Source organism: Pelophylax lessonae, assembly GCF_965119305.1.
Source record: "Pelophylax lessonae genome assembly, chromosome: 12".
Classification (NCBI taxonomy): domain Eukaryota; kingdom Metazoa; phylum Chordata; class Amphibia; order Anura; family Ranidae; genus Pelophylax; species Pelophylax lessonae.
The window spans coordinates 151,804,169-151,948,347 of NC_138779.1; the positions used below are offsets into that span (position 1 = coordinate 151,804,169).

Sequence of the window (144,179 nt, forward strand, 5' to 3'; positions counted from 1 at the left end):
CCTGCACACCCTGTGCGCATGCCTATGTCACTGCCACATCCACCACCACCTCAACCTCCCTCCTACTCCATATGGGCCTCGTCCTTCAGAGATGAAGAAGAACATTGTTTTATTTTTCTGTTTTTTTTTTTGTTGTTTTAAGTTATTTCCCTATCCACATTTGTTTGCAGAGCACTTGCCATGCTCTTAATTACGTTTTGCTGCCATTTGCAGCACTCTAGCCCTTTCCTTTGGTGTTTTAGAGCCATTTTAGTGCCTTAAAGTTCGGGTCCCCATTGACTTCAATGGGGTTCGGTGTCCGGGAAAAGTTCGGTAAAAGTCCGGGACACGGACCCGGACTTTTTTTTAAAGTTCGGCCGAACCCGTCGAACACGGACATCTAGGTGTCCGCTCAACCCTAATGCTGAGTGTATCTTTTGTGTCTGTTCCCTACTTCAGTAGTTATTATTTTGGAACCACTAATCAATATGAGTATAGCAGTTGTCTATCTATAAAATATCCAGAACAACCCACTTTTTTACTCTCTACTATTCCTTTATATTGGCTTTTCAAAATTTAAAAATGCAGCGATTTAGAAATTGGATGAAATGTTTAGCGCAGGGAAACACTTTTTGAAAGATAAAAACTGCATTTTTTTAAACAACTATATAGATCGGACCAAAATGAGGGACAAATGAGGAGGAAAGAGGGACAGAGGGACTTTGTTCTGAATGAGGGACAGTCCCTTGAAATCAGGGACAGTTGGGAGCTATGTCTGTGTTATATCACAGCCACTGGTGTGCTCTGTGAAGGAAGCAGTGCCAGTGTGTTGTAAATTACACATTACTCGGTTTACTTTTTTTAAACTTTGATGAAATGTCAAGTGACATTACAAAGGACTACAAATTAAAAAAGTTAGAGTATTAAAAAACAATTTGACTTGCGGGATTGCATCTCTGCTTTAAAGTGGAGTTCCACCCTCATTTTATACTTACCTCCATCTTCTCGCTCCGGGTCACCTGAAAAAGAAATGGATAATCGCATTTTTTTTTTTTTTTTTTTACTTACCTCGTAGCAAAGAAAATATACTTACCTTACTTCCTTCTTCCTCCTTCCTCGGCCGCGGCCCGTCGTCACTTCCTGGCTCTGCAATGATTCCTGGGAGCTGAACGTCATCGCTCCCAGGAATCATTGCGCCTGCACCGGCCCCCGACGTCAGTTCCGGGGCGCGCGCGTCATCCCCTTCTAAACAGCTTCTGGGCATGCCCAGAAGCTGTGGAGGGATGACGCGCGCGACCCGGAAGTGACGTCGGGGCCGGCGCAGGGCATCGTGGGACCGAAGAAGGCGGAAGAGGACCCCAAAGAGGATCTCGCTGGCTTCAAGCTGCCCACATCTGAGATGGCAGCGCTGGACAAGACGTTTTCAAGGTAAGTATTTGTCCTAGCAGGTAAGTGCAACCCGCGACAGATCAAGGGCTAGCTATTGTGGAATGCACTAGCCCTGACTGTCCCGGGGGGTATTTAAAAAAAAAATAAAAAATTCCAGGGTGGAACTCCGCTTTAAGTTCTTATACTGTATGTTCTCGAATGTAGATAATAATAAAAAGGTCCTTGGGTCAACACCCCACATCCATCCATTTTCTCTCTCTGGCTTTTATTAAATGAACATAGAGGGTTCCCTAGGAACCAAAGTCCATGCTGTTTGAAACAATTGGTAAACTAGAGTCATTGCTCCAATTATAAAAAATTAAGCAGTTCTTTAAATTGAGATCATTGTGCTGAAATCTACAATCTTCAAAATGCATGTTTTGGATACACGTTAATGCACCACATTGGAACACATTGGCATGAAGGGGCCTATGTGGTAAATCTTGACAACCATTGCTCTTCATAAGTCTACTTGGCTACATTTACACAGGTGATTAGGGACATGAGGTACATTCTGGTGGCTGGGATCACAGGTGTATGCAAACTGCTGCCGCCAGGAAGCCTGAACAAAGCAATGACAGGCTGACCAGAGTTACGGCTGTTTGCATGTATCCACACAGTTACCTACAGTTAATTAGCCTTTCAGTGCTCAGGATCATGCCTTTATTCAGCCCGTCCGCATACTGCAAAGCTAGCTAGGGAGAGGAGGTGAGCGCTACAAGGGACCAGAGAAGTATGTGGGGGACCAGAGGAGCAGGGGGGACCAGAGGAGCACGGAGGTAAATGGGACCAGAGGAGCACGGGCGACTAGAGGAGCACGGGGGGACCAGAGGAGCATGCCCGGAACAGAGAAGCATGTGCGGGACCAGAGGAGCAAGGGGGGGGGGGAACCAGAGGAGCACAGGGGGTGGGAACAGAGGAGTACAGGGGACAATAAGAGCATATTGGGGACCAGAAGAGCATATGGGGACCAGAGGAGCAGAGGGGGACCAGAGGAGTATTATGGGAGGAGGGGAACAGAGAAGAATGGGGGGACCAGAGGAGCAGGGGGAACAGAAAGCAGGGGGGGGACCAGAGGACCATGGTGGGAAGGGACAGACAGCTGACTCAACAGCTATGGCCTGGGAGTTTCTCACTTTCCTGCCTAATCCCCCTGTCTATTGTATCAGATGCCCTGTGTGCATTAACTCTTTCACACAGGTGGGCGGATCCAACTATGCAGAGCAGAAATGAACACAGTCCACTTTCCTCTGTGGCCGGTCAGATGTAAACAGACTGCCTGTCTGTTTACATACAACTGTCACTCGATCCGCCAGACAGTTGGGGAACAAATCCCTATCTGTCTATTTTTAGCGAATAGAATCGGTTCAGATGTCAACTGGTGTCAAAGGACACATGTCCATTTACATCCGCCACTCCATAGAGGGCAGTGGCGGGTCTGACTAAAAAACTGACAGGCTGACCCAATCGGTCTGCCCGTGTGAAAGGGGCCTTACACTGCCTAATTGCTGAATACTGGAGAAGCCACTATCCATGGGTGTGGCGTCAGGGGTCGCAATGGCAAACCCGGCTATGCTCCCGTGGTGACTCCCTGAAACACTGGACAGGAGGGGTGGCATTTACTAGAACCGATTACCTATATTTTCCTCCAGCAGCAGCTGAATGGGAGCTTCTCCTTCTCTACCACCGGCGTTAAGCTTCTGCAGGAGGAAAATACAGGTGATCCACACCTCCTGGAGCCCAGTGCAGGAGGAAAATACAGGTGATCCGCACCTCCTGGAGCCCAGTGCAGGAGCCAAGTGTCAGAATAAGTTCCGACACTTGGCCCCACTAACCGCCTGACATGGGTGCACCAGTCACACCTGCCCTGCATCTCTTCTGGGGTCCAAAATGCTGCAATTCCATCTTTCTATGGCAGCTGGCATTTCTCCCCCTGACAGCTGCCTGTATAAGCACTCACTGCAGAGCAGACTTAAGCTGCCTCCTCCTGGGCTCTGACATTTTATGTATACAGGAGAAGACAGGAGAAGGAGTCAGGGAGGAGAGACGGTGCTCTGTGTCTGACCCCCCCCCCTAACACAAGTCCTCTCCCCTTCCAAATCACCTACTAGCACATGTCCTCTTACCCCCCCCCCCCACACCCCAAAATCAAAGAGATGGCATAGAGGGGGCCATTGTGGCAACTGGAACCCTGGGCACCCCACAAGAGATGCAAGGCAATTGTCGTTGGTGCCCACTGCCCACACTAGCACACCCCTGGCAAAAACTACTGACACATACACTGCCCTACTGACACCAACCACTGCCCTTTTGACGCTGTCTTTTGCCAAACTGATTCTTTGCCCTGGGTGAAAGAATGTCTATCTTCGCCACTGGTTGTAATACTTTTACATAGCACCAGAAGGGAACGCCTGAAAATCAGTGGTGAAATTACCAGGATTGCAGAAGTCGCACTTGCGACTGGGCTCTGGAGTTCCACCACTGTGGGGGGGGGGGGGGGGCAAGCAGTGTTTCCAGCCTCCCATTATCTCAGTGACAGTTTGAGAAAAAAGACTGATTTTTCCCATCTGTAGGAGAGGAGAATCAGTCTGTACACTTAAAAGCTGGTGGCTGCAGCTGAGCCGAGTGTCTCTGACAACAGTGTTAATTTTGGCATTGAACTGAAGATTTTTTTTTAGTTATAGTCTTTTGACTAAAATGCCATTTTAGTTTTAGTCCCATTTTAGTCATCTGCAATTGATTTAGTTTTAGTCATAGTCTTTGACTAAAATGCCATTTTAGCTTTAGTCACATTCCAGTCATAGTATTTTAGTCGACTATAATCTCCAGTACATTTTAATCGAATAAAATCATTTTAGTCGACTAAAATCAAATGTTTTTTGTTAAATTGTGATGCATTATTTAAGCATTTCTACAGAATTTCCAAACTCATTCTATACTCCTGGAGAAAAGAATTCCAATACCATGTTATTATTTATGGTACTTATAATATACACTGCTCAAAAAAATTAAAGGAACACTTTGAAAACACATCAGCTCTCAATGGATAAAAAATATCATACTGGATATTTATACTGATATGGACTAGGTAATATGTTAGGAATGAAAGAATGGCACACAATGTAATGGAAATTAAAATTATCAACCTACAGAGCACTAAATTCAAAAACACCCCGAAAATCAAAGTGAAAAGGTGATGCAGCAGGCTAGTCCATTCTGCTGGAATTTCATGCATTAACTCAAAATTGTACTCCGTAGTTTGTATGCATGCCTGACAACGTTGGGCCATGCTCCTATTGAGATGACGGATCCTCGGTGTCCTCAGGTATTTCCTCCTAGATCTGGAGCAGGGCATCACTGAGCTCCTGAAAAGACTGAGGTGCAACCTGGCGGCGTCGGATGGGCTGAAACCTAGTGTCCAAGGTGTTCTTTTTTTTAAAGGATATTTTACAGACAACAAGAAAGTACATGGTTTTGTACATGAACCAACTATTTTTTCCAACAACATATGGAGGTAAGGTTTCCAGGAATGTCCGTTGTAAGAAAAGAAACATCCTTAATTATTGTAGAACATGGTAAATACATGCAATAAAAGTCACTATCCAGGTCTCTGAGAAAGTAGGGTGTGTCTCAAAATTGAAAGTCATTCTCAAACAGTCTCACAGTATAGTAATTATAGGCAGAAAGGTATGGTATATATATATATATATATATATATATATATATATATATATATATATATATATATATATATATCTCTATTAGTAAAAATTTCAAGTCCATGCGCATCCAGCAACAGTTTTGTTTTTAAGTAGAAAAAAGGGAAAAGATGCTGATGGAAGAAAATATGGTAGAATGAAGGAGGGGAGGGATAGGGAAGGAAAACGAGAAAACAAAAAAGAGAGGGGGGTAAGGAAGGGAGATCACCATTTGAGGAGCATTTAGGATAGTAGGATCAATGAAGGTATCAATCCCCTTCGTGGGACAAGAGTAGTTCAGGTATTCGTCTGAGACTCGAAAAAGATTCCAGTGCAGCCATCTTGTCTTCTGTTCCTGATTTGTATCCCGGATCCTCCAGTTGCTCAATTTCATTCACCCTGGTGAGCCATTGTGTAACTGTTAGGGCAGGTTGTTGTTTCCACATAGCCGGGATGCAAGCACGCGCTGCGTTCAACAGGTGTTTAAGTGGAGATTTATGATATCTTTTCTTCAACAACGGTGTGAGATTAAGCAGTACTGCCATTGAGTTTTTTGTAAGGAGACCTCTATGAACTTATGAATAAGTTGGAGCACAGGTTGCCAAAAAGTGTCAAGTGCATGGCAATCCCAGAATATATGCAAAAGGGTGCCCGCAGACGAATGGCATCTGCAGCATCTATCACTTTGTTGGGGAAACAACTTGGCCAGGACTGACGGTGTTCTGTAGCATCTGGTCATTATTTTGTAAGTGAACTCCTGATATTTGCTACTCAGGGAAGATTTACGTGCAAAATAAAGTATGCATTCCTTTTGGAGGTCAGTAAAAGTTGACTCTATGAAGTCATATGGACTGCTGTGTAAAAAAAAGTGCAGGGTCTGGAAAGTCTATGCCACCTCTTAATTTATGATGAAGCAGCAGGTTTCTGCTAAGACCGGTATGTCTACCATGCCAGACAAACTGAAAAAACGCAGAATGTATAGAGTGAAAGAAAATTTGAGGTAGCTTAATTGGTAAGGCTTGCAGCAAGTATAACAGTCTGGGCATAGCATTCATTTTCAAGACATTGCAACAACCAAACCAAGACAAGGCCAAAGAATCCCATTTCTTAAGGTCACTGGACAAGGACAAGGAAGTTCAGGGAGAAAATCAAATTCAATGTTGCTGGGATTTTCATTCCACCGTACTGAATGTGTCGTGTTGCCTACTTAAAAATGTGGGCGAAGGTTGTTAATAACCACGGTGGGGAGGGAAGCATTCAGGGCTTCTGATTTCTGAAGGTAATCTTAAAATTAGACAACAAAGCATAATGTTTCACCTCTGATAGCAGAGAAGGTAGAGAGATGAGAGGTTTAGTAATGGGTGAGAGGATGGCCAAAAAGTTAGAGGGGCTTTTAAACTAGGGAATGGGGGGGAGGGTACAGATGTAGAATTATCCAGTGGAAAGCAAGTTTCAGAGGGCAGAAATGGGGGCATTAGCGGTAGGGTGTTCGGAGCTCCTAAACCCAGGGTGGGTACGGGGAAAAATCAAGAGAGCAGCCTAAAAACATCAAATGAGGATAAATGTAACCGATCAAAATTACGAGGTTTGTATACCAATGCCAGAAGCCTGGCCAACAAGATGGGAGAGCTGGAGCTGCTGATGTTTGAGGAGGACTTAGATTTTGTGGGGATAACTGAGACTTGGTTTGACAGCTCTCATGACTGGATGGCGACCATTCAGGGGTATTCCCATTATCGCAGGGATAGAGAGGGTAAAAAAGGGGGAGGGGTATGTCTGTATATTAAGAACAGTATACAGGTAAATATGAGGGAGGATATTAATAATGGAGCTAAGGACGAAGCAGAATCCCTATGGGTAGAGCTTCAAAGGGAAGGCACGGTGGGGAAGGTAATATTGGGCGTATGCTATAGGCCCCCCAACCAGAGGGAGGAGGGTGAGGCGGACCTCATGTTACAGATAGGATTGGCAGCAAGGATGGGAAATGTCATTATAATGGGGGACTTTAATTATCCAGATATAGACTGGGCAGAAGGAACCGCGCACTCAGCCAAGGCTCGGCAGTTCCTAAATGTTTTGCAGGACAATTTCATGGGTCAGATGGTGAATGCACCGACAAGAAACAATGTGGTACTTGACCTACTGATTACCAACAATACAGACCTGCTCACGGATATAGAAATACGGGACAACTTAGGAAACAGTGACCATAGGTCAATTGGTTTCAGTATTAATTACAGTAATAGGAAACACAAGGGTAATATAAGGACACTGAATTTCAAAAGAGCCAATTTCCCTAAACTGCGCACCCTGCTAGAAAATATCAAATGGGATAGAACCCTGGGAACAAAGAACACGGAGGAAAAATGGGAGTGCTTCAAGAGCATACTTAACAAGCGGGGTGGGTCAGTGCATTCCACAGGGAAATAAATTTAAAAGAGCAAAACTAAACCCTGGGTGGCTAAACTCCAACATAAAAATGTATATTACAGCTAAAGAAAAGGCCTTCAAAAAATACAAGACTGAGGGGTCATTGGCAGCATTTAAGCACTACAAAGAGTGTAATAAAGAAATGTAAAGACGAAATCAGGGCGGCTAAAATAGAACACGAGAGACATATAGCGGAGGAGAGTAATAAGAACCCCAAGAAGTTCTTTAAGTATATAAACAGTAGGAAAGCGAGGCCAGAGCACATTGGCCCCATAAAAGATGATAAAGGAAAAATGGCCACTGAGGACAGAGAAAAGGCGGAAGTGTTAAATAATTTCTTTTCTTCAGTCTTCACAAAGGAATCGGGGGGCTACACGAACCTTGCTTGTAAGGCCGAACTAAATAATACACCTCAGGAAGTGCCGCCATGGCTAACAGAGGATAGACTTAGAGCTAAACTAGAGAAACTGAACATAAATAAATCCCCGGGACCGGATGGCTTGCACCCGAGGGTTCTTAATGAGCTCAGCCAGGTGATTGCCAGACCATTATTCTTGATCTTTAAGGATAGTTTACAGACGGGTATGGTGCCTGCTGATTGGAAAAAAGCCAACGTGGTACCAATATTTAAAAAGGGGCCGAGATATATCCCGGGTAACTATAGGCCGGTCAGCCTAACATCAGTAGTCTGCAAGATTTTGGAGGGGATGTTAAGGGACCACATACAAGACTTTAGTAATGAAAACGGTATTATAAGTAGTAATCAGCATGGATTCATGAAAAATCGTTCGTGCCAAACCAATCTATTAACCTTCTACGATGAAGTGAGCTGCCACCTAGATAAAGGAAAGCCTGTGGATGTGGTGTATCTGGACTTTGCAAAGGCCTTTGACACCGTTCCCCACAAACGCTTACTGTACAAACTAAGGAAGGTAGGTATGGACCATAAGGTAAGTACCTGGATAGAGAACTGGCTCCAGGGGAGAGTACAGAGGGTGGTGATTAATGGGGAGTACTCGGATCGGGCGGGTGTGGAAAGTGGGGTCCCCCAGGGTTCTGTCCTGGGACCAATCCTGTTTAATTTATTCATAAATGATCTGGAGGAGGGGATATCGAGTACAATCTCAGTATTTGCAGATGATACTAAATTAGGCATGCCAATATCTTCTATGCAGGATGTGGAAACCTTGCAAGCGGACCTGAACAAAATAACGGGGTGGGCAACTACATGGCAGATGAGATTTAATGTTGAAAAATGTAAAGTAATGCACTTGGGGGCCAGAAACCAGAAAGCAAGCTACTCACTAGGGGGGGAACCTCTGGGTGAGTCTAGGATGGAAAAGGACTTGGGGGTACTGGTAGACAACAGGCTTGGCAGTGGAATGCAATGCCAAGTCGCCGCAAGCAAAGCCAACAGAATACTGGGTTGTATAAAAAAGGGGATTCACTCCAGAAATAAAGAGATTATTCTCCCGCTCTACAAGACTCTGGTCCGGCCACATCTGGAGTATGCTGTCCAGTTCTGGGCACCGGTCCTCAGGAAGGATGTGCTGGAACTGGAGAGAGTCCAGAGAAGGGCAACAAAAATAATTAGGGGAATGGAGGACATCGGCTATGAGGAAAGACTACAAGCACTGAACCTATTCTCTCTGGAGAAGAGACGATTGAGGGGGGATATGATATCAATGTACAAATACTGTACTGGCGACCCGAGCATAAGGAACAAACTATTCAGAGAAAGGAGATACAATAAGACACGTGGCCACTCACTAAAACTTGAGGAAAGGCGGTTTAACCTTAAAGTGCGTAAGGGGTTCTTCACTATAAGAGCGGTAAGGATGTGGAATTCTCTTCCACAAGCAGTTGTATCAGCAGGGAGCATTGATAGTTTCAAAAAACTATTAGATGGACACCTTAAAGATCACAACATACAGGGGTATGCAATGTACGGTTAAAAGCAAACACACACACACATCATAGGTTGAACTGGATGGACTGATGTCTTTTTTCAACCTCACTAACTATGTAACTATGTAACTATGTAACTAAGTAATGTAGAAAAGTAAGTCATCAGCATAAACAGCAACTTTGTGATGGTAATCCTTTCTGGGTACCCTCTAAACAGAAGTATTACCTCTAACATGTTGAAGAAAAGGCTCCAACATCAGGACAAAGAGTAATGGTGATAGTGGGCAGCCCTGTCTGGTACCGTTAGCTATCGGAAATGGTTCCAAGTCAAAGCCGTTAACACAAATAGTAGCAGTAGGAGTAGAATATAATGCAGTTATCCAGGACAACACTGAGGTCAGTAATCTCACTTGTTTTAGTGTCTCATGAAGGAAATTCCAATTTACCCTGTCTAATGCCTTTTAGGCATCTGTAGACAGGAGTAGAAGGGGAGTTTAGGATTTCTGTGCTTTTAGTATTATGTCCGTATAGTATTGTCTCTGGCCACACGTGTTTGAATAAATCCTTGGTCTAATGAGATAATGTGTGGCATCAAGGCAGCCAATCTCATAGCCAGGATTTTAGTAAAAAGTTTAATGTCACAGTTTAGAAGTGATATAGGTCTGTAACTTGCGCATGAAAGAGGGTCCTTATCTGGTTTAGAGATTACTACTATGCTCGCTCTCAACAAGTCTGGTGGAATATTATTGTCTTCGGTGATGGGATTAAAGGGCTTGGTAAAATGGGGAGCCAAGACATCCTGGTAGGTCTTACAATAGGCACTGGAGAAGCCGTTGGGCCAGGTGCCTTGCTGTGTTGAGTAGAGGCCATCGCAGCACTAAATTCTTCCACGGAGGTGGACTGAGATAAAAGTTCCCCTCTCAGTTGTAAGCGTGGGGAGATTTGCTTCTTGGATATAAGTAACCAAGTTAGTAGAGTTTGCTGAACTTGAGGAGGGCGTCAGGTTTTGGCCAATATTATAAAGTGTAGAGTAAAAGTCCCTAAAAGATTTTGCTAATTCTGGGGTGGAGTGGATCTTTGAGCCTGAGGGAGAAATCAAGGCAGATACAAAGGTCGAAGACCTTCTGGACCTTAAGGCATTAGCCAGCAGGCAGCCGCATTTGTCTCCATACTCGTAAAAGGAACGTCTAGCCCTCAATAGGACGTGTTTCGCTGCATAAAGCGAGTGCTCTCTAATAGGTTCCCATACTTTCAGTAACTCTGCTGCAATATCATAGTCTGTACCAATGTTTCTCAACTCTGGCCCTCAGGGCACACTAACAGGCCAGGTTTGCAAGAAAACTGAAATACATCACAGGTGATATCATTTGCTGCTCAGTGATTGTAGTATTCTAGTCTGCATCTCCCCAAGGTTATACTTAAAATCAGGCCTGTTAGTGTGCCCTGAGGACCGGAGTTGGGAAACACTAGTCTGTACCATTTTTATGCTTGCGTTCTAGGACATGAAAATGCGTCAAAAGGTCAGAGAGAGCTTTCGTTCTCCTTTGCTTGATGAAGTGGCCATATTTGATTAGAATCCCTTGTATAACACATTTCTGTGCCGCCCAAACAGAGAGTGAGTCCATAATATTGGCGAAGAATGTTTTTATTGTCTTCAAGACGTCTGCGGCTATGGTAGGGTCTTTCAAGAGAGCTTCATTAAGTCTTCAGGTAGGTGTTTTAGGTTGAGAGTTTTGCATATTTAATTCTATAATGACCAATGCATGATCTGATAAAGCGATATGGCCAATTTCTGCTTTAGATAGCAACGGGATGGCCGAGTGTTTAATCAGGAAGAAGTAGATCCTGGAGTAAGAGCCATGTACAGCAGAATAAAAGGTCAAATCCTTCTCGCGAGGATGCAGTATCCTCCAGATGTCTATCAGTTGGTGAGAATGGAGTAGGTCTTTGAGACGGTTTCTCATACTTCTAGACAAGGAAGAGGAACCACCTGATGAATCGTTTTGGGGGTCCAGGGTCATGTTAAAATCATGGTTACCTCCAGGAAGGAGTCTAGAGTGGAAAGGAACTTTTCCAGAGTTGGAAGTTGATTGCTAATAGGCAAATAGACATTCACCAGGGTGAACGTATGGGCATGTATTTTACCCTTGAGCAAAAGGAACCGTCCCTCTTGGTCCGGATACTAGTCCCTTTGGATTTTGAGGAAGAGAAAGGAATAGAAAGGACTATGGTAGATCGTAGGAAAGTGTTTGTTATATAGTTTTGGGATCTTGTCAATTCTAAAGTGAGTCTCCTGGACAAAGACAACATGTGCCCTATGTCTCCAGAACTCAGACAGACAACTTGCTCGCTTCTCAGGGGAATCTAAACCCTTCACATTCTTGGAAAGAATCTTCAGAGCCATGGCTTTTCTGTCAGCAGCGGACAGACACTACTCTTTTGTGGGGATAAGGGGGGCAGGAGAAAAAAAAGGGGGGGGATAGGTGGAGGGGAAAGAGGGAAGGTCAGGGAAGTGGAGGGGTTTGGAGGGAGAGAGAAGAAGAGAAAAGATGAGAAACTAGAAGGTAAGAGAGGCCATTTTAAAGAGATATAAACTAAAATGGGAATCTCTTCAGAGATTGTCATCTGCCACCAGGGCAGCAAGAACCTAGTTGGGGGTTGTGGTAAGGCATGGTCAGGCTCAGAGCCCTGGTCCTAAGGGTTCCTAAAAGTTAGAACATTTTTCTGAGGTCCAAAGCCCAAGTAGGTCAGCACAAAAAGCTGCTGGGGCCTAACTGGTGACAGAGTAACACCTTATAATGTAGTAAAAGGTTTATATCTACTCATCTCCGGTGTAAAGCACTTAACCAGTATATTGTAGCACTTGGAAAGGGGGTCAACATATCTCACAAGGTAGATTTGTAAACGTGACCCTAGCTGAAATTCAGTTGAGATTAGCGTGACTTCGTTTAGGAACAAACCTGCCGGTGCATCGGAGCCAGCTCCCGCCAGAGGTGAAATCACCCTCCCTAGCGGTTCCACCCCCAGCAACAAAACCATTGCAGCAAGAGAACCACCAGAGTCGGGACAGCACCTTCACGGAGGGGAAGCCCCCCCTTCCCCCAGAGTAAGGCAAGCCAAGTCACATTCCCCAAGGGCCGTCACTCAGACACAGGATAAATAACACAATGCAACATGCAAAAAAACGGACATTGGTCATTAAGAGGTGACCCAGAGAGAAAAAATAAATAAATAAATGCATCTCAGGCTTAATATACATAACACATGCAAGTACAACAATTCAGTAAGTATCAGAACTCAATAGGAGGTTGTCATAACTTACAAGGTAGAGCTGTGAACTCAGCCCATATTGAAGTTGGGGTCGTTATTATGGAATACTAACTTGCGGCCCAGTCTCTGAAGGGAGGCGATCATACTCTGTTTCAGTATGTCACAGTACATGTTGGCATTTATAGTTCCCTCAATGAACTGTAGCTCCCCAGTGCCGGCAGCACTCATGCAGCTCCAGACCATGACACTCCCACCACCATGCTTGACTGTAGCCAAAACACACATCTTTGTACTTCTCACCTGGTTGCCGCCACACACGCTTGACACCATCTGAACCAAATGAGTTTATCTTTCTCTCATCAGACCACAGGACACGTTTCTAGTAATCCATGTCCTTAGTCTGCTTGTCTTCAGAAAACTGTTTGCTTCCTTGTGCATCATCTTTAGAAGACGCTTCCTTCTGGGACGACAGCCATACAGACCAGTTTGATGCAGTGTGCGGCATATGGTCTGAGCACTGACAGGCTGATCGCCCACTCCTTCAACCTCTGCAGCAATGCTTGCAGAACTCATTTGTCTTTTTTCTAAAGACAACCTCTGGATAGGACGCTGAGAATGTGCACTCAACTTCTTTGGTCGACCATGGCGAGGCCTGTTCTGAGTGGAACCTGTCCTGTTAAATCACTGCATGGTCTTGGCCACTTTGCTGCAACTCAGTTTCAGGGTCTTGGTAATCTCCTTATAGCCTAGGCCATCTTTATCTTTTATTCAGATACTCAGAGAGTTTGCCATGAGGGGCCATGTTGAACTTCCAGTGACCAGTATGAGAGAGTGAGAGCAATAACATCAAAATTTAACACACCTGGGACCTTGTAACACTAACGAGTCACATGACACTGGGGAGGGAAAATTGCTAATTGGGCTAAATTTGGACATTTTCACTTAGGGGTGTACTCACTTTTGTTGCCAGCTGTTTAGACATTAATGACTGTGTGTTGAGTTATTTTGAGGGAACAGAAAATGTACACTGTTATACAAGCTGTACACTCACTACTTTACATTGTAGCAAAGTGTTATCACATGAAAAGATATAATAAAATATTTACAAAAATGTGAGGGGTGTACTCACTTTTGTGAGATACTGTGTATATATATATATATATATATATATATATATATATATATACACACACACACACACCACATATTTTATTTTATAATATATATACACACACATATACACACACACCCCAACACGCATACACACAATATATACACACACCTTTTAAAACAACCAATAAGTGAAAATGTGAAGTCAATGTTATTTTCAGGCAAACTAACAGTGAGTCAAAACGTATTGCACTGTTGCTACAGTTTTACCTCCCAAAATGCAATTGCTGGCCATTTCTCCCTTATCGTTTGCCCATTATTTGGCACTGATCTGAAACAAACACATTCATATCAAGTGCTTATACATTTTGCTGGTTGCACACTTGCTCTGGGTCAGTGATTTGCCAAGTAGTGCACCAAGGATAATCAGACAGCCCCAAGTCTACATCCAAAACATAAAAATAAGTCAGTAGTGGGATCTCCCATAATTTTTCCATGGTTACTGTACGCTTGAGTTGTAATATCAGATTACACCAGAGCATGTGCAAATACTAAAACTGACGCTGTCCATTCTAGAGAATATCTGGTTACTGCAGAGAGCTGATGGCACAGTGAAGTCCCAAACAAATTATTTCAACTTTTCATGGAAAATTCCTTAAAAAAAATAAAATAAATAAATATCGTCTTAAAATTCTTTTAACCACTTAAGCCCCGGAGGATTTGGCTGCTAAAGGACCAGGGGTTTTTTTGCGATTTTTTACTGCGTGACTTTAACGGACAATTGCGCGGTCGTGCGACGCTGTACCTAAACGAATTTGACGTCCTTTTTTTCCCACAAACAGAGCTTTCTTTTGGTGGTATTTGATCACCTGTGCGATTTTTTGATCACGCGCTATAAACAAAAAAAGAGCGTAAATTTTGCAAAAATAACAATATTTTTCACATTTTTTTATATGAAATTCCCCAAAAAAAAAAGTAAAAATCAAAATTTTTTAACATTTTTCGGCCAATTTGTTTTATGCTACCTATGTTTGGTAAAAAAAATCGCAAAAAGCGTATTTTGATTGGTTTGCGCAAAAGTTATCGCGTTTACTAACAAAGAGAAAGATTTTTGTCATTTTTGGTGTTTTTTTTTTTAACGCCTAATGGCGGCGATCTGCGATTTTTTTTTCGGTACTGCGACATTGCGGCGGACAGATCGGACCCTTGACTGACATTTTTGACACTTTTGGGGTTACCAGTGACATTACTGCAGTAATCAGTGCTATACATATGCACTGTTACTGCAAAAATGACACTGGCAGGGAAGGGGTTAACTTTATTGGGAAGGGAGGGGTTAAGTGTGTCCTAGGGGCGTGCTTTCTACTGTGTAGGGACATTGCTATTGGTGTAAAAGCAAAGATCAACCGTTCTACATAGTAGAACGGTCAGATCTTTACTTTTACACAGGGAGAACTGACAGGCAGCTTGTTTACACAAGCTGCTCTGTCTTTCTCCCTTCACAGGAGCGATCGTAGTGTGGCCGGCGGACATCGAGTCCGCCGGTCACACGCACTGACTTGCCTGTGAACGAGCCGCGGCGGGCGCGCGCCTCGGCGGGCGCGCGCCCGCTCGCTATAGGCTCGCAAGTCAGTGACAGGCGAGTGACGTACCGATACGTCACTCTGCCTGGCCGGGGCTGACCGCCGCAGTATATAGTCGTGCGGCGGTCGGCAACCGGTTAAAATCGGAAACATCTTAAGCATATTAGAATTCCCATGGTAATAATTGAACCCTACAAAAAAAAAGTTGAAAATGCCAACATCAAAAATTCATAGACTTTTCCCCCTAAAGGCAATAAACAAAGTGCTGAAACCTATGCAGTTCATCTTTTAATTGTTCTGACTTTTTTGAGCTGAAAAAAAGCTGTCTGCTATTGAAACTCTGGATATTCCAGTTTATTGCTTAGAGGAGAATTAGGGCCAGAGCCATTTTGGCCCTGCTTCTCCTGCAGATCACAGTAGTGTGCTTCGCTCTGTACTCCTGTGACCCATATTCAGGCTGTTCTAAATCGAGTGGGGAAGGGACAGAACTGCTGGTTGTTTTGCTCCCCTCCCAGGCCCTGTTAAGATTTCCCCTCACTTCCAATTAGGGTACCATGTGTTTTTAGTGCTGACTGTGTTACAGCAAGGTTTCTCAAAGAGGGCAAGAGAGCAGTAAAAACTGACAGCTTCTAACCATTCCCCACCCTATTCAAAACTAAACAGAAAAACAGCTGGAAATGCAATTACATTTTTTGATTTATCAATAAATGAAATGCATACAAATAAGACAACTACCATTTTTTTGTAAAATAATTTTATATACTAAAGAAAGTTTTGTTCACAATACAAACATAGGTATACATTGAAGTCCACTGTTAATTTTCTCCTGTGTACAATGGTTTTCCCCAAAAATCAGAGCAAACAAAGCATTTCCTGATAATGTGTTGGAGTGATAGAGAGAAGGCAAACATATGGCAAGTGGGGCTACAAGGCACATTCATTATCATCCTTTTTCCATCTATTGAATTCTATCACTATCCTACCAAAAATATCAAGGTTCTAGTCATGTTATCAGCAGGAATCGTTTGGATATAGGACATTAGTCTTCATTCCTCAGACTCGTACTTATCATTGCAATAGCAGCAAGATTGTATATTATTGAGATTGGGTAGTGTGCATTATCAAATGCCAAAAGATCTTTTTACTAAGTAAATATACATGCCTGCTGCGATCTTAAACATTTGTGCAAATGTGACAAATACCTGAATGCCCAAAAAAGGAGGATCTGTCCATGTACACGAAGTTACAGAAACATTAATAAACACATTTGCCTGTTGCTGTGTTACATTTCAGTGCACGTGGAATGAAAGGAACACATAGCAGTGAAAAGTCCTTCAGTCCATGGTCAAAGTTTCCAAATGTTAAAAAATATCGGTGAGCATACTTGACACATATGCAATTATGTCATTCCACGCATGTCAATCCTTGGGAAGTCCACATGTGAATCCTAAGCAGGCAAAAAGTGGACCACTTATGGTTGTTCAATAAGATGGCTTTGTTAGAAATAATTGCATGCATTTAGAAATTTTAGGAGAGGAGAAAAGTAGCAAGTAACCTCAAAATATGCATGCCAAATTAAAATTGCAAATAGACATGCCTAGTTTTTCGCTAGACAAACCTTAAAGCTGAACTCCGGATAAACAAAATATTTTCTAAATGCAAGAGGCATATGTAGTACATCTTGGTGGTTGCATGTATTTCTTTCTGATCTGTACAGTAATGCAGTGTGAAACTTTTGCTTTGTGCAAGTGTTTACCATTATCAAGGCCAATCACTGTTTTTCTCTCTTCTTGTGCAGGGTGACTGGTCTTGTATCTGCCCCCTTCCTGTAGTTTTCTGCAGCAGCCTGTATTGGGTGGAGCTGCTGGATCCCTCTCACAGCTCTGCTCTCTGTACAGGTATGATGTCATTGCAACTTTTGCAAGATAAAATCTAGGTTTGCAAAGGTACACAAACTAAATTCATATCCATTGTGGCTATTGAGAAATAAAGAAAAGAGAATTGTAGATTTTAAATTAAAGTTTTTTGTTCCCAGAGTTCAGTTTTAAGATATTAAATTCACATTAAATTATGTTGCTAATATTTTTTTTTCCTAGCATGCAATATTTCACAGGAGCCTAAACCAAGTACATCCTGTTAAACAAGTTTTGAATGATTAACTGAAGGCTTTTCAATGCAGTTATAGTATAAGCACATATACAGGTCAAATATCGTATGTTATGGCAAAGCATTTGCACTATATAAATGTATTTATTAATGTTAATGTTGCCTTTCTACACAGAAACTTTTTTTGTCTTGCTTTAGATTATCTTTCTGCTAAAGTCTGAGGGAAATGCAAAAGAAGAAACATTAAATGCATTAGCTTGTGTTTTCTTTTATTAAAATCTGCATTTGATAGTTAAAACCTTGGGTTCCAAATAGAAGATTCAACAGAATGTTACACAAGCCAATCTCTTAGGACAAATCTATGTCATTGATAAAAAATAATAATTTAAATACCCTTTTTATGCAGTGCTTATTTCACACTTCTGTCTAGCTTCACACACTTTCATAATCCCTATAAAAGCATACTGTATAATAAGATTGCCTGTAATCTGGCCACTTGACTTTATTTCGATAAATACGGGCTCCTTATGAAAATATGACCTATATAGTAAGAATGAATATGGCACACTGTGATGGGTGCACAAAAATGGAGGTTACAAGCTATGCAATCCTATAAGTTAAGAGTAGGTTGGCTGTATTTGGGGAACAAAAGATTCCACTGGAGAGAAGATCAGAAGATCTTTGGTTTAATATATGGTGTTTAAGAGCCCTGCTCATTTTAAGGCACCCATAAACTACAGATGACAATCAGACATTAGAAAACAGTACAAATTTGAGAACCCTTTTTAGTGTTAAAATGCTGAATGATATGTACTCCAAGGACAAATTGCCACAAAACTACAGCAAGATTGGTCCAGATTAAAATTTAGGTGTCCCAGGCTGTAGTCTGCTGCCGAATTGGCCTTTAGCCTTTGACATGGCAAGTGCCAGACAACAGACCTGGCCTGTTTATGGGTACCTTTGGCACTCTTCTCGAACCACAAAACAAAAAGTGACCTAAAGATGATGATATCTACCTTCTATGCATTCAATTGAGTCTATACATATGACAGTAGTGGCTTACACTTTCACAGAAGCTGTAGGAATCACAGTACTCCTAAATTCTACAAATGTGGATAAATAAATGCCCCGTGTACAGATGCAGAGATGAGTAACACACATTCCATATTGCATCATAATCAATCACATGAAATGCTGATACACCTCCAACTTGACCACCATAAAAAAGACAAATCAGTACACTGCAGTGTAAAGGACCAATCTTTCCCATGCTCAAAAAAGAAAAAAAAAAAATCTGTCCTTTCTTTAGGAAGAAGGGCAAGACATGCAGATTGTGGGCTGCCAGTTAAGTACGATATTTTTATAACAATATCAAATCCAACCAGGAAAAAAAAAAAAAATCTTGGTTTTCAATACAAAACAATATGTATTTTCCACTTAAATTTTAGGTACTGAATTTGTGACAAGAGGGTGAGAGTCACTAAACACAGTCCTGCTTTACAAAAGTCCAGCTGGTCAATATCCAAAGTCTTTAGCATTTGTCTTTGTGACACATCCGTTTGTGCTCATGGTAACTTGTTAGACAATTGTTGGAAACTCCCACTTTAGTTTGAAAATAAAAATTGAACTTCTATTGGTCTTTCACTCGACTCAACAAAACAGTCAAGGACCAGATGTCAATATTCACTTTGGCCATTCACCAAAATTGTACATTTTCTTGGCAAGAAGGAAAACAGCTTAACTAATCATTATTGAGTCACATTATATACCACCTTCTGAATTCCCATAAAAACTTCACAAGTCCATATTGCAGATTAAATGCACCAGCATTATTTAAAACTTTCACACATCGAAGACCAAAAAGGTGCATTAAACCCACACAGTAGAATTTGCTTTCTGCTACTCCCTGATATGTTAAATTGGATCTCTTAGTCTTATGATCTGGCCACACACACCATGAGGTTGAAACGTGAACCAGATTGAAATACTGTGCAAGCTATTAACAAAAAAACAAAAAACAAAAACATTAGTGGGCTATTACGGTGGATATAGCTACAAAGTTTTGACCACGGAAAGTGCAGGAGTTACATTTCAGTGGGGTCCAAGAAGCTAAATAAAAAAAAAAAAAAAGTGAGACAAGGGAGTGTTTATACAGATCTCCTATCCCACTCAATCCTCCACAGCCTTCTCATAAAATGGCGCCGTACCGTGAACTGATGCACTTGGCAGCAACATATGTAAAAAATAAAAATAACATTTAAAATTAAACAAAAACACCTTATGACAGTTGCGGCTTCTACATGGTTTTCCAGGTTTGGAAACTGTTTCACACACAAACATATTTATATTTATATATATATATAGATATTTATATATATTCCTTTTGGCTCAAAACATAAAACACAGAAGGTTCTGTTAGGGTGAGGTCTTTGTGGTTTCATGGCCCTTCCCCCTCATGTCCATGCTTCTTCCATTTAAAGGTTCCATTCCTGTTTCCCCCAAGTCTCTTCACCTTGAAAAAAGGTTTGAGAGGCTCAAACAGAATGTGAGATGCCTCTTAGACTGCCAAAGACAGCCAAGTCCCACATGGCTAAGTCATAGGGAAGGGTTTTCTACAGCTCAGTCTTTCACCAGCCTGTAGATGTGATGCTGAGCTCCATGTTCACTGGTGGACACTTCAAATACATAGGCTATGCAGAGGAGCAATTCTTGAGTGTCCCGATTTGTAACCACCTAGAATAAGAAAAAATTATAAAATTGTTTTATTAGGTTAAAAATGCATAATAAAAGTCTTGAGCAAATATTTTCAATAACAGTTTGTAACAAAAGCCTGGTAGCTCTCAAAAAACAAAAACCCAGTGACACTAGCAGAATTGGTACCTGAAATTGTGATCTGAGGTCTGTGTTCTTACCTACTGGGATAGTCAAAAGTGTGGGAGGGCATTTGGATAGCCAGTGAACATACCCTAACTATTAATTAAAAATCACCACAATGTAAATACTGTGTAAAGACACAGAGTTGTACTACAGAATTAAAGCGGTAGTAAACCCCCTTTGAAGGGAAAAAAAATCCCCTGCAAAGCAATGTCATAATGTGCTAGCATGTATCGCATACTAGTACATTATGAGAGTCTTACATTAGAACAAATCCCTCCAGCGCCATGCTATCACTTCTGAGGGCTGACATCTTCCCCCTGTCTTCCTTTCCCAGGTTCGCACCCTCTGGCTACATTAGTGGCCGAGGGCGCGATGACGTCAAAGGTGCCGCCTTTTACGGCATGGGCTCTGAAGGTCAGGCATACAGTGGTAACGTCACCGCCTGCTTGCAATCTGAATGTCTCCTAAACTGTGCAAGCTTAGGAGATATTCACAGTACCTACAGGTAAGTCTTACTATAGGCTTACCTGTAGTTACAAGTGGTAGAACAGAGTTTACTACCACTTAAACACTAAGCGTGTTTGTGTGTGTAATGTACCAAGACATTATCTGATGATCCTGCTTCATTAAAGTAATGCTAAAGCCTATGGTTCCTGCTTCCATCAGTGTCTCCTGTGAAAGCAGGAAGTGAGGGGACCAATGCTGCAGCCGAGACAGGATTAAGGGGAAGCAGGTAAATAATTATGGACGGGGTGGGGTGTGAGGCTAGGGAGCTAAGGATCTTTGTAATGCAAACCTGCAGATATTTGCTTGCTGACTCTAACATTACAAATGGCTGTCAGTTGCTGAACATGCTTACAGGAGGTGAAAACAAGGATGACACAGCCTGCTACTTTACTGTACAATGAGCAATCAGGTGGTGTAAAGCCTAGTACACACTAGTAGTTTTTTTCCATTCAACCCAGCAGGGCTGCATGAAACAAAAACCTGACAGCTCAGGAGGAGCCACTGTACTAACTATATGATTTTAGTACAGCGATCTCCCTTGCCCCCCCTCCCCTCTCATTTTGGACCAGATTGACCGACTACAGTACACACGGGCCGAATGTCGACTGGTTTCTATTGAGCCGGCCGATGCCGCCCTTCATTCCGCCCGTGTGTGCTAAGCTTAACTTGCACCAAGTTGTGCTCTTACAGTTGAAGTACATTATCCAGCTTTGCTGTCTGGCAGGGGGGCCTGAATCACAAAACTGGTTCTGCTGATTTACAAATCCTTTACCAAGTAACTCAAATTTATTATAACTGTTTATTTAGCTTCTTGCTTGGATTTTAATTAAAACCAATTCAGAAAACTGCATGGAAATATTGCTGCAAAGGCCCATGTATACTGATGGCATGGACACGCCTAAGTATTGTAAACACAAACTTTAATACACAGCCAACATAGAAATACACCATTTATACCCTATGCTGCTATGCATCTGAAACACACTGTGCCATGAAGCATGGAATTGTCCTATTAACGGAGGAAAGTGCAAAAAACATTTTTTACCTGTAGTATAGTAAAGTTTTCTAACACACTGTTCATCATATATTTTTCTGGAAGCTGCTTTAATTTGTGGATGAAATTGATGAGATATTCACACATGGGTGAGCGATGAATGCGATAAAGAAAACGTCCATTTTCAAACCGAGCATACTCTGTCTGTGGGCAAGAAAGAATAGGGATATCAGAATTAACCTGCTTACAAACATTTACCGTTGAATAGGATCGTTATATTTACTTTTTTTTTTTAAGGGGATTCTCTGGAAAATGGGATATTCTATCTGTTAAGGACATGCATGATCCAACCTCATGTCAATTTTGGATTAGGTCTACAGTTATAGGCAGCATCTGCTGGTAGTGGCACAATCTTTAGGCAAACTGTTTACAGAATAAAAATGATTAACTAATGCAGTCCAGATGGTGCCTGCACTAAGCCTATGGGCAAAGAAGAAGAGGTACATACTTTTTAGGAAACCATATTCGGTGCAGGAGAGAGCTCCTCATTCCCTAAAGCAATGGGGTGCTTTACAAGTCAACAGAGATACCCAAACTGCATTGTGGCAAGCTCTCCCCACACGCTGATGAGGGTTATTGATTTAATGGTACATATAGGCACTTTTTGCTTTCTGCTCTGAAGGACTTGCCTTAGGCAGGGACTTTTTACTGGTTATAAAATCACTTTAAAATGATTCCCAAACTAAACCATGAAGTCTTTTTTTTTTCCAAGCATGATATTGCTATTAGAGAGTGGGGTTACCCATCACTGCTAATAGCAAAGGGTGACCATCACACAGAGCAGAAAATCACGCATTTGTCTGAGTGGCAGGCCTACAAAGCTTACATTCAAAAGGGACACCTTCCCCCAATGTTTTTGATGCAGAGCAACATCCTTTGAAACTGGCACCCTATTTCCCAGTTGCAACCATGTCAGAATTTTTTATTTTTTTTGTAAGTTCAGGTAACTATTAATACAGAAGTCAAGGGTTGCTCACCTCTACTTTCTCTACTACTTGCTTTCCAAAGGAGCAGACTTTGGAGGAACAGGTGATGGTCATATTTTCTGGACTTTCATACTGGCTGCTTACACCATAAAATATACCTGGCTCGTCCTGAATGCTGGTATTGAGGTCAGCCTGTTAACAAAATAATGCAGAAATAAACAGAACTGAAAACACAAACTCACAAAATGGTAATTGCATAAAGGTATCTGACCTATTGAAATCTGGGACAGTGCCACACTGATGTTTAGCAGATGCATGGAGGTGTCATTAATCCTAATGGCACCCCAAGCACTGGAAAGCTCAGTGCAGTTTCCCGTGCTGGAAGCCACACAGCACTATGCAGTTTCTCTGCAGCTGCATTTTTGGCAAGGGCACACTGCTATGCCTGCGCAAACACGGTCGCAGGGAAACTGGCATACAGTAGCGTGAACTTAGGCTTAAGAAGGCTAAACAAGCTTTCTACAAAAAGAAGATGAAACAGGAAAACAAATGAAAATGAACTATCCTGCTGCCTGAATACAAGAACACAGTGGGGTTGATTTACTAAAACTGGAAAGTGCAAAATCGGGTGCAGCTTTGCACAGAAACCAATCAGCTTCCAAAAAAAGTTTTTTTTTTGTAAAAAGCTTAATTGAACAACCTGAAGTTAGAAGCAATTGTCTACCATGCACAGCGGCCCCAGATTTCTCCAGCTTTAGAAGAGCAACCTCAAAGTTTATTTATGCAATATGAACACCTAACTGAATAGCCATTCACAGCCCAATCTTTTCTATTTTTCCATGTGTGTATGATTGATAAAGGCATGACCCAATGAACAAAATTGTCTCCACAGAAAGAGTTGCTCTAAAACTGCATTGCGGTTATTTTATCTTTTGCAGCAGAGAAGCAAATAGTGCTTAGCAGTTCTTCCCTAAGGGGATAAATATACATTTATAAAATAAAGAACTTCAGTTTCAACAGTTGGGAACAATTGTAATTATTTAATCAACAAAATAACTTTGACATCTCTTACCCAGAACTTGACCAAAAAGAAGGCATTGGGTGGCCCTTTCTCGTATAGCTCTTTAAGTCCTCCCTTCTTTTCAGGAAACTTGTCGTAAATCTGACGCACATCTACAGACTCCAGTAATGCATCATTATAGGAGGGATTTGACTGGCTGATATGAACATAAAGATGCTTGTTGTACTGTGGAGAAAAATGTACAAAATATAGCTCAAAAATTATTTACCTGTATATAGGCCACTGTCCTGAGTACAGATCTATACTGTATACAGTTTTGCTCAAAAGTTTCCATACCCCAGCAGAAATCATGAAATTTTGGTATTAATATTGAAAATATGGCTGATCATGCCAAAAAAATGATTTTTTTGAGGATAGTGTTCATATGCAGTCATTTATTATTTTTTTGAGGATAGTGTTCATATGAAGTCATTTATTATTGCATAGTGGTTTTGTTCCTTTTTAAGTCATAGCGATAACAAAAATTATCCAAATGGCCCTGATCAAAAGTTTACATACCCTGGAATGTTTGGCCTTTGTACAGACATGCAAGGTGACATACATGGGTTAAAATGGCAATTAAAGGCCATTTTATTTTATTGCCATGGCAATTTTATTTCTCACGTCTGTGGCTATTTAAATTGCAATTTAGTGCCCTTGTATGAATTGTCAATGAGTTTGTTAACTCTCACCTGAATGCACTGAGCAGGCTGGATATTAAGCCATGGAGAGCAGAAAAAAAAAACTGTGAAAAGACTTGCGTAACAAGGTAATGTAACTTTATAAAGATGGCAAAGAATATAAAAAGATACCCAAAGCCTTAAATTTGCCAGTAAGTACTGCTCAATAACTCATTAGGAAAGATTGCAGCCACAACTGCCAGAGGAATTGTTCAGGATACAAAGAAAAACACACAGGTAACCCCAGGAGAAATACAGGCTGCTCTGGAAAAAGACAGTGTGGTCGAGTTGCCAGAAAGAAGCCTTTATTGTACTAATGGCACAAAAAAGCCTGGTGTCAAGGTGTTGCTGGTCATCTTGTAACCGGGCTTTTTTGTTTTTTGGTGGAGTTGCTAAATTTTGTACCGTCATTAAATGTAACCATATTGCTACAGAGGCACCTCTCTTCTCTTTTATACTCCGTTATGATATGACGCTACTTGTATATCAAGACATTGCTTATTTATCAAGTCAAAATTTATAAAAAAAAAATGTTGCTGGTCTTGCAAAACACTCTCAAAGCAAGTTACTCTCAATCTCAATTTACTGTATGTGATAATAAATGGCTTCAAAATATCACAATATAATTACATAGTCTAGTCTAAAAGAAAAAAAAAATATATACAATCTTTTGTACATAATCCTATACCGACAGTTGATCCAGAGGAAGGTAAAAAAAAAAAAAAAAAAAACCCCAGCAAAGCATGATCCAATTCGCTCCATCAGGGGGAAAAAAATCCTTCCTGATACCTCAAGAGGCAATACGATATTCCCTGGACCAACTTTACCAATAAATGTTAGCATCCAGTTTTATTATATACATTTGAAAAGAAAACCAGCTCTGAAGGGAGTCTATGCCACATTCTCACAGCTCTTATTGCGAAGAAACCTTTCTGTTTTTGGAGATTAAATCTCTTTTCCTATAAACATACAAGAGCCTTCCTTGTCCTCTGTGATGACCTTAAAGTGAATGACTCAACATCAAGTTCACTATATGGACCACTTATGTATTCATACATGTTGATCAAATCTCCCCTTATTCTCCTCTTCTCAATAGAGATTAAGTTCAGTTTCTCTAATCTTTCCTCTTAGCCAAGCTCCTCCGTGCCTCTTATCAGTTTGGTTGATCCTCTCTGCACTTTCTCCAGTTCCCCAATATCTTTTTTTGTGAACTGCGCCCAAAACTGAACTGTATATTCCAGATGAGGTCTGATCAGTGATTTGAACAGGGGCAAAATGTTATCTTTTTGTCTGGAGTCCATACCTCTCTTAGTACAAGAAAGGATTGTGCTCGCTTTGGAAACTGCAGCTTGGTGTTGTGTACTTTTAATAAAGTGGTTGTACAGTTAGAAGTTTTTGCAGTAAGATAGAATGTCTTCGGTGTACAGCAGCATCCCTTGGCCCCCCTAATACTCATCTGAGCCTATCCCTATCCAGCGATGTTGCAGGAGGGGCTCAGCTGCATAGGACTCTCCCACCTCATTGGCAGCGCAGCACCATTAGGCTCCTGCTGCCGTCAATCAAAGTCAGTGAACCAATGAGGAAAAAGAGGGGGCAGAGCCGGACCATGGCTCCATGTCTGAAAGGACACACAGAGCTACGGCTCAGCTCAGGTGCCCCATAGCTAGCTGCTTGCTGTGGGGGCACTCAACAGGAGGGAGGGGCTAGATGAGCCAAAGAGGAACCCAAGAAGAGGAGGATCTGGGCTGCTCTGTGCAAAGCCACTTTACAGAGCAGGTAAGTGTTTTTTTTTTTGTTAAAAATAACAAAGGACGTTATTATCACTTTAAGCTCATGATCTAACAAAACACCCAGATCCTTCTCCAGCATTGATACCCCCAGTTGTACTCCCCATATTATGCATGATGCATGCATATTCTTAGCCCTCAAGTGCCTAACTTTACATTTATCAACCTCATTTGCCACATAGCTACCTTCATACATAGGGGTTGTCCATCTAAATATAACAAAATATGGGATAGATGGGTTCAGGCCCCTGAAACTTGTATTTATAAAAAAGGTACCTCTATAAATGTTCAGCTGAATTTTTACCACTGAATTTTTACCACTGCCTTCTGCATGACTGTATTAATGATGTACTCATGTATATTGTTATATGCTTCATAAAGCATATGCTAAATAATTATTTCCTTTTCTATGTTGATCTGTATCTTGTTATATCTAGAATTAGTACTCTTAAGGGATGAAAAACTCCCTAAGACATTTAGCCATATTGTCAACTTGTAGGAAGTATATTGTTTGTATCCCTGTAGATGTACAATTATCAATAAAAGTTACTGTTTAAAGTAAAAAGTAAGGGTCCTAACACTAAATCTTGGGGTACACCACTGATAACCTTACCATTCAGAGTAAGAATCTCTCTGAATACGGCCTTTTAGCCAGTTTTCTATCCATTTACAAACTTATTTTTCCAAGCCGGTGGACTTTACCTTACACATTAGCCGTGTGGGGAACTGTGTCAAACGCTTTTTGCAAAATCCAAGTATACTACGTCCACAGCCACCCCTCTGTCCAAGGTTTTACTTACCTCCTCATAAAAAGAAATCAGGTTTGTTTGACAACTTCTCTCATGAATCCATGCTGTCCGTTGCTTAAAATTGTTTTTTTCCAGCAAGAACTCATCTATGTGGTCTTCTAACAAACTCTCCAGTATCTTCCCAACTATAGAAGTTAAGCTATTAGGTTTCATAGTTACTTGGTAAATACTTTGATCCCTTTTTAGATATACAAATATCCTTAAATAAAAGAGTTCTTTGGCATGATCGGCCATAATTTTAATATGATTGCCAAAATTTTACAATTTCTGCCAGGGTACGCAAACTTGAGCACAATTGCATGTACAGATCAGAATTGTACTTACTGCATCAGGTTCTCCTTGTTGTTCCATAAAGGCCATGAATTCCACTAAACGCAGCTTAGGTGTGCCAATAGATCGGCCTTGCCACGCAGGCCCTGTAGGTATCGGAGACAGACTGGCAGGACTGGCATTATAACCTTAACAGTCAAAGAAAACTTAAGTTAAAAGGAAATGCTAAGTGCATAAAAGTAATGTAGGCATAAGATGAGGCAATACCACATCTACATAGGTTTTAGTTAACCAATGCAATACAATGTTTATCTAATTTAATGTGTAGTATGAACATACATATGAAGGGTAATAACTAATAATTAGATAATTAACACTTGATGCACCACTTTACAAGTATTCTTATTTTTCACAATTTTTCTTGTGTGCTTTATTTGCAATAATAAAATATTATGATGATTTGGAAATAGTATTTTTCCAGAGGATATTAATATTTTGCTTCTGGATGTTCCATTAGCCATAAAATGGGATTTTTGGCTTACCGTAAAATCCATTTCTCTGATGTTCATTGACGGACACAGCTCTTCATCTTCATGACCGTAGGGTTATTCTGCCCCTTACGGGAGTGGGGCACTAGGCAGAGAAAAGCTTGAGCATGCCTATGTGGCAGTCCCTGGGGGTATACTCCCACTTCCTGCTATAGGTATTCAGTTTTGTAACAAGAAGTGTCAGAAGAAAACAACCCAACTCCAAAGAGGGGCAGATGCTGTGTCCGTCAATGAACATCAGAGAAATGGATTTTATGGTAAGTCAAAAACCAGATTTTCTCCTTCGTTCTTTGACGGACACAGCTTTTAATCTTCATGACCGTAGGGATGTCCCAAAGCATTATCAAACATGAGGGGTGGGAACAGCAGAGAAACCAGCTTCCCAAAGGCTAAACATAGCCAACCAGGTAATATGGAACTCAACTGAGAACAACTGGAGCTCACTTGAAAAAAATACCTTCAAAGAGGACAAATCCTCTACACAGCAGCCAGCAAAACTTAACGGCCAAAAGAAGTATCCACAGAACAGATGCCAACACATCCACTTTAAAAATCTTGTGAATGCGTGCACAGTTAACCAAGTGGCCGCTTTGCAAACCTGTACTACTGACGCCTAATGACGGAAGGCCCAGGAGGCACTAAGCGCCCGAGTAGAATGCAACCTGACAGGAAAAAGGACAAACCTGACCCTTAATAGAATAAGTTTGAGGTTAATTGGATCCTGTATAAAATTGGCCTTACTATGTATGTATGAATGTGAGTTAGGGACCTTAGATTGTACGCTCCTTGAGGGCAGAGACTGATGTGAATGTGCAATGTATATGTAAAGCGCTGCGTAAATTGACAGCGCTATATAAGAACCTGAAATAAATAAATAAACCACAGTCTGCCTGATCCATCTGGAAATGGTCGCAGCAAAGCAGCCAGCCCCTTGCAAGGTCCATCCGTTAGGACAAACAGTGAATCTGATTTTCTAAATGACCCTGTAGCTGCTAGGTACACCCTGATTGCCCGAACCACATCCAGGGAATGCAAAGCAACTTCCTTAGGATGTTTAGGCTCAGGACACAGGGAAGGCAACACAATGTTTTCATTCAGATGAAAATCGGAGACGACCTTTGGGAGGAACGAAAGACATAGTTGAAGAACCACCAAGACAGTGCTGCTAGCTCAGACACCCTGCGTGCCGAAGTAATAGCCACCAAAAAGACCACCTTCTGGGACAGCGTAAGCAGGGAAATCTCCCAAATATTTTGGAATAGAGAAATGGAGAACAGTAGGCACCAAGGAGTGTGGAGCCAATGAACTTTGAAAGAAAATCGCCAAGGCCGGGACCTGGCCCTTGATGGTACTCAAGAAGATCAAATGTTGCTCGACTCCTCCCTGGGAGGAAAGCCAAGATCCGAGTCACCGAAAAGGAACAAGGGTGAACCCCAAGAGACTCACACCACACAATGTTCCTGGAAGTAGATTTTCTAGCTTTTAAAAGTGTAGGAATCACCAAATCAGACAACCCTCTATCCTTCAGCAGCTGGCTTTCAATAGCCAGGCGGTCAAAGCCAGTGACTGTAAAGCAGGATGGAAGATCGGTCCCTGAGACAGCGGATCTTCCCTGCGAGGGATTCTCCAAGGAACATCGGCGACCAGCCGTGCCAGATCTGCATACTAAAACCGGTGAGACCAGTCTGGAGCCACTAGAATGACTGTAATCCCTCCTGCCTCGATCCAGCGCAGGAGTCACGGCAGAAGCTTGAGAGCATGAAAGGCGTATATCAGACAATAATGATTCCAGGGAGCCACAAGGGCGTCTATAGCATCGGCTAGATGGTCCCAAGACCGTGCCACAAACCTCTGAACTTTCCTGTTGAGGCGAGAGGACAATAGGTCCACCTCGGGAGTCCCCCACCGGAGATACAACTGACTGAACACCTCCGGATGAAGTGACCATTCTCCCTGGTCCAACGCCTGTCGACTGAGATAATCAGCCTGCCAATTTTCCACCACTGGAATGTGTACAGCAGAGAGGGCTGAAACGAACCATTCTGCCCGCCTTAGAATGCCAGTTACTTCCTGAGCTGCTAGAACACTTCTAATGCCCCCTTAGTGATTGACATAAGCCACAGTCCTAACATTGTCCGATTAAATCCATACCGGACATCCCTGGAGAGGAACTGTCCAATGATCCAGGCAAAGCCTGATTGCTCGGAGTTCCAGTACATTGATCAGTAGTCTAGACTCCTCCAGGGTCTAGACCCTTTGAGCACAATCCGTGCCGAGGACGCCTCCCCACCGGGATAGGCTGGCATCCATGGTGACAACTGTCCAGTACAGGGGAAGAAAGGATTTTCAATGAAGAAGTGCTGTAGAGCGAAGCCACCAAACCAGGGACCCCCATGTTCTCCGGCTCAACATGATCAGTTTGTCCAGAGACTGAGGATCCTTGTTCCACTTCGCCAGAATCTTATTGCAGAAAACTTGTGTGGAACAGTGCAAACAGAACCCCCTCGTAGGTAGCCACCATCAGGCCCACGTGCAAGTCCGAAGAGATGACCGTATGCTGGACAGCAAAAGCTGAATCGCCTAATGCAAATTCTGAAGTTTTGCCAAAGGGAGAAACGCTCTGGCCGAGGCTGAGTCCACAGTCAGTCCCAAATAGTCCAGGCTCATGGACGGGACCAGAGCAGACTTCTGAAGATTTCGAATTCAACCAAACTCCCTCAGCATTTGCAGAGTGATCTCCAAGTTGGCCAAGAGGGCAGTTGAAGCCTCTGCTTGCAAAAGCAGATCATCCAGGTACCCATGGTCCCCCACTGACGCGGTAATGCTCGAACTGGGGCCAACACTTTTGTGAAAACCCGAAGAGCGGAGGTGAGACCAAAGGGTACCGCCACAAATTGATAATGCTCCTCTCCCACGGCAAAGCGGAGGAAGAGTTGATGGGCAATACAATTGGGAATGTGAAGTTAAGCATCGTTGATGTCGATGGTATACGAGAAAGTCCCCCTGATGTAGGGATGCTACCACTGTGCGAATGGACTCCATTCGAAACTTCTGTACCTGCACAAAGCAGTTCAGCACAAAGCAGTTCAGCACCTTGAGGTCCAGAATTGGACGCACCTTGCTCTCCCTCCTGGGAAACTTAAACAGGTTTGAAAAGAAACCTTCAAAGCGTTTCAACATCAGAACCAGGACAATCACTCCTTGAGATAACAATCCTTGCACTGCCCTATAGAGATCCTGTAGGTGATCTGGGGATAAGTGCATGGTTGAAGGAAAGAACATTGCTGGCTGGTATGATCGAAACTCGATCTTGTAGCTGGATTGAATGACTTTGTGGACCCACGTGTCCTGAATTAGGAAGGTCCGGAAAACAGCGAAGATGTCCCCCCACCCCTGATATGGGTGAGGGCACTCCTTCATGTGGAGGAATGTTTGTCCGCAGGACTGGCAGATCCTACTCTAGGTTTGCCCGACCAAGACTTCTTGGAACCCCCACTGGAGGCCCTGAAGGGTTTTGATCCCTTGTCCTGAGATCCTGAAGAACGAAAAGGCCGCTTGTGAGCAGAAAAGGAGGGTCCCCTCTGTAACTGGACTCCTTACCCTTGGAAGCCTGAGGAAGAAGGGTAATCTTTCCCCCTGTGAGGCCTTTGTTGTTGTCATCCAAGGATGCTCCAAACAGACGATCTCCCACGAATAGAAGATCGGACAAGGGCTTCTTAGAAGCCTGGTCCGCAGACCAGCATTTCAGCCAGATAATGCGCCACTGGACCACTGCAGAGACAGACAGTCTAGAAAGCAATGGGGTGGCATTCAAAGAGGCATCGCAGACAAACTGTAGCCCTTGGACAAATTGACCTGCAAGCTCCACAAACTCAGGAGGGAGCAGTTTCTCCTCCTGGTCCCGGCGCAGAACTTTTGCCCATTCAGTCATAGCTTGTGACACCAGGGTGATGGTAAACACCGGCCTAAGTGCCGACCCAGCCACAGTTAACATATCGCGGGTAAAGGCCTCCAACCTCCTATCAGATGGATCAGAAGAAATAGAAGACTCTTCTACCGGTATAACCGTTGCTTTATTCAACCTGGAAACCGGGGAGTCCACTGCAGGAGGTACCGTCCATTTTTTAAGGAGGGACTCCTAATAAGGATATTCCATTGCCAAATGCTTAGAGATTGCAAAGGTAGGTTTTGGGGACCCCCACTGTTTTGAGACAGTATCTTCAAAGAAAGCGGGAAAGGGGAATACCCTTGCCGCTTTGGAGGACTTGTGGGTGCCAAAGGTGACCTGCGCCTCTGATGCTGCATTAGTCGCATCTTCCAAATGTAAAGTTTCTCGCAATAATAAAATCAGTGCATCCACTAGCCCCTTTTCATGTGCGGCTAGAGGAACAGAGGAATCATCCTCACTATCTAAGCACGCAGGGTGCGTGGACGCAGACCCCAAGGGATAACTGGCATCCACAGCAGCTGATTCAGACCTTGGATCTGAAGAGACAGAGGAAGCAGGTGAAGGCGGGGGGACGCTTTTTAGTAGCCCATTTGCCCAGGTCTAAATCCACTTTGGACACCAAGGACCCCAGGACCGCCATCAGGGCAGCCAGTTGTGGGGCCCTGCATCCTCTGAGAGTGGATCAGGTGGTGAAACATGTTTCAGTGACTCCATGATGGATAAGAAAAACTGCACCACAAGTGAAAAAAAACACACTGTAAGGGACACCCCACTGTGCTGGCCGCACAACAAGGCCCAGCATAGCACTACTGCTGTATAGCCCCAGGCACCACCAGACAGCTCACAGGAAGCTTCTGCACAGTGTGCGGTGATCAGAAAAAGACATGTCTGGCTATGAGCATTAGAGGCCGAGGACTTCCCACTGCCGAATCACCGCTCATCTGAGCTCCAAAAACATGGCCCCCACTATTTTCATAGGAAACCTTAGGAAAATGGCCTGCCGAGGCTACACAAACATGGCTGCCAATCAGTAGTTAACCAGGCTGGAAAATGGTGGTACCACATGGATCCCAGGGGTACACCCCAAAACCCATCAGGGGTAGAGGGGGACAGTTACTTACCACACCAGGAACAGGACACTTGCTCCATCGTAATGTGGGTGCTGTCGGCCATGGAAGAAACATTGCGACTCCGGCCGAAGCCAGTTCGTATGCGATATGTTTAACTCGCAGGCCAGCCCCCATCCAGGGGGGCTATGTCTTGGCTGACCTAGTGCAGAGCTGCAGTCTGCACGCACTCACTGGCCGGACTGGGAGGACCCTAAGGATTTATATTATCTAGTTTGTCGCCCAGTCCGGCAGTTGACAGGAACAAAAATAATAAAAGAAGGAAAAAATTCCATTTAAAAGAAAAAATAGCTAGGACCACAGATCCCAGTAACTAGGTCCATACTCCTGACTAGGCAGAAAAAAAAAACTGAATAGCTATATCAGGAAGTGGGAGTATACCCCCAGGGACTGCCACATAGGCGTGCTTAAGCTTTTCTCTGCCTAGTGTCCTACTCCTGTAGGGGGCAGCATAACCCTATGGTCATGAAGATGAAGAGCTGTGTCCGTCAATGAAGGAAAGAGAAATTGGTATTTAATTCATGAGCTGTTATTTTAGATCCATTTGGAATAGGTTGGCTTTCTGCCTTCTGATATAAGCTCCTCATAGAAATGCATTGTTAAACCCAGCCAGCAAAACCTACATTAGAACTGACTTTTGCATGTGGAAGAATGCAAAAAAATATATATTATAAAATTTATGTCGTAAAATCAGCTAATCTATGTCATATTCTATTTTTTCAAAAAAGGATTGATTTATTGGAAAAATATAAATAACCAAAGAGAAAAAAACACAGTTTGGCATGGCAAGGTATCGACAAAGAGAATCAGTAGTACGTGATTACATTTTTTAGTGAATTAAAAACATTTTTTTTTTCAAAGTTATAAATAAAACGTACAATGAGCATTCTGCATGTGTTATGCTTTTGTGAACCTTTTATTTATCTAATCTATCATATTCTATAATATTCTTTTGATCATATTCTATCTATGAATACCACATGCAAACCATTACCCTAAATACAATAAAATGTTTTTATATTTGTAGCCAATAGGAAGAAACAAGGAAAACAAAAAGGTCAAAATGAAAAGACTGAAAACAGAAAGATATTGGGAAGATGTAAAGCTGTCACAACTTAAAGTCAGAAAAAACAAAATCTGTACCTGGTACAGCAGGAGGGGGGGCAGCAGGCTGCAGGGGGTATGGAGGCTGGGAAAACGGCTTAACACTAAAGAAAATAATACAAATAATAAAATAAATATAGGTAAATAAATAAAATGGAAACACATTCACCTTTGAAGCCCTTTTCTGTCCCATGAAGCAGTGTAAGTAAAAGAAAAAAATCACAGAAAGAAAGATAAACAGTATCATACATAAAACTTATTTTACTGGGTGTAAAAAAATAAATAAAAGAAAAAGTGTAGTGATTAGACTCCTCTTTACTGTTGTCATTTATATAATTGTTTGATCACATTTACATCCAGAATTACTAACATGATTAGATTTAAGCCAGTATTTCAGAAGGTATATTAATCCAGTTTACAGGGTACATTAGATAGTATTGTGGGAAGAGGCCCATTCATTAGAATTATACCTTTCAAATAGAAAATGGAGGCGGGTTATCAGGCTTTATCTTTGGTTTGCTAAAACCCAACCTACAAACTGACCTGAGCAAACTTTATCGATTTTCTAAAACGTCAGACTGCTTTGGGACCATAAAAATCTGAGCTGTCTGGAAACATGCACAGCAATGTTCCCATTCATAGAAAGGATTGGCTGATCATACAATATATAGAATTAGCTAGGTTTCTGAGTCACTGGAATTTAGTGTACAGCTTTAACTTTAAAGCCTCATGCACACAGGGTGTTAGAATAACGAGCTGCAGAGCCACTGCTAACGCCAGGAAAAAGCAGCTGTAAAAACGTGCTTTTAGTAGCTTTTTCTATTGGCGTTATTTACACGTTTAGCCATGTTAGCTTTTAGCAGCGTTTTTTTGCCTCTATTCAAAAATCAATGGTTGCCTATGAGCCGTCTTTGATACTGCTTTCAGCCCATTGATTTGAATAGAAGTTGCATCCAAGTTGGAGAAGGATGATCAAACTTGTGGTGCAACTTGCGCTCTGAGGATCTTGAGGGGAAACTCCACGCCAAAATGGGAAAAAAAGAATGGCGTGGGCCCCTCCCCCAAAATCCATACCAGACCCTTATCCGAGCATGCAGTTCAGGAAAGGGAAGGGGAGGGGACGAGTGAGCGGCCCCACTCCCCCCTCGACCATACCAGGCCACACACCCTCAACATGGGGGGGTGGGTGCTTGGAGCAGGGTGGGCTCTGCACCCCGCACCCCAAAGCACCTTGTCCACGTGTTCATGAGGACAAGGGCCTCTTCCCAACAACCCTTGTCCCCTTTCCTGACCCGCAGGGCTGCATGCTCGGATAAGGGTCTGGTATAGATTTTGGGGAAACCTCATGCCGTTTTTTTTGCGTGGGGCTCCCCTCAAAATCCATACCAGACCCGAAGAGCTTGGTTTGGAACCTGAGGGGGACCCCAAAGCCGTTTTTTTCCCATTTTGGCGTGGAGTTCCCCCCCAAGATCCTCAAAGCGTATGTCGCACCACAAGTCGAATCATTCTGATCCGACTTGGATGCAACTTCCATTCAAATCAATGGGCTCCCATAGGAAACCATTGATTTTCACATTAAAAAAAAAAAACGTATAGCGTGGCTTAACCCTGTATAAGCAACGTTAAGCAGCCTTTAGCAGCATCAGACGTTTTTACAGCTCTAACGCTGGTCCTCAGAACACACTGGCCCTGGTTGTTTTTTGCAGCTTGAAAACGCTGATGCCACTTACAGCTGCAAAACGTCTGTGTGTGCATGAGGCCATAAGATAACATGAAGGGACATTTTTAAGCTGCAAAAAAAAAAAAAAAAAACGTCTGACGCTCCTAAAAGCAGTTGCAAAAATGCCCTGTGTGCATGAGGCCTAAAACTGAAATAACTCCTCCAGTCCAAAGACATGCTGGTAAGTTGATTGGCTCCTATCTAAACTTGCCTTGGTAGGTGTATGTATGAATGTGAGTTAGGGAACTAAGCAGATTGTGAGCTCCTTGAGGGCAGAGACTGAAGTGAATGTACAATATATATGTAAAGCGCTGCGTAAACTGAAAGCACTATACAAGAACCTGTAATAAATAAAAACATAGAAAACAAACACTTATTCAATGCATGTTTTAAAAGTCCTAGGGGAAAATATGTTAAAAGAATGCAACGCCAGCAAGAAAATATGTTCTGTACAGAATGTGACATTATTATCAGAGAGATGTGTAAGCAGGCAGTACTTACTCTTGTGTCGGCCGGGGCTGGCCGGCTCCTCCGGGCCAGAACTGAAAAAAGTCTGGAGACTAGAGAAAAGAAAAAAATAAGGGATTATTATATCTACACTTCATTTGCAATCTTTGTTTAAAATATTAAAAGAAAGAACTATAATTAATTTGAGTGAAAATACGCACTTACAAGGTTTACTATAAAAGCCGTGCTTGAAGACCTGGGTTTGCTTTACTAAAGATAAACAGGTTATGTAGCCTTCACTTTGTGGATGTTGTGAAAATTAACTTTGCAAAAAATACTCAAAATCACATGCACTGAATTAAAGCTGAATTTTTGCTTGCACATAATTGAATGATGGAAGTTAGCAAAGCTTCACCTTGTTCACTAAGCTAGAGAGAAAATTCCCTTGCAAAGTGAACAGCCTGTTTGCCTTTAGTAAATCAACCCCTATATATTCCATGAGGTTAGTAACGCATTCGGCCATGTCCCTGCAGATTCCCAGGAGAACAGAATAAAAACCACAGCCACATCCATATAAGGAAACCAGCCTCTAAAGCTGCCCATAAATGGATGTTTTTTTTTTTTTTGATCATCCAGCTGACTGATCAAAAATAAAAAACAATAAAAACACAGCAATCCAATTCCTGCAGTCAGAGTACACTGATCAGCGCTGCAGTCGATTGGCTGCAAACAAAAATATACCAACAGTCCCCAACCAGCTAAATATCAATCCATTTATGGCCAGCTTTAGCTGCACTAAACTATTTTTCTGAATTCCTTACTACTGTAGCATTAGGTGTACTGCAAACTAATGTACTTTTAAGGCCACTGTACACATAGGTGTTAAAATGGTGCTATGAACTTTCTAAAGCTTATTAGACGGTCCCTTGCACCTGGGGACAAAAAAAAAAAAAAAAAAAACAGCAGGTCACATGACTTAACTGACATGACCAACAATCTAAGTGTCTGCTTAATGCTAAATTGAACACAAGCTGCAATGTTTACTATGACAGATGCTGCAGACCTTGTTCTCCTAAAGTATAACTAAAGGCAAAACTTTTTTTTTCCATTTTAAAAAGAGTGGAGAGGGATTAGAATACCTGTTATGTTTTTACTGCCGTCTCTGCCTACACTGGAGAAATTAACCCTCTCAATTTGTTTTGTTTACTGTTATCACTGACCGTAAAAGAAAATCCCAAATTTTAGGTTGTCTCCAGAAATGTAATAGAGGGGGCATCTTCCAATGGTAACGTTAGTTCTGGAGACCTTGGTGACAACCAGGGATGCAGTCAGTTTGGAGGGACTTTCTCCCACTTCCTGTTTGGCTATGGAGCAAGAAGTGAAGAGAAATCTTCCCAATGGGCCACAGATTGGATAAAAAAAAGTAAGAAAAAAAAAAAAAAAAACAGGAGTTATAACCCTCCCTTACTCTATCAACTATGGAAAATCTTTTTTTACCTATAGTTCTACTTTAATGTCTCTCCCATTAGGTAGGGCTAACTACTACATAGGTAGGGCTCACTACTAGGAACAGTGAGCTACAGCCTTCATACTGACTGTGCTATAGCATTTAATGAATGTGCTCTATAAGGGAATACTAAAAGAAAATATTTGGATATGCAGGCGCTTTGAGCATTAAACACTGTAAAGTATATGTAGATATTGAGTTACAGAAAAAACTCCAGCCAAAATGTTATTGTTAAGCTTTGGATTAGTTATCAACCGATATCGGTTTTTCGTTGCCGATACCGATATTTTGGCCAATGCATATCGGTATCAGCCGATATTTTCGTACATTTAAACATTTTTTTTTTTTTATTTGACAGGTACTCTTGTGGAGGGATCTGGGGGTCTAAAAGACCCCAAACCTCTCCTCTGCACTTAAATGCATTCAGAACGCCAAGTTTGGCTGTTTTTGAATGCTGCCAGTACCCGGAAATGATGTCATGACATCACTTCCGGGTTTTTGCATGGAGACCCAATCAGAGCCGAATGCGGCTTTGATCGGGTCTTCTGCGGCCATGCAGGCTTATTGCCCGGGTCTCCCGGTGGGACGGGAGACCCGGGCAAGCTGCGGAAGGAGACAGGAAGGGGAGACGTCCCCACCGCTCCTTGTAATTACACCCGAGCGGCTTATCAGCCGCATCGGTTGTCATTACAAGACAGCCGACCGTCGGCTATGGACGCCGGTGCGGGGGTGATGCCTCTAGCTGCAGGCATCACTCCGTTATAAGCACTTTTCCAATATCGGTAATATCAGGAAAAGTACAGATCAGCCCTCTCTATATGGGCTTTGCCGATAATCAGTCGATCTCTACTTTGGATATAGTGGCAAAGGGTTTAGAATCTCTATCAGTTCTTTATCTCCACTGTGGAAAATCCCCTTCCTTCTAATGCCATCTCTAAAACAGAAGTGTGTAAAATCTCCCCAACACTGAAACAAAGAGCAACAAAAGGACTTTTAAAATATGATGAGGAAAATTTAGAACATTTGGCAGGTTTTCATAATGTGACCCCTTTGGTGTGATTCGCTTTGTTATCTGTGACATCAGATAAAGGTAATAATCATATGTTAGAGGAAATCTTTAATTCGGGGACTCAAAGTTTTGTCTAGAGCTGTGCTTCAAAAGAACAACAAGAAAAAAACAAACCCAAAAAAAAAACATGGTGATCACTTACCCCGGCATTGGGAGGGAATGGGGTCTGTGATATACTGGGTACTCCTAGCTTATTCTGAATGGCTGTTGCAGAAATTAGTTGTGCTGAAGACATTGCTGCCATACTCTGTAGAGCTTTATCTTTTGCTACCTGATCCTGAAACATGAGCATAAAAACACCATATGTATGAACAAACCACCCTACTAAAGGGATAAAACAATATTACAACTTTTCTACGACTGCAAACTAAAGCCATCTCAATACATATACTGCATTTACACTGTTCTGCACACAACAGAGTTTGGTAAGATTTAGTGAAAAAATGCTAATTATGTTTAGCAAAAAAAGGACTTCTCTTACCTATTAAAAAAAATGCCTTTATTTTTTCAACATGAACAAAAAGGGCATTGGTGGGTAAACGTATTCATGTTATGGTTAAAAAAATAATTTGATTATTATTTATAGATTATATAAAACAGAATTAACAGAATAAAGAAAACCATGCTAACATACCAGGATTTTGCTTATTTACACTTTTACATTAAAACAATGTTGATGTTAAAACACATTTTTAAATATTAGCAAACAAAAATTCTGGTTATTTAATTTTCAGTTCACCTTCTTCCTTATTTCATCTTAGGCAACATTTTAGGCGATACTAAGGAGTCTCCAGAAAATATAAGAAGCCACCAGTGAATTTAATCCACAAATGCCCAAACAAAATAGAGATAGCAGTTTTTGGCAAGTTGGATTTTAAGGACTTATGATTTATTGAATCAAATATCTAAAACACTGTACCTGGAGTTCTCTTTTGATAGCCAGACACTGGTCTATAAAATAAAGTAGTCCCTTCTAGGGAAGCCCAAAGGTACAGTATTGGTCTATGTTTTGGCAGTCAACCATAAAGGAGATTTTTTGGGGGGTTACATAAGGGAGCCACATCCAGTTTTGGCTTTTTTACACGTCAAAAGTTTTGGCCAGCGTACAGTTTCCTCAAAATGAACTTGTGCTTTGCCCATGCAAAGCATCAGGCTCACCTAACTTCTACTCTCTGCAGGTGTTCACTCGCAATCCTTTTGCTATCCCATAGCTCTTCTCAGCCAATGGAAATGAAAAAAGGAACCCCTGTCAACAAGGCTGAGAATGCTCTTCCCACCTCTGTGTGACAGCACTGAGTGCCTGAGCAGCCAATCACCAAGCACCAGTGCTATCGTATGAGAGAAGGGGGAGTGAGTTCATTGGCCTACCATGCTCAGAAAAGGGGCATTTGCACCTGACCGCTGAACAGCAGGCAAAAACTTCAAAAGGAATGGGAGGGTAGCTGTTGAGTAAAGCTCATTAGGCTCCATTCACATATTGGCATCCTGAATCCGAATCACGGCAAATCGCGGGACGCCCACGTTATTACCGTCACTTCCAGTGGCAACCCAAAACGCAACGCAAAAGAAGTTCTTGCACTTTTTTGGGGTGACAGGCATCCCGCGATTCTGTTTGCGCAATCTTACTGCGATTGGTCGGACGGCAATCTCGGCAAAATCTCGCCACGATCCAGGACGCCAATTTGTGAATGGAGATTTAAGGCTCCTTTCTCACTTGTGTGACCTAAAAGTCGCACGATTTTACCGTGATTTTGACTGGACTTGAAACAATGCCTGTGTAATCTTTAGGTCTATAGACCTCAAAATGCATCAAAGTCAGACCAAAGTAAGGGACTACTTTGAAGTCTCACAGATATAAACGGTACTCATTGGAGATCATGGGGTACAGGACCAAGTCACAGGACAAGTTGCACAAGTGTGAAAGGGGCTTAAGGGGGCATTACACTTAAAAACCATGTTTAAAAAAAAAAAAAAGCAAAGCTACAACATTTCCAAAATGACATTTTTAATCAATTCATCAAATAGAAGCCATATATACTGCATAATGGTAATGAATTCATTCACTGAGTTTTTTTTTTTTCTTTTTTTGAGGAAGTGGTTTGTTTAGGCAACCAACAGAGTTTATTAAAATGCAATACAAGTATCCCACTTCCCATTTGAGAATGTTCATCCAACCACAAGAATGTCAATCTGATTTTGAGTACTATTAGAACTGCTTTGCTATAGAAAAAGTGGGCTGTAGGAGAGGAAAAGGCCAAACACATGCTGTCTTCTAACAAGCACAATGAAATCACAATGGAATTATGTCTGGTTGCTGCAGACATGGTGCCCCCTTTGTTGGCTGTCATTTTTTTTTTTAAAGAAAAACTCTAAGGAAATTTTAATGGTAATAATAGTAATTCAATCTCAGGAGGTGTATGCCACCCCTTGGATATCTGCCTGTTTTTTATACCTTATTTAAGCAATGAAGGTATAGCTTTTGCTATACTTCTGGCGTTCCAACATAGCAACTGTCCTGTCATTTGCCTGCCATTCCTCTCTCCTTGTCTATTCACAGAATGCTTTACATCAACACATTCTGTGAACCCAATCAAGAAATACAAAGCGATCTGTAAATGGGCATGGTAGAGGGGGATGAACAGGACGGCTGCAGAGTAAGAGTACTGCAAGTCTGCTGTTGGAGATCCAGATATATAGCAAAAGATAAATTATCAGTATTCAAAGAAAGTGTAAAATGGTAAAGAGCAGGCAGCGATCTGGAGGAAGTGTACACCTCCAGAGATTTAATTATTTGTAACCCAGCAGACTTTTTTTTTTAGGTTTTAGGAGTTCTTCTTTAAATTGGCTAACAGACTAGAAACCAATAACATTATTGTAATTTCTTCCCATTAAATACATACATTATCTCGCAAAAATGAGTACACCCCTCACATTTTTGTAAATATTTTATTATATATCTTTTCATGTGACAACACTGATGAAATGACACTTTGCTACAATGTAAAGTAGTGAGTGTACAGCTTGTATAACAGTGTCAATTTGCTGTCCCCTCAAAATAACCCAACAGACAGCCATTAATGTCTAAAATTGAGTACACCCCTAAGTGAAAATGTTCAAATTGGGCCCAAAATGTCAATATTTTGGGTGTCCACCATTATTTTCCAGCACTGCCTTTACCCTCTTGGGCACTGAGTTCACCAGAGCTTCACAGGTTGCCACTGGAGTCCTCTTCCACACCTCCATGACGACATCACGGAGCTGGCGGATGTTTCGAGAACTCCACCTTCCGTTTGAGGATGCCCCACAGATGCTCAATAGGGTTTAGGTCTGGAAACATGCTTGGCCAGTCCATCATCTTTACCCTTAACTTCTTTAGCAAGGCAGTGGTTGCCTGGGAAGTTTGTTTGGGGTCGTTATCATGTTGGAATACTGCCCTGCAGCCCAGTCTCTGAAGGGAGGGGATCAGGCTCTGCTTCTGTATGTCACAGTACATGTTGGCATTCATGGTTCCCTCAATGAACTGTAGCTCCCCAGTGTCGGCAGCATTAATGCAGCCCCAGACCATGACACTCAAACCACCATGCTCATCAGACAACAGGACATGGTTCCAGTAATCCTTATCCTTATTCTGCTTGTCTTCAGCAAACTATTTGCAGGCTTTCTTGTGCATCATCTTTAGAAGAGGCTTCCTTCTGGGAGGACAGCCATGCATACCAATTTGAAGCAGTGTGCGGCGTATGGTCTGAGCACTGACAGGCTGACCCCCCACCCTTTCAACCTCTGCAGCAATGCTGGTAGCACTCATACGTCTATTTTCCAAAGACAACCTCTGGATAGGTTGCTGAGCATGTGCACTCAACTTCTTTAGTCGACCATGGCGAGGCCTGTTCTGAGTGGAACCTGTCCTGCTAAACCACTGTATGGTCTTGGCCACCGTGCTGCAGTTCAGTTTTTGGGGCCTTGGCAGTCTTATTATAGCCTAGGCCATCTTTATATAGAGTAACAGTTCTTTTTCAGATCCTCAGAGTTATTTTCCCATGAGGTGCCATGTTGAACTTCCAGTGACCAGTGATGAGAGAGAGCGAGCGATACCACCAAATTTAACAAACCTGCTACCCATTCACACCTGAGACCTTGTAACACTATAGAGTCACATGACATCGGGGAGGGAAAATGGCTAGTTGAGCCCAATTTGGACATTTTCACTTAGGGGTGTACTCACTTCTGTTGCCAGCGGTTTAGACATTAATGGCTGTGTGTTGAGTTATTTTGAGAGGACAGCAAATGTACACTGTTATACAAGCTGTACACTCACTACTTTACATTGTAAGTGTTATTTATTCAGTGTTGTCACATTAAAAGATATAATAAAATATTTACAAAAACCTGAGGGGAGTACTCACTTTTGTGAGATACTGTATGTGTCAGCTTGTTTTAGAAGGCAGTTTCAAATGCACTGGCAAAGTACGGTAACCCATAGCAACCCAATGACATATTTTACTGATCTCACATTAGTGTATTTATATAGCGTGAACATAAACTGTAAGGCCTCATGCACACTAGACGTTATCAAAATGTCAATAGAAAGCTATAGCTATAGAAGGAGTTTTTGAGCTTTTTTGCAGTAGCGTTTTTCAGCTGTAGCATTTTTTAGCAAAACTTTACTCCCACAAAAGCTTATGGCTCAAAAACGCTGATAAACGCAGAATAGCAGTGTTTTTAAGCATTTATCAGAGTTAGAGTGTTTTTACAGCTGAAAAACTCCTCAAAACACACTAGTTTTGGGTTTTTTTCCAGCCAGAAAACGCTCTTGCCAAAAACTTTTGATAACAGCCTATGTGTGTGTAATACCCTTGTAGAAAACCACAGTTCCCATGATGCCTTTCTCCCAGTCTCAAGAGTATGATGCATGAAACCTGAGATCAACACTAGAGAGTCTGAGAGCAGAAAATAAGTCTGCAGTGTCAGATAATGGTAGTCCACTCCTGGCTACATGTGCATGGACTATAGGATTCCATGCTGGGGAGTTTATTGGCTGCAGAAAAAACATCTGAAGCCAAAAAAACAGCAGCTGTAAAAGCGTCCAGTGTACATGAGGCCTAAAGCATGCTTGCCATCAGTCTCTCTTCTAAAAAAAGATCACATGCTGAAGTCCCTAACACAGTTATACACACATGTATACCCTCCAGGGGCAGTTTGCCTGGGAGACAGCATATTTAAGTAGTATGGCTTTTGGGCTGTAATGTGACCAGCCTCTTCTTTAACCACTTACCGCCCGCCCGCCCGCCGTCATATGACGGCGGGACGGTGCGGCTATTATCCTGGGCGGACGTCATATGACGTCCGCCCATTCAAGCACGGCAGGCGCGCGATCGCGGGCGCGCCGCCGTGCACTGCCGGTGTCGGTGTGTCCCCGGGACACAGCCGGTCACCGGCAGGGGGGAAACAGCCAATAGGCATGGCTGTTTCCCACGTGATCGGCTGTGTTCCAATGACACAGCCGATCACAATGGAGGCGGCCGGGAGATGACCGCGCATGCGCGATCGGGAGCGCGCAGCGCGGTCATGTCGGTGGCACTGTGTTCCGTAGGAACATAGCTGTCACCGGCAGTAGTAAACAGTCACTGACAGTGACTGTTTACTATGTGATCGGCTGTGAATCCATTCACAGCCGATCACAAAATGTAAACAAAGAGCAGTAACTGACTGTTACTAGCTCTTCTCCCCTCATACAGTTTCCAGTATGAGGGGAGAAGAGCTAGAAATAGTGAGTTACTGCTCTGTACACATGTAAAAAGTAAAATCACACTAAAATCACAGTAATAAAGGTCCCCACACAGTCCCCAGCCCCCCCCCCAATGTCACCTGTCACCCAACAGTCACCTCATCAGTGCCCAGAAATTGACACCCATAACGTTCACATGTGAGCGCAGCGATCGCAGGCAAAATCACCGCGATTCTGCCTGCGATCCGGAAATCATTGCAAATTGCGGGACGCCTGTGCGTTGCCCGTGATTTGCAATAGCACCCCAAACGCTGTGCGATGTTGCCGCCATTTCCGCCTGCCGAATCGCAGTAACATCGCGCAAACATCGCATGACGCCCAAAAAAGTACAAGAGTTTCTTTGGGACGTCATGCGTTGTTTGCGTGATGTTACCGCGATTCGGCAGGCGGAAACATCGCACAGCGGGCAACGCACAGGCGTCCCGCCATTTGCAATGATTTCTGGATCGCGGGCAGAATCGCAGTGATTCTGCCCGCGATCGCTACGCTCACATGTGAATGTAGCCTAAAGTTCACCGGTCACCAGAGACTGCCATCAGTACCGCCGTGCACCATCGCCCGTCACCTGTCACCCATCAGTGACCATCGCCCCGTCACCTGTCACCCCATCAATCACCGTCACCTGTCACCCCATCAGTCATCGTCATCTGTCACCCCATCAGTCATCGTAACCTGTCACCCCATCAGTCACCGTCACCTGTCACCCCATCAGTCATCGTCACCTGTCACCCCATCAGTCACCGTCATCTGTCACCCTATCAATCATCGTCACTTGACACCCCATCAGTGATCGTCACTTGTCACCCCATCAATCATCGTCACATGTCACCCGGTCAGTGATTGTCATCTGTCACCTCATCAATCATCGTCACCTGTCACCTCATCAATCATCATCACCTGTCACCCCATCAGTCATCATCACCTGTCACCCCATCCGTCATCGTCACCTGTCACCCCATCAGTCATCGTCACCTGTCACCCCATCAGTCATCGTCACCTGTTTGCCATATACATGCAATCACTTACTGACCGCCTAACGACTATATGCGTCGGCCATTAAAAGCTAAATACTGGGGTTATGGCAGAAGATAGCCCCCATAACCCCGGTATTTTTTGAAACGGCGGGCGGTCGGCTTTCAGATAAGGGTGGTCCCAGTGGCGGATTCGCCGCGGAATTACCCTTACGGTGCAGGGGAAGAGGTGCCCCCCCCCCCTCCTGCCGCGTCCCAGACGTTTTCCCAGCTTACCGGACCCGCCGGCAGCTGGAAAAACTATCCGGTCCCGGATCCTCAGAGACAGGAAGTCGAGTGAGGGCAAGATGGCCCTCACTCAACTCTATGGTCTTGGAGGACCGGAGCTACGTCAAAAGACGTTGCCTAGCAACCGGTTTAAAGGGCCGCTTTTTTTTTTTGCTTTTTTTTTTTTCCTCTTTCAACAATTTTTTTTTTTTTTTTCTTTTTTAGTGTAGTTGTGAGGTGTGAGGTCTTTTTGACCCCAGATCTCACAATAAAGAGGACCTGTCATGCCTATTTCTATTACAAGGGATGTTTACATTCCTTGTAATAGGAATAAAAATGATCAAAACATTTTTTTTTTTTAAACTGTGTAAAAATAAAAAAATAATAAATAAAATAAATAGGAAAAAAAAAAAAAAAAAAAAATTAAAGCGCCCTGTCCCCGTTAGCTCGCGCGCAGAAGCAAACGCATACGCAAGTCCCGCCCACATATGTAAACGGTGTTCAAACCATACATGTGAGGTATCGCCGCGATCGTTAGAGCGAGAGCAATAATTTAAGCCCTAGACCTCTTCTGTAACTCTAAGCTAGTAACCTGCAGAAATTTTTAAAATGTTGCCTATGGGGATTTTTAAGTACCAATGTTTGGCGCCATTCTGTGAGCATGCGCAATTTTGAAGCATGACATGTTGGGTATCTAATTACTCGGCGTAACATTATCGTTCACATTATGGAAAAAAAATTTGCTAAATTTACTGTTTTCTTATTTTTTAGATCAAAAAAGTGATTTTTTTTTCAAAAAAATCGCATTTGGAAGACTGCTGCGCAAATATGGTGTGATAAAAAATATTGCAACGATCTCCATTTTATTCTCTAGGGTCTCTGCTAAAAAAAAATATATAATGTTTGGGGGTTCCAAGTAGTTTTCTAGCAAAAAAATGATTTTAGCTTGTAAACACCAAGTGTCAAAAATAGGCCCAGTCTTAAAGTGGATAAATGGACAACTTTGTGTAAAGCGCTACTTGGATGTTAGGCCTATGTATGTGGCCAGGCTGTGAAAAAGTGTTACACATGTGGTATCGCCATACTCAGGAGGAATAGCAGAATGTATTTTGGGGTGCAATTTTTGCTATGTACATGCTATGTGTTAGAAATATTGCATAAATGGACAGCTTTGTGTAAAAAAAAATGTGTTTTCGTTTTCTTTCCACATTTTCCAAAAACTTGTGGAAAAAAATTACATATTCAAAAGACTCATTATGCCTCAAAAATTATACGTTGGGGTGTTTGCTTTCCAAAATGGGGTCATTTTATAGGGGTTTCCATTGTCCTGGTGCTCCAGGGCCTTCAGAAGTACGATAGGTTGTCAGGAAATTATATGTGAAATTTGTGCTCCTAGAATGCCGGACGGTGCTGGTTGGATGTTAGGCCTCTGTATGTGGCCAGGCTGTGAAAAAGTCTCACACATGTGGTATCGCCATACTCAGGAGGAGTAGTAGAATGTGTTTTGGGGTGTAGTTGCAAGTATACATGTGCTGTGTGAGAGAAATAACCTGTTAATACGGCAATTTGTAAAAAAAAATAAAATAAAAAAAAAAATCTTCATTTTGCAAAGCATTGTGGGAAAAAATTACAACTTCAAAAAACTCACCATGCCCCTTATTAAATACCTTGGAATGTCTACTTTCCAAAAAGGGGTCATTTGGGGGGTATTTGTACTTTCCTGACTTTTTAGTGTCTCAAGAAATGAGATAGGCCTTCAGTACATCAGGTGTGATCAAGTGTGATCAATTTTCAATGATTCGCACCATAGCTTGTGGACTCTATAACTTTCACAAAGACCAAATAATATACACTTACTTGGGTTATTTTTACCAAAGATAAGTAGCAGTATAAATTTTGGCCAAAATTTGTGAAGAAAAATTACTAATTTGCAAAATTTTATGACAGAAACAAAGAAAAATGCGTTTTTTCACAATATTTTCAGTCTTTTTTTATTTATAGCACAAAAAATAAAAAACCCAGTAGTGATTAAATACCATCAAAAGAAAGCTCTATTTGTGTGAAAAAAAGGACACAATTTTTGAATGGGTACAGTGTTGCATGACTGAGTAATTCTCAGTCAAAGTGTGAGAGCGCTGAAAGCTGAAAATCGGTCTGGGCAGGAAGGGGGTGAAAGTGCACTGTAGGTAAGTGGTTAATCATATATGACACTGCAGATTCTTCACACTGCTGGCCTACATTTTAAAAAGAAGGCATAAAATGCAGTCAGAGGGCAGATCATGATCTCCACTCTCTCTTATGAACACGTACCTTAGCATTTGGCAACACTGCAAAAACTTGCTGTTTATGGCAAAAAAAGCCACACACAAGTCTTGCACTGGCTTTCAACATTAAAAAACAACACTGACATCATATAAAATTGCAAAACTTCTGCTCTGCAAACTACAAGATATGCTCCTGCTCAGGCTCCTACAAATTGTCTAGTATGGTAGAACCTGAAAACCTGCTGCCCAATGCTCTTCCATGCAGAAATGGTCTACAGGATTCCGAGATCTATAGGATGTGCCCGATCAGATTTGATGAGGATTGAAGAAAAGGGAATCATGTTTTACTCACTCCTTACCCAACAATCCTAAAAGAAACTCTCCATCTGGAGAAGCTTGGGGTCTGACATTTTCTGGCTGAAATGAAAAAATAAACTACAGCTTGGACTTAAGAAATAAGTAAAGATAACTGGAAAACATCTCACATGTCCACTGCCCAGGGCAGATTGAAGCCTCGTACACACGCAACGAATTTCCGCCGACCGGTGGTTCGTCTTTTGTCCAGAGCGGTGTCTGTTGGTTGGAATGTGCTCTAGACTGCACATGAATTTTGTCGTCCGTCAGAATTATACTTCAGAAGTGATATCATGTGGTGTATTGCTTTCTTTGTGTTCTTTCATCTCTGAGCATGCCTAGTCTTGCTCATAAGATTTTTCCCTGTCGAAATCTGTACTGACTGCACGAAAATCGGACGTGTTTTGACGGTGGACAAAAATTTTATAGCCTGCACACCAGAATTTTTTCGGCCGAAAAGTCAGAGTCGGTTGTCGAGAGCACCATACTAACAAGCCGAAAATCGGCAGATCGGTCGTCGGACGAAAATTCCCGGCCGAATTTCGACTCGTGTGCACGGGCCTTAAGATTTGTGACATGTACTAAAACAACTGCTCAACAGAACTGGAAGAAAGAATTTTAGCTTGATTGAAAGATGTCCCTTGAGTATTTGACAACTTCTTCTTTGCTACTTTTCTCTCTTTATACTAACTTACTTTTACGTCACTCTGTCTGCATTAGCCAAGTCAGAATGCTCCTGGCAGTAACAGTGGGACACATTTCTCAAACTGACACTTTTTTAGTAAGAAACAAGAAATTTAAAAAAATGATGTCTATTACCTAGAGCTCAATGAATACACAGCTATTTTCCCTTGCGGTGTACTGCTAAATCGAGTACATTTAAGTTATGTGGGAAAGATGATGTTCTACCATTAGCTTTTAAATGCACAGTTATGCTTAAGTGTAATTTCACCCAAGGCTGAAAGGTAAGCTAAAGGCGTTATGGCATACTACAGTGACTCCCTTATCTCTAAGCATCCAGCATTACCTGCTGAAGGTGAGGTGTTGTTACATCTTTGTAGTGGCACCCAAAAGGCGGCCAAGCCTGTATTATGCCTACAGGCAAAGGCCTACAGGCATAGCTGACTTTTCTGCAAGATTTCATGATCATCTTCTTTTAGTTTAAACTTAAAGCATAACTGTAACCATTAATTCCAAGTTAAAAAGCTCCTCCACATAATTAAAGTTCTTACAAAGTTCTAAACCCCAAAGTGCAAGTTTTCTCGTTGCACTCCTATGCCGATTTGACTCTGGCCTTGTCTCTAGGAGCCAGAAGCAGATTTGATGCTGGTAGTTCACCTCTACTGGGAATAAAGGCCTTCCCATACCAATCCCAGCCATGCACACTGCTCCAGATGCCCTGAGCAATCGAGTGACTTGATGATCATGGAAGTACTTCCTGCAAGGATTCTGCATACCAGGCACTCTTTTTTTTGCGGGAACACAGAGGTGGATTATTACATAACTCTGACATTGCAAATTCCTTCTCTCTGCATAACTTAGATGCCAGGAATCTGATGCAAGTATATTTGTGAGTAACTGAAAATTAAATATACAGGATGTGGTGCAGGCATTTTAAAGCACATAAAGATCTGAAGCGTTAGTAATGAGATTAGGAGCTGAGGTGTTAGGGCTACGCTGGCCACTGTTTTCAGAGAAGCCCCAATGCACAGATAAGGCAAAATGCTTTGTTCCCAATGTAGTGTGCTGAAGGCAAAGTGCTGCATCTAGTGCTTTTTTTCAAAGCAGTGGGTTGCAACAGAAACCACATCATCGCAACACCGCTAAACTGGATAGAAATGTACTGAAATTTCCTTCACGTCATTTCAATAAAGTTCAACGAAAAAATGCATTTGCATTGTGTCTCATAGCACACACCAGCAATCATGCATTCAGTGCATGGTATAAATATGCCCCAAAGTAAATGTTTTTAAAGGTTTTAAAATGATGTTTTAGAGAGTACAGTTCAACTCTGAGCGCAGCCATTTTTTTTGGGGGGGGGGGGGGGGATTTAACATTTATGTCAGATTTATTTCCGTTTGTGACCCTATTTTGAGAGTGTTTTCATTTAAATCAACCCTGGCCGGGAGGTGAAAAAACTACCAACAGCATTACACTGTGAAAGAAGCAGCTGTAGGGTCCTTTCACATGGGCTTTCCGCCCGATGGACTCAGTTTTGCTCAGCGGGGATTGATCCGCCGATCCCTGCTGAGAAGGCGGATGACAGCTCTGTCTCCACTTACTTTGCAGAGACAGAGCTGTCAGATCCCCGCTCTCCTCTATGGGAGATCAGATGAAAATGGACCGCCTGTCTGTTTTCATCCTATCCTATCCGATCCGATTCTCCAGAGGGATGGAAAATAGGGTTTCCATCGGTCTGGATTTCACGGACAGGATCGGATCGGATAGCAGCGGAGATGTCTCTGCTGACATCCACTACTCCATAGGGGTGCATGGAGCATCCGATCAGGTCCACCTAAAAAACGGACAGGCGCACCTGATCGGAAAGCCCGTCTGAAAGGGGCCTTATAATCTGTTCAGTGTTGGACTCTCTTGAAGAGCTACATTACTAAATCATAGATTGTCCTTTAACATAGGGGTCAGCAGAAAGAACCACAGCAGCCAGCCTGGGACACTTTATTCAACACACCCTTCTGACTGTGTCCTCGGAAAGTAGCAGCACCTAAAACTGAAGTTTCATGACACTACCTGCTGGACAGGTAAGTATAAAGCTGATCTTTCACAGTGTATTACTATTAAAAGTCACCCCCCCCCCCCCCACTCCTACGGGGTCGTCTTAACAGTGGGACAAAGAAAGAAAAAATATACATGCCTAATCACTTGCCTACTGGGCACTTTCACTCTCTTCCTGACCAGGCCATTTTTCTTTTAGCGCTGTCACAATTTGAATGACAAATTTTATGGTCATGCAACACTGTACCCAAACAACAATTTTATCATTTTTTTCACACAAATAGAGCTTTCTTTTGGTGGTATTTAATCACCACTGGGTTTTTTTATGTTTTGCTAAATAAACATAGAAAAACTGGAAAAAAACAAACTTCATAGTTTGTTATAAAATTTTGCAAACAGATAATTTTTCTCCTTCACTGATGTGCGCTGATAACCACTTGCCGACCGCCGCACGACTATCTACGTCGGCGGTCAGCCCCTCACAGGCAAACTGACGTAGGTCTACGTCGCTTGCTTGTGAGGGTCTAGGGCGCAAGCGCGCGCCTCCGGAGACGCGCTCCCGCGTGGTCACGGACCCCCCCGCGCGTGTGACCGGCGGACTAGATGTCAGCCGGCCACCCTGCGATCGGCGGGGGAGAGGGAGAAAGTCAGGCAGCTTGTGTAAACAAGCTGCCTGTCATTCTCCTCGGTGTAAAGACACTGATCACACGGATCTACTATGTAGATCCGTTGATCAGTGTCCTTACAGCTCAAGCCACAGCCAATCACAGTAGAAAGCACGCCCCTAGGGACACACACAGCCCCTCCCTCCCAAAAAAAAGTTAACCCCTTCACTACCAGTGTATTTTTACAGTAACAGTGCATATGTATAGCACTGATTACTGTAGAAATGTCACTGGTAACCCCAAAAGTGTCCGATCTGTCCGCCCCAATGTCGCAAAAAAAAATCGCAGATCGCCGCCATTACGCGTTAAAAAAAAAACAACAAAAATGACAAAAATCTTTCCCTTTGTTAGTAAACGCGATAACTTTTGCGCAAACCAATCAAAATACGCTTTTTGCGATTTTTTTTTTACCAAACATAGGTAGCATAAAACAAATTGGCCGAAAATGTTAAAAAATTTTGATTTTTACATTTTTTTGGGGGGGAATTTCATATAAAAAAATGTGAAAAATATTGCTATTTTTGCAAAATTGACGCTCTTTTTTTGTTTATAGCGCATGATCAAGAAAAATCGCACAGGTGATCAGATACCACCAAAAGAAAGCTCTGTTTGTGGGAAAAAAGGACGCTAAATTCGTTTAGGTACAGCATCGCACGACCGCGCAATTGTCCGTTAAAGTCACGCAGTGCCGAATCGCAAAATACTCCCTGGTCGTTTAGCAGCCAAATCCTCCGGGGCTTAAATGGATAAGGCAACACTGATGGGCACTGATGAAGCGGCACTGCTGGGCATTGATGGCCACTGATAGGCTGCACTGATGAGTCAGCACCGATGGGCACTGATAGGCAACATTGATGAGTGGCACTGATAGGTGACACTGAGGAGGAGGCACTAGTGGGCACTGATTGGCAGCAGTGAAGGGCACTAATTGGCAGAACTTTTGCAGAAACCAATTATCGGCTTTTCTTTTCTCCTCCACACGATGACAGCATAAAAAGGAGCGGTGAAGAGAGCCATTAGCCAGCTTCTGTTGACATCGTGATCATATGTGATTCGATCTTGTGATCTGATCATGTAGTAAAAAGCCGCTGATTGGTTCTTTACCTCAATCTGTGTTCGGCAGTGTCCAGATGACGCTGCAAACGCCCACGCCCGGCAGCAGGCGTGATCACAGGAGGCTGCAATATGACGGCCTCCCAGAACTGAACAACCGTGCTGCAGCTGTCATTTGGCTATAGTACGGTCCGCAAGTGGTTAAAGTGCATCTAGACCCCCTCCCAAAATGTTATATATAGCAGTTTACCAGTCCCTATAAGAACCCTGCATTCATTTTTAAGCTTTTTTCCCTTTATTTTTACCTGGTAATCCTGTGAATAACACACCTCCTGCCCCTGGGTGGCTACACTCACTACTCCACTGTATTAATTGATAAAGGCATGGTTACCACCCAGAAGTGTCTTGAAACTGGGTGGAGAAAGAGAACATTTTCAGGTCAGATCACCGGTGGCGGCAAGAACACTGCATTTCTGGCATCACCAGTAGGTATTTCCTTTACCTGATTAAAATGTTCTTGACCTAAAAAAAGAAAACCGATGCAGCCACCACATCTAAGGACTGGATAGTTGCATTGCACAGTGCATTTTTCTTCTCAAGTTTTTCTTTGAGTCATTGGCTCCCACTACTGTCAATCACAGCCAGTGAGCCAATGAGGAGAGTGAAGGGGGCGAGGCTATGCATGTAAATGGACACACAGTGCAGCGGCTCGGGAGAGAGCCTGCTTGGGTGCCCCCAGACCAAACTGTTTGCTAGGGGGGCAGGAGGGAGGAGCCAACAGCACCAGCACCAGCGGGGGACCCCATAAGAGGAGGATCAGGGCTGCTCTGGGCAAAACCATTGCACAGAGCAGGTAAGTATGTGTTTATTGTTTTAAAAAGAAAATTTCCTTTAATATTACTTTAAAGGAAATCAGTATTAAAAAAAAAAAAACTGACTGAAGTCATAGGAGTAGCATAATAGTGGGGCCTCTAAGACTTACAAAATGGGGTCACCAGTGGCAGCCCCTGTATTTCAGTCCTATATCTCAATCTTGTTCTCCTGCAGATGGTGCCATGTCTGATATTTGACACTAACTGCAGCTCAGGACAACTGAAGTGGTGCTTTGGGGAAGCAAGGCCGAATTCTGACCCTACTCAGACAAAAGAGTTTTTTTTTTAGTTTCTAACCCCCCCCCCCCCCTGTTGTATCAATTCCCTCTGCTTCCTGGTGCCCCATCTCTCCCCTGCAGTGCTGCCAGCTTCCCCCCTTTCCTGTCCTGCCGGCTGCTGCTGGGAATGTTTTAAGATAAAGAGCGGGGGAAGGGGTCGGTAAATATTTAAATTTGCTGTCCCTTCCTTTTTTGAAAGAACACAGTGAGTGATCTCTACCAATCACTCCCGTATTCATTCTTAAAATATGTTTAATATGCTTCAGTTTGTGAATGAACAAGAAGCTGCTCAGCACAGAGCACTTTCCATTCATTCACTGTCCAATGCAGCTAAGGCTGCAGAGAAAGGGACTAGGGAATTTCTGTACTCAGTCCCTTTTCTCTGTCTCAAAAGTGAAACATCAGGGGTCTGTTTGGGCCTTCGGCATTTCCCCAAAGCCCCCCAACAGGTTTACTTAAACAACATGGTAGAAAAAAAAAATTGTGTGAAAAAATATTAAATAAATTAAATTGTAATAAATTATTTAAAAATAATAAAAATATAAAAAAAACGCTGACACAGTCCACTGCCCTATTGACACCGTCCACTGCTCTGCTGACATACACATACGTGTGTTTGTGCTCGAGGGTGCACACCCTAATGCAATAGGCTGCGCATACCAATGGGTGGCTGTGACCATTTACCACAAGCTCTCAGATGGTTAGTTATCCCCTGATATTTAACATGCATGCACTAAAAAGATTAATCTGCAGTAAATATACAGTGAACGAATGTCACTTTCACTGCTTTATAAATATGCCTCTTAGGCATTAGAAAGAGGCTGCACAGCTTGAAGACATGTGACAAGAGATTGCAGACCTTTTCAAAAGTAATATGAATCAAAACTGAATATGAATTTGCATATAACAAAAATGCAGATTAAGATAAATTACATGGACCTTTTGACAACAAGGTGGCATTTTTTCCAAAGTACCATTAGCATTTCACTGATTTTATCTGTAGCCTGCAGCAAAGCAATATGACTACATTTTGTTCTATTTCATGCAAAGCAATATCTCCATACAACCTAAATTCATCAAAAAAAGGTAGAGGACTATATTAAGAGGTTACGGTATTTTGAAACACCAACTTACCATGTTCATAGCCTGGACACAAAGAGATTGTCATCCAGAGCGGAGAACAGGAAAGTTGCAGTCCACATGGAGGGAGGAAGGCAGGGAAGATGGACAGGATGAAATGGAAAAGGGTCGGGTAAAGGGAAGGGAGGGACACAGAGAAACAGTAGGAAAAGAGTGGAAACGTGAATCAAAACAATAATACATATGTTTCAATGAACAGGACGGAAAACAATCTTTAGAAATACATGATCATATAAAGACAGAGACAGTGGGCAGCTTTAGGGTGGTTAGGGGCAGAAGGAAGAGCAGTTCAGAATATTGTTACTGTGAAAAGGATGCAGTAAAGGAAGAATGGGAAAGTACAGAAAATGTGTCACTCTGGACAAAGTAAGGATAAATGTTTGGATATGTCAGTGCAAGAGATGTTAAAATTCACACTGTGGTGTTAATCCATGATGGTGCTGCTGTTCAGAAAAAGTGTTTTCATGGCAACGGCCTTTTAGACTTATTCATAACAAATGCCAGGCAAAGCAGAACAGGAATTGGTCACAGCTCTAAAGGCAGGACAGACCAGTCTAAAACAAACTGCTACCAAAGGACAAAACTTCAAAATTCATCAAGAAGACAGGATTGCGGGAGCCTTTCCATTCTATAGCAGAACAAGGGTTGAACGGTAGACATAGCAGGCCATTCAACTGCTATGGGCCTAGCATGACAACAAATATGTCACTGGCTTCATGAAGATTTTTGTGCAGGTGGTCATAACATTTCCTAACTCCTAGGGCATTTAAATATTGATAACAGTGTAACAACTCTGTTGGATACCTATAGATGCAATTAGAGTGCTGCAGCCCTGTTTAGGAATGCACAGATTTCCCTTAACTTTTAAGGTAGCTAAATAGGGATTCTGTTCTGAGGGCCCGAGATTTACATTTTTTCCTCTCCCTGTATCCCTTAACTATTGTGCATTGACATCAGTACTTGTTTGAGATTATGTTCTTCCGCTGCCAAGGCATACTTCTTTCTAATGGTTTGCCTTTAATGCAAGAAGGTTATGTGCTTCGCTTGCACATAGAATTTCCACCACCTAGAACAGTTTAATCAATTAATGTTTTAATCATCCCAAATCAACCCATACACCCTAGCTGACCCATTATCCTTTATACACCCTAGTTGACCCATTAGCCTTTATGTAACACCTGGTTTTAGGTATTCGTTGGAAAGTTACAAGGCCATATTATCCCTGCAACAACAACCAAGGATCATCCTGTAACACTGGGTACTTACTTAAATAAGGTCCACTTTAATTTATTTTTTCAATGCATGGCTGTTTCCATTTGAAAAACCTTTATAGACTGATCTATGGAGATATGTGGCAAAATGCATCATTTTAGGCCCTAGGTAAAGCTCTTTTGATGTAAATACTTGCCAATTTTTTTACTTGCTCTTATTTAAAATACTATATTAGTACTGTATGTAAAAGTTGTGAACATTTTTACATTGTGAAAATTGGCAACCCCTGGGAAATAACAAGATTGCAATAAAAATGTAAACACGTTTGAACCTATTGGTAAGTGTTTTGTGTTACATGCTTTAAGAGTATAAACAAAACCTAAATAATATAGGAAAACGAAAGACATAAAAGTCAATGAAGTGACATTTCACTGTAACCTCTGGTATTTCTCAGCTTACACTACTAGCAACCATTGGAATGAGGTCTACTAGAACACTCACAAGCCCATAATGCCTTACCATTCTCCCTATTTGCCACTGGTAACAGGTACTAGAGTAAGTATATTCTACCATAAGGTAGTTCTCAAGGAAACCCTGAATCTTGCAAGTGAGCCATCTACACTGACAGTAAATACAACCAGTGATACATATGGCATATTTTAGGAAAAACTACACTATGGCCTAACATCCTCATGTAACACAACACTTCACATTTACGACTATTAGAACTAATGTTTGCTAAACTACAAATATGTAGCAAGCCATACATTTTCAATACGCTACTGTATAAACATTATTATCATAAAATTTAATCTGATCTAAAAATAACATGCATTATTAATCCTACAGAAAAATATAACCAGGTATCAAACAAAACATAAAATATATCGGACATCTATCTACTATAAAACACCCATAAAAGTCTTTTTAAACACGAGCAAAATACGCTGCTTGCTGCTAAAATGTCAACTCCTGAAAGTTGAAATAGATTCAGAAAATGGCCTTTATCAAACCCTGGGTTAATTTTTCTATATTCCCGGGGACCCATACAAATCTGCCACCAGAAGATCCCCATATTTCATAAGGAAAAATGTCACAAATCCATTATATAGATAATTCAATGGATGGTCTGCTTCTGCCACACAAACATTGATCTATTCCTGCATAATGCTGGTATTAATATGTACATTCATCCTGTCTGGAGCATAAGCATAGCCATACATAATGCAGGCAAGTCAGGATGCAGGCACAGAAGCAGAGTCATATACAATGCAGCCTAGGCCATGATGCAGGCATAAGCAGAGGCTAAAGCCAGCAGATTAGGAGCAAGTTTCCTACTTACCTTAAGCTTGGACTGGATCTCTCGAGACTTCCTCCGTGCTAGAACTTGGATGTGACTTGACACCTAAAGAGACAAAAAAATTGCCTTTATTGTGGTTTAACATACACATACACCAACTTCCTTTACTGTGTGTTTGTGTCAACTAACTGTAAACCACATATATAAAATAATAAAGAAAAACAAAATTAAATTTTATCGCTCACTTAGCAGGGTGCCTTTCAGACTGTGCTTTGCAGTTTTTCAGTTAATGTAAATCGCTCTCTGATTAGACATGGTGAAGAGGCAGGGTGGTGATATTGGGATTTCAGCCTGTCCAATCAGAGAATGCCTTGTATTTATTGTTAGAAATGGCGTCAGTGCCAAACAGGCAACCCCCTTTGGTTACCATGCAGCAACTAAACCAAACCAGTTACTGGTCAGCACAGGACCCCGGATGATGGTGAGGATCACTGTAGCAGCGGCTGTTACTTAAGTGATTCTCTGCCTCTACAGGGATCAACCAGGTATAAAATATAAATACTTGGACCAATGTAACTATACAAAAAAAAAAAAAAACACATAAAAAAAAAAACAAATTTAGGGATTCAGCTTTAATCCAGTTAACACGTCGATAACTGCAAAAGCAAAAAAAAAAAAATCTTTATATGAAAACATCAATGTTATCTTTGAAACAAAGGCCCTTAAGATCAGGGCAATGTAAAATCCCTTTTGCCCACAGGGTGGCAATATAAGAAAAGTTTTACAAAGATCATAGAATAAAACATTCATGTATTTACTTCCACTATCAATTACAGATAAACAGTCACCACAGTACCTGATTTGGTTACACCTCACTCTACTAAAATGTCAAAATCGTTAGATGTTAAACTGCCTTTGTTAGGTTCAAACTGAAGGGGCAATAAAAGAACAACTATCAGTGGCTTGAAACATTTAAGGATTGTCTTTTTGCCTTATTACAAGTTTAAAGTTTAGTTTAAAGTTCCTGTGATTGCTTCCACTCTCAAGACAACGGTACTGGGTCTCTGGACTTAATCAAAAGGGGAAAATTAATTCACCTGTCCTTCTGTTCTAATGATCTGTTGCTATGAGCTGAACCTAAATGCAGTATTTAAAAGCAATGTCACATTTATAAAATATGCAGAGATTAACAACATCACTTTAGCCAGGAAGTGGCTACAGCTGAGTCATTTGGGTTACTCAAAGCAATGATCTCAAGTGATGATCTCAAGTGCCCTAAAACAGCTAAGAAGTCTATTACTGGTGACCCAAAAGCTGGCTGATCTACTGTAATGTAGAGGGGAGTTAAACGTATTATATACCTTATCAATATCCGTTCAATAGCTGGTAAATAAAAGTATTAATGAAACTAAGAAGCCACATAAAGTCCAGTCAAATCTTCACCTACAGGCCACTGGTGACTAGTAGCATGTTCATATAAATTTGCCACACATAAAGCAAGATCACAGTGGGAAATATGACTAAAATGGTAATAATATATGTAAAAAGTCACAGCCATTGCAAATTGATCATCAGTGCAAAGCCATTCATTTTAAACTTTTTTCTTTTTTTCTTTTTTTTTTAATGCCTGACTCTGTAGCAGAAAGCAAATCGGAGTAGAAAATCCGGAAAGTATTCACAGCGCTTCACCTTTTCCACATTGTTATGTTACAGCCTTATTTCAAAATAGATTACATTCATTTTACTCAATATTCTACAAACAATACCCAATAATGGCAATGTGAAACAAGTTTGTTTGAAATCTTTGGAAATTTATTAAAAATAAAAAACGAAAAAAAAAAGCACATGTGCATTAGTATTCACAGCCTTTGCCATGACACTCAAAATTGAGCTCAGGTGCACCCTGTTTCCACTGATCATCCTTGAGAGGTTTCTACAATTTGATTGGATTCCACTTGTGGTAAATTCAGTTGATTGGACACAATTTGGAAAGGCACACACCTGTCTATATAAGGTCCCACAGTTAAAAGTGTCCCTATGAGCACAGTGGCCTCCATCATCCGTAAATGGAAGACGTTTTCAACCACCAGGACTCTTCCTAAGGGCTCTTTCACACAGGCGGACCGTTCAGATCTGCCTGTCCGTTTTTTTGGCGGATCTGAACGGTCCCCCATGCATCCCTATGGGGCATCGGATGTCAGCGGAGACATGTCCGCTGACATCCGATCCGTCAAATCTGGACGGATGGAAACCCTATTTTCCATCCGTCCAGCGGATCGGATGGGGTCAGACGAGAACGGACAGACGGTCCGTTCCCATCCGATTCCCCCATAGAGATGCATGGGGAACTGACAGCTGTGTTTCTGCACACAGCGCGGAGACACAGCTGTCATCCTCCTGCCGATCCCCCGCTGAGATAAACAGAGTCCGTCCGACGGACAGACAGTGTGAAAGGGGTCTAAAGCAGGCCGCCCGGCCAAACTTAGCAATCAGGGGAGAAGGGCCTTAGTCAGGAAGATGACCAAGAACCTGATGGTCACTCTGACAGAGCTCCAGCATTTCCCCGTGGAGAGGGGAGAACCTTTCAGAAGAACAACCATCTCTGCAGCACTTCGCCAATTAGGCCTGTATGGTAGAGTGGGCAGATGAAAGGCACTCCTCAGTAAAAGGCACATGACAGCCCGTCTGGAGATTGCCAAAAGGCACCGGAAGGACTCTGTCCATGAGAAATAAAATTCTCTGGTCTTATGAAACAGAGATTAAACTCTTTCACCTGAATGGCAAGCGTCATGTCTGGAGGAAACCAGGAACCGCTCATCGGCTGGCCAATACTATCCCTACAATAAAGCATGGTGTTGGCAGCATCATGCTGTGGGGATGTTTTTCAGCGGCAGGAACTGGGAGACTAGTCAGGATCGAGGGAAAGATGAAGGCAGCAATGTACAGAGAATCCTTGATGAAAACCTGCTCCAGAGTGCTCTGGACTTCAGACCGGGGCGAAGGTTCTACTTCCAACAGGACAACGACCCTTAGCACACAGCCAAGATAACAAAGGAGTTGCTATGGGACAACTTTGTGAATGTCCTTGAGTGGCCTAGCAAGAGCCCAGACTTGAACCTGATTGAACATCTCTGGAGAGATCTGAAAATGCCTGTGCACTGACGTTCCCCATCCAACCTGATGGAGCTTGAGAGGTCCTGCAAAGAAGAATGGGAGAAACTGCCCTAAAATAGGTGGGTCAAGCTTGTAGCATCATACTCAAAAAGACCGCTTCAACACCCAAAGGTGCTTCAACAAAGTATTGAGCAAAGGCTGTGAATACATATGTACATGTGATTTTTTTTTGTTTTTTATTTTTAATACATTTGCAAAGATTTCAAACAAACGTATTTCAATTTGTCATTATAGGGTATGGTTTGTAGTATTTTGAGGAAAATAATGAATTTAATCCATTTTGGAAAAAGGCTGTAACTTAACAAAATGTGGACAAAGTGAAGCACTGTGAATACTTTCCGGATGCACTGTTCTAAAAGGGCCACACACAATTGCTATTATATTTTTTTTATAAATAAACTTTTCCTGAAATTGACATGGATGCTGTGATTGCTGCTTATCATCCTGCAAATGTTAGTTTCCTGCATGTCACATTTACTGCCTTGCTTCATTACTTTGCTTACCTAGAATAGGCAAATACATAAGGATGTCTTAGGCTTCATGCACACTGCAGCTGTCATATGCCCGTTCCACAGGCAATTGACCTTTTTTAAAAAAAAATTCTGCCCCTATATGCCCCTTTATTTTAGCCTACGTGTCCACACGTAGGCATTTAAAAGCATTTAGAGGTAGAAATCTGAATGCGCTAAAATCGCATTCAAGAGAGGAGCTTCTGTGCCGAAAAAAATGCCTGAAGCATCTAAACGCACCTAAACATGTTTAGCACTTGAGCATTTATTCATTTCAATGGACTATTATGGTCAATTAAATAAATGAACACCCAAATGCCTGAAGCGCCTGAATGCAGTTAAATGTGGCTTTAGGCTTATTTTTAACCACTTAAGAAACTGAAGGTTTTACCCCCTTAGAGACCAGGCCATTTTTTGCAATTTGGCACTGCGTGACGAACTTGTAATTGCGCAATCATGCAATGCTGTAACCAAACAAGATTTATGTCCTTTTTTCCCCACAAATAGAGCTTTCTTTTGGTGGTATTTGATCACCACTGGGATTTTTATTTTTTGGGATATAAGCAAAAAAAAGACCAAAAAATTTGAGAAAAAAAATTATATTTTCTACTTTTTCTTATACATAATATCCAATAAACTCTATTTTGTCATACATTTAGGCCAAAATGTATTTTACTACATGTCTTTGGTAACAAAAAATCTCTGTAAGCGAATATTTATTGGCTTGCGCAAAAGTTATAGCATCTCCAACTATGGTGTATATACTTGAATTTACGCAGCTTTTACTTTCTGACTGCCCCCCCAAAATTACCACTTTTTGGGAAAGTAGACATTTGTTCAGAGACATGTTTTTTTTTTTACGCAAAGCTGTCTTTGAAATCCTACATTGCGCACACATGCCATGGGTATATGTGGAATTACATCCCAAAATACATTCTGCTGCTTCTCCTGAGTATGGTGATACACCACCTGTGAGACTTTTTGGCAGTCTAGCCACATACGGGACCCCAAAGCCAATCACCACCTTCAGGCTTTCTAAGGGCATAAATTGCTCATTTCACTTCCTCACTACCTATCCCAGTTTTGGAGGCCCTGAAATACCAGCAACCCCCCCCCCCAAATTACTCATTTTCAGGAAGTAGACACCCCAAACTATTTTCTAAGAGGCATGGTGTGCATTTTGCAGATCTTATTTGTTGCCACAATTTTTTGGAAAATGAAGAAATATTAAAAAATTTGTGTTATAAAGCGAGATCTGCAAAATACTCAACATGCCTCTCAACCAAATGACTCCGAAAAGGAGTCATTTGGGGGGGTTTGTGCTATCTTTATAGATCAGTGCCTCCAAAATTGTGATAGATAGAAGGGGTGAAATAAGACATTTTTCGCTCCTAGAAAGCCTGAAGGCGGTGATTGGTTTTTGGGGTGTTTTACGCAGCTAGATTGCCAAAAAGTCTCACACATGGGCTATCCCCATACAGGATGTATTTTGGGGTGTAAATCCATATATACCCACGGCATGTGTGAGCAATATATCATTTAAATAACAACTTTATGTAAAAAAAAAATAAATAAATAGTAATTTTCCAGAAACTTGTGGCAAAACATAAAATATTCCCTGGATTCAACATGCCTCTCAGAAAATAGCTTGGGGTGTCTACTTTCCAAAAACGGGTCATTTGGGGGGTGTTTGCACTGTCCTGGCATTTTATGCCCAATATTAGAAGCTTATGCCACACATCACCCATCACCCACTCTTCTCTCCATGCCAGGGACCAAGCCTTTTCTGACACTTCTTGTTTTCCTATAAAAATATATTATTTTTTTGACTAGAAAATTACTTTGAACCCCCAAAAAGAGAGCCTACTGAATAAAATGATGGGTGTTGCAATTTGTTTTTTGGAAAAATGTAATGTACAAAAACACAATATATTGCCCAATTGTTTGGTAAAATATAAAAGATGATCTTATGTCGAGTACATAAAATACCAAACATGACATGCTTTAAAATTGCGAACGCCAGCGGCGGCAAACTATGTACATTTTTAAAAGCTTTTAGAGGTTAACACTTTAGATTTACAGAGGAAGTCTGCTGCTAGAATTACTGCCCCCAATCAAACATTTGCAGTGATACCTCACATGCATGATGCAATTGTTGTTTACATACGACGCAAGGCCGATGCTTGCATTCGTCTTTGTGTGCAAACACGGGGGGACAGGGGTGCTCTAATTTTTTTTTTTTTAATCACTTTTATTGTTATCAAAGGGAATTTAAATTTCCCCTATGATAGCAAGTAGTGACAGGTACTTTTTTTTGGAAAAAATTGGGGTCTGTTAGACTCTAGATCTCTCCTCTGCCCTTACAGCATCTGACCACACCAAGATCGGTGCTTTTCCAGTTTAAAAATGGCGCTGTTTATATTTGGCGAGGCTGAAGTGATAAAATGCTCGTAGCTTCCGGTATATTAAGCCATAGAGATAATTGAAGCCATGCTGGTCTCCGATCAGCTCTATGGTCAAGTTGCAGAGCCACCGGCTGCATTCTCGGGTTACCCGGTGGGACAGGAGAGCCCGAAAAAACTGTGAAAGGCGCGGTGGGAGGGGGGAGGGAGGGGAGTCTATTTAGCCGCTAGAATTGCTTTTACAAGAAAGCCGACTGCCGGCAGCAAAAAATGATACCAAGATGATACCTAAACCTGCAGGCATCTTACTGGTATACCCACTCAAATTCCAACGATGTACCAGTACGTTGTTAGTTCTTGTTGGACATATATTGTAAGGTTCTTTTTTTTTTTTTCCATACAGCGTGTGGGCTTAACGAAAGTACAGTACAGTAAAACAGTAGAATGGCGGTATCTGCAAAGCAAACTATGGTTCACAATGAAAAACAGTAATAAAACATTACAGTATAGCAGTACATTATAAAGTACAGTAAAACAGTAAGAAAAGAACATGAACTCAATAAAACAGCAACTATTTTTGATTTTTTAGGTTTTTTTTTTAAACTTTTTTTGTAACTGTAAAAAAAACTTTAAACTTTCCAGGCTAGGGTCTCCCAAAATGCGATAGCCAACTAACATATTTTGAGACCCTAGACTGTGCCATGTTTTCTACACACACACATCTTCTTTGGGGTGCTCTTTAGGTAGAGGTACCAGGAAGAACCACAGGAAAATGCCTCTTATGCAGCCAGCTCACTGCATCTGCATTGTGAATGTGGGCCACACCACCTTCTGGATACAAAAGTGCTGTAATGGTCTCCTCCTAGAATTTTAGGAAGTATCCACTTCTTTCTGACACTTTGTATATAAGCTTTCAGCAGAGCCAATTGGAACAAGGACACAGACACTTTTATGTACCAGCGTCTGGCCTGACGGGAAATTAAGTACGGCGCCATCATCTGGTCATTGAAGTCCACCCCTCCCATGTTAAGGTTGTAGTTGTGGACACAGAGGGGCTTCTCAACAACCCCAGCCCCCATTGTAATTTAGACTGTTGTATCTGTGTAAATAGAAGAAAGAACAAGAACATTTTGTGTGTCCTTCCACTTCACTGCAATCAATTTATTAAACTTCAAGCAGACTCTCGCCCCCCCCCCCCCCCCCGTCTAAGTCAGGCATCTACAAACTGTTAGGGGGACGCTCGTGCCACATGCGCCAATTCCAGAATCTAAAAGGTGACTAAAAAGTGGGACGCTTGTGTAATAGTTGTCCATGTATAAATGGTACCCCTTTCCAAATAAGGGTGACACCAAGTCCCAAACAATCTTGCCGCTGCCCCCTATGTAGTCTGGGCAGTCGGGGGCTCCACACTGCTATCTTTTCCTTTGTAAATCCAGAAACTACATGTATAGTCTTTTGCCCTGTCACAGAGCTTATACATCTTGATCCCATAACTGGCACGCTTGCTGTGGAGAAACTGTTTGAAAACAAGGTGGCCAGAAAACGTTATCAGAGACTCATCAACGGAGATAGCTTGTTGGGGCGAATACAAGGCTGCAAATTTTTGGTTGAAGTGATTTACAAGCTACATTTAGCCCTGGCCATGGCAGCAGAGAGCACGGGCATATAATGAATTGGGTCATTGGACGAATATGACCACAACCCACTCTTTTTAGTAACGCCCATGATGAGGGCATAGGCCCAGAAAGGTTCTAAATTCGGGAAACAGTGGCACTGCAGAAGTGGTGAGCTCCCAATCAGGATTTGCAAGCGCATCAGGAAGGACAATATGGGCTCAACTGGCCTGTCTTTGAATTCTTCGTGGCTGCGGGACACTACTTGTGCTAGCCACCCCACCAGCTTGAACCACACTAATGAGACTCACCATGTCACCAAGTGTTACTGTACAGGTACAGTATCTCTCAAAAGTGAGTACACCCCTGACATTTTTGTAAATATTTTATTATACCTTTTTGTGTGACAACACTTTGCTACAATGTAAAGTAGTGAGTGTACAGCTTGTATAGCAGTGTAAATTTGCAGTCCCCTCAAAATAACTCAACACAGCCAATAATGTCTAAACCGCTGGCAACAAAAGTGAGTACACCCACTTTTGAAAATGTCCAAGTTGGGACCAATTAGCCATTTTCCCTCCCCGGTGTCCTGTGACTCAGTGTTACAAAGTCTCAGGTGTGAATGGGGAGCTGGTGTGTTAAATTTGGTGTTAGTGCCCTCACTCTCTCATACTGGTCACTGGAAGTTCAACATGGCACCTCATGGCAAAGAACTCTCTGGGGATCTGAAAAAAGAATTGTTGCTCTACATACAGATGGCCTAGGCTATAAGAAGATTGCCAAGACCCTGAAATTGAGCTTCACTCCACTCAGAACAGGCCTCGCCATGGTCAACCAAAGAAGTTGAGTTCACGTGCTGAGCGTCATATCCAGAGGTTGTCTTTGGGAAATAGATGTATGAGTGCTGCCAGCATTGCTGCAGAGGTTGAAGGGGTGGGGGGGTCAGCCTGTCAGTGCTCAGACCACACCCCGCAAACTGCATCAAATTGGTCTGCATGGCTGTCATCCCAGAAGGAAGCCTCTTCTAAAGATGAAGCACAAGAAAGCCCGCAAACAGTTTGGAGAAGACAAGCAGACTAAGGACATGGATTACTGGAACCATATCCTGTGGTCTAACGGAACAAGATAAACTTATTTTGTTCAGATGGTGTCAAGCATGTGTGGCGGCAACCAGGTGAGGAGTACAAAGACAAGTGTGTCTTGCCTACAGTCAAGCATGGTGATGGGAGTGTCATGGTCTGGGGCTGCATGAGTGCTGCTGGCAATGGGGAGCTACAGTTCATTGAGGGAACCATGAATGCCAACATGTACTGTGACATACTGAAGCAGAGCATGATCCCCTCCCTTCGAAGACTGGGCCGCAGGGCAGTATTCCAACATGATAATTACCCCAAACACACCTCCAAGATGACCACTGCCTTGCTAAAGAAGCTGAGGGTAAAGGAGATGGACTAGCCAAGCATATATCCAGACCTAAACATTATTGAGTATCTGTGGGGCATCCTCAAATGGAAGGTGGAGTTGCGCAAGGTCTCTAACATCCACCAGCTCCGTGATGCCGTCATGGAGGAGTGGAAGAGGACTCCAGTGGAAACATGTGAAGCTCTGGTGAACTCCATGCCCAAGAGGGTTAAGGCAGTGCTGGAAACCAATTGTAGCCACACAAAATATTGACTTTGGGCCCAATTTGGACATTTTCACTTATGGGTGTACTCACTTTTATTGCCAGCGGTTTAGATATTAATAGCTGTGTGTGCAGTTATTTTGAGGGGATAGCAAATTTACACTGTGAAAAAAGCTGTACACTCACTACTTTACATTGTAGCGAAGTGTATTTTCTTCAGTGTTGTCACATGAAAAGATATAATAAAATATTTACAAAAATGCGAAGGGTGTACTCACTTTAGTGAGATACTGTACGTCGATTCACGCAGCTGCCCCACCTTGCCGCAGTAAATCTGTGGTGGGTGGTCTCCAAGTGGTTAATGGTGCATTCCTCTGCATGAGGCCTAACTTTACAGGTATGCATATTTTGCAGGTGAATGACCTTAGTGGACTCAGTCAGTGTAGTAGCCAGGCAACCAGCATCTTCATTAGAACAGAGGCAGCTCCCTTGTGTAGCTCAGTAAAAGCTTGCTTTAAATTACATTTTAACATTAATCTTAACATAAATAGATTGATTTACAAAGGCAAAAAGGCTGTTCACTTTGCAAAGGAAAGTTGCACTTTGCAAGGAACCTTGTCCCAGAGTTTTAGTGAATATGGTAAAATTTCAGTTTGCAAAGAATACCCAATTTGTCTTTAGTAAATAAACCCCATTGATTCCTTTAGGAGTTGGATGACCTGCTGCATGAAAGATTCATTTTAAAAGAAACAAACATGACTTGCTCCTAAAAACAATAAAAAGGTTAGCGGTCCTGAGGACTAAAAATGAATGCCTCTATGTAATTTGACATCACATAGAGGAAATTAGAGTTTTGCTAGAAAACACAATTAATGTTTCTTTCTCACCTGTTTCCTTGTGCGCGTCTTTCCTGTCCGTAGTTTTATATATCTGGCTATTAACTCATTCCGGCCTGAGAAACAGGAAGAGAGGATTGAAGGAACAGATGAAAGAGTGTGAGAAAGTTTTCAGAGAATAGACACAGGATGCATAGCAGAAAGACAAGACAGATGAAGGCAGAATCAAGAGGAAAGTAAACAAGAAGACACATTAATAAAAATGTGGTAAAAAATAAAGAATAAAAGAACAAAAACAGCAAACGCCTACATTTGCAGATTAAAATAATAACATTTTATGATTTCATTTAGATTTTATGTTTTTCATAAAAGGAACATGGTGGTTGTCTATGTTCGCAGCAAACAACTGCTGGTTCCCAAGGTTCATAAAGTGGAACCTTACTCTCTCAATCAACATTGACTATTTTTAATCCTCATGCTGCTAGCATTAGTAAATAGATAGGAAAGTGTATCATATTTACTTGCTTTAAACTTTTTTTCTTTTTACATGTCTTCAGTTACTTCCTTGTTTCCTAGGCAAATTACCGTATTTATCGGCGTATAACACGCACTTTTTTCACTTTTTCCTCCTAAAAATGGTGTTATACGCCGATATGAAAAAAAAAAAGTCCAGGAAGCATCGCCGAGAGCAGAAGGGACGGGCCGGCCGAGGAGAAGGAAGGATGAGTTGTCATAAGAGCAGAAAGGGGCGGGCCGGGCCGAGGAGAAGGGAGAACGAGTGAGCGCAGTCATCGGAAGTCCCGCCTATGACAGACGTCACACATCTCGGCAGAGGAGGCGGGACTGCGCTCGCTTGTTCTCCCTTCTTCTCGGCCCGGCCCGCCCCCTTCTACTCTTATGACAACTCGTCCTTCCTTCTCCTCGGCCGGCCTGCCCCTTCTGCTCTCGGCGCTGCTTCCCGGCTTTTTTTATAAACAGATTCGGATAGTTCACTGCTGATGAGGCTGCATAATATAGGGACAGACACTGCTGATGAGGCTGCATAATATAGGGACAGACACTGCTGATGAGACTGCATAATATAGGGACAGACACTGCTGATGAGGCTGCATAATATAGGGACAGACACTGCTGATGAGGCTGAATAATATAGGGACAGACACTGCTGATGAGGCTGCATAATATAGGGACAGACACTGCTGATGAGGCTGCATATAGGGACAGACACTGCTGATGAGGCTGCATATAGGGACAGACACTGCTGATGAGGCTGCATAATATAGGGACAGACACTGCTGATGAGACTGCATAATATAGGGACAGACACTGCTGATGAGGCTGCATAATATAGGGACAGACACTGCTGATGAGGCTGCATAATATAGGGACAGACACTGCTGATGAGGCTGCATAATATAGGGACAGACACTGCTGATGAGGCTGCATATAGGGACAGACACTGCTGATGAGGCTGCATATATAGACACTGCTGATGAGGCTGCATATAGGGACACTGCTGATGAGGATGCATTGCTGGACACTGCTGATGAGGCTGCATTCATGGGCACTGGTGAGATGTCATTTGATTTAAAAAAAAAAATGTTCTGAGTTCAAAGCTGTTTATTTTAAATTTAAGCTTTTTTCCTGTAATTTCTCTGCAAATATTGAGGTGCGTGTTATATGCCGATAAATACGGTATGTCATACATCCCAGGAGTCTTCAGGAGGGGAGGAGTGGAGGAGGGGTTTAATCAGCTTAGCACAATCTCCTGCATGCATACTTGAGCTAAGGGCAGGAAGTAAATATGGATGGATGGGAGAGTTTGCTTTGCATATTAAAAATGAATCAAATAGTGTTTTTGGTTTGTGGTGCTCAGATGCACTGAAGATCCACTTTAAATCCAACCTGGCAGACAGATCTCAACCAGGATATTGGTATAAGCAGGGTTAGGCTTCCATATGTCAAAGCCTTCAGCAAGAAGAACGGTGAGCAGCACAATCGTGGCATCACCAAACCTGGTAAAACTGGCAATCAGAGAAAGCACTGACATAAACTGGCCGTGCATTCTGGATTTCGGATGGTTCCTGATGAACTAGACAAAATTCACTCAGTGGGTAGGCCTGTCGACTGATTCTTGCACGACATCCCTTAACCGATAAATCAGAGAAGTTAGGTGCAAAACAGCGACTGCATCTAATCAGATGAGGTACTACTTGGGTATTTTTAGAGCCGGCAGGGCCTATGTAGGAGCAAGAGATTCGTTCATCTGTGCTGTGTATCGTGATTGGAGAAATTTGTTAGTTTTTTAATCTATATGTGATATCACTCTGCATATATACAACTATGAGTTTGTAGGCTGAAGACTGTTTAGGCTAACACAACCAGAAGTACATTGCTATATTTAAGATTAATTTCAAAACAAAGGTAGATTTTTAGGGGTACTGCTTGGGTACAATTAATATAAATGCAAATATTCCCTATAACATAGCAAGATTCAGGTCCAGGTATAAAGAGCAATTCCATGCAACAAGAGTCTTTCCGGAAGCTACTACAGTACAAGGAAAAGTTCACGACGTGTACCCAAAAGTGCATCTATAGCCAATGTTTCCTATGCTGTCTTTGCCCCTCTGAAGATATTTTGTGTCTTGGAAACAAGATGGGACGTGAGAGATTTTCATAACAGGTGTTCCTACTGGAAGATCTCCCTTCGCTTTTTGTGTTCTAAAGACAACTGTTAAATTTTGATAATCAACACAAATACAGGGGAACATGGGAACTTACCCTTCAACATTTTTTTGCCATTTCAAAAATACTCAGTGACACCCAATAATGCCATTATCTGATATCTATAGGCCATCTAGGTGGCTTGACCACTTCCTGTTGACCATTTGGGTTTGGGAGCTTCCAGTTTATATCTATCCTTTACCTATTGCTTCCAGTTGTGTATTGCAGTCAAACAATGGGATTTTTTCATCTTTATTTTAATCTGAATAGATTTAGTTCATTTAGTAGATGGAACCTGCGATGCTTTGAAGCATTAGAAAGCTGAAATTGTTAACTGGAAACTCGATCTTGGAACAAGATGGGTGAGTGATCAATAAATGGCAGCAGAGTGTTTAACTCTAAACAAACCTCTGAATTTTCTTGTCTTATTTGTTAACGCAGGAGCCACTTTCAGCCTTTCAACTATTTTCAATGGTGGGGTCAGTGAGGTGGTGTTTTCAAAACACCTTCCCTCCCAGCCCTTGGGGAGGATAAGGGTCCCTGGGCTCTCCATTATCTTTTGTTAAATGGCAGGGAGGAGACTGCATGCTTATGGCTACAGGCAAGATGGGTGGAGGTTGCTGCACCTGGGGTGCCTTTTTGAAAGTCATGTCATGTGAGCTCTGACAGCAGTTAATTGTAGAAAAACTAAAATAAATGACCCAGAGTGTTCAGTTACAAAGCAGGCAAGAACTGGTCAATTAAAATAAAAATTGTGTATAGAGTTAGAAACAAATATGTGTCAGGTTTCTGCTTGGCAATCACAGTCAAAAATCTCACTTGCAACTTTTTAGTGGATTCTAGGTGTAGAGAGCAAATTCTTCTACATGGAGGGGAAATTCAAGTGGGTAATAATGTAATATTTCCTAATCTATCACTTTGATAGTCATTAGAGAAATAATGGAGGCCGACATTCAGAAATGTCTACTGTCCTAGAGCTCCCTGAGTCACTAACCCTGAACAAGCACGAAGTCCAGTCAGTGAAGCCCTAACTTGATCGGCCTATTCCCTAACTTGATCGGCCTATTTTTTTTTCAGGTCAAGGACTCAAAAGTATTAAAGTCACTGAATATGCATGACAACCAGGTAACTAGTATTTTCAGAAACAAAACATCAGTTATGACAGCTTCGATATTTCTCACGTTTTTTTACAAATTTGACAGGATCTCTTTAAAGATTTAAAAACAGTACTCCTCTGTAATAGAGGACTATACTAGAAGATTATAATTCAGTCACTGAATGCCTCTTCAGCATCTGACAGCGTTGGGTGCCTACATCCTATCGCAAACTGGTTCCGTCTTCAACCCCATACACACAAGCTGAATATCAGGCGGCATTGGCCGGTTCAATAGGCCCGTGTTGCTTCTGTGGAAAGTGCATGACAGAAAAAACTGACGATGTGTTCTGGCGGGGGGGGGGGGGGGTTAGTCCCCCTGTCAAAACACAAAATCTCAGAGGGGGAGATTGCTATACTAACATCACATTGTTAGTACAGCGGCTCATCCCGAGCTCTTCAATTTTTCTTTCGTTGAGTCGAATGGAAAAAAAAAATGAATAGTGTGTACCAGACCTTATGGCCCGTACACACGATCCGAAAATCGGGCGAAAAATAACGCTTGTGAAAAGATCGGACGATAATCTGTTCGTTAGTACACAGCTTATGAGAGGCGATCACGACAGTTCATCCGATATTATCCGGTCGTGCAAGCATAAAAATTTTGATCGTATTATAACACATCGTACGATAATCGTATTATCAGTATGTTGTTCGTCCAAAAAAAATGGTGAGCAGTAGAGAGCGCATGAGCAGTAGACATCATTTCCCCTCACACGCTACAGCATGGTTACGCATACTGGAAGCTTTTGAATCATCGTCCGAGAAAATTCGTATCGTAAGTAACCTCTCCCGTTTGCGAATATAATTGAGAGTTCCTAGCAACCAAAAAAAAACGGACGGAACGTCGTCCGATTTTCAGATCGTGTGTACTGGGCATTAGTCACTGCAGGACTTCACAGCGAAGGAGGTGGTCAAAGGAAGAAACATTGACACATAGCTGGGGGCCACAGGCATCCCGCCCAATATTCATCTGATTAGCTCTCATTCAGGACAGGATGCCCAATGATGACAACCTACAAGTGTTTTCATACATATGATTTAGCACTGTTGAATGCTAGTTACTTGGCTTTTATGTCAATTCACTGCCTTTTATCTATTCTAAGTCATTGACCTGGAATAAACATGTAGATCAAGAATTTCAGAAGTCCCGATCAGCATAATTGGTCCAGGTCAATGATTAAAAAAAAAAAAAACTGAAGAATTGAAGCAAAAGGGAAAGCAAGACAACCTAGCAGCTAACATGTTCTGAAGGAGTGGTCAGCAATGGCATCCTCTTTTTTTTTTTTTTTTTTAAGGTAATGTGTGGTGGTTTTGTAAATATTTGTTTTATTACAATCCAAATTCCAAAGAAGTTGGGGCACTGTGCCAAATCTAAACAAAAACAGAATGATTTGCAAATCTGAGAAATCTTATTCACAATAGAAAACATATCAAATGTTTAAACTGAGAAAATGCATTATTTTATGAAAAAATAGGGTAATTATGTAGTTGTCAGCAAAAAAAGTCTCAGAAAGTTGGGACAGGGCCATATTTACCATGCTGTAGCATCTCCTATTCTTTTAACTGTAAATGTATTTATGCTTTTATCTGTAAATATATGAGAACTTAGGAGACCAGCTGCTTGAGTTTTTGGAGAGGAATGTTGTCCAATTATTGCCTGATATAGGATTCTAACTGCTCAACAGTTCTGGGCCTTCTTTGTCGTATTTTTTGTTTCAAGATGGTCCAAATATTTTCAATTGGTGAAAGGTCTGGACTGCAGGTAGGCCAGTTAAGCACCCGGATTCTTCTGCTAAAAAACAATGCTGTTGTGATAGATGCATTATGTCGCTTAGCATTGTTCTACTGGGATAGGCAAGGCCTTCCCTAAAAATAATATGCTGCCAAAAACCTGAATATATCTTGTCGGCATTAATGGTGCCTTTCCAGATGTACAAGCTGCGCATTCCATGTACACAAATGCATTCCCACACCATCAGACTTTTGAACTTTTCGTTTGGAGAATACAGTGCCCATGGTTGCCAAAAAGAATGTAAAATTTTGACCTGTCTGACCACAGAACAGTTTTGAACTTTGCAACATACCATTTTGAATGAGCTTTGGTCCAGAATCATCTTCAGATATGACTTTTTCTTTGCAAGATAGAGCTTGCATTTTTGGATGGCATGGTGAACTGTGTTCAGACAGAGATTTTTGGAAGTATTCCTGAGCCCATGCAGTGATTTTTATCACAGAATCGTGCCTTTTTTAAGGCAGTGCTATCTAAAGCTAGGTACACATGGGTCGAATGTCGGAAGACATTTGCTGGTTCAGAAAAAAACAAAAAAACGATGACATTCGGCCCGTGTGTATGTTGGACGTGAATGCCAGGAAACCAGCAGCTGACCAACTCCCAATCAGCACTGTTAGTCAATGTCAACACTGAACGGAGTGTTCTGGTTGGGGGGGGGCGTCCCCCTGTCAGAATACAATAGCTCAACGGGGGAGATCGCTATACTAACTTCGCATGGCTAGTATAGCGGCTCCAACCGAAGCTGACAGGTTTTTTTTTCGTTCAACCCGCTGGTTGAATAATTTAGTGAATTATTTTTTGTCTCCTACCTGCAGCACTCCTTGGCTTGAAAGATTACAAATACACAAAAGACAGTAATGCTATTACTTTATGAAAATGGATTTAATGACTTCTGCTGTCTTGAAATAATATAGTGGCGACTCTTTTGTTGCCCATTACTCTGGACTTACAAATTGGTCAAAGCAAAATTGATATTTTCACTTTTAATAGTAGTGTGCAGAACAGAAACTATGGTTAACATTGTAGCAACTAAAATCAAAAACCAGATGGAAGAATATTTTTAGAATAATTATGGATCCTTCCAGACTTATGCCTGGTACACACAATGAGAATATCAGACGAATGATGGTCCGTTTTTCTTTTTGCATGCTAGTCTCATATTGAAATGGAAGAGTTTACTAAAGTGACGAAAATTCTCATATGACAGAATAAAAATTCAGAAGTGATGTAATGTGTTAAACAACAACAACTGTACTGATTAGACAATAGTCGTATGAGAAAGATTTTCGTGCTTGGCCCATCAGATAATATCGGACGGACTTTTGTGATTATCTCTCGAAATCTATGTACTAATGATCAGATTATAGTACTATAGTGTTTCCAGCTCAGCACTCCACCATTAAATTACATTCCTAGTTCTAAATTGTACTATAATAACCCCCCCCCCCCAAAAAAAAAGGGAGTCCCATAATTGCTTTAGCAGGTAAACAGGTGTGGCTAAGATGATCAGATAGAACCTGCAGGTGTGCACCCACAACATATCAGATCTATATGTCCAATCTAAAGCTGGTCATATACCAGTTGGTTTTTCAGACATTTGTACTGAAATTCTGAGTATTCAATCATGCCATCATTGAAGTAACTCATTTTTTTTAAACACTTACGCAGCAAATAGATGAACTGATTCTTTTTTCATCCACAGGGCCGGAAGGAAAGAAAATTGCTAAATTCCCCCATCAACACAGTCATTGGGAGGGGCTGATTGACTGGCTGATTTGATGCAATCCAATTGATGGATCGACTTGGGTACAATCGGCCTGCCCATACAGGAATCAAAAGTCTATATATGGCCAGCTTTAAAATTTCATCCAGACCTGCTACTTGAATGGAATCACACATGTAATAAACAGGTGTTGTTTGTGACTTGCACCTACACATTACAAAATGTACAAATCTTCCTCGAGCATAAACCACATTCGTAGGTAAACTATATATACCGAGTTTTTTTTCCATTTAACCGAAGTTAAACAATTAAAAAAAAAAAAAAAATTTTATGTATTTTATTTTTTTATTTTAAATTTTATTTTTAAGTATCTACACAAGCAATCTAGATGCAGAATCTGTCTTGTTGTGCCATTGTATTCTGCTAACAGCACCCCCAATATGTGTATGCCCAGCTTTAGAATGCTGTTTGAGAAAAAAATTCCATCCTGCTCCTTTGAAATTTCTCATCACTTTTGTCAAAAAAGATTGTCAATTAGAATAGCAAATGTTCCGAAAATGAAAATTTTCAAACAAAATTCTACTGGCATATGGTTAGCGTAACAGTACCAGAATATCAGCTGGCTCTAGGAAATATGAATTTTCAAAAATATTTATATGAACACATTGGTTCTGGAATGTCAGCTGGCTCAAAGTAATATGAATATTCAGTTCAGTTGAACATTTACATTCAAGTGAGGGGGAAAAAGTGGGGTCATCAGTAGCCTCAACTATTTAAGGAACCTCCATTATATATTGTATTACTTTGATGAACACCAAATGCAATGCACCACTGTTACCATATGACGGCACCTCCTGAGCACACAAGGACGTCACCAAATGGTAATTTGCTATTCTATTATTCTCTGAGTCTTTTCTCTACTTATTATGGCAATGCTAGCCTTTAAACTTTCTTAGTATGGGAACTTTTACAATGTACAAAATCGATTTGAAAGGGTCTGTACATTTTAAAACAATTTTCATTTTTAAAACAAACCTTTATAATTTGTATGCTGATCCCTAAGAATACAACAGTATTTCAGATAGGTTAATGCAGTTCTCAAAATAACTAATGTGGCCCCTTGGGGTATCCTATCCACTATTTGAACTCTGTGCCTGCAATATACAATGAAATATACCACCTAGCAGCACTAGGGTCGCCGGTTCGAATCCCAAAAACGACACTACGTGCCTGAAGTTTGCATGTTCTCCCTGCGCCTGCGTGGGTTTCCTTCAGGTACTCTGGTTTCCTCTCACACTCCAAAGATATGCTGGCAGGTAAATTGGCTCTTGTCTATATTGGCCCTAGTATGTGTGTGTAAGTATGAATGTGAGTTAGGGACCTTAGATTGTAAGCTCCCTTAGGGCAGGGACTAATGTTGGGAAAAGGGGGAAATGGGTTTCAAGGCACCCCCTTTTTTCTCATGGGATCACCGCAGCTAGCGGGTTTCTAGGCTCCCCCTGCAGGTGAGGGCGTGGTCCCATGAGGGGGCTTGTACCTGATAGGTAGGGGTCTTTGGAGGCTACTGGAAGCTTCTAGAAGCCCCTGGGGGTCTATAAATATAAGGTGCTGACTAAAACTGGCACCAGACGTCACGGGATACGAAAAGCTGCGGAGCTCACCCAACCCCCCCTCCCCTTGTCGCGGCCTTGTTAATGTGGTGGGTCACCTTTTTGTAAGAAAAGGGGGACAGTGTAAGGATATGGTGATGTGGTTATTCAGCTCGAGCTGTAATAGCTGAGTTTAAAATTGGTATGGAAGTTAAAAGTTATAAGTCATGTCGTTATTAAATATGAAGTTGAAGTTTTAATAAAGTGTATATTTTGAAAACCAATTAATAAAGGCCGTGGCCAAAAAAGTTTTGCCAATAAGAAGTCTAGTTGTGTTGTTATTTGCATGTCTGGAGATTGTTGGAGAATGAAATGCTGCGTGTTATCCCATGTGAATGTGCAATATATATGTGAAGCGCTGTGTAAATTGACAGCGCTATACAAGTACCTGTAATAAAAAATAAATGTCATCTTGTCTTGGTCAGCAGGAAAGCTTTTTGTGCACATGGATAACACAGAAGCATTCCATGCGCCATGCACAATACGGCCTGCCTGATGTCAGCGGCACCAAGCTTTTGGAAAAAGTACAAAAACAGCAGTTTGAGTCATTCAAGCTTTAAGTTGTAAATGGAGACAGTAAAATGGGCAGACATAACTAATTATTGTGTTAACTTGGATGCATAGAAAAGACTGCTGAATTACTTAGAACACTTCAAGATTTGTGTTTGAAACAGGTTGAAGAGTGAGAGCCAATATTGTCACAGCTGCCATGTGAATCCACCGTTTGGTCATCCATTAGTACATCTGCTTCACACCCCCACCCTGTTCAAGAACAGAGCTGCAGGGCAAACACATCCCCCTGAACGAGACAAGTCACAGCACATCAGTGACCAAATATAGCAATAGCGAGGCTGAAAGTTGCACTAAGCCAAATCTACAGTCTGAAGGAAACACTGGAGTTCAGACAAACCATAAACTAAGCCTTCCAAATGCAGCTGCTGCCTTATTAACTCCAAACATGAATCACACTGCCTCTTTAGTAATCCTGGTTTAGTTCAGCAGCATAGTGACATTAGTGCTGAGTGTTAATCTACCCAACTAAAGGGATTTCCTGCACTTACACATAGTAAGCACTGCAAATCAGTTTTCTTACCAATAGACAATTCAGAAAACTTCAGTAAGTGTACAAGTTACTGTTCGACTAGAGGATGCTGTGGTTTTGTCACCTGCTTGATAGAAATTCTATAAGAGGCGGTTCACACTACCGCGACCAGAAAGTCGCCCAATGAAGGAGTGACTTTTTAGCGCGACTTGTGCACTACTTTGAAGAGACTTAAATGATAGGCGACTTTGTCTGTGGGGAATGCCTGGGTAATCTTTTTCTTCTTCCTGGAAAGTCTGATTACAGTCACTTGAAAATAAATAAGGAGCCGACTTAAGAGGCGACTCCCATTGAAGTCTATGTGCACAAGTCAGATAGAGGTCGCCTTGAAGTAGTAAAGGAACCTTTTCTGAAGTCGGAACGACTTCAGTAGTGCATATTAAGACGGCTCTCATTCATTTACATTGGGGCGACTTGAGGTCGCACAAGTCGCGTCCCAAGTCGGAGTAGTGTGAACCGGGTCTAACTGTTACCATCTTTCATCTTGTAAACAAAAATCTTGGACATTACAGCCAAACTGAGTTTTTGTAAGAGTCACTGATAAAAGTCAAGACTAAAACTAGTTTTCTATAGAAAGGTGAAGAATTAGAAATCTTGTTGGATTTTTAGAGAGATTAATCATCACTTCCTTTTCTGCTGACAATGGTTTTGCCAAACAAGAAGTAAAAGGAAATTTGCAGTGCAGAAATAAAAATCTGCCAGGAGTTCCAGCCCTCCCCTACTGTGTTTGCTGTTGGAACATTTCCCCTTACTTTGTCGGCCAGAACATTCTCAGAAGAGCAGAAAGTGAGGAGAGAGCTCTACCAAAGCACTTCCCGCAAACCGATGTACCTGTAGGTCAGCTTGCAGAAGTGGCTGTACCAGGATGATGCCTGCAGCTGCAGGCATCAACCCGGTACCGTTTCTAGAGCCGGCAGTCTGCTTTCTGCTTTCAGGAGATGCGGCTCAGCGGCTGCTCGGCCTTTATCCCAGCAAGCGGGAGAGGACATCCCCCCTCCCGCCGCCTTCCCCGGCTCTGCCCGGGTCTCCCATCCCACTGGGAGACCTGAACAACCAGCCGTCACGTCCGCTGGCTGGTTGAAGTCCCGAACAAAGCCTGATTCGGCTTTGATCGGGTCTCCGATGTAATAATCCGGAAGTGACGTCACTTCCGGTTTACTCGGCTGCTAATGGTGCTGATTTAAAAAAACTTTCAGTATTCAAAAATGCAAATTTGGGCATTTTGAATATTTTGAAATGCAGTGGAGGGGTCTGGGGTGTTTTAGACCCCCAATCCCTCCATAAAAAGTACCTGTCACTGCCTATCACTGTCACAGGGAGTGTTTACATTCCTTGTGACAGCAATAAGTGATCTGATTTTTATTTTTTTTAAAACAGTGCTAAAAATAAAAAATAAATAGGAAAAAAAAAAATTATTTTAAAGCGCCCCCGTCACCTTGAGCTCACACAAGAAAGAAAAAGGCATACATAAATCATGCCCGAAAAAAACGGTGTTGCAACCACACAAGTGAGGTATGGTCATAATCGCTATAACAAGAGCAATAATTCTAGAAAAAGACCTCCTCTGTAAAGGCTCGTAAATATCCTCAGATTTTTCTCTCTCATGCTCAGCGTTCATAAGTAGTTGAAGCTGGTCATATGCTAATAGATTTAGGTAGATAGAACAGATTCCTTTATCCACACTATACATCTTGAAATGAACAAATTTGCAGGGTTAGCTATTGTATTCTGATAACCAGCGGAAGACGCTGTCAGAATACCGGAGCAGTGGCTTCACTCAATTGGGAGCAGGAGAAGGCCTACAGCACCACCCAAAAATAGCTGCCAGTTCATTAGGAGTTGGATCAAAATTTGCTCAGTGTATGGCTAGCTTTAGAATGAGGCCATTTAGAGCCGGTTCACACTCAAGTGATCGGACTTCGAGGGGCGACCTGTGAAGTCACGGTGCACAGCGCGCACCGCGACTTTGGCGCGACTTGCAGGGACTTCACATAATGGAAGTCAATGCAAGTCGCTCCCAGGTCGCCCCAAAGTAGTACAGGACCCTTTTTCTAAGTCGGAGCGACTTGTGTCGCTCCTATTAGAACGGGTCCTGTGCTAATCAATGGCGAGCAACTGAGCGCGACTTGTCAGGCTGACAAGTCGCCTGACAAGTCGCGCTAGTCTGAATGGGGTCTTAGGAGAACAAGGACTACCAACACAGCCTGTGTTTGTATGGCTACAGCACAGACTTCTAACAACGGGTTGTGGATAGCCGACAAATGCTCAGTGGCCCCCACTACAGAAGCAGCAACCTCTTCAGAATGTTGCCATACTGTGTTCCCTGTTTAGCCCTTACTGATCTTTTCCCAGTCAGCTTTGTGAAGGGTTAAACCTTCTGTAGCCAAGTTAATAGAGCATGCAATGTAACAGAGGGTAGAACAGGTTCTGTTTAAACGGCTGCTTTCTTTCTCTGTCAATAGGTTTACTGTGCCTGAAGCAAATGTCAGCAAACAGCTTCCCAGGCCTGATGTGTAATGTCCGTCAAATTTGAGGCAGGTGGAAGGCCGAGGCACCTGTCCAGTGTTTTTACACACAGCCAAAGCGTTTATCCGGTCGGCTCCACTGGGAGAAAGCTAGAAGAACTTTATTTTTTCCCTTTGGATAAGCATATTATCACTTAAAGCCAGGCGGACTGGCAAAGCTGAAAACAGAGAGTATTACAGTTATCCGGGCTTGTTTTCACACGCACATAGCAGGTTTAACTAGGTAACCCGCTCCTCCTTCTAAGTCTTAAAACAATCATCCACATGACTCATACTGCTCTGTCACTGTCTGCACTGCTCTTTTAACCCATCAGTGGCCTAACAAATCTAAGGCTTGAAACATGTTTCTAATGCCTACCTCTGATTCCTTGACGTAGAGCTCAGGACAACAGGCTACAGCATACCTTTACAACCTTCCTCCTGAATGCTTTTATGAAACAGTCCTCACTTCTAATGGAGAGCTCATGGAATGGCTGACAAACGCAAAGTGAAAATATAACCATCAAGTCCAAAGCCTCATACACACAATCAGATTATCGAATGATCTTTCATCCGTTTTTTTGTTGCATGCCAGTCTCATATGGAAAATGAAGAGGTTAACTTCATACGAAAATTCCCGTACGACAGAATTCAACTTCAGAAGTGATGTCACATGTTGAATTGTTTTGTATGTGTTCTTTCATTTCTGAGCATGCGTCTTGCTCTTACGATTTTTTTTTTTTACATAAACTGTACTAATTAATAACGAAAGAGAAGAGACGCCTGAGGGGGGACATGATAGCAATTTATAAATATCTCAATGGGGATCTCAGCTTAGAAAAAAAGCTGTTCAGTTGAAGGGATTGCACGAGGACTCTGGGGCATACAATGCGATTAGAGGAGAAGCGTTTTAACCTCAGGCAACGTGGGGGGTTCTTTACTGTGAGGGCTACAAGATTGTGGAATTCTCTACCACAAGAGGTGGTTTCTGCGGGAAGTAAGGTGGCTTTCAAAAGACTCTTAGACGTACATCTCAAGGATCAGAACATTCAGGGCTATGTGAGATGATTACAGCTACACACACCTACACAGGTTTAACTGGATGGACTATTGTCTTTATTCAACCTCATCTACTATGTAACTGTGAAAATGGGATGTTGTGTTGACGTACGATAAAAGTTTTATAGCCTGCACATCCAGTTTTTGTCGTCCAAAAATTCGTAATTGGCTGTTGAAAGCACTATACTAACAACCCGAAAAATCGGCAGATTGTTTGTCGGATGTAATTTTACTTCCGATTTTCATATCATGTGTACGGGCCTCAAGGCAGCAATCAGGGCTCATGTAGACTAGCACGACCATGGTAAAAAATTAGTTTTCACCAGCACACCTTGGTATAGTGAAAATCGTGTCCTTTATTCACAAAAAATGACAGGCTGAGGTTTTGGGATCTCACAGGATGCCTTTCATTGCAGTCTGCCTTAAAGGAATCTTGTGAGGTCCCAAAATGGTGGCTTGTGATGCTTGTTACTTTATGAATATAAAGGAAAAGATTCTCACTATACCAAGGTGTGCTGGTGAAGATCCTTACTTTACAAAGATTGTGTAGTGGGGCGCCATCCACCAATCCACTACAGCACCCTACACGAACAGCAGGTAAACCTTAAGGTAGTGCGACAGGTTGCACTGGAGTGCACCAACAATGCCTCAAATAGTCAAGCGTGGCCGGATTCTTTCCTCTACTATGGAACAGATCAAAGTCCTATACATTTACCACTGTGAATGGATGGCAGTAAATCATGGTGCTCATGTGATCTCTTTTGTCCCCAAGTTCAGACACATCTTGGCAAATATCTGTTAACTTCTAGAGAGTCTTCGTTATTGTATAGATGGACAGGTTAATTGAGTCTGACTAGATAACAGGCAAGTAGAATTATATATACATGTGAAAAAGTAGAATTATCTTATTATACATGGACAACCTATTGTTTCAGTCAGCAAAACTTGTCCAAAATAATTTAACAGAAAGCGTGGAAGATCAAAAAAACACATTCACTGTGGGGCATAACCAAGCATAGTTTATATATTAATAAACCATAACTACCCCCGTTACATATATAATCACAATGTATACATAGTGATAAGACACTTAAAAGAATACGCAGTACAAAGAATTGTTAATTTTATGCTAATCACTTTTAAATGTATAACTGCATAAACAGAAACTATAATTTCCCTTGAAGTGCACTACAGGGAGCAAATCCTTTTCTACAAGCTAAAAACGGGCAACAGTGAAAAGGTGGCACTGGTGCACCATAGGGCAGGAGGTGTTTACATAACCTGAAGTATAGTTTGAACTACCCTGGCCATGACTGTAGGGATCATGTTCATTAAGATCAAGTATTTCTAAATCCTACATGCCTGAAACCTCTCTCCCCAAGGTTTCTTCTGAGAAGGAGACTTTAAAAGCCTCCTTTGTAGGCACAGATTTCCTACAGGTAGTGTCTCCCTTGCCTTCTGGAAAAAGCCCAGTACCAGATTTACAGTCACATCTTTATAAAACCTTTACAGACATTCTTGCTCCCTTTTTGTCAAGGTTATCAACTTAATTTCAAACGCTTCTCCTATTTTAGCCCAGACACTATGAAGCACACATAGCTCTCCTCCCCAAACTGGTAAAGTTTTAATCAATTGTGGTAGCCTTAGACCAATCTGTATACTAAATATTGACAAATAGATTTTTTTTTTAGACCCGACCTGATCTGGCTTTATAACCGTCAGGAAGGCCAGAGACAATACCACCAGATTGATTCATTTGATTGTACTAGCTCAACGCTGATCTACACCCTAATGACTTCTGTTGTTGCTGGAAAAGGCTTTTGGCTGCGTTCACTGGTCCTTCCTTAAAGGACTTTCACAAACTGATGTAGGCCACACCTTCGTCTCCAAAGTTCTGGCCCTACATGAAAAAACCCTTGTACCAGGTTTCAGGTAAAAGGTCTTCTTTTTGACCCACTCTTTGTCAAAAAGAGCACAAGGAAGGGTTGCCCCTTATCTCCACACACCACTATAGCTTTTCCCCTATGTGGATGACCTTGTATCATACATAACAGCTCTAATTACCATCATCCCTAAAGCAGGGTACACACTAATAGAAAATCTGCTGAAAATTCCCGCTCGATGTGAAATCGTCCCATTTTCGCCTAGTGTGTACACAACTTTCAGCAGCCGATGCCGACATTTTCAAACGAAAAAAAAACGGAGGGACAAACACCAAAATTTTTTTTTCGTCCGTCCCCAGACAACTGATTTTCGTTTAAATGTGTATGCAGTACGTCCGTGAAAAATCGGATACGAAAGACCGCGCATGATCTGAAGTTGCTGACAACCCGGAAGTGTAGGAACAAATGTGCCAAAAAAAAAGAAAAAATCGGACGAGAAATTTCGTCAACATTTATGCACTGTCGACTAAAAACGGTAATGAACGCTGAGAAGACAGAGAAAAATCGGAGGATATTTAGTCCGATTTTCGTCAAGTGTGTACGGCTATTAAAGGCATTATCTAGATTTGAGGCAGGTAACTTCAAGGCAAAACGCAGATACAATCAGATTTCCTAACTATTTCTCTACCCCCTAACCTTACTCAACTTAAAACTCCTTCCCCTTCAAATTGCAATCTAAAGCAATTCCTCTTCTAGATGCCCCATTACCAGCTGGCGGTAAAAACGTCTCCTTTGGGTCCTATGTACACTGCGTATAAACACATGTACATTCATAGAGGTTGTGTTAAAATGACCTGTTGCATTGGGATGATGCACATGGCCAGAGTGAATAACGTATTGCATAACAGATTGATTTCAAAATTCAGTCCGTCAACCACCAGAATACTGCATAGAACTTTCCACTCGGATACCCTATCATTCTTTAGTCATTAGGCAGGTGACACATCAGTTGGCCTTTTACAGAAGACTTTTTGGCCTTATGGCTTTCCCCTCACACAGCACTGTTTCCTGCTACTTATCTTGCAACATTTTCATTCTATTCCTCTGTCAGCACTACTTTATATCTCCTCTCTACTGTACCTATGCATCTAGAAATCACTGTCTCATTTTCAGGATCCTTTTCACCACATTTGGGACCTTTTTAATGTAAACTCAATCTTGTCAACACAATGTCTATAATAAACCACATTGCTTTTTTTGACGAACTTTATCAAAAGTAGAACTATAGGCCAAACTTTTTTCATTTTTCATAGAGCGGGGGGGGGGGGGGGGGGGGTTATAACCTGTCAGATTTTTTTCACCATCTGTGTCCCATTGTGGAGATTTCCCTTCACTTCCTGTCCCATAGCAAACAGGAAGTGAGAGGAAATCCCTGCAAATTAAGGGAATCCATTGGAAGATTTTCACTCTATTACTTTTCTGGGGACAATCCAAACTTTGTGATTTTCTTTTACTTTCACTTTCTCCACTCTATCCCAAAAAAAAAAAAAAAGTTTTGCCTTTAGTTATACGTTAAGGTGGATGACTAAAACATGATTTCTTTGTGAATTTAAAGATACCAACAAAAAGGCGTTTGCTCAAAATCATTGCAAACATTTTTTCTGTGCTCTCAATATGAGACTACCTTTCCAGATGCTATTTTCCAGAACAGATCCTTGAATAACAGAATTTTCCCAGTTGGCTGGATGATTTCAGTAGAGAACCTTTATGCCTGTTGTGCTCATGACCTGTCCTAATTATCAGGTTTACATGCAAACTATCTCAATGATCTGTATACTCCGCATTAAAATTTGAGACCCATTTTTGCCCTTGGGTATTTCTCAACTTGCATTGCTGGTTTTTCTTGTGTCAGTCAGAATGCTAAAAACAACAGAATATTAACAATATGCGACTTACTATTTATGCAGAACAATATTCTATTAAAGCGGAGTTCCGGCCACAGAATCGTTTTTTTTTTTTTATCTATACCTCCCAAACTGTCACCCCCCCCCCCTTTATACATCAACTAATCCTGTTTTTTTACAGTACAATAATCGATTGGCAATTAGAAAATCTAACTTTATAAAAAGTCTCCTGAGCGCCGCCATCTTTGTTCTGGTTCCCCTGAAGCCGCTGTGTTAATGAATGCTCTGCTTCCTGGTTCCAGAAGGAGAGGGGCCGGTGAATGCAGCCGTACTATGTGATCGGCATAGTATAGGGATGCCTATCATCGCATTATTTCCTGTTTGGAAATAACGCGATAAGAGGAGCGGCCGGCCGCCTACGTCACTGCCCATTGCATCCTGGGAGCGACGAGTAAGAGCTCCCAGGACGCATTGCAGGACAGGAAGTGACGACGCGGGCCGCGGAAGGAGGAAGTGGATGTAAAGGTGGGTATATTATCCTCTGTAATAAGGTAAGTTTAAAAAAAAAAAAAAAAACTGGGAATATCCAATTCTAGCTCAGGTAAGGATAAGGAAGCGGATGCCATAAAATCTAAAGGCATGATTTTGTGTCCGGAACTCCGCTTTTAGTACATTGTTGTAGGTTTAAGTTACATTCAATAAGAGCCCATTCACATTAGCGCGACTTGTCAGCCTGACAAGTCGCGCTCGGTCGCGGTCCATTGATTAGCACAGGACCCGTTCTAATAGGAGCGTCACAAGTCGCTCCGACTTAGAAAAAGGGTCCTGTACTACTTTGGGGCGACCTGGAGGCGACTTGCATAGACTTCCATTATGTGAAGTCTCTGCAAGTCGCGCCGAAGTCGCGGTGCACCGCGGTGCACGTGACTTCACAGGTCGCCCCCAAAGTCGTGTTGCGCTAGTCTGAATGGGCTCTTAACCTATCCAGGAGAGAACCAATTATTTTACATGTAACACAATTGGATCTCTTACTGGTAATTCCAGTGGATCCCTTTGTTCATTTAGCAGTGAATATTTCCTGGATATGTACAGTTAAACTTTGTGACAGATGATGTAGGACAAGAACCACCCATGATGCTTATGGTGGCCAGAGACTCTCTGAGCTTTTGCCTAGGGTTAAGGTCATGTAAAGAAGAAGTTTAGATGAAACCTTTTTCACTTCTAGCAAGAAAATTGGACTTCTTGATACTCAAAGTAATAATGTGGCATATACTGATGTTCTACTCCTTTTATTAATTTTTTTTATTAACGATTCCCTGACAATGACCACATAGTTCCCTCACGATTCCATTATGCCATTTATTATTGTGTATGAGTATTGTGCATTTAACAGAAATCTGCTGCCCAAAGCATTGTAACATTAGCTAAAATTCACAGTGAGTGCAGATTCCTTGTGTATACCCTGGTCTTGATGGCATGTTCTCTATCTATACATTTCATATTACAATTTCAGACAGATTTTCATTAAGCAATATGTACCCTTCATTTGGTTACAATACATAACCCCAAGCATCCTATGTATTGCTATGGTGAGTGGAGGGTGGAGAAGAGGAGCAGATTTGGCAGAACCATTTATTCAAAATAGGTTACAATAGTTATTGTGATAGGGTCTCCCTACGCCCAAATCCTGGTTCTTCCAGGGAATGGTTGGCTGGAGGAAGCAAGCATTTACAAATTTCTATGCTTAGATTTAAGCTGACCATACACCTTTAGAAATGTATTTGAACATTTGTACAGAAATTTTGAAAAAATAATTTGTAGGAGCATTTGTTATTGCATCAGTGATTCAACTAATTTAGTTGGAAATCCTTAAACTGTTATCTGGTCCTGCTACTTGGAAGGGATCCAGATGTATTAAACAGTTTTTGTCTGGAACAAGGGCATTAGAATATGTTCAATTTTTCCCAAACAAAAACCACAGTTAGATCTTTGTTCATTCAATGCGGCTTCTTTGACTGTTCTCATCACCACGGTTGAAAATGTTTATTGATTTGACTAGCCATTAGAAAATAGAGCAAACTTTCCGAAAACTAAATGTTTGAATGAAATTGTGCAAGTGTATGGCCAGCTAGTGCCTCAGTGAAGCATGATGATGATTAAAAGAAAGTATATTTATACTATAAATATGAATAGATACTTTTATGTTAACAGAAACCTCTGTTCCAACTGCCTGGCCTGCAGTGTACCCAGAGGTAGAAAGGGGATTTTCAATGCAGTAAAAATAAATAAATCACCAGCCTGAAGTTCCTGTCCCCATCATTTCTCATGAAGTATGCTACCCACCCTACTGATGTTGTAAGATCTAAATACCAGGCAATAATCAACAGTAACAATCATTACTGATAGCAAAATTATATTATAATTATATTTATTACTTCTGTTACTGGCACAAGTGTTTTGGGGATTTTGTTACATAGTTGGGTTGAAAAAAAAGACACAAGTCCATCTGGCTCAACCAATAAAAAAAACAAAAAAGATAAACACAACCATACAATCCCATATACACAATCCTATACACACAGTTGATCCAGAGAAAGGCAAAAAAACCCCAGCAAAGCCTGATCTAATTTGCTACAGAAGGGAAGAAATTCCTTTCTAATCCCCCAGGAGGCAATCGGATATTCCCTGGATCAACTTTACCTATAAAGATTAGTACCTAGTTACAGTGGCGGTCCGTCCATTGGGGGCGCGGGGCGCCCCCCCCCCCCCCCCATTCATGCATCTGGCCCCCTAATCTACGTGCAGGGCGCCGGATGCATGGATTCTAATAGGGTTTTTTTTTTTTCAAGCACCTGATTAGAGCCGGAGGCTCTAATAGGCTTCAAAAAAGGGCAGACTCAGGGTGCAGAGCGCTGAGCCCACCCAATTGTATGACAATAACGAATGAATACTCGCTATTATAACACGGATTCTCCTCCCAACCAATCAGGAAGTGGGTCGTAAGACCCCTTTTCTGATTGGCTAAAAAGAGAAGCGATTTTACTGGCCAGTGGCCAGGAAGAGGGAGGTGACGCACGGCCGGAGGAGGTAAGAATGCTGGCTGTCCGGCCGTCCGTCCTTCCATTCTGCTTAAGGGTGGGGTGTATTTGCCTGCTGTCCATCCCACTGGGGGGGGTGGAGGATTTGCCCCCCCCCCCAAATTATCATGCACCAGCTGCCACTGCCCAGTTATATTATGTACACCTAGAAAAGAATCCAGGCCTTTTTTAAAGCAATCTACTGAGCTGGCCAGAACCACCTCTAGGGAGGGAGTCTATTCCACATTTTCACAGCTCTTACTGTGAAAAAACCTTTCCGTATTTGGAAACAAAATCTCTTTTCCTCTAGACAAAAAGAGTGCCCCTGTGTCCTCTGTGATTACCTTAAAGTGAATAACTCAACACCAAGTTTACTATATGTACTCTTATGTATTTATACATGTTGATCATATCCCCCCTGAATCTCCTCGTCTCAATAGAAAATAAATTCTGTTCCTCTCTTTCCTCATAGCTGAGCTCCTCCATGCCTCTTTACAGAGAATAGCGCACACATGCAAAAGAAATGACTATCAAATATAAAAGGCAAAAAATGGGGATTTGGTCCCACCATATGGCCATATCGTGCTCAAGCCCACCACTACGTCAAAGTACCCCATTGTCAGTGGGTCCTACACTATCCGTAAAAAGAAGGATGAATCCAACCTCTCACCATTGGCGATGCTTACTCCTTACTGGGAGAGATGTGCAACTGCATTATAAGGGACATGTCGCTTGGTTCATAGCTGCACCAGCTTTAGAAATGCATGTTCAGGGTGTGCCCCCCCAGCTCTTTGTTTGTTATGTCCTCCATGCCTCTTATCAGTTTGGCTGCTCTTCTTTGCACTTTCTCCAGTTCCCCAAATTACTTTCTGAGAAATGTTTTTTTAAAGTATAAAAGTTCAGATCTCTTTAATGCATTTGGCAGCTCACGTGAAGCTGAAAAAAATATCCATTTTCAATGAACTGACCCTCCAAAGCCGAACTAAACCTTCCTATCATTTAAAGCTGCGTAAACTGGCACCCTAGCCTCTCTGTGTGATCATCAGGTGCCATGGTGCTGCACATGACCAGTTTTGACACCAGTCATTTGATGGCTTGACAGTTGGGTTGAGAACACAAGCAACTGTTAGCATTCACAGCATGCCTTGAAATGTAAAGGTTTTGGGAAACCGTTTAATTGATGGGTTTAGTTGCACTTTAATTTTTCTTCTTAATTCCAGACAGACTTTTGGCCTAGACTAGAGAATAACTTTGAAACCGACTTTTTATTTTTACAGGTCCCACTGTGAAACTAGATAATCTTTCAACTACTGTAAGACATTTGAGGAATCACAAAAGTCCAACCAAAAAGTGTAAACTGAAAGGAGAAAAAAGGGAGGGGACTGGGGCTTTAGAGGAGTTGAATTCAAGTTTATACTGCTGCTGATTCATCGTTAGTGAAAGAAGTTTATGGAAGAAGTTCATGAGCAGCTTGTCCCAGTTGGGATAGAAAAGACAGTTGTTGGAGGGAGGGAGGGAGGATGGGGAGGGGGTTAGGGAGAGATCTACACAGGAGGGAAAATTCTGAAATTCAAGGAAATAGGCATGCCTCAGTGTTAAAAGGAAACTATGGCAAGGCATGACAGCTGCCTCTGGGGTCAAAGGCCACTGCTTGTGCATTCATGGGCTTAACAGTTAGAAGGCAGCACCTGCCAGCTTTAGGGTGTGTCTAGATGTTTCACTGCTTCTTTGCTGACATGTGACAGCCAGCCAGGATAGGGAAGAAGAATAAAAAAGGAGGATTACAGAGATAATGAAAACAAAACAAAAAATTGCATACAGAGGTGAGGGCGCGACCAACCTATAGTTTATTTAACTGACACGCATAAACGCCATTAGGCAGATGGAGGAGAAAAATCTGCAGCCAGGGAAAGGGAAAATAGAGCAGGTAAGTTAAATCAATAAGAAGTGGAAGGTGGAGAGGAATGCCACTTAACAGTGTTTACAACTTAAATGAATACGGTAATCAACCTCCTTGGTAGTCTAGAACAACGACAGCTTTTCTGCAGGTCTTAACTTAGGCCCCTCACAAACAGGGGTGTCTAACTAGGGAATTTTACTGTGCCCAGGAAGGACATCCTTGCTGCCTGGGTCTTGCCAAAGGTATTTTCAATCATAAGTAAACATTTTTTTTAAAGTTTCAAAAAAAAGTTTCCTTTAGGCATTAAAAGTATTTGAAATAAAAAGCACATCAACAGTATGACATTGAAGGCTAAAAGTGTGAAAAAAAAAAAAAAAATCGATCTGAACATGCCACATCTGATAAGATATGATGGCATAATGTGGGTTGAAGAGTAGTTATATTTATGTTTGGGATTATTCTGGAAATGATGAGGACTGTATAAAATGGACTAGAACATCAGAGAGATATAATTTTGTCCCTGTACAAATCATTAGTAATACCTCATCTAGAATATGCAGTTCAGTTTTGGGCACCAGTTCACAAAAAAGGATAATGGGGAACTGGAGAAAGTGCGGCGAAGGGTAACCGAAGTGATAGGAGACTTGGAGGAGCTCAGCTATGAGGAAAGGCTGGCTGAACCAAATTTATTTTCTCTTGAGAAATGGAGATTAAGAGGAGGGTAAGAACAACGTGTATAAATACATAAGTGGTCCCTATAGTGAACTTCGTGTTGAGTTTTTCACTTTAAGGTCATCACAGGGGACAAGGGGGCGCTCTTTTGGTCTGGAGGAAAAGAGATTTAATCTCCAAAATATGGAAAAGGTTTCTTCACAGTAAGAGTCCATTCAGACTAGCGCGACTTGTCAGGCGACTTGTCAGCCTGACAAGTCGCGGTCGGTCGCTCGCCGTTGAGTAGTACAGGACCCGTTCTAATAGGAGCGACACAAGTCGCTCCGACTTAGAAAAAGGGTCCTGTACTACTTTGGGGCGACCTGGGAGTGACTTGCATATACTTCAATTATGTGAAGTCCCTGCAAGCTGCTCCAAAGCCTTCACAGGTCGCCCCTCGAAGTCAGGTCGCGCCAGTCTGAATGGGCTGTAAGAGCTGTGAAAACGTGGAATAGACTCCATCAAGAGTTGGTTCTGGCCAGCTCTGTAGATTGTTTTAAAAGAGTCCTGGATTCTTTCCTAGATACACATTACATAACTGGATACTAATATTTAAAGGTAAAGGTGATCCAGGGAATAACCAATTGCCTCTTGGGGGATCAGGAAGGATTTTTTTCCCCTGCTGGAGCAAATTGGATTGTATAATTTTTTTCACTTTGAGTATAGGATTGTATAATTTTTTTTTTCACTTCTATTGCTTGAACTAGATGGACTTGTGTCTTTTTTCAACCAGTCTATGTACCAACTCACTTATTTCTCTGCTTGTAAATGAAATCATTTGAGTTACAAAAAAAAATACATTTATTGTTCTTCAATAAAACCGCAAAACTGCTTTCTATAGTTCCGAACTGTACATTTACATCACTCTCTCAATCTCAAGATTCTTATTTCACGTGCATACATGCCAAATCACACAGGAGCTAATTAACCTACCAGCATGCCTTGGAGAGTGGGAGGAGAGTACCCGGAGGAAACCCAAACAAGCACATGGGGAACATGTATTACTTAACTTATACATAACAAAATACAGTACCCATTAGGGACCTTTGGCATTCAGTTTTTCAGGCAGACCTTCTCGGATACTCCATGTAAGTCTATGGGCAGACAGATGTAAATGAACATGAGATTTACATCTGCTGCATCTGCTTACATCCACTTACTTCCAAGTCCATCCAACTCAAGGGAAAAAAAAAAAAAATAGAAAAGAACTGCATTCTTTCAGGTTTCTCTGGACCAAAATGTGACAGATCATAGGTAGCCTGATCTAAAAACGAACGCAAGCACTTTTTTATCCGATAAAAAAGGCCTTATGTGCCGTATATCACTGCAAGACCCAGGGGATATGTGGAATTATAGTCTCAGCCCGCCTCCAGCTAAGCCATGCCCCCAACGTGGTTTACTCCGCCCCCAGAGCTTAATAATGGAGACTAATCATCCTGCTGCCCATAAAGCAAGCATGGGTCTGGACAGGTCAGCTGTCAAAATGCAAAAAAAATAAACTGAACAGGCCCAAATGTCACAGGGGAACTGTTCAAGGATCCCCTTTTAAAGAATCATGCCTGTGTGAAATGACCCTTATACACCCAATCTTGTAACAGTAAGAATTAAATTCACACAACATGCCCCAAAAAAACTAAATTATTAAAAATATTTCTTAAATATTTCTTTATGGCTGGGTTCACACTAATGCGATGCCCCCCCTCCCCCACCAGAACACTCAGATCAGCACGCTCTGGCATTGGCTGAGAGCGCAGATCAGGAGTAGGTCGGTTGCTGACTTTCCAACATGCACGTCAAACAGAAGCCGGCTGGACAGACTGACAAACACAGAAGCTGAATGTCTGACTTTTTTTTTCTTTGAACCGGCAAATGTTTTAAAAAATTCTGCCAGTGTGTACGGGGCTTTAGAGTGAATCTGTCCCATGTCTGTCCTCATTAACATACAATGAAAAAAGCCCAGCCCATCTGTCCTAACAAAGGGTTAAAGGTTTAACTTTCAAGTATAACTAAAGGCAAAACTTTTTTTAGCCCACGTTCACATTGGTCCGTTTTGACGTACGATTTGACATGTCAAATCAGAGCCAATTGCCGACAATGCCACCGTCTGAATCGGTGCAACGCCGACTTTTTCCGCGCCAGACTTATTCCCAAAAGTAGTTTCAGCACTACTTTTGGCGACTTCGGGAGACCATTTTAAAAGACATCTGTGCAGGAGCCCACACATATATCTGTGAAATAACCTCCGAAGTTCAGCTGAATTGGCACAATTTTAAACCGGCCTCAGTGTGAACCTAGGCTTAGGTTTTGGATAGAGAGGAGATAGATTAGAACACCTGTCAGTTTTTATTGCTTTCTGTGTCCTCGTTAGGGAGATTCACCCTCTCCATTTTTGTCCTGTTTACCATTATCATTGAATGTGAAGTAAAAGAAAATCCCAAATTTTGTGTAGTCCCCAGAAACCTAATAGAGGGGAAATGTTCCAATGGGGACAGTAATTCTGATACCCTGGGGGTCCCCGAGAGATTCTCTTAGCAACGATTTTTTCTCACTTCCGGTTTTGGATTTGAGACAGGAAGTGAAGTGAAATCTCACCAATGGGACAAACTTGGCAAATATAGCCAAGCAATATACCCTTCCCTTACTCTATCCAAAAAAAAAAAATAGTTCAATTTAATCCTTTGCCAGCCCCCTCACAAACACAGAAAGCTATATAGAATTTCCTCTTGCTAGAGGGTACAAAATACAGTATAGCATCTAAAAAAGGTAAGCTACAATTTTTATTGTTTTTTAAGTTCTGTTTTGTGAATGGGGACATGTAACAAATCTAAAAAGGTGTTATTCCAATATGGCAGCAAAAGTGGAAATAAACTTTAAAATAGAAGTATAGCCAACACATTTTTTTTTGGCCATACTTCTATTGTGGGCACTGTAATAACCCAGAGTCAACTTATATTGCCCGCTGTCAGCTGACGTGGCAGAGCTGCTCCAGCATCTGGAAGGATCCCGACAATATTGTTGGAAACCACTCAGCTGCCTGATTGACAGCTGGCTTCAGGTTTCAGCGTGCAGATGAGAGCCGAAACCCGTTGCACCTACCTTCTCTCCAGCCTAGTAAGCAGACTGAGATTTCACCGAACAGTGGCCATGTAATCGTTCAGTACTCGGGCATAGAGTTGGCGTGGAACAGCTAGAGGCGAGCATGCAGGTTTGTTTTTTAATAACCCCATACATCTCCTTTAATGTCGGACCCCCCCAGAAATAAACTGTTTTTCTGAAATAACTATAAGGTAGTATAATGTGGTTAGTTTAGATAAACGTCATGCTTACCCTGCAAATGGCATAAAAGTGATTAATCGATTAAGAAAAAGTATCCCGTATCAGCTTGAGGAACAGATCCAACACATACAGTATTTGTTTTCAGCATGCAGCACTGTAAATATGTATTACTGAGAAATGGTGCATGTAGACATTCCTTTACAGGGTCTGGACTATGATGTCCCCACCAGAATAATTTACTACAGGCAATGCAATTAGGTTGCCCGCTACCAACATTAATAATGAGATCTTGAGCCGCCAGCAGTCTGGGAGATTAGTGTATAAAATGAGATGTTACAGCTGGTCACAGCTGTTCATACAGGATAGTTCTCTATAGAAGAAGAAAGCCTCATCTTTGAATTTTCAACATTAATTAAACCAGCGCTCAGAGGCGTAGCTAGGGAAGGGCAGGAGCAGCAGCTGCTCATGAAGTAAGGAAGACATGACGGAGAATATGATATTAAAAATGTCCTTGAGGACTGTGTGCATGTCCTGACAAGTGAACCCAACAATTAAACATCGGACACATGGATGCAGGATTAGGACACTTATGGCGCTTTTCCACTGCATGGAACCGAACGGTTCGGCTCGCTTTGTGCTTTTCCACTGCTGGTACCGCATGGTACGGTGTAGGAATGGTTCGGTACGGTATGGCGGCGCTTTTCCACTACATGGAACCGAACGGTACGGCTCGCTTAAACAGTACCACCTCAGTTGTGGTTCCAACAGGGCCGTACCGGTACCATATCCCACAATCCTTTGCATGCAGCCTTGACTGTTTGTCACTACTAGCCACTGATTGGTCAGAGAATCGTTGTTATCCCACCCACTTACTTTAGTACTACTTTAGTGGAAAAGCAAACCATACCGTACCGAACCGAACCGTTCCGACACCATGCGGTACCATGCAGTGAAAAACCAAACCGGGCCAAGAAGGCCAAGTAGAGCCGAGCCGGTACTTGCAGTGGAAAAGTGCCATTCGTGGGAAAACATGGGGGTATGTAGGGTTACCATTTACAGATGCTGCATTCTGGATTGTTTTTGGCATTGCACAACCACAAGTCAACTCTTCTAGGAGAGTAGGACTGTACTGAACCAGCCTACAAAATGCCAGTGGTGGGCCAAGCATGCCAGGAACATACTCTGAAAACTTCCTTTTGGCAGTAGTGTGGACCAATGCTGGCAATACACTTGGAAATTTTCCTACCAGTTTTGGAACTTTCCATGAACTTTCAAACATGGCAATCTGCCGCCTGAGTTTTTTTAATTTCCCTGTTTCGAGTGATCAAGCAATCAGAATTGAAAAACGCCTTTTAATAGGTAATGCAATTTTTTTTGTTGGCCTAACTCCAGAATTTTGATTGATCGCTTAAAATTCTGAAATAAAACTGGGACTGACAGAGTGCTGTGGTTGATACTGGATGGAAAGCAACAAAATGACTTGGATAAAATTAAAGCACAATTTTAAAGTTTAAAGCTGAATGTCCGGAATCATTTTTTTTTTACATGACACTGGCCCAGCTATTTATATCTAATCCTTCTTATTGCATATCTGGGGGGCTGCTGGAGACACAAAAATTAACTGTAGTAGTCTGTGCTCCAAATAGTCGGCACTGGTCGATTCCAGGTCCTGCTCTAGCAACTTGCCATTTGTTTAGGGGGGTCACTCCCTCAGCCCCTCTGTAGTTTTAAAGATGAATACATAGCGTTCTCTGATTGGACGAGGCGGAGATCGTGACATTATCCACCCTCTTCTATACCTCATCCAAACACAGAAAAAAAAAAAAAAAAAAAAAAGAATGGCCGAGCGAGCAACACAGTGTTCACAGTAAAGATGGCACAGACATAGTGAATTTCTGCATCCCCAAAATCCCTCTGGATGTGCGATAAAAAGGATTAAAAGGGAAACTATTCTTAGAGTTTAATTATAAATTAGCTAGATACATTCCTGGTGTTCAAAGTCCTAGTTAGTTTTCCCTAGAAATACCCCCCCCCCCCCCACCAGGTCAATGCAAGAGTTCCAATCAGCTGGAAGCAGGAGCACTGCTGATTGCAGAACTACAAGTCTGATTCAGCAGGTGGTGTGTTGGACCTCTGCAGAGAGAAACAGAACGAGAGTCTCTCTGCAGCATTCTGGCAAGGGACATGATATTCCAGGCTGTGGCTGTAAGCCCCATACACACTTTTTGTTTTAATGCACATGGAATGTATTTAGTGGATTTAAACTGAAGGTTCAGTTGGCCTTTATAGTGGTAATACTTTTACCACTTCTTAGGGAAGGGGGTGGGGCAAAAAATGGTTAGTACTGCATAGGAGCATAGAATAGAACACAAAGATTTTTCATAAACTTCAGACAGATATTTGATATCCGTGTTGTAAAAGGCATTTCTTGGCTTTTAATAATACCTTAGTGTCCTTGGCACCATCACTGCGCTCTACTGAAAATACTAGTTGCCTGGCTTGCAGATTGACCTTCTAGCTTCAACATATATCGCTAAACTAGGTTTGCAGATACTGACTTTATTGCTACGCATATTTGTTCCTTGTCAGTTACTCAAAGTATTTAAGCCTAAGAGCCGGTTCACACTATTACTAATTGCCAGGCGACTTGGTCAGCCTGGCAAGTCACGCACCGTCGAGTAGTACAGGAGCCGTTCTAATAGGAGCGACACAAGTCGCTCCGACTTAGAAAAAGAGTCCTGTACTACTTCGGGGCAACCTGGAGGCAACTTGCATTGACTTCAATTATATGAAGTCCGTGCAAGTCGTGACGAAGTCGCGGTGCACGCAACTTCACAGGTCGCCCCCGAAGTCAGAGCGACCTAATGTGAACGGGGTCTAAGACCCCATTCAGACTGGGTCAACACGACTTGGTGGGGCGACCTGTGAAGTCGTATAATTGAAGTCAATGCAAGTCGCCTGACAAGTTGCGCTAGTGTGAATGGACCCGAAGGGTCAGCATACAATTTTCAGAAAGAGGTCAGCAATGGCAGTCCCTAATATATATATACACACACACACACACATATATATATATATATACACAAACATAACAAACATATACACACACACTACATATTGTGTGTGTGTATATATATATATATATATATATACATACATACATACATTTGAAAGTTCACTACAGTATCACTGAGATTCAAGCAATATGTACAATAGCCCAAAAGATAGTGGAAGAGGGGCGATGGACATGGTTATCAAAAGTCAAACAAAGTCTTTACTTGATGAGTGGCCTGTAATCGGCAGCTCACGCACCACAAAGATGAGGATCCCCAGGAGTGGACATTCATCTGAGTTGAGAAATACAAGTGTAATAGGTCAAAGAGTATGCCAAATGAACATTTTTTAGGAGTCCAAAGTTGTAGTTTAACTGGCTACAACAAGCAGGGCAAAGGGCAGCAACCAGTGCTGTTCCTTCAGAGCTCCATGCCACAGTCTGTGACTCCAGCATGAATGTGCGGGAGTGACGTCATCGCGGCACAGCCAGACAAGTGGAGGACGCGAACCTGGAAGGAAGACCAGGTGAACATGGAAGCACCTTCAGCAGGGGCAGCGCACCACTGGAAAGCTTTGTTATATGGTATTTCATAATGTGCTAGTATGTGATGCATACTAGAAATTGTCTTAAAGGAGTTTGAAAATAAAAAATGCGGCTTACTACCGCTTTATTTACAAAATAAAAGGCAGTTTTTTTTATATGAAAAAATATTAAGGAAAAAAAAAAAAATCATGGGAACAGGTTGGGCTGACTTCAACCGCCAGTCTCCCTTGATTGGACATCTAGGGCAGGTTAAATAGTAAAAAAAAGACGTGAAAGGCTGTTACAAGCAATTATTAGCTTTGCAGATACTTTCACAGAATAGCTGGTTGTCAGATCCACAAACACCAGCTTTTCCCAGAATGTAAATGGCAATACCCCCAGCCTTCTGTGCCAATGGGACAGTACCCTCCTTGTACATGTGCATACAATATACGAGGTCTTCAAGAGAGGCGCACTGTACATAACCGAGGAGTGCTGTATCCTTTCCGCTCCTCTCTCCCTTCCGTCCCATCAATCTTCCATATGCAATTTCACAGAAAACGGCCCCATCTGGAAGACACATGTGCTTCACTCTGAAGTAATTCAGTGAATCTGAGCAAATGTGGCCAGCTATGCTGGAATTCCTGGCATGCAAGCCAGTTGTGGAAGGGCATTGAAGAATGTGAATCAATTTAGAAATGGAGAATAGAGACCTCACCATGGTCACATGTCCTAATCCTGACTCGTGACAAGAGTAAAGGGAGGGGGTCACCAATAGAGGATTTCCTTCAGGCAGCACTTAAACTGTGCTTGTCACCACACAATAGAGGCCACTATGCTGTGGGCAGAACCTTCAAGAAGGGTAAAAAAAAAAAATCACCAGACACTAGCGACAAGGAGGCACGAGGTACAATTTGGCAAATAAAGGCCATTTCAGAAGAACGTTTTATTATTTTGCAGTTTCTCTAAAAGATTTATTTATATTTGTGCAATTATGTACCCCAGTCAGTAAAAATCACGGGCAAAAGGGTTCTTGTTTGGGTACAGAAGTGTCCATGAAAAGAAATGCTATCTGCTGATAAACAGTGGAAGGCTATATACTACAGAGTGGAAGTGTGAACTATAAAAAATACAATAGGATGTATAATGTGTAGTGGTAAGTATTATAGATGTACACCAGAGTGTATAGCACAGTGCATAGAATGGAGCATATAATGTACAGCACATGGTGCAGAGTGGTGTATACAATGTTTAGCAGGGCGCACAGAATGGAGCATATAATGTACAGTACATTGTACAGAGTGGTGCATACACTGTACAGCACAGTGCACTGAATGGAGTATATAATGTACAGCACATTGTACAGAGTGGTGCATACACTGTACAGCACAGTGCACAGAGTGGTGCATACACTGTACAGCACAGTGCACAGAATGGAGCATATAATGTACAGCACATGGTGCAGAGTGGTGTATACAATGTTTAGAAGGGTGCACAGAATGGAGCATATAATGTACAGCACATGGTGCAGAGTGGTGTATACAATGTTTAGCAGGGTGCACAGAATGGAGCGTATAATGTACAGCACATTGTACAGAGTGGTGCATACACCGTACAGCACAGTGCACTGAATGGAGTATATAATGTACAGCACATTGTACAGAGTGGTGCATACACTGTACAGCACAGTGCACAGAATGGAGCGTATAATGTACAGCACATTGTATAGAGTGGTGCATACACCGTACAGCACATTGCACAGAATGGAGTATATAATATGCAGCTGCAGCACAGAATGGAGCATATAATGTACAGTACATTGTACAGAGTGGTGCATACACTGTACAGCACAGTGCACTGAATGGAGCATATAATGTACAGCACATTGTAGAGTGGTGCATACACTGTACAGCACAGTGCACTGAATGGAGGACATAATATGCAGCTGCAGCATAGTACACAGTGGAGCATATAATGTGCAGCACGGTGCACAGAGTTGAGTATATCATTGACAGCACAGTGTACAGAGTGGAGTAATATGAAACATATAATGTATAGCACCTATCTGTTATGCAGGCGAACAAAAACACACCTATGAGCTGATTTCTGTAATCATTCTAAAAGTAAAATGCTAAAGAGTGCCACTATTCTATCATATTCTAATGTCACTGAGGTAGACTGGCGGCCACTTCTTCTTTGATAATATGGTGCATATCCATATCAGAGCACCGCACTGGATTCAATACACACAATTTTGTTAAAGGTTAACTTTATTTTATAGTCACCACTATGACCTCTCAAACAAACAGGCCATTATTCTCAATGGCTAGGGCAAATGCAGTACTGCAGAAAGAGTACCAGGGAAGATGAGTGCAGCAGAGCGGAGCATCAAGAGAACACAAGTCTTGAAGGGCCTTGACCCCAAAGGTCTCTACATATGGAGGTGGCAACCTAAAAATAAACTTTTGTATTAAATCAAAATCCTAATTCAAAAACCCTGTTTAAAAGTATAACTAAAAGGCACATTTTTTTTTTTTTTAAGTTTTGAAAAGAGTGGAGATGGTTTAGAATGCCTATTAGGTGGTTTTTATTGCCATCTGTCCCCCTATTAGGGAGATTGAACCTCTCTATTGGTCCTGTTTACCATTATTACTGAAAGTGGAAGTGAAAAAAAATCTAAAATGTTGGGTTGTCCCCAGAAAAGTAATATCGGGGGCCGGTGCAAGCATAAGGTGACCTAGGCAGCCACCTTAGGGTGCCGGGATGGGGGGGGGGGTTAAATATTTTGAAAACAGGTGCCTTCTATTGCAGTCATTGGTTGCTAGGACCGCCGGCACACTAAGCAACCAATGACATGCTTTGTAGGTGCACAGAGCAAGAGGAAACCACCCCTATGCAAAGCTGCTTTGCCTACCAACACCGCCACCCCCCGCCCACTTCGACTCCCACATAAACTTCTGGTTCCCGGCACAGCAAGAGGAAACCACTGCTGTGCAGGACTGCTCCGCCTACCAACCCTGCACCCCGCTGACTCTGGCTCCAGCTTTAGCTTCCTGGCTCCCGACACAGCAAGGGGAACCCTCCGCTGTGCAGAGCTGCTCTGCCTACCAACTCTGCCCCCTGCTGACTCCAGCTCCAGCTCCAGCTCCAGCTTTGGCTTCCTAGCTCCTGGCTCAGCAAAGGGAAACCACTGCTGTGCATAATTGCTCCGGCTACCAACTCTACCCCCCCACCTCCGCATGCATAACAATCACTTAACACAATCTGAGCCATAGGCAATCTGCTAGGAACTGAAATTGCACCAATGTTTGACTAGAATCATCATCTTCATGTCTAGTGCAGTTACAAACCCTGCTTTGGTCTTGAGGACATCAGGACCCTAGATGGCTAGAAGGGGAGGTAAAGTAGTTGTAATGTCTGGTTTAGCTACATGCTAGGTGTGGAGGATCCAGTAAGTAAATCTCCCCCCCCCCCTCCCCCTTTCTTTGGTTTCCCCAAACCAAAATAAGCAAAAATACCTTGCAGTGGGGCTGTGCCTACACTGGAGTTGGACTTAAGGCTCAGAACTGGACTCTTCCAAGTTCTGTTGTCCCCTTTTATCAGTTTCACATATAAGGAATTATTTAATAAATCAGTGTAATGTAATAAACTTTCTTTGTATTTTAAGTTGTTTCCCCAGATCCCCGAGGTGGTGATTGGGTAGACGTATCCTTCAAAGAGAGATATTATGGATCGAACGTAAGGAAAATAAATTAGGTGCAATATCTGTGAAAAAATTATTTGATAATGAAAAAAATATATTTTTAAGTGGTGATTGTAAAATTAATTATGAGACAAAAAGTGCCAATGCAAATATATACTGGTAGTAAGTGCTAGTGCTTAGAGCAATCATATATGCTTGTAAGCACCTGAGAATAAAGTGCTGGTGTGTGTGTGTGTGTGTGTGTGTGTGTGTGTGTGTGCGCCAAGTAAGTGCTAGTGCTTCAGTGCAGTAGTGTATACCTATAAACAATAGTATTCATAAGCCCAAAATTTACCAATTATTATACAGTAAACTGATTATATCACAAAAATACCTATTGTGTGCAAAAGTGCAGGTGCAAACAAAAAGGAAAAAAATGCAAGAATTGCTAATAGAATACACAGAAATTAGTTCTCAAAATGAGTAATCATATATATTAGTATATATATTATGGATCGAACGATTAAATGTTATTATTCAACCTGGTATTAATGAAATTATCACATATAAACCATTTTATAGATTACACCTGGAAACTGTAGAATAAGACCGGATGGCTACATTGAGAATCCTCTCGCTTTGCCCTCTAGTCTATCATAGTGGAATGGGTCTTTCCCCCTCTCTTTCGCTTTATCCCTGCCTGTTTATATTTACAACTTTGTTCCCTTGGATTACAACTCATTCTCATTGTGCTCCTATGTATGTCAGCATTTTTTTGGTTACACTGGTCTGCTATTGAAGTCCCACTGCAATCTGTATATGGGCTTTTTGTGTCATCTTACACATGTACCAAGAACCCTAGAATTGTACAATCAAGAAATTTTTTGATACAATATAAAAAATATTTTTGCATGAATTATTCCTGTTCTCTATGTGTAATGTTACACCAATAGCCTTATAGAAGGTCACACAGATGCAGGGAGGAGTAAGGCAATTTTTACAACTTAGGGCTCATTCACACAGACACAGAGAGCTGTACACATGAAAAAGAAGCATATTTTTGCATTAAAGCATGGGTGCCCAACCTTTTGGCTTCTCTGGGCCACATTGTGTGTAGAGAAATTTAGAGAAGTAATAAAATGCCCCCACGCCGCCGCGCCCCCCGCACTGATTTAACACAACTAGAGGATGATCAAATGAAATGGAATCAGTATACAGAGGTTTACTTCTTCTGAACGATAATAAAGGAACACTCCTACCACCATGACCACTTCAAATCACTGAAGTGGTTAGAGTCAGAAACACTGCACATCCTCCCCTCCCCCCTCTGAGTCAGCCTCTGCCTACAGTTAGTTGGAAGCTGCTGTGGCCACGCCCCCGACCTGACTTCCTTCCTGCCCAGCAAAAAAAAAAAAATTGTCAGGGGGCAGTGGGCCGCATTGCCTGAGGTTCCGGGCCGCAGGTTGGACATGTCTGCATTAAAGGGTGTGTATTTCTAAGTGGCAGGTGTTTGTGTACAGTCACCTGTACAAATCAATGACAAGTTGTGGCTGAATTCTAGTAACCTAGATCCGAGTGTTTTCTTTTGGACAGAGCTGATGTGCACATGTACAGTTTGCATCCAGGGCTGCTCATCCAATCTCTTATGACTCCTATGTGCAGAAGTATGCTTGGTTTTTCACAACAAAAAGCTCTGTACCCAAGTGAACAAGTCTGTATTCCTTATCCCCTAGAGCACAGGTGTCAAACACAAGGCCCGCGGGCCAAATGTGGCCCCCCAGGCTATTTCATGTGGCCCTCGCACCTCACCCGGAATCTGCATCACCCCCATTGTCTCTGCCCCCACTTTGTCTCAGTAGTCGGCAACAGAGAGGACAGAACTCCTTTGCAAGTTCCAGCGCCTCTCCGTGCAGCTGCAGAAAGACTCGTTGTTGCCCACCCCCCTTCTCAGTAGTCCGCAGCATAGAGGAGGGCACAACTCCTCCTACAGATCCTGAACCTCTGTGCAGCTGCAACACCACATTGTCTCTGCCTCCCCTGGACTCGGCATTCAGCAGATTCTGGAAGCTGACTCCAACCCTCCTCTGGTCCTCCTCCAGACCCTGTACTTTCTTCTTCCCAAATCCACCTGAATCTTCTTCCTGGCAGCAGCACAAGGTAAGGAGGTGCATTGTGATGTAAGGAAGGGTGGGTGACTCTTGACTTCTGGTGGTGGGGGGCTCTTGACATCTCATGTAAGGGGCTGTAGGGTGCTCTGGACATCTAATCTTACAGATATAACTGGCCCTTTGAGGGCAACCATAATGCTGATGTGGCCCAAGATGAAATTGAGTTTGACACCCCTGCCCTAGAGCAATGGTTTCAAATGGTGACCCTTTTGCTTGCCTTTTTTTTGGCCCTTGGAACTCTATTCTTCCCAATTGTATGAGGCACCACTGACACCATGGATGGGGCACTATTCCTTCCCCTAGTACCAAAGCTGGGGCATTGTTATCTTCCACTGACACCATGGATGGGGCACTGTTCCTTCCCCTAGTACCAAAGCTGGGGCATTGTTATCTTACACAGACAGCAGGATGTTTTCTACTCTCATTGGCCATAGTCTAGCCCCCTAATGCCAGAAGGACCATAAACTGCCCCTTTGTTTAGAAAGTTCGGGAGACCCCTGCCCTAGAGTTAGCAAGCATTTAACCCTTGAAGTGCAGAGTCCCCACTGCAAGGAAAGATTTTTTTCTATAATCCCCAGAGTTATCCTTTAAAGCAGGTCCTTCTAGTTCTGCTTTGTGGTGTATTGCAGCGCATGTGCCCTGGGGTGCCATAGAAAATTAATAGTGCTGCAGTGCACCAACACACTGCATTAAATGGACGTGTTACCACAACCCAACCTAATGGATAGGTATAAATGAGAAGATTTGTACACGAATCAGAACTTTTAACCTGGGCCAAATAATCTGCTGCATTTTTAGCATAGGATAAACTAGCTGCATCATCTAATTATCTAACGAATGCCTCATTGCCATTGAGTATTTATTTATTCCGGGCAATGTGCATTGACAATGGGTGTTCATTCCCAGCCCTGGAATTTTACAGATTAGCGAATTTACACAAAATTGTGTCGGCAAATTCTAGAGCAGAGCAAACATTCTCAACATGTCCTAAGCCCGGCCAGGTGTGGAGAGGGTTAACCGTACACTGCAATCCTTCATTGCAGGCCTGGCTTGTAATAGATTAGGTCTGTATGTGTTACTCCCCCACCAACCCCTCCAAACACACTGGAGCTTGTCCTGCCAGGCAGAGACCAAGATCAGATTTCATCTACCACCACCGCCTCCTCCCCCTCCCTCTTCTCTCCAGCCTGACTCCCCTCCTCCCCCTCCCCCCTCCCGCTGGTGTCTTCTTTCCATGTGACCTTGCACAGGCTTGATTTACTGGAATCACAGACCCCCTAGAAAGGCAGAGAGAGGGAAAGAAAGGGTGGGAGGGGAGAGACTACGAGGGTATTACACAACAAAAGCTAACTCTAGATCTCTCACAGCCAGACACCAATAAACAGCAGTTCCAGCAAAGAATACACCCATGCCAGGTGGAGGAGAGCAGGCAGGCCAAGCAACAGGTCATTCCAATGTACAGTATCTCACAAAAGTGAGTACACCCCTCACATTTTTGTAAATATTTTATTATATCTTTTCATGTGACAACACTGAAGAAATGACACTTTTCTACAATGTAAAGTAGTGAGTGTACAGCTTGTATAACAGTGTAAATTTGCTGTCCCCTCAAAATAACTCAACACACAGCCATTAATGTCTAAACCGCTGGCAATAAAAGGGAGTACACCCCTAAGGGTAAATGTCCAAATTAGCCATTTTCCCTTCCCGGTGTCATGTGACTCCTTAAGTGTTACAAGGTCTCAGGTGTGAATGGGGAGCAGGTGTGATAAATTTGGTGTTATTACTCTCGCTCCATCATACTGGTCACTGGAAGTTCAACATGGCACCTCATGGCAAAGAACTCTCTGAGGATCTGAAAAAAGAATTGTTGCTCTACATAAAGATGGCCTAGGCTATAAGAAGATTGCCAAGACCCTGAAACTGAGCTGCAGCATGGTGGCCAAGACCATACAGTGGTTTAACAGGACAGGTTCCACTCAGAGCAGGCCTCGCCGTGGTCGACCAAAGAAGTTAAGTGCACGTGCTCAGTGTCACATCCAGAGGTTGTCTTTTAGGAAATAGACATATGAGTGCTACCAGTATTGCTGCAAAGGTTGAAGGGGTGGAGGTTCAGCCTGTCAGTGCTCAGACCATACGCTGCACAATACATCAAATTGGTCTGCATGGCTGTTGTCCCAGAAGGAAGCCTCTTCTAAAGAGGATGCACAAGAAAGCCCACAGTTTTTGAGTTGCTGAATACAAGCAGACTAAGGACATGGATTACTGGAACCTTGGTCTGATGAGACCAAAATAAATGTTTTTGGTTCAGAAGGTGTCAAGCGTGTGTGATGACAACCAGGTGAGAAGTACAAAGACAAGTGTGTCTTGGCTACGGTCAAGCATGGTGGTGGGAGTGTCATAGTCTGGGGCTGTAAGAGTGCTGCCGACACTGGGGAGCTACAGTTCATTGAGGAACCATGAATGCCAACATGTACTGTGACATACTGAAGCAGAGAATGATCACCTCCCTTTAGAGACTGGGCCGCAGGGCAGTATTCCAACATAACGACCCCAAACATACCTCCAAAACTACCACTGCCTTGCTAAAGAAGCTGAGGGTAAAGGTGATGGACTGGCCAAGCATGTCTCCAGACCTAAACCCTATTGAGCATTTGTGGGGCATTCTCAAATGGAAGGTGAAGGAGGGCAAGGTCTCTAACATCCACCAGCTCAGTGATGTGGTCATTGGGGAGTGGAAGAGGACTCCAGTGGAAACCTGTGAAGCTCTGGTGAACTCCATGCCCAAGAGGGTTAAGGCAGTGCTGGAAACCAATTTTGGTCACAAAATATTGACACTTTGGGCCCAATTTGGACATTTTAACTTAGGGGTGTACTCATTTTTGTTGCCAGCGGTTTAGACATTAATGACTGTGTGTGTTGAGTTATTTTGAGGGGACAGCAAATTTACACTGTTATACAAGCTGTACACCAGGGATCCTCAAACTACGGCCCTCCAGCTGTTGCGGAACTACATGTCCCATGAGGCATTGTAAAACTCTAACATTCACGGACATGACTAGGCATGATGGGAATTGTAGTTCCTAAACAACTGGAGGGCCATAGTTTGAAGACCCCTGCTGTACACTCACTACTTTACATTGTAGCAAAGTGTAATTTCTTCAGTGTTGTCTCATAAAAAGATATAATAAAATATTTACAAAAATGTGAGGGGTGTACTCACTTTTTGTGAGATACTGTAAACTAGATAAAATAAGGAGTTCAGTAAATAAATCTGAAAAGAAACTACCTGAAGGCAGATATGGACCCACTGCACCTAGGGAGGGTACAAAAAACTGGAAGCTTTTACCAAATTATAGAAAAGTTGGTCCTTTTGTTTACAAGAAAGTAAAATCTAAAAACCAAAACTTTTTTTTTTTCCATACTAAACCAAGAAACAGATTATTGCTTATTGGCTTAGCTAACTAAATGTAGTAGCTGCATATGTTTTTTTTTTGCTTCATCTACCTTTATTTTCACCTGGTCAGTAGCACTCTACCTGTTCTAAGGTGGCTCCGCTATGGATGGGGGAGCAATGGGGCCATCCTTGGTCAATCTGGGGAGAGGGTAGGGTTAGATGAACTATGAGATTTAGATGGACTTCACTAAAGCTGGCAATACATTTACAATTTTCAATTTCCTTTAGATTTACCTTCAACTATATAGTGCAGGGGGCCTGACTGATTGCATACAAATTGAAAGGGTTTAGGTTTGATCTCATATTATATGGTTTTGCTAAATCTAAACGATAATTGTACAAAAAAATTGTGTAATGTATAGCCAGTCTTACAGATTAAAGCTGAACATTTGCTAACAATATTTTAGCAGTTAAAGTGTTACTATAGACTGTTTAATCAGTCTGTATATGCAGAACAGCATACTTGTTATACTCAGAGAAACCTGAGGGGTTAATCCTCCTCATTCTATAAAAAGGCTGTTTGCTCCTGTCTTTTCTGATCCTCCTCTTCTTTTACTGTTCTTCAGTTATATTTTCATCTGTCCATCTATTAAATCCTCCCCCCTTGTTGTTTTAACTTTGGATAGTAAAACATTTTTTTTCTGCCAGTAAATACCTTTATACAGCCCACTTCCTCTCTCGTCTGGTCATTAGCCTAGGCTAATGACATCATGCACAGCTCTCTCAACTCTCGTGTAAGTCTGTCAGCAAGGGGGGGAGAGATGAGTCATAGGAAAGCCAAGGAGAGTTGCAGAGCTGGAGGGGGCTGAATGAGGGTGGAAATAACAGGAAGCTGCAGAGATCCATGAGTATTCTTTAAGAGAGGAGAACTGTGCAAGCCAGCAGTGGTGTGTGTCTGTGTATATATATATATATATATATATATATATATATATATATATATATACACACACACACACACACACATACATGCGTGTGTGTGTGTGTGTGTGTGTGTGTGTGTGTGTGTGTGTGTGTGTGTGTGTGTGTGTGTAAATCCAGGAAGTGGTCAGCAGCTTCAGCTGCCCATAGTTAAAATGGCTGCAGCCAGACTTAGTGGAGGGAGATTTCTGCAGCATATTTGGCAAGTACAGAATAACAGTATATATAAAATAATATGCAAAGTGGTTGGAAGGAAGCTTCAGAATGGCAAAGATGTTTTTATTATAAATTATGTGCAGACTCTCTAATACTTTCCTACTCTATCCACAATGAAAGAAATACATTTTCATTCCGTACTTATTAGAACATTTTAGCAACCATCTTTAACCAGGTAAAGGAAACCTACTGTGATGAAATTATGGACCATGCTAATGTCTATCATAAAAATGATAGTTTACTGGCTGTCATGCTGATGTGTTGGCTTTACTACTTGTTCCCAATGACCTAATGCGGATAAGGAATTTTGACCTTTCTCCACATTTATAGATAAATACACACACATCATGTTTTACGTGATTATACTGTATAGAGGACACATACTCCTGATTTGGGGTCTGAGGCTCTTTTGCAGCCTCTTTTAACACAATTTAGACATTTTTAGTCTCAATGGTTTGAGTTTTACTCTGGATCTCACAGAGCCATTGGCCTTGTAGCTAGAAGATAAAAGTGTTTTTTTTTTTTTTTTAACGGGCGGGAAACTCACCGTACATCTTGCCCTCATCAGATAAGATAATTTTGCGCCTCCCACATGGTGGGTATATCGCCAATGCCTCCTGGAAACTTTGTTCAATGTCTGGACTCCACACTCCTTCTGCGTCATTGTCTAGGCTCTTCTCCATGGAGTCTCCCAGGTCCCCTGTGCTTTCTGCCGGACTGCCGGCTTCACTCCAACCATTGGGGTCCATGTTTGATACAGGAGGGTAAGGAGAGGCTCCTCCAAGCCTCACTCCACAAAGGAGAACTCAGCAACTGCTGTAACAAACAAAAAAAAGAGACAATATTTAACTTGTGACCACATTACCACAATAACACCAATAATACTAAAAGCATTAAAATCAGGAAGACACAAAGGAATTATAGTGCATATATATAGGAATTTCTGAGCTACAAGAAGAACCAAATAATCCTTTAATGCCGGTTCACACGGATCCGACTTGGACCGCGACTTGTCAGCCTGACAAGTCGCGGTCCGTCGTGCTCCCATTGTTCGGTACAGGAACCGTTCAAATAGGAGCGACACAAGTCTCTCCGACTTAGAAAAAGGGTCCTGTACTACTTAGGGGCGACCTGAAGCGACTTGCATAGACATTAATTTTATGAAGTCCGTGCAAGTCGCGCCAAAGTCGCGGTGCACGGGAATTCACAAGTCGCCCCCGAAGTCGTGCCGCTGCAGTGTGAACTGGCACTAAGACTCCAGAAGGTATGGGACAGTTGCCCAAAGTGGCGATTTTGCACCATATTGGGCAATAATCACATGACTGAGGTGAGCAGCAGATCAGCAGATACACCCCCTAGTGACCAGTATTTATCATCAGTTGAACAAGTGTAGATCTTAACCAATGGGGATACAGAAAACATATCTTTGTTGTAGCTCTAGCCTTCCCTACTATTCAAAACATCAAAAACAACTTCTGGCAGTGCAGTTTGTTCCCTTTCTGTTGACGTGTTACCACTTCTCCTAAAAGTAGCCATTTGCTTGGTTGGGCTTATAGACTCTATAGACGGAGGATAAAGTTTTGGTAAAGCTGGTAGCTGCAAAATGTTGCTGTCTGCATGTTCATTTACAGCAAGCTAGCTTGGTCATACACTACTATGGTGATGTTAAAATTTAACAAGGATTTAATATGAAGCGCAGGCTGTTTGACAACTTTGGTTAAAGACTTTATTTAGTTTAACTAGTTCAAATCCAGACCAGAACTGTTTATTGTCAGTAGTTCTTTTGTGCCTAAGTCCATCTATAGAGTGGTTCAAGGTTATAACTGCTGAAACTCATTGACTGAATAACATTTAACATATAGATCTGAGCAAAACCGGTCTGTTTATTAAGAAGCAAAAAAAAAAAGGGGGGGGGGGCTTGCTTATGACAATTAGGTACTCAGAAGAAATTCAATGAGGCATTTAATCTCTAGGAGCAACAGTTCTAGTTTTCATCGCACCAATGACAGTCACACCCTCACAAATGTAACACCTTGACTGTGTACTTTGGATCCAATCACTGTCCAGGAGAGGAGAATCTAGACCGAGCTGAGAAATCTGCAGTAGAGGCACAGACAGTATTGTAAGCTCACACAGAAAAATTAGGATATCTCGATATTTGCCAGAGCAATGGGTATTTTTATGTTAATGCAGCATTTTTAAACAGACAAACCATGGGATATGCGCATTATTACTGACATGTAGTAAATCGTTTTTTCTTTTTGCCCAGACGTACACTTTTAAAACTGGATGATTTCCCCATGAACATCCATCATCTGACATCTATAACCAGCCTAACTCTGAGGCTCAAGCACCTTAAATAAATATAAAGCAATATGGTGGCAAGCACAAAGGTGAGACATTCTAGATACACATGAAGAATTTCATCCTCCCTAAATGGACACTGCAATCCTCTGAACAGATACAGCTCAAAGAAATACAACACAAAGTCAAAACGACATAGAGGAACACTGATCTCAAACATTTTCTTTGTTTAAAATACAAAAAAAAAAAAAAAACACTTTAAAAAGGTAGTGCAATGTACTATGCACCATAATGCACAAACTCATACTTGCAGTGTTTTGTACAAACCCTTCTTAGTGACACCAGAACCCCTAAAAAGCCCCAATACACACAAAGTGCTAAATTATAGAATAGGGGAGGGGATAGCTATTTCTCCCATACCTGAAACCTTGTCCCAAGGGCTTTCACTTTTGCTTTGCTCAAATCCTAAAGTTACGAGTTTACATACTATAATTATTATTATTATTTTTTAACCAAACTTACTATAATTATTAAGTTTTATGGCAATTCTAGGTTTCATGTAAATTTTGATAGAGATAGAGATATATATATATATATACACATATATATATATATACATACACACACACATATACATATACAGTGCCTTGCGAAAGTATTCGGCCCCCTTGAACTTTGACCTTTTGCCACATTTCAGGCTTCAAACAAAGATATAAAACTGTAATTTTTTGTGAAGAATCAACAACAAGTGGGACAAAATCATGAAGTGGAACGGAATTTATTGGATATTTCAAACTTTGTTAACAAATAAAAAACTAAAACATTGGGAGTGTAAAATTATTCAGCCCCTTTGCTTTCAGTGCAGCAAACTCTCTCCAGATGTTCAGTGAGGATCTCTGAATGATCCAATGCTGACCTAAATGACTAATGATGATAAATAGAATCCACCTGTGTGTAATCAAGTCTCCGTATAAATGCACCTGCACTGTGATAGTCTCAGAGGTCCGTTTAAAGCGCAGAGAGCATCATGAGGAACACACCAGGCAGGTCCGAGATACTGTTGTGGAGAAGTTTAAAGCCGGATTTGGATACAAAAGATTTCCCAAGCTTTAAACATCCCAAGGAGCACTGTGCAAGCGATAATATTGAAATGGATGGAGTATCAGACCACTGCAAATCTACAAAGACCTGGCCGTCCCTCTAAACTTTCAGCTCATGCAAGGAGAAGACTGATCAGAGATGCAGCCAAGAGGCCCATGATCACTCTGGATGAACTGCAGAGATCTACAGCTGAGGTGGGAGACTCTGTCCATAGGACAACAATCAGTCGTATACTGCACAAATCTGGCCTTTATGGAAGAGTGGCAAGAAGAAAGCAATTTCTTAAAGATATCCATAAAAAGTGTCGTTTAAAGTTTGCCACAAGTCACCTGGGAGACACACCAAACATGTGGAAGAAGGTGCTCTGGTCAGATGAAGCCAAAATTGAACTTTTTGGCAACAATGCAAAACTTTATGTTTGGCGTAAAAGCAACACCGCTCATCACCCTGAACACACCATCCCCACTGTCAAACATGGTGGTGGCAGCATCATGGTTTGGGCCTGCTTTTCTTCAGCAGGGACAGGGAAGATGGTTAAAATTGATGGGAAGATGGATGGAGCCAAATACAGGACCATTCTGGAAGAAAACCTGATGGAGTCTGCAAAAGACCTGAGACTGGGACGGAGATTTGTCTTCCAACAAGACAATGATCCAAAACATAAAGCAAAATCTACAATGGATATGTTTATTTGTGAACCATTCCAGGTGTTAGAATGGCCAAGTCAAAGTCCAGACCTGAATCCAATCGAGAATCTGTGGAAAGAACTGAAAACTGCTGTTCAAACGCTCTCCATCCAACCTCACTGAGCTCGAGCTGTTTTGCAAGGAGGAATGGGCAAAAATTTCAGTCTCTCGATGTGCAAAACTGATAGAGACATACCCCAAGCGACTTACAGCTGTAATCGCAGCAAAAGGTGGCGCTACAAAGTATTAACTTAAGGGGGCTGAATAATTTTGCACGCCCAATTCTTCCGTTTTTTATTTGTTAAAAAAGTTTGAAATATCCAATACATTTCGTTCCACTTCATGATTGTGTCCCACTTGTTGTTGATTCTTCACAAAAAATTAGTTTTATATCTTTATGTTTGAAGCCTGAAATGTGGCAAAAGGTCGAAAAGTTCAAGGGGGCCGAATACTTTTGCAAGGCACTGTATATATTATATATACACACACACACTCTCATGCATGTCTTGACTTTGCTTTGTGCACTGGTCCAAATCATTTAGTGGTGGGGGAATTATGGTGTGGAGTTGTTTTGTAGGTTTGGCTTGGCCTCTTAGTTTTCCAGTCAAGGGAACTCTTAAGGCATCAGCAAACCAAGACATTTTGGACAATTTAATGCTCCCAACATTGTGGGAACAGTTTGGGGACGGCCCCTTCCTGTTCCAACGTGACTGCGCACCAGTGCAGAAAGCAAGGTCCATAAAAACATGGATGAGCGAGTTTTGAGTGGAGGAACTTGACTGGCCTGCAAAGAGTTCTGACCTCAACCTGATGGAACACCTTTGGGATGAATTAGAACAGAGACTGTGAGCCAGGCCTTCTCGTTCACATCAGCACCTGATCTCACAAATGTGCTTCTGGAAGAATGGTCAAACATTCCCATAGACACACTCCTAAACCTTGTGGACAGCCTTCCCAGAAGATTTGAAGCTGTTATAGCTGCAAAGGGCGGGCCAACTCAATATGGAACCCTACGGACTAAGACTGGGATGCCATTAAAGTTCATGTGGATGTAAAAGGCATGCGTACCAATACTTCTGGTAATAAAGTGTGTGTGTGTATATATATATATATATATATATAATAAAACGTTCCTCTTGATCCGTTAAATATACAATGGTAAAACTACCATTGAAAGCGTTTTGCTATATTTAATAAGATCAAAAAATACCTATCGATCTCTTCAGCAGAGGCAGGGATTACTACTGAGGTCTTCAGAACTCCACCCCTCAATATTATGGAGATGAGATAAGGACAGGGGTTTCTGTAGACCTGACTTGTTTCTGTTGTCCAGATACAGTAGGATGAGTGTTTCACCCAAAGTTCCAAAAGGCCGAACAAGCCGTATTCTATGCTTTTAAATTGTCCCTGTTCAAATTTGAGCATCCAAAACCCCCCTAGCTCAACACCTGAAGCTCCAAAAAGGTGCATTCACTATTTCTAAAGCATACTTATGCATATTTAACTCTCCCATTACATTTTAATAAATATGTGAATATGTATAGCCGAGCACAGCCTATTCTGTATTTATGCTTTAGTAAAAAAGTACATTTCCAAATCAGTTAGCTCTTAAATTCCCAAACAAACCAAAAAAAGTAATCACACCAGTAAATTAATGTAAGACATAATATATTAAATCACATGCAGCTGTTATTGCATGTACGTTCAAGAGCAAAGATTATTTATAAATTCTAGTATGGGAACGCTGGTTGCGGATAGACTTTCTTGAAGTTTGGTATGTCTATAGTACAAAATGCAGTGCGATTTTCACTGGAATTATGTAGAGAAGCCAAATTGGCAGCTGGTTTACTTGCCCGTTAACTCTAATAATTAATATGTTTATACTAGGGCAAATCTATCATCACACAATATTAGCAATGTAAACATAAAGGTCACCCAGAGTCCATACAGATGGACTACCCGTAATACCCTGAAGAATGCCCCAAAACAGAGGGCTATACACTGGAAGATATTGATATAACAATATGAATATTAAAAAAAGATAAAGTATCTTCTTTCATCTACAAAATAAGTAAATCGAGCAGTATTTAACACAAAAGTAAACATTTTATTTTTGCAGCTTACCAATTCTTAGATGTAATGACTGTATTAGTTTTCTATTTATTTCTTCTATTTTCATCTGGTGATCCAGCCAAAAAGTCTGTTGTTTTTCATAACACAAACTCTCAAGCAGAATGTATCAGTTATTACAGTGGTGTATTTCGTTTTTGTGCTGCCCTAGGCCTGACTAAACTTGTGCACCCCCTTATTTTATATATGACCCATCCATTCCTGTAAAGGCCACGCCCTTTACTGTTTACAACCCGCCCTGTCATCTGTGAACCACAGACCACAAGCCTATCAGTGCCTATCAGCGTAGCCTCATCAGTTCCCATACGTTCAGCCTCATCAGTGCCCATCTGTGCCGCCTTATCAGTGCAGCCTCATCACTGACCGCTTTATGGGGTTGCCAGACTGATTTGCCTCCTGGACTCTGCCCTCTGGCCCAATTCACCCCATAAGACTGGCACTATATTAAAATGTGCAGCGCAAGCCGACGGAGACCCTTTTCGTGTGGGACCCGGGAGGAGGCTGGTTTTTTTTCGTGCAGGGTGCAGCTTTTTTGCTGCCCCCCCCTGCAAAGTGCCACCCTAGGCCTGGGCCTTGTTGGCCTAGGCCAAGATACAGCACGGAGTTATTATGGATGAGAGAAACCACTTAACACTGACAAGGGTGATTAAAATAATCAGCTTTTATTTATTCATGCAAAAAGGAAAAAATCTGTTTGCTGTAACTGATTATCAAGCGTGAGCTGGAGCTTGACTTCAATATGTTGGTGGTTCAGAATTTGCTAATAAATTTAATACTTCCCTCCTGTCTGCTATGCCACCTATGCTCATTCCTCCAGAGCTGTGTCTCACTAATACAGGAGGTGTGTTACTGGCCAGATCACCAGGTGAAAACAGAAGAAAGAGCCAAAGAAATCTGATACAGCACTAAATCTAATGATTGTTAAAGAGGAAGTAAACCCTCCTCTGCAAGTTGTACCTATAGGTAAGCCTATGATAAGGCTTACCTATAGGTACTGTAAATATCTCCTAAACTTGTACCGTTTAGGAGATATTTACCTTCGATGCATCCAGTGACGTCACTGGCGCATGCGCTATGAAGGAACGGCCGCTGGTGCCGTTCCTTCAGAGCCCCGTGCCGTGACTGTCGGCTCCCACGCGCGTGCGCGGGAGTGACGTCACCGCGGCTCCGGCCAATCAGATGGCCGGATGCCGCAATCCCGGAAGACGGGCGACTGGACATGTCGCCCGTCATAGAGGAGAGCGGACGGCACGGCGGGGGCTCGTTCTAAGGTAAGTATTTCATAATGAGCTAGTATGCGATACATACTAGCTCATTATGTATTTCTCTTTCAGGTTGTAGGAAAAAAAAAAAAAATTGTACCGAGTTTACAACCTCTTTAAGCTGCATATAATTATATGCATAATATTATTCATTAATGGTTTTGGGTTTAATACTGCTTTAAAAAGCCACTAAAACACACAAAAAACAAAAAGGTATTGTGGTGCCTATAAATTTGGGTTCCAATTGATGGCTAAGACAGTTTTATAAACCACTGGTCTGTAGGCCAGGAAACAAGTACAGATTTACATTAGTCCTCCTTAGTAATTAACACACAAATTCAGAACCTGTGATTTTTCATCTTCTACAATTAAACTCTTGATTGTGCTTGCAGAAACTGTTTAAGCCATATAAATAATAATGCCAAGCTGAGTACCAGTGATAGACCACCTATGTTGCCAATTAATCAGACCTCCAAATGATAGGGTCCTTGCAGATACAAGACAGATTTAGTACTCTAGGGAGGAGAAAGAGCATATAAATAAGAAGTCTATTGTCAAGCAAATGTGGTCTCCTTGAAATCACATTATAAAAATCTTTTAGCTTAAAAAAGCTCCAATTATGAATTTAAAAACAAAAAAGGGTTGGTTTACCTTTAAAAACGCCAAGATATCCACACATATATTTTTGTCAAAAAGGGAGTCCCACTGTAAAACCTAATAAAATTACAGGGGAAAACTTGGCGTAAAGCGTTGTTTAAAATTGACACAAAAGACTTAAATCTTTTACTACTTCAGCTTCCAGTACAACGATTTGGCAGGAAGAGTGTTTATGAAACACATTTTTCAGACGAAGGGAAACATACTATTTCAACTACTTAAGAAAGTGGCAACATGATTAACCAATCCTTGTGGATATTTCTCAAAACCATACATAACAAAGTCGCCCATGGTGTTACTGAATACAAACCATTTTAGTATGGTCATAAAAACAGCATTGCATGTAAATTAAAATGATTGCTTCCAATTACCTTGGGATCTAGAATAGGTATGTTGCCTTTACAGTTTTTGCCAGTGGGCAATGGCACCAAATTACTAGAGACCCCAAACAGAAGTATAGCAGGGAAATCCAGGTGAACAAGATGTGACACAATCATCTAGGTTCCTATGTAGAATGGTAATAAACATGGCATGGTTGTCCTATAATACAGTCAGAAAGCCCAGTGTCAGAGCTGGGGACCACAGTGAAGCAATTGGCAGAAGTGGCAAGGAATGACTGGAGGTATTTGTGAAGTGGTGTCAAATTTAGAGACGATGGCTACAGACACCTGCCAGGTAATGAAGGCCATCACAACAAATTTTGGTGCTTTAGGTTGGCTATTTAAAGGCTGATCTATAAAACTGATGAATGATGAAAGATCCAACTATCATAGCTCAATCGATCATAGATTAAACTTACAGACGTGGTACGGCACAGGAGCCAGTCCATGGAGGACAGGTAACAAATCTTGAAATATAAGCAAATCTAACAACCTCCTGCGTTGCTGTGAATGTTTCGGCAATGAAGGACCTTAGGTATTCCACAACTTGAAGCTGGACAAGACTTTGCAGCCCCCTGAGGACTGGGGAAGCCCAAAAAGAACACTGGGAAAAACAAAAACAGAGAGCACACCAGCCTTTCACATTACCTTAAAAACTATTTTAAGTTTGTGTGCACTCACAAACAGCATGAGACATTACGCTCATTAATATTCAGTGACCCGCACACTCTGGTCCACTGTACCAATCTCAGTGTGGGGAAGACACTTCCAATGACTGACATGTTTCAAGGGTAGGTACCGTCTTCTTCAGAGAGACACAATGGCTACCTTCGAAACACGTCAGCTATTGGAAGGGTCTTCCCTACGCTGGGATTGGCAAAGTGGACCAGAGTGCTGTTTGAGTACACAGAGTGCTGTGGACCAAAGTGCTGTTTGAGTACACATCTGTTTAATTTCTTCAATAAAAAGAGTTTTTAAGTTAATGCGCAAGGCTGGTGCATCCTCTGCTTTTTGTTTTTCCAACAATCCTTGAAAGACCAGAGATCTACCAGCACACTGGAAAGCTGCGTGCCATATCTGGCATTTCCCATGCTCACTAGTGCTCGTTATTTCTCTACACTATAGCTAACAATTCTAAATTTTCACATTTACTTTAGTGCAAGGAGGAAGTTGGAGGTGACAGGGAGAACTGATCAGGACAGGTTTTTCTGACCTTTCTAGTTTCCCTCTTAGGAGCGGTCTACAAATGGGTATCTGTAGCCCCTCTAAACGTGTGATCAGAAAGCCTGGGTAATTATCAGCTCAGGTTTGTAGACTGTTTAATCAAAAAGGTGTCTGGAAAGACATGTGGGTGTATGTGGTTATATAAAAAGTATTGTGTAGTGACTTTATTAAATCTTTTAAAGTTGTTACTGACACTCTGAAGCCTCCTCCCTTATTTTTGTAGTTCATTGCCAAGATGCATTGGGTTTGTTTACCAGGGTCCCCTGGTTACAACACAAGAGTCTTTAGACATTCATTGGATGCTTCTGCTACTGAACTATTATTTAGCCCCCGTTTGCATCTATGCGCTACTTCCAAATGGCACACCTATACCCCTTGCTAATGCACATGCATTGCAATGCACCACAACGCATGGCAACTCACTGGATTTTAGATCAGTACTAATAATTCTGTATCTCTTTGATGGCCAGGTGATTTTCTCACAACATATAAATAGCAAATATGTGTATGATCACCAGTATTGATCAAAGGCAACAAAAAAAACAAGCTTTGTTTTCATTCCAATTTCTTGAGCGTCTGGCAATGTATGATAGTAGGACAACATAGAAGACGAAAGCAGAAGGGAAGAAATACACTTATCTGTGTTGTCCTACCCACACAATGCCACAAAACAGGCAGTCTTCTGACTGCTGGTGGGCCGTTCTTGGAATACAAGGACGAGCTGACCTCAACTACATGGAGTGGGTCTGTCAGGCTGCCAGACTGCAGCAGGTGTGGAATGAGTCTGTGTCATTAGAGCCGCTGGCAGGGATGGGGCACAGACACCCTTCGAACAGAGTATAGATAGAATTTTAAGAGCTGTCAAAAGTGCTACTGATATGAAAAAAGTACATTTACTTAACATATACATGAAAAAATAAATAAAAATGTTTTTTTTTTTACAAAAAATGTAAAACTCTGTACAAAATGAAGTTTTGGCTACAATAAGGAATAAAACCTGGGGGAGTTTTTCCCTCCCTTTCTATCCCTATAATGCCAAAAAGCTAGACACACATAGATCTCTCATTCAGCCCAAAATCACTCGATCCCCCCCAACAACACTAAACAGCATGGATGAACAAATTTGTAGTGTCAGCTGTTGTGTACCAACACCAAGCACCAGATTTATTGTACTAAGTTCCAATGCAGATCCATTCCACCACTCTTCCATGTCTTAGGAGAAATATCTAGCCCACTAAAAACTGCCTAAAAATTATTTAAATAAACTCTATGCAAGCAGCTAAAACATACATTTGAATATCAGAACTATTTTATCTACCAAAAATGTTAAATACTGTTTAGCCAATCTTGTGACCGGGGTATCCCTACCAGACACCATAGCAAGTCGAAGTACAACTTGATCCAGAACACATCCCAATTCTGTTGATTGGACAATGAAAGGACACCAGCACACAGTTATTCTACTTTCTCCTCCTGGTAGCATATTCCCTGTCACCACATTTGTACTGCAAAAAAAGCCTGATTGGCTTCTGGCGCCAGCCTTCCCACTTACAGTCTTAGTCCTACCTTAAATAAAAAATTGGATCCTGTATTTATATTAGTTACATTTGGGAATATACAAAATGATTACTTAAATACACACAAGGCCATTTTGTTTGCCAATATCTGCCTGTAGTTCAGCTTTATCCTCTTTCAGGCACAAAGTAAATTCTTGCAAGCATAAATCGTGGGGACTTTTTGCTGTGCAGCAAAGGGTGGAGTAGCAGGAAGTTTGGAACTTCCTAAAGGAGCTTAAACACATGGGAAAAAAATACAAGAGAGTGTAATTTAAGTGGGGTACACACTAGTAGAAAATCTGCCGAAAATTCCCGTCCGAGGTAAACTCGTCCGATTTTCGCCTAGTGTGTACACAACTTTCAGCAGCCGATGCCGACATTTTCAACGAAAAAAAACGGAGGGACAAACACCAACATTTTTTTCATCCGTCCCCAGATGACCGGTTTTCGTTTAATGTGTATGCAGTACGTCCGTGAAAAATCGGATACGAAAGACCGCGCATGATCTGAAGTTGCTGACGACTCTGAAGTCTAGGAACAAATGTGCCAAAAAAAAAAGAAAAATCGGACAAGAAATTTGGTGAACATTTATGCAATGTCAACTAAAAACGGTAATGAACGCTGAGAAGACAGAGAAAAATCGGAGGAGATTTTCGTCAAGTGTGTACGGCCCATTATAGACAAAAAAAAAATCACAGTAATGTCCCTTTAAGCCTTTCATGTTTCATTCTGGTCCTACATTTATTCAGAAGGTTAAAAATAAATACATAAATAAATAATAATCACAGTAATGTCCCTTTAAGCCTTTCAGGTTTTATTCTGGCCATACATTTATTGAGCAGGTTGGGAAAAAAAAAAAGCAGTCCCCCCCCATCCCACACACGTGATGCGGATGGATGAGAGATTTCTTTCCTGCTGAGCCTCCATATTCTGCCATCAGAATACAGCGATCAGTTTGTCGGCTATAGCCAACGCCACTGATCGATCGAGAAAAACCTGACAGGCTGCCATACATGAATCTAAATTTGTCTGGTCCCTGCTGAGTGGCCAAAATTTCGATCCATGTATGGCTGCTTTTGCAATTTATATAACCCTGGCAAGCTCAAATGATAATAACAGCAACTTTAAACTAATTCAATTATTTTTTACATTCAAAATAAAGAAAACAATTCCTAAATGGTGAAGTCCCTTGGAGGTGACATATTTATGGAAGGGAATACACCAGGGTATACAGCATGAAGAATAATATTACCAAACAAGGTTCTCAGCAGCACAGCCCACTTTAATATTAACAACTCAACCGAAAAGTTTGCATAACGATGAAGTCAAGAGCTGTAAAAGGGAAAGCGGCTTTTGCTGATCTTAAAGTGATACTAAAGTCTCCTTTTTTTTTTAGTTAAAAGTAACAAACGTGTTATACTTACCTGCTCTGTGCAATGGTTTCACACAGAGCAGCCCAGATCCTCCTCTTCTCAGGTCCCTCGTTGGCATTCCTGGTCCCTCCCTCCTGTTGACTGCCCCCACAGCAAGCAGCTTGCTATGTGGGCACCAGAGCTCCCTGTATTCATTTAAACAAAGGCTTGGGGGGGCACACCCTAAACATACATTTTTAAAGCCTGTGCTGCTATAAAGACCAATATACGAATAGAACCACAGAGAATAGTGCACACATACAAAAAGGGTTACTTCCAAATCTTAAACACCTCATCTTAATCAGTAGATATGGGGATTAAGTCACACCATATGGCCATACCCTGGTAAGGCCCACTGCTACATCAAATTCAGACACTGAGACACTACCCGGCCCCACTCCTTTCTCTCCTCATTGGCCTGACTGACTTTGATTGACAGCAGCAGGAGCCAATGACAAGTGGGCATGTCTTAGACCCTGTTCACACTGGGGCAACGCTACTTGCTGGGGCGACCTCACAGGTCGCGGTGCGCAGCTCGCACCGCGACCTCGGAGCGGCCGGCACGGACTTCATATCATTGAAGTCAATGCAGGTCGCTCCAGGTCGCCCCAAAGAAGCTCCAGACCCTTTTTCTAAGTCGGAGCGACTTGTGTCGCTCCTATTAGAACGGGTCCACAGCTACTCTATGGCAGGCGACCTACGGCGACCTGTCAGGCGACCAGGTCGCCCCAGTGTGAACGGGGTCTTAAGGGCCCTCGACATGGGATTGAGGCCGCGGTTTTAAAAATAAATAAATAAAAATAATAATAATTTTTAGGTGCTAATAGATTTAAGGCCTCAAGTTGACCTGGGACTTGAGGCGGGAAACATTTTTTGAATCCCCTTACATGTACTGGGGGGGGCTATAAAAGCCCCTGCTATGACAGGAGTTTTCACAATTGTACTTGTTCAGCTGGGCGAGTTTCCCTCCCTCCCACCATTGATGTAGTTTTGTCACCCTTGGATCAAGGGGGGACTCTGCTTAATGAATTTCAGTTTTGTAACGCTCGAGTTCTATGACTTTGAGGATTTTGATGTTTTACTATTTATATATTTTAATAATCTTATTTATGGTTTTTAATAAAGTTGAATTTTGTGAATTTTAAACCAATAAAAGGTGCCTCGGCCATTTTAAATACCAGTTTGTTTTAGGTCTTTTGTATTTATTAAATATTTAAGTCTGGTTATTTGAGTTTGAATGTGCAACCTATAATCCCATGGTGCCGTGCTGCTGTCTCAGCCAATGAGGAGGGGAGCCAAGACACTCCTGCAACATCGCTGGATCTAGATGGACCTCAAGTAAGTATTTGATGGACTGAGAGGGGCTGCTGCACACAGAAGGCTTTTTATCTTAATGCAAAGAATGCATTAGGATAAAAAACCTTTTGAATTAGCAACCACTTTAATATTTTCAATAAAGAGAAAAAAAAAAAAAGAGTAATTAATTTTCACTCTACTGCTGTTGCTTTTGAATTCTGAATTAGGTTTTGATAAGCTAACAAAAAAAGCCCTTAAAGTATACTTTTCTCATATACCGAGAGACTCTGAATGAGTCTCTGACGAAGAAGAGGTATGCATATAACTGAAGTCAGAAAGTAAAGCTGGGTATACACTAGTAGAAAATAGTTCAAAATGTTTCGTTTCAAGAAAGTTTGTTCAATTTTCTCAGTTAGCTGGGCCAAAATCTTTTTCGACCATAGTGACAAGGAAATTCGAAGGAGCAGGATGGAACACTTTTCTTGAACATCCGTTCATTCAAAAATCGAATTTTAAAAGCGGTTGAATGAATTTTTGTTCTACTAGAGTCTACACAGCTTTAGAGGTCTTTATCTACAGATTTGTTCCAATCAGTAACTATGGAATCCAGAGGATCAGCATGACGACCAGGCAAATAGCAGTTGCAGAACGCGAGGTTGGCAATAACAGCCTTCAATGTTTCTCTTATGAAAAGTTTCCTTTATTCAGTTGCCCCTCTAAAATTAGACCATTGTTCTATAAGGTGAGCAGAAGCCTGCAAACCATAATGTAGATTATGCAATGTATGCATGACTATATATATATACATACATATACATACATACACACACAAATATGTATAAAATAAAAATAAATATATGAACAAGCATAATCGGGCAATCAATGATAATGGTGGTGTCAAACACATACAGTATATTGTACACATGGAGGAGGAAACCCTGACAGCCACTTCTGAAAATTAAAGTTGGCACTTCAACCTTTTGCTATTGATGTTAACAAAAGTGAATGTTCCTTGGCTCCAAAAAAATGTTTGGTGGCTTCTACATGCCTTAACTTCCTCATAAATTTATCTATCCAAATATTTGATATTTTCTTTTCTACTTTATAAAGCAAAGAAGACACGTAAGCAGTGGTTTTTTGCTCTACAAGCGCAGATGACAAGTCAACAGAACAGGAATCTGTAACAATCATGGCTGTAGGATGTAAACAATGTAAGGCCTGGAATTTCCTGACTAACTGAAAGAGAAAGACGTGGTATGAGGTATGCACAATAAATGACTGGAATTCTACGCAGGGCAGGTAACTCCTTGCTTTCCGACTCATGCAATGATTTTCTGGGAAGGCTGTTCTTCTGCAAGTTACAATATGGTCTTATTTACCAAAACAATCCGCGAATGGAAGCCAAGGCCTCTAGGAACGTACACAAACCTCTAGTATTTCTTTCCACACATATCTTAAAGGGCAACCAATGAAAAAAAAAAAAAACTGGAAAGAACTATTTAGTAGGATAAGCAAATATAAAATGCCATTTAAACACCAATGATGTCATTGCTTAGTAAACCTATCCAGTAACACATGTTAGGACACTAAGCACAAGAAGACTACTTCTAGATTAAGGTGACCAGATTTTTAAAATTAAATCTGGGGACATATTTTTTTTTTATTGGCAAATGTAACAGGACTACATAATACACAGAGCGCTGGGCACAGGACTGCATAATACACAGAGCGCTGGGCACAGGACTGCATAATACACAGAGCGCTGGGCACAGGACTACATTATACACAGAGCGCTGGGCACAGGACTACATAATACAAAAAGAGTGCTGGGCACGGGACTGCATAATACACAGAGCTCTGGGCTCAAGACTACATAATACACAGAGCGCTGGCCACAGGACTGCATAATTCACAGCACTGGCCACAGGACTGCATAATTCCAAGAGCACTGGCCACAGTACTGCATAATTCACAGAGCACTGGCCACAGTACTGCATAATACACAGAGTGCTGGGCTCAGAACTACATGATACAAAGAGTGCTGGGCACGGGCCTACATAATACACAGAGCTCTGGGCTCAAGACTACATAATACACAGAGCGCTGGGCACAGGACTGCATAATACACAGAGCGCTGGGCACAGGACTGCATAATACACAGAGCGCTGGGCACAGGACTACATTATACACAGAGCGCTGGGCACAGGACTACATAATACAAAGAGTGCTGGGCACGGGACTGCATAATACACAGAGCTCTGGGTACCGGACTGCATAACAGAGTGCTGGGCACAGGACTACATAATATACAGGAGGGTGTTAGGCATAGAGTCCAGGGTTCAGAGGTTTGCTATGCACAGATGACACTTCTGTCCCCACATACATAGGTCACCTCTGCGCCCTTTTCTCACAGATTATCTCTGCAGACACCTTTTAGCCCTCCCCCCACAACAGCTAAACTCTCCATCTCTCCATGCAGCTGCTTCAGCTCTGACCCCTGCTCCCCCACTGTACTCACCTGTGTACAAACAACCCCCCCCCCCATCTGCTCACCTCCTGGTCTCAGCCCTCCACACAGTAAATTTTTGGCACTGTCTCTCCTCCAATGAACAGCAGCAGGAGCGTCAGTGATATTGTCCAGCAGGGGGCGTCAGCATTTGAGCCACCAGACTGTTGCTCAGCCAGCATGGAATGCCCTGTCTACGTTAATCTGGCCCTGAATCCGGGGACAGACTTGGCCTGGGGACAATGTCCTCAGTCCGGGGACATCTGGTCACCCTACTCTAAATACACAGCCCAGCCATCCATTACTGGTTAAAACAGGTAGCTGGGGACTTGCATGTACTTTCAGCTAATGTACTTATATATAGGCACCTTTAAGTCAAATACAAACAAAGAAGAACATGGATTTGTCCAACCTGTGGTTTCCAAAGCTGTTCTGTTTTGTGTGTCTATATCCAATGCTCTGGGAGCGACACTGTTATGCCAGCAGTATTTCTATTGTGCGGCATCAGACTCGTTCATACAAACGTACTAAAAACAGCTGCCCGATTGTACTCTTGGGGGGAACATACCTTTTTTCCACAAGTCACACAAGAGTAACGGCCATCAACAGTAATAGGTTTTGTAAATCTCCCCCACCTCAACCCACACTATGGGCAGCCTGTCAAGCAGCACTGACACGCTAGACCTCCTGCTCTCCAATCTTAGCTGCAGAACAGGTGCACTTGCTCTAGGCAGCTGTTCCACACAGGATCTGGAGATGCAGCATGGAGATTACAGCAGGCTGCTGCATCAAGGGCAAAGAGAAGAATGGGGAGGACACAAAAATGTGCGCCTGAATAAAACTTTAAGACAGACTTTGTTTTACCCTATGCCACAAATACTGTTCCAAATCCTTAATAAAAAGGGAAAGTTACAATATTTTAACCACTTGAAGACCAGGCACCTTTTGTTTACAAGTAGGGACCCCCCTGTTCAGTTCGCAGCAGAACTCCCGACCAGGGGAAATATTCTAACCCGAACGGCAAATCCCATCGAAGTCTATGGGAACTGAACAGTAAAAATCAAAAGTGCCCATTTTGAAGGCTTATATGCAATTAATTGGCCACAAAAGCGGAATGGGGGTATAGGTACTGTCCTGGGAGACCTGTATCAATGTAAAAAAAGAACAAAAAACAATTGTTTTTTTCCAGGAGCAGTGATTTAATTATGCTTAAAGTGTAACAATAAAAATGAAAAATTCCTTTAAATCTAGACAGTTCGAATATTGGACCCTTCAGCAGGGACCGGCCAGGATTCGAACCATGTACAGGTAGGCTGATTGTACCAAAGTTGGATTTTACATGTGATTATTGCTAGCAACTATTATAGTAACTAGCAGTAATAACGGTTTTCCCGGCACTACAGGGATGGCTATCCCCTACATTCTCCCAATGTAGCTTCAATAATGAAGACTAAAGTTTGATTGGCTGCTACTAAACAACTAGAACTGTCCTCTGCACCAAACACAAAATCATTGGCAGCCCAGAGTATTTTCTAGTACTCCAAAACAAAGCTGTGAAGAGCTATGCATTTATACAACTTTCCAAAAAGCAATATTCGGCTTTCTAAAAAATTCAACTTAAAAAAAAAAAAAAAAAAGATTACAAAAACAGAAGAAGCCCGAAGTCTGATTTGTTCTCTCCTCTGATCCTTTGGTTTCTTATCCTTTCCTGCCAGAACTTTGCTTTGCTATTCTCCCTTTGAAAATGTATGGTCTCTTCTATCCTTGTTGCACAGAACGATCAAATATTCTAAACAATAAAGTTTCCATGCCAAATTTATACAACATTAAGACTGTCTTGACATTTCTCCCTCCAGATCATCGTGAGAAAGAATACCACCAAAACATGTGTGACATTTATGGTCATAAACAGAGCCCTTGCTTATTTATTCCCTCTACCAAGACATGGTTCCTTTAGACTAGATGGTTCCAGCTCTGATGAGGAGCACTGGAAACAGATAATAGTAAAGGCATCCACTACAATACCTTAAAATTATCACAGTATTATGCAGATGGTGAACCTACACTTAAAGCGGTAGTATACTCCGCTATATGACTTTATGTACAATTAATATCTCCTAACCCTGCATGGTTTAGGAGATATTCAACCTGCATGCTGCCGCTGATGTCTGCGGTGCTTGCGCTCCGATGGTCCGGTGGACCTTCAGAGCTCCTTGTCGGATCTTGCCGGAAAGTGAAACTCCCGCGCGGATGCACGGGAGTGACGTCATCGCGGCTCCAGCCACTCACAGTGCTGGAGCCGCCAAACCAGGAAGAGATGCCGAGGGAGCATGTCAGCTCCCTCAGCATTGTCCAGACGACCGTGCCGGGGCGTCGTTCTAAGGTAAGTATTTCATAACTCATATGCCCTTCTCCTGCAGGGTTTTTTTTTTTTTTTCCGAGTATACAACCGCTTTAAAACAGCATTCCTCAACTGAGGGTACTTTGAAATAAACTTTCCAGTCTCAGGGAACTTCTGCTAAGAATATATTTTTTGCTCACTGTATATTAGTGTGATGGTCATTGGGAAGTATGTTCCTTACGTTAGTGGTCACAGAAAAGAATGTAAGCTCTAACGAGCAGGGCCCTCTGATTCCTCCTGTTTTGAATTGTACTGTAACTGTATTGTCTTCCCCCACACTGTAAAGCGCTGCGCAAACTGTTGGCGCTATATAAATCCTGTATAATAATTTACAGATAGCTAGAACGATCAATGATGTCAATAGGAACTTATTTGTAAGGCAAAAGTTGCTCATTGCTTAAGGAACCCCTAGCGACCTCTGGAGGAACGCTAAGGTTCTATGGGATCCCAGGTTCAGAAAAAGTGTAATCAAAGTGACTCAAATTTGAGAAAAAAAAAAAAAAAAAAAAAAACTTTTATTCCTGAATGCTGGGCCATTCTTGCAAGAGTAAATTTTTAGAGCTGGTTCATACTACCGTCTGTGGTAAGATACAACTGCTGCTGGTGTGCGACAGGATGACAGCAGTGCCAATGTGCTGATCGCAGTGCATAAATGCTGTATATTTTTTTTTTCTTAAACAAACTTTATTAAAATGTAGCACAATGACATTTCATTTTTTTTGACCACATGAGGAACACACAATGTCTGTGTAACGTTCAGGTCACTACTTGCATCTAGAAGACCTCCACACCAGCACCCTCCTGTAGATTTTTTTTTAATATTGCTTTTTTACAATAACTATATTCAAAGTTCTCGAGTTCTGCGATGTGTGAGCGTTAAATGTTCCTTTCTCAAGCATATCATTTCACACACTTTGTCTTTTTATATTGTACATTTAACAATAATTTCATGTACAACTGAGAAGAAGTAGATTATGTCACCCGACTTAGTAAATTTAAGTGACTGGTCCAATTTCAAGCCAGGCTGGATGCTGGGGAAATATATATAGAACGACAGAGGTCAGGTGATTTCTGTGGGTCATGTGACTTGGTTTAGTTATAGTGCTTAGTCTATTTACAGGACAGGCTGGATCCTGATAAAATATTCATAGCGTGATATAGCAGACACATGACTTCTTTGGACCTTGGCTACCATACATCTGTTATGCTGCCAAAATGAAGGCCATAGTGACTGGTGAATGAACAACCCTTGGATGAAATGGATGTTTGAGAAATGCCACACAACGACCGCTTTTATTTTTTTTCTTTTAAGCGCTAAACTATTTTGTACTGGATGGTGCTGGTCTGGAAACCGGTTTTCAAATACCATCATCAGAAGTTTCAGCGGTATCTGTAGAAGAGGATTCAGATCTCCAGAGTAGTGTAAGCAGCATCTTGGTGCCTGGAGAAATAAACGGAATCTGGGTAGCAGAGTGTCAAGCCTCGTACACACGCAACGATTATCGGCCTGACCGATCGGCCGTCTTTTGTCCAGCGTTGTTGTGTTGGTTGAAATGTGCTCTAGACTGCACACAAATTTTATTGGCCAACAAAAACCAACTTCAGAAGTGATGTCATGTTCTGGTTTACTTTCCGTGTGTTTTTTCTTCTCTGAGCATGCCCAGTCTTGCTCATCAGATTTTTGTCTGCCGAAATCTGTACTGACTGACGAAAAAAATCGGCCGTTCTGTTGACGGCCAACAAAAATTTTATAGCATGCACACCAGATTTTGTTCGGCCGAAAAGTCGGAGTCGGTTATCGGAAGCATCATACTAACAAGCCGAAAAACGGCCGATCGGACGTTGGTCGAAAATTCACGGCCAACTATCGATGCGTGTGTACAAGGCATAAGGTTTGGGGAGCCTTGTGGATAATGTTTACTGGTACTAGTACAGTAACCTATTCCCCCAAGAAAGACAGCAGTATGGGCAAATAGGTGAGCAACTTATGTGGGCAGGTATCAGATTAATAGAAGATGAGAACAACAATTAAAGAAGGCGTCAACATTAGGCTGTAGAAAGGTTAGAAACTTCTGGCATTTGTAGAACACCAATTTCAAAAAGTAGTTTGCTGATCTGAAGTTTCTTTACCATTAACATTACATTTTCAAGCACATGGTTCATGTAATTCACTGTGCAAAGTACTGTGTACTTCTAGCCTACCTCTTTCTCCTCCTGTGCCTTAAGCTGGCAATAGACAGATCCATAGACAGATTTAAATTCAGCCGGGTCAGCAGGAAGCGGTCGAACTTCGATCCATCTATGGGCTGGCTGGGTGTACTGAAGCAGATCTATCACTTGACATGTCTACAACTAGCCTGTCTGTTTTTTTTCCATATAAATACTGCCGCTAGCTATAGCAGCAGCAGTGATCACTGTATTCTGATGGTGGGAAAACCTCCCGATATCAGAATACAATAGAACAATGGGATGGATTTCCCCTTCAACACTGGCTGTGTTGATGGGGGACTCAAGCAATTTTCTTTTCTTCAACCTGTGGATGAAAGAAAATTGCATAATGTATGGTCTTCCTTAGTGCCCATCATTCAAGGGGACCAATATTGAGGTTTGGGAGGTAGAGGGTCACAGCATGACTTTCTCTACAAAACTTAAAATTTGCATAACAGAGTGAACTGGGTTTCACAGTTACCAGCACTCAACAGTAACCATAATGTACAGGCATTGTATTACTTTATGCTAATTACAGGTTTGCTTTCAAGTAGGGCAGACAAATGCAATACATTCTTCGGAATGTTTGGGTAGGGAAATCAGTCATTTGCGTTATTATTTCTGGTAACTTTAATCTGAGGAAACTTGTTAATAAATATACAGATTCTACAACTGAACTGGAACAAGAAAAGAAATTGTATAAAGTACAAGGGATATGCGTAATATTTTCTAGAAATCTTGGAATACTTTATGTCTTACTTCCAGATCCAAGCAGAAAATCAGGGGCACTCAACCTTTTTGAAGACACTTAAATTATTTTGTAACCAGTTGTGGGCCACAATAAAAATGAAATGGTTCAGAATTTAGATTTTTTATTTTGAATAGCATAATGAAGATTTTAAACAGTCAGGATCATAATTTTCCAAGGGACCGATCCCCATTGAAAGTTTACCCAGTTCTGGTTTTATTAACCAAATCACCATTAATCCCACTCAGGTGTGACCGGCCAAAAAAGCTCTGAACCAGTGTTGCGGATTTCACTATACCAGGGTCTTTGTACCCATCTCCTGAATTGTCAAAAGCAAGGACTGTAGGCAAACTATATAAAAAAAAAAAAAAAAAAAAGACCAGAGAAGCGCATGCCCTAGCAGTACAATAAACCTCTTTATTAGGTAAAGATAAAATGACACATAATGCACGCGTATACTCCAGGAATGACATTGAGCTCAAACTATGAAAATCCACCTTCAAAAGCCCTGTATGGATGCCATGAGATGTAATCCACTCAAAGAAAGACTCCTGTCTCCGTGACTGTGTGTGTTAGGAAAGAAAATGAAGATTGGCGAGCCAACCGCAATAATGGCTTGTGTATGACAGCACCCGGAATTATGGAGGACGGCACTCATTCAGCAAACTAAGATGCACCTGAAGGTTTGCGGGTTGCCATAGGTTTGAGGTCGTGGGCCACCTCAGACAGCTCCATGGGTTGAGCATGCCTGATCTATACCATTAAGCCTAGTACACACTGTCGAACGGCATGGGCCGGTTAAATGAAAAACCGTCTGACATTTGGCGGGTGTGTACTGGAGTCTGTCTGACAGAAGCTAATGTTCCATCAGAATCAGCAACCCCTCAAATTAGGAAATGGAAGTGATGTTTTATCACCTGAATACTTACTGCGCATGCGTAGCAGGTTTGCTAATGTAACAGCACACCTTCAGTCAGAAGGTGGTAGTGGACACTTTACTACCCCCAGCTACGTCTTGAATTATACAGTCATTTTACCAATAAACTGAGGGGATAAAAATAAATATAGTATATTGACATATGTGATGCGATTTTGAATGTTACATTTTGAAAGAAGCTGGACGCCAGCAGTAGGAAGGTGGTGAAGGCCATCTTGGTACACCCAGTACTGGTCAGCGGTAAACATGTAGGTATTTAAAATTTAGCATAAAAACAGCTTGACAGATCTCAATATACTATATTGATTAATATACGCTCACTTTATTCGTTAGGTGACTGTGAAATTCAAGACGTAACTGGGTGCAGTAAGATGTCCGCAGGCACCGCTTCTGGTGGTGGGGGGGGGATGTCAGAACACAATAGCACAGCAGGGAAGATTGCTGTACTAACATCGGATAGTTGGTACAGGAGCTCCTCCTGAGCTGTCTTTTTTTTTTTTTTTTTCATTCAGACCTGCTGGGTTGAAAAAAAAAAAAAAACTACTAGTGTGTATTAGACTTGAGTGAATGGAGAAATCTGTTGGATCTCTTTTGTTAAGCCTCCGGCTGAAAGAAAGAAATCTAGATGTGTGTGGCTAGCTTTAGAGGGAAAACCTAGAGAAGGATGAACCCTAAAAGACGTCTGACAGTTAACCTATTCTAGTACAAAACAGACATGGGCAAGTAAAGCAATAAAAGTTTTTCATGTTAAGTTATTGTACAAAGCAATACTGTTCTGCAGTGTAATCCTGGAGGTGTAAAATACAATGTTTAACTAGTCCGACACGCATATCTTCTGGTGAGCACAGCTACTTGTACACAAAGAGGAACAGACTGTGAGCGAACCAGGAAGGGGAGTGGGCTGCAGAAAGATCTAGAAGCCAAAAGGCCGTGTTTGCACGGATTTTTTTTTTCTTTTACAGGAGAGTTTGGAGAGGCAGGAAGTGCTTACTGATCGAAATCTCAGCCTCTCTCAAGGAGTAGCCAAGAAGAATAAAGCAAAGAACATGGCTCAGCTCTATCGAAAACAAGCTAGTTGTATAAAGTAATGATATTTTACAGAGAAATAGAGCAGCCATTTCCCAATCATTTTAACACTGAGCAACACTTGAAATAACTTTCAGGTCTCAGAGAACCCCTGACAATAATTACAACAACCCAGGATACATTAGCATGATGGTTGGTAAGAAGAGCGCTTCTTATATTTGTGGTCAGTGGGATGACTTCTCCCCTTACAGATAGCTAAAAAGAAAATTGGTGGCAGTGGAACCCCTAGCAATCTCTGGAGGAACCTTCAGGTTCTACAGAACCCTGGTTGAGGATGGCTACATTAGGTTGTCAACTGATCACAATAAGCAACTGTCAATCACATTGGCTAAGTGATTAGTACCTCTTGCTGGCAGCACTAGGATCGTCGGTTTGGCTGCCATTCACGGCAGAACCTGCCTGGAGTTTTCATGTTCTCCCTGTGCCTGGATTTCCACTTGGTATTTCGGTTTCCTTCCACACTCCAAAGACATGCTGCTATGTTAATTGGCTCTTGTCTAAATTGGCCCTAGTATGTGTATGTATGAATGTGAGTAACGGGGGCCTTAGATTGTAAGCTCCTTGAGGGCAGAGACTGATGTGAATGTACAAAATATATGTAAAGCACTGCGTAAAGTGTCAGCCCTATATATATATATATATATATATATATATATATATATATATACACACATACATACATATACACACACACCTGTAATAAATAAATACATCTTTCAATGTACATGGAAATATTAAGCTGGTCCTACACTACCCAACTACCCACTTCTCTTCTAGGGGCCTCCACCAGCCCTCCTCTTTGGCAGGTGCCCCCTTGGAAAGCGGTTTTCCATGGAGGCACTCGTACATGCTCGCTCCCAAGTCTCGCTGCTGCATCCATTGACAACAGACAGCGGGACTCGGCTCCGCCCCCCCCTCCTGTGTCACAGAATTTGAACAGCAGCTCCCGCTGCTATTAAGCTTCCCAATGAGGAGGGAGAAAGCTGATGTGGTACACATCGCTGGATCAGATCGGGCTCAGGTAAGAAAAAGGGGGGCTGAGGGTGAGGTGCAGCACAGATTGTATTTCACCCTAATGCATAGAATGCATTAAGGTAAATAAGCCTTAGGGCTTTAGAATCACCTAAATCCCAAGAGTGATAAAACAACTTCAATACAGAAAAATGAGTGCTGCCATATAGGGAACTTTATTTCATTTTTTACAGAGCGGTCACTGCTTTCCTTAAAATTTCTTATTAGGCCAAAACATTACCCATTCAGACCAGTGCCATCTTAAGAGCATTACACAATCACCCATGAGAAAAAAAATGAATTTTTTGATAAGGCTATGTTTATTGGTACAGCAGTGCAAGGCTAATGACAGCTTCCAAGTTCGGCCGCTGAGTCCAGTGAACACACACACACAGATGGGAGTCAGACTCGACTGTCCTGTGTTTGCCTGTTCCAGTGGACAGGCATTCCCGCAGTCATGGGCCCCCCCCCTCCACGGCCCGATTGGTCTGACAGCAGCACAGGGTCGACAGGCACTTACCATCTGCTAAGTTCGGTGGCGGGATGCACACAGGAATCGGGACTAAAGCTTGGCTGGGGCTGGGTCGCTGGGCAGGTGGGGCCCCCTGGGCAAGTAGTGCCCCCGGGCAACTGCCCAGCATGCCCATTCGGGGAGATGTCCCTGATTCAGACATAACAGTGCACATAGAGCACTGTCCTGTCCAGAGTTGCACTACAATAGCAATTTTAACCTGTAAATAGCAATATAAAGTTAGAAAATGATGGCCTTTTTCTTCTAAATATACTAATTGCAAAGCTATCATACTAACCAAGTGTTTGTAAGACTTTCTAAGTATGTAGAGCAAAAAGTTCAAAACCCCTTATAAATAGCTTACACATTCACTGTTAATGTACTTTACAATCTCTCTTTCGTGTAATGACGACACAGAGGTCTGTGAAGTTCTGGACAAGTTTTTCCCTTCTCTGGGAAATTCAATTCGTCAGAAAACAGGGAATATCTGTGCTGTGGAAGGAACACACTGAAATAAGAGAGAGGATGGAGTGTTGCCTGGAAACCCACTGTGTCACTTCCTTAATGATTCATTCATGTTTGTAGAACAATGAGAGGATGTGAAACGATGTGTTTAGTGCACATGACTTTGGAGCCAGGAGGCTTCAGAGACAATCCTGGCTCAAATAAATCCTGCTAATTCAAAGTAAAAAACAGGTTATATGTTGAACCTTTCAAATCAATCATACACAGAACATCCATGCCTAACCAAGAAAAGGTGTTGAGTTGACACAATATATTCCAATACCATGTCTCCTTTGTTTCTGTACACCTATGCCAAAATGCTGGTCAAATATCAGAAGATACTGAGCCCTAAGTCTGCCATACACACGGTTCTAATTTCAGCCGATACATGATAAAATATACAAAATTACAGCGTGGCTAGCCCTTTAGGAACCAGTTCGGCAAACATTAACTTAAAGACTGAAGCATCTGGGTGAAAAATTGAAGCTCGTACAGTGACTGCACCTTATCAGGTGTACCCATTGGTTGGGTATTTAGACATGGCTGCAGGTGCCAGCTGTCAGAATACAAAAGCCTGCAAGGAAGATTCCACTTGTTCAGCCTGAGAAATCTATACGTGTATGGCTAGTCTTAGGTTTATGAATTTATCACAATTTACAAAATGTATTGATAAAACACCATTATAAAGGTCTTCCACAGATATGGGAGGAGTTACGAAAACTGGAGCAAAAAGGCAGCAGCCAGGTGCGATCACCCAAACGAGAACCTAACCAAATTTTATGTGGAAACTACTTATGCGAGTTTTCATAAGGCTCCGCTCACATCTAGGCATTTTTGGGCGATTTTCTGCTTTAAGCCTCGGCTCTAAAAATGCCTAACAAGACAAATCCGATTAATTTCAATGGCACCTGTTCACATCTGGGCATTCAATCGCTTAAGCAAAACGCCCGTCCCTCAAAAAGTACATGAGCTTCTTTTTTGGCAGATTACAGGTGTTTTACTGCTTTTTATTGGTCACTTGTCAACTCAAAACACCTGTACAAAAATACTGCACAAATTCCAGAAAAACGCCTCTACAAATAGCAACGCCGTGATTTTAACGGAGCCTAAATCTTCACCATTCCTTTTCTACCTTACATTTACTTGTTTGTATCCCTTCTAGTGGGGCTTACATGTGGAGTACTAAGCAGTTATCTGAGGATCTGGTGATTTTTCTAATGTATAATTTGTGTTGCCTACTAAGGCATAAAACTATTAAAGCTACTACACACAAAGATCTGTCACATGCTCTGAATAATATGATTATTATTAATATCATACTGGATTTATAAAGCGTCAACAGCTTTACAAATTGGAAGGGGACCGACCGTACAGTTACAATTCAATAGATTAGAAGGCCCTGCACATTAGAGCTTACAATCTAAAAAGGAATGGTCAGAAAGATTAAAAAAGTAATACCTGCTAGGGATGAACTGATGGAAAAAGCAAAAGTACATTATGTTAGTTAGAGGCAGGATAGGCCTCTCTGAAGAGATGGGTTTTCAGAGATCGCCTAAAGGCAGAGTAGGAGATAGTCAGGAAGATTAGGGTAAGGAGTTCCAGAGTATGGGAGAGGCTCTGGAGAAGTCGTTGATGTGAGCATGGGAGGACAATGTAGCCAGAGCACAGGGAGAGGAGTGAGGAAAACGGTTTGTTGGTATTTTGATATAAGGTTGGTGATGTAGCTGGTGTCAGAGTTGAGAATGTCTTTGTAGGCTGCTGCTAATGGAGAGATTGGCAGAGAAGGGTAATGGATAGTGTTGAGCGAACACGGACTGTATTATTCGTGTTCGTACCGAATAATTGGATTTTTTTTACCCGAACACGGACACTTTACTGTATGTTCGGGTAAAAATCCGTGTTCGGTCGTTTTATTTCCGGGTTTTGCATGCTTTGGCGCTCTTTTCATGGCGGGCTTTCAACAGCCAATCAACAATCGTTTAACTGGTGTGCCTTAAGCCATCCCAGCCATGCCTGCAAATGTCTTAGTAGCTGTGATTGGCCGTCTGAAGCATGTGACCAAGTCTTTATAAGTTCGAGGCAGCCGCCGCAGCAGCGTCATTCTGCTGCTTAGCTAAGGGACAGAGCACACATCAATGTGCTGGCTGCTGATTAGGGAAAGATAGGCAGGAAAAAACCATTTGTGTCCGGATAGAATTGAGGGACAGGTCGGAGTGTTTAGGCAGGGCGAGTTGTAGGCATTTTAGGGATAGAGTCTGCTGAATTATAGGGTCAGTGTCTTCTACAAACTACAATCGATATTGCTGTGTGGGGGGTGGGGTGAATCTGCACTCAATCCTGATCTACGATCTCTTCTCAATCCTGTTAGGGACAGAGTCTGCTGAATTTTAGGGAAACTGTGTTCTACAAACTACAATCGATATTGCTGTGTGGTGTGGGATTGGAGATAGGCAGGTGTCAGTGATCCACATCCATTTTTCTGTGTGTGAGCTGCAGTGAACACAATCTTTTTGGGCTGCAGTGAACACAATCTTTTTGGGCTGCAGTGAACACAATCTTTTTGGGCTGCAGTGTACACAATCTTTTTGGGGTGCAGTGAACAAAATCTTTTTGGGGTGCAGTGAACACAATCCTTTTTGGTGTGCAGTGAACACAATCTTTGTGGGGTGCAGTGAACAAAATCCTTTGTGGGGTGCAGTGAACACAATCTTTTTGGGGTGCAGTGAACAAAATCCTTTTTGGGGTGCAGTGAACAACATCCTTTTTGGGGTGCAGTGAACACAATCTTTTTGGGGTGCAGTGAACAAAATCCTTTGTGGGGTGCAGTGAACACAATCTTTTTGGGGTGCAGTGAACACAATCTTTTTGGGGTGGAGTGAACAACATCCTTTTTGGGGTGCAGTGAACAAAATCCTTTTTGGGGTGCAGTGAACAAAATCATTTTTGGGGTGCAGTGAACACAATCTTTTTGGGGTGCAGTGAACACAATCTTTGTGGGGTGCAGTGAACACAATCTTTTTGGGGTGGAGTGAACAACATCCTTTTTGGGGTGCAGTGAACAACATCCTTTTTGGGGTGCAGTGAACACAATCTTTTTGGGGTGCAGTGAACACAATCTTTGTGGGGTACAGTGAACAGAATCTTTGTGGGGTGCAGTGAACACAATCTTTGGGGGGTACAGTGAACACAATCTTTTTGGGGTGCAGTGAACACAATCTTTGTGGGGTGCAGTGAACACAATCTTTTTGGGGTGGAGTGAACAAAATCATTTTTGGGGTGCAGTGAACAACATCCTTTTTGGGGTGCAGTGATCAAAATCCTTTTTGGGGTGCAGTGAACACAATCTTTTTGGGGTGCAGTGAACAAAATCCTTTGTGGGGTGCAGTGAACAGAATCTTTGTGGGGTGCAGTGAACACAATCTTTGGGGGGGTACAGTGAACACAATCTTTTTGGGGTGCAGTGAACACAATCTTTGTGGGGTACAGTGAACAGAATCTTTGTGGGGTGCAGTGAACACAATCTTTGGGGGGTACAGTGAACACAATCTTTTTGGGGTGCAGTGAACACAATCTTTGGGGGGTACAGTGAACACAATCTTTTTGGGGTGCAGTGAACACAATCTTTGTGGGGTGCAGTGAACACAATCTTTGGGGGGGTACAGTGAACACAATCTTTTTGGGGTGCAGTGAACAACATCCTTTTAGGGTGCAGTGAACACAATCTTTGTGGGGTGCAGTGAACAACATCCTTTTAGGGTGCAGTGAACACAATCTTTGTGGGGTACAGTGAACAGAATCTTTGTGGGGTGCAGTGAACACAATCTTTGGGGGGTACAGTGAACACAATCTTTGTGAGGTGCAGTGAACACAATCTTTGTGGGGTGCAGTGAACACAATCATTGTGGGGTGCAGTGAACTCAATCTTTGTGGGGTACAGTGAACACAATCTCATACTTCTGAAGATTTGAGGGTGCTGCCTGTTCCATACTCCCCCTACTCCTCATCTAGCCTTTTAGGGGTACAAACAATAGTAATTGGGGCCTAGTGTGGTTGTGTACGTGTGATATACATACACTTTTTTTGGATCATATTTTCTATTCCGCTATTTAATCAAAAACCTTTGGGGATCAGTTAAATTGGGGGATAGTCTGTGTTGGTACGTGTGAGAGAGATCCACCTTTCCAAGTTGTTGGGGTTCATCTCATACTTCTGAAGGTTTGAGGGTGCTGCCTGTTCCATACCCCCCCTACTCCTCATCTAGCCTTTTAGGGGTACAAACAATAGTAATTGGGGCCTAGTGTGGTTGTGTACGTGTGATATACATACACTTTTTTTGGATCATATTTTCTATTCCGCTATTTAATCAAAAACCTTTGGGGATCAGTTAAATTGGGGGATAGTCTGTGTTGGTACGTGTGAGAGAGATCCACCTTTCCAAGTTGTTGGGGTTCATCTCATACTTCTGAAGGTTTGAGGGTGCTGCCTGTTCCATACTCCCCCTACTCCTCATCTAGCCTTTTAGGGGTACAAACAATAGTAATTGGGGCCTAGTGTGGTTGTGTACGTGTGATATACATACACTTTTTTTGGATCATATTTTCTATTCCGCTATTTAATCAAAAACCTTTGGGGATCAGTTAAATTGGGGGATAGTCTGTGTTGGTACGTGTGAGAGAGATCCACCTTTCCAAGTTGTTGGGGTTCATCTCATACTTCTGAAGGTTTGAGGGTGCTGCCTGTTCCATACTCCCCCTACTCCTAGCCTTTTAGGGGTACAAACAATAGTAATTGGGGCCTAGTGTGGTTGTGTACGTGTGATATACATACACTTTTTTTGGATCATATTTTCTATTCCGCTATTTAATCAAAAACCTTTGGGGATCAGTTAAATTGGGGGATAGTCTGTGTTGGTACGTGTGAGAGAGATCCACCTTTCCAAGTTGTTGGGGTTCATCTCATACTTCTGAAGGTTTGAGGGTGCTGCCTGTTCCATACCCCCCCTACTCCTCATCTAGCCTTTTAGGGGTACAAACAATAGTAATTGGGGCCTAGTGTGGTTGTGTACGTGTGATATACATACACTTTTTTTGGATCATATTTTCTATTCCGCTATTTAATCAAAAACCTTTGGGGATCAGTTAAATTGGGGGATAGTCTGTGTTGGTACGTGTGAGAGAGATCCACCTTTCCAAGTTGTTGGGGTTCATCTCATACTTCTGAAGGTTTGAGGGTGCTGCCTGTTCCATACTCCCCCTACTCCTCATCTAGCCTTTTAGGGGTACAAACAATAGTAATTGGGGCCCAGTGTGGTTGTGTACGTGTGATATACATACACTTTTTTTGGATCATATTTTCTATTCCGCTATTTAATCAAAAACCTTTGGGGATCAGTTAAATTGGGGGATAGTCTGTGTTGGTACGTGTGAGAGAGATCCACCTTTCCAAGTTGTTGGGGTTCATCTCATACTTCTGAAGGTTTGAGGGTGCTGCCTGTTCCATACCCCCCCTACTCCTCATCTAGCCTTTTAGGGGTACAAACAATAGTAATTGGGGCCTAGTGTGGTTGTGTACGTGTGATATACATACACTTTTTTTGGATCATATTTTCTATTCCGCTATTTAATCAAAAACCTTTGGGGATCAGTTAAATTGGGGGATAGTCTGTGTTGGTACGTGTGAGAGAGATCCACCTTTCCAAGTTGTTGGGGTTCATCTCATACTTCTGAAGGTTTGAGGGTGCTGCCTGTTCCATACCCCCCCTACTCCTCATCTAGCCTTTTAGGGGTACAAACAATAGTAATTGGGGCCTAGTGTGGTTGTGTACGTGTGATATACATACACTTTTTTTGGATCATATTTTCTATTCCGCTATTTAATCAAAAACCTTTGGGGATCAGTTAAATTGGGGGATAGTCTGTGTTGGTACGTGTGAGAGAGATCCACCTTTCCAAGTTTTTGGGGTTCATCTCATACTTCTGAAGATTTGAGGGTGCTGCATGTTCCATACTCCTCTTCCTCATCCTCCCTTTAGGGTAGGAAAAAATTTAATCGGGCCTAGTCTGTGTTTGTACGTGTGAGATACACAGTTTTTTATCCTATTCCGCTATTCAATACACACCCTTTTGGTGTAAAAAACATTAAATTGCGGCATAGTTTGCATATTTGACATTTGCATATATTGTGCCTTGTTGCGCTGTTTTGGGTACTCCACCAACATGGCCAGTGGCAATGACGCCATTCTCAGCTTAACTATCCCACTTCTATGCCTCCTTGAAAAAACAATTTGGGCGATGATGGAAGAGGATGTGGCACAGGATGAGGAGGAGGAGGAGGAGGATGAAGAGGTAACATTTCAAAGGCTTTCAGGGCAGTCATTCGCAAGGGGCTCCGAGGGTGGGTTCCTGCACACACAAACGCCAGGGACACAATTGTCCAGCAGGGGCACAGTTCTGGAGGATGAGGAGGATGAGGAGGAGGAGGAGCTGGAGGAGGAGATGGAACCATGTTCACAGCAGGGTGGCACCCAGGCCAGCTCATGGCCATCACTGGTGCGTGGCTGGGGGGATACAGAGGACACGGACGATACACCTCCCACAGAGGACAGCCTTTCGTCGCCTCTGGGCAGCCTGGCACACATGAGCGATTACATGCTGCAGTGTCTCCACAACGACCGCCGAGTTGCCCACATTCTAACTTGTGCTGATTACTGGGTGGCCACGCTGCTGGATCCCCGTTACAAGGACAACGTACCGTCCTTAATTCACTCACTGGAGCGCGATCGCAAGATGCGCGAGTACAAGCGCACGCTGGTAGACGCCATGCTGCTGGCATTCCCATCTGACAGCGGGGCCACAGTGGAAGCACAAGGCAGAGGAGGAGGAGGAGGAGGTCGCCAACGCAACCAGGGCACCGCCAGCACCTCAGAAGGCAGGGTTAGCATGGCCGAAATGTGGAAAAGCTTTGTCAGCACGCCACAACAAACAGCAGCACCAGCAGCTCAGATGGAACGTCTTAGCAGGAGGCAGCATTTTACCAACATGGTGGAGCAGTATGTGTGCACACGCCTACATGTAGTGAATGACGGGTCTGCCCCCTTCAACTTCTGGGTCTCCAAATTGGGCACATGGCCTGAGCTTGCCCTTTACGCCTTGGAGGTGCTGGCGTGCCCTGCAGCCAGTGTATTATCTGAACGGGTATTTAGCACGGCTGGGGGCGTTATAACAGACAAGCGCAGCCGCCTGTCCAGAGACAATGTGGACAAGCTCACGTTCATTAAAATGAACCAGGCATGGATCCCACGGGACTTTTCCGTACCTTATGCAGAATAGCAATGGATACCGACCTTACCCACCCATTGTTCCATTTTTGCTCTTTCTCACTCTTTTGGGGTGTACCCTCATTTAAAATTTTTGAAAAGAAGCAGTGTTGGCTACCTCGTCCTCCTCCTCAGGGCCAGATTAATGTAGGGGCTATTGGAGCTGCAGCTCCAGGCCCCTACCTTTTATATAGGCCCCGGGTTGGCCATATTCACTGTTACCGCTCTTCTGTCACTTGTAAACACAGAAGTCTGGCTTCTATGCTCGCTTCCCCAGGCAGCACCCTCAGAACCTCCCCACACAGCGTGAAGGCCGGACAAGGAGGGACAGTTGGCGATGCATGGATGTGTTTATGGGCTTCAGAGACAGCATCCCATGTTGAATTAGGCATGCATGGCTGCACCCTTCCTCCTCTGGGTGCATGGCAAGGCACGGCCCTTAAGGCCCTTCAAAATCCTCAGCACCAAGCCCATGATGCTGTTAATCCGGCCCTGGTCCTCCTCCACCGCCGCTTCCACCTACACCGCCCATAGGTGTGCGCAGCCTATTGCATTAAGGTGTGCACCCCAAAGTTGAAATACACATGCATGTGTTTGCCAGCAGGGAGAGTAATGTATCGGGGCCATGTACCTGTAGGCAAGGAGAAATAGAGCAGAGCAGGTCCCAGGGAGATCTTTCCCATCTCCTCACTGGCAATGCTATGTGCCCTAGGTGATTAGGGTGTGCCCAGGCACACCCAGCACACCCTGTGCGCACGCCTATGTCACCGCCACATCCACCACCACCTCAACCTCCCTCCTACTCCATATGGGCCTCGTCCTTCAGAGATGAAGAAGAACATTGTTTTATTTTTCTGTTTTTTTTTGTTGTTTTAAGTTATTTCCCTATCCACATTTGTTTGCAGAGCACTTGCCATGCTCTTAATTACGTTTTGCTGCCATTTGCAGCACTCTAGCCCTTTCCTTTGGTGTTTTAGAGCCATTTTAGTGCCTTAAAGTTCGGGTCCCCATTGACTTCAATGGGGTTCGGTGTCCGGGAAAAGTTCGGTAAAAGTCCGGGACACGGACCCGGACTTTTTTTTAAAGTTCGGCCGAACCCGTCGAACACGGACATCTAGGTGTCCGCTTAACCCTAGTAATGGACACTAATCAGTTACTAAGCATGAGTCTGATTCACATTCATGATGGACTGAAAACGGGGATAGCATGTGTAAAAGAAAGCCAACAAGGAGAGAGGTTCAATAGCGGAGGTGTGAGATTACAAGGGAGTAAAATATAAGAGCAAAATTGTTAAAAACAAAAAACTGATGTATATGGGGGTCATCAACCAGTGACGAAAAATGTTATATCTGAGACAGGCAGGGTTCATAAAAGTATTTTAGATTTACCATTAGGGTGGCCTGCTGCATGAGCACAGCAAGGCCAGATCCAGATATCACTGCCATCTAATCACTGGGGATCTTCCTGGGATCCAATCAAAAAAAAAAAACTAGAGCTACAGCAGCCAAATACCGGTACATTAGTTCTATTAATTCGAAAAAATAAATAAATAAATAAATAAAAAAAAAGTAAAAAAAAAAAAAAAAAGATAAAACATTATCGTTAATTTTAGTCATATTCAATTACATAATAAAAATATAATCTGGGATTGCATAGTAGTTCTGGATTTGGGGCAAAAAGTGATCCTTATCTAAAAAAAAGGCAGAAACTTAAACAACCTCTACCTTACAGGAGGGGCCCAACTTCACATCTGGACTTGTCTGGCCCTTCCCGACCCCCTGAGGGCTAAATAGATGGGGGAGGGAGTGAGGAAGATGTTATCAGACCTGCAAACAGATACCCTTGGGACAGAAAGAGTATGATAAGACAATCAGTGATTTGAGAGGCTCTGACTGCAGGGTTTGACATTTACCAGAAGACAGAACAGTTTAATAAACAGATGGAACTAAATATACTGAAAAAAGCCACATTAGCCTCACTATTCCAGTACTCTACCACCACTAAAAGTTACAGTATAACTATGAACTGGTGGATGAGTAACCAAGCAATGTTATCACACTTCCTGAAATTATACTGCACTATCTACAGATCATATACTTGCTGAATCAGAGGAGTTCAGGGGGTGCTAACTACATTCTACCTACTATACAAGGTGCAGTACCAATAAACCAGACCAACCAACATTCAATCATCTGTTTAATGGTGAATTCCGACTGGTCGTGGGGTATTTTGTGGTATTGAGGCATGGAAATAGGGTTTCATGCACACTGAGCATTTTGTCCAGTTCTTCTTGACAGGAGAAAAATCAGTGTAGAAAAACGTGCATAAGCCGTGTTTTGTAAAGCCTTTTAGGGGTGTCAAGTGGTTGGCTGCTCATACCAAAGGCCAGAATGGTAATTAAGTTAGGAATCAAACTGTTTGCTAGCCGCTATTTTATTTCGACAATTCCACATGTGAG

General features: G+C 42.1%; 1 protein-coding gene across 1 annotated transcript; it reads right to left on the reverse strand.

The window, feature by feature from the left end:
* Window positions 1-16,935: 16,935 nt before the first annotated feature.
* On the reverse strand, window positions 16,936-110,021 carry TEAD2 (TEA domain transcription factor 2). The gene is made up of 12 exons (XM_082273790.1): window positions 110,001-110,021; window positions 109,034-109,302; window positions 68,057-68,121; window positions 57,890-57,952; window positions 39,096-39,230; window positions 36,432-36,490; window positions 34,250-34,314; window positions 27,537-27,670; window positions 23,949-24,122; window positions 22,928-23,068; window positions 21,942-22,094; window positions 16,936-20,245 (listed from the first exon to the last, which is right to left on the reverse strand). The coding sequence occupies exons 2-12, from the start codon at window positions 109,233-109,235 to the stop codon at window positions 20,132-20,134; spliced, it is 1,305 nt and encodes a 434-aa protein (XP_082129916.1). The 5' UTR covers window positions 109,236-109,302; window positions 110,001-110,021; the 3' UTR covers window positions 16,936-20,131.
* Window positions 110,022-144,179: the final 34,158 nt, after the last annotated feature.

What these genes read in the sequence shown, in the direction of transcription:
- TEAD2 (XM_082273790.1), bottom strand. Translation starts at nt 109,235, where the DNA reads ATGGACCCCAATGGTTGGAGTGAAGCCGGCAGTCCGGCAGAAAGCACA. An exon ending in AACAAGGAGAACCTGATGCA is followed by an intron (nt 24,123 to 27,536) that starts GTAAGTACAATT and finishes TTTTCTCCACAG; the next exon opens with TACAACAAGCATCTTTATGT. An exon ending in AAGTAGTAGAGAAAGTAGAG is followed by an intron (nt 22,095 to 22,927) that starts GTGAGCAACCCT and finishes TCTTGCCCACAG; the next exon opens with ACAGAGTATGCTCGGTTTGA.